Genomic DNA, 117,931 nt, shown 5'->3' with positions numbered 1-117,931 from the left:
TGTGAAATCATTACAAGTCAGTTGCGTCGGGCTATCAACTTGATCAGCTTGATATGCAATGCCAAAGTGAGAGGAATATGAGAGACCACGAGAAGCAGAACCTCAATAAAAGTGGCATACATTTCAATAAGAGATTGTGAACTTCCCATATGAGCATCAACCATCATAGTAACATCATCATCATTGGAAAGCTAAAATGATGTATATGTGAGTGGAAAAAGTTCAGTAGAAAACCTATACTAAAGTGAAGATAGTCTTCTCTGGCCTGCTACACGAATCTTTAACGAAAATTTTGTGATTAACTCCTCAAGAGTGATGTTTCTCTTCAAGGTTAAGGGGATATAATGACCTGATTAAAAAACAACCCTCTATTCAAATTCCTAAATTTCTCCATCATAGAAAACAACAGCAGAAAGATGACTCATTTTCAGAGAATACATTATTGAGATTTTTGAGAAATTTAGAGTATGATATTTTGAAAGCTTGGGAGCTGATTTGTGTTTTGAAAGTTTATAATACGATGCATATAATAATGTCTATAACCAGGGGTACTATTCACGTGAAAGCGTGTTTCAGAACATAAGAAAGGTCACGCCCATGATTGGAGAAGCAGCAGGCATCCACCAATAGCAGTTTTTTTATAATTCGTTGCACAACACATTTCTCTAAAGAGAAATGCCAAAACTGCAGCGCCCCAACTTTATCTTCCATCTTCATCAAAATCAATAAGATGATGCAACCACATACAATGCACCTGGTTGTGAGATTTGTCGGGCATCAATATTCCTCCAATGATTCATAGTATATAAGCCCAAGCACATGCCTTTGCTTGATCCTCAAAAGCATTTTCATTCAAAACTTCAAAATTGGCTTTTAGCCATGACAAAGCTATCCTACCTCCATTGAAATCTCGCGGAGCAGCTCCAAGATACTTCATGCATAATGACTGATAATTACCATCGGCCACACCACACATAATATTTTCGTCAACGGGAAGCCCCAAATGCATCGAGACATCCTCCAATGTAATTGTACACTCTCCACATGGAAGATGAAATGTGTGTGTCTCCGGCCTCCACCTCTCAACTACTGTGAAAATTAGGATAGGTTCGAGTTTGCAACCGCCAATAAATTTTTCAATATACTCGAACCTAGCAGAAGACAGATACGGTAAAATACATGTTGGTGTCGGTATCCGTGGGTTTTTAATAAATGTCTCCAAAATACGATCATTTTCCTAATTAATAAGCATTCCAAAAATTTAAAATTAATATAAATTCATGATAAATTTAAATTAAAAATAATAATAAACATTAACATAAATTTAAAAAAAAAATATTACCATATCACTAAAATATCTGGAGATATGAGTTACATCTAATTGCAGCAGCATTTCGTTTTCCATTATAACGGTAAACAAACAAATATAATTAGCACAAATAATAATTAATTAATTAATTTAAATAAATAATAATTATATAAATATTATTTTAATAAAAAATAATATTTATATAATTATATTAATAAAAATATAACAACTATTTAAAAAATATAATAATTTAAAAATAAATTTTTTACCACTAATAAGAAATTTAAAACTCAAATGAAGGGAGAATTTGAGTTATATTAAAGAGGAAGAGATGTTTTGGTGTGAAGAATGAGGGGGTTGAAGGGGTTTATATAGGGGATGAGGAGAGTGGTAGGTGGGAAAAACGGGTGAGTATTTAATATAATCTAATGGAAGGTGCACCCCGGAAACGCGCCTTCCACACGTGTCAACGAACCCTGTGAAAACGCCCCTTAGGGATGTGCCTTACCCGCGTGGCATCCCAGTCAGCTAAAACCCTATGAAAGCGCGCTCTCAGGGATGCGTCTTGCCCGCGTGGCATCTTAGTCAGCTAAAACCCCGGTAAAGCGCGTTACCGGGGACGCACCTTTGTGTCAGCTCATCCGAAAGGGTGTTAGTTAAGAAAATATTGGTCAAAGGGTGTTATATTGGGCATTATAGGTTTATAGGGTGTTAATTAGGTCAAATCGCCGCCATCACCACTCTTACCGATAGAGATAAATCTAGGGGACGGTTGGAGACAATGTCTTTTAAAAATGTTCAAATTATCACATATTTTAGAATTTTATATGTGTATTTTATTAATGATCTATTTTTACCTATTAAATCTTATAAGTTCAATCTTAATATAAATCTCGTGTTGGCTCATTGAAAATCAATATGCAAATATATATGCAGTCAGCTTATTTTGTCTAACAATGCGAAAGAAGAGGAAAATAAAGTAGGGTGATTTTGTTGACCACATGGTATTTTGTGTGATCGTAATGATTATATGAGTGAAATAATTATAAACAGTTGATGAAATGTTACTATGATCTCGATATGGGAGATATTATCCTTTGATGCAAAAGTTGTTTTAAAGTTATCACCCTTAAATGAATTGAAGCTTGTTTATCAGTAGGTAGCTTTATTCTCCAACATTTGTAACACTCAATCAGTCTAGGGATGGATATGTGACCTGAATCTGAAAGGTTTTGATCTGACTCGATCAGGTTAGGTTTTTTAAAAAAAAAATTAGGTTCGGGTCAGGTCGGATTTTTTTAAAGGTGATGTTCGGATTGGGTCAGATTCGGGTTTAGAGTGAAAAATATATGACTGAACCCGACTTGGAAAAAATAATTTTACCTTGTATATTTGGAAATAATTATAATAATACCCCTCTATATATTATTTTTTCAATTAAGTCACTGTTTTTATTGAATAAAAATAATATTTTTTATTATTTTGGGTTGGGTTGGATTTGGATTTTCTCTCAAAAAATCAGATAGAGTTTGGGTCGGGTTCGGCTTCGGGTATATATTTTTTAGGTCGGATCGGGTCGGGTGAAAGATATAAAATTTTTGAGTCAGATCGAAACTCGACTCATGCCCATCCCTAATTTAGTTCCATTAAAACTTGAAAATCATCTACAAATTTTAAAAATTCTTATAATTAGATTTACATAATTTTTTACTGTTTATTTCTAATCTCGAAAAATTAACGTATTCAAGTTAATTCATTCCTGTTAGTTTTCACTTTGCACTCTTTTATAGCTTATAATTACTCGTTACATTTTCCAAAGCAATTCCACTCTCTTCGTATTGAAGGGTCTAAGTAATTTAATGTTGGGGCCCACATTTCCCTTTTGAGATGACCAAAGTAATCAACGGCCTTGAGCAAATATCAATAGAGAGATCAGTTAATTAAAAGCCCTTTATATAAATTGCAAATAATAATAGACCAAAACATCCAAATCTGAAGCCAAACTGAGAAGGCAGTAGGCACCTAAGAAGCATCTCTGCAGTTCGTTCACTTACCAACTGTTTTCAGCTTCCAAAAACCATCATCTTGTCTGAATCTCCGAGGAAATGGCTGGACTTACGCAACAAAGAAAACCGAGCACGGGAACTTTATTAAACCAGAAGAAGCGACCTCAGCAGAACGACAAGCAGCCGCCTTGGGCGGTTGTCAAAGGCCTTTTCTTTGGCAAACCCCCCCCCCCCCCCCCGACCAGCACCAGCAGCAGCAGAAGCAAAAGCAACAAGTGATGGAAGAAAGTGGGAAGAAATGCAAGAAAATGAGGTGTTCGGGTTCATTATGTAGCAACACAAAGGTGATGCAAAAGCCCGAAGCACCTTCCCCCGAACTCCATAAGAAAAAGGCACCATCATCACTTGAAGCTTCTTCCAGCAGATCCATGAAAGCTCCTCTGCGTGAACTAAATGGAGTAGTTTCACTTTCATCCACCAATTCTTCCCTTTCTTTATATTCAGCACCGGCATCGGCCTCCTCCGTCGGTAGGTCTTTCAGAGGAATGCCATTCAGAAGATTCTCCGGCTGTTACGAGTGCCGAATGGTGGTCGATCCAGTCCTCGGAATGGCCAAAGATCCTTCCTTGAGGACTTCCATTTGCACCTGCACTCAATGTGGTGAGATTTTCATGAAAGCTGAACAAATGGAGCTTCATCAAGCTGTTAGACATGCAGGTAACCATCTTCCCTGCAATTTTAGCATTCGTATGTAAGTTTCTCAACCTGATTTGGCTGCTTCCTCGCTTATTTATCAACAGTATCCGAACTGGGTCCTGAAGACACCAGCAAGAACATAGTGGAAATCATATTCCAGTCAAGCTGGTTAAAGAAACAAACATCCATATGCAAAATAGACCGTATCCTTAAAGTCCACAACACCCCAAGGACCATCTCCAAATTCGAAGAATACCGAGACTCCATAAAATCAAGAGCCACCAAACTCCCCAAAAAGCACCCACGCTGCATAGCCGACGGCAACGAGCTCCTCAGGTTCCACTGCACCACTTTTGCATGCTCACTCGGCCTCGACGGCTCCTCCAACTTGTGCAATTCCATCCCAAACTGCAATGTGTGTAGCATCATAAAGAATGGTTTCAAGGTGGTGCAACAAGTCAACGGAAAAGGAATCCTCACGACGGCAACCAGTGGCAGAGCTCATGATAAGGCGGCCGGAATTGAAGACGGGAACGAAAAGAGGGCAATGCTTGTTTGTAGGGTGATCGCCGGGAGAGTTCATAAGAGCGCGGAAGGTGGCAACACGGAGGATTATGACTCAGTGGGGGGCGACGTTGGGGTTTACTCCAATTTAGATAAGTTGTATGTGTTTAATCATAAGGCCATTTTGCCCTGTTTTGTTGTTATCTATACAGGATTTTGATTTGGGAGAGATGATCTCCTTGTTTCGGATTCTCTATTTCTGTAGCAAAATTGAATCTTTGTTTTGCTAAATAATTAGTTAATTACTGCTTTCAGTTATTGTTCATAAGGTGAAGTTGATTGATGGATTTTGCATTCATGAAATTTTACAATTTTATACTTGAAACGCCTAAATACAGGCTTGTCGAAAGTGAGACATGCAAAGCTAGCAGTGCCATTGAATCGAGTTTAAAAGTGTTCATATTTGTTTAAATTTTTGTTATTGTATTTATTTATTTATTTTTGAAGTTATTCTCGTTCATTCGTTTAATATATTTGTTTAACGCTTATGGACATGTTCGTTTAAAAGCCACGAACATATTCATTTAATGAAAGAGAGAAGACGGACAAAAGCTACAGTGCTAGTCCTCTACATCGCAGCAATTCTAGCTTCAGCTCGATACTGTTCTTGAATCACATTCGGCGGAGTCTAGTAAGTATGACTACCAAACGGTAAACGCCAAGCCAACTTCGCTGGGCCATCAGCCACCTGATTATTCCCTTCACGGAAAACATGAACAATCTGCACCTGCCAGTCCTTTTTCAGTAACGCTCCAATATGCATCTTTAAATGAGAATGCGCCTCCATTCTTCTTCCTTGTCCGAGCATTACATACACATCTTTGCTATCCACCTCCAGAACGACGCGTCTGAAACCCATCTCCCAAGCTAGTCGGGGGCCTACGAACACTCCACACAACTCCATGACTGATCACACGCCAACACTTTTCGAGAATCCACAAATCCATGCACCTGATCAATCATCCCGAATGACCCCCAACAAGTTTGAGAGACTATATTCATTTAATTTTTACGAATATATTCGTTTAGCTTTCTTTAATCTTCCGCAATCAACCTTCTCTTTTACCTTTTTCATTTATAAGTTGAAGAAAAATAGTGAAATTATATCACTAGTCCTAATTTTCTTAGGCTTCATAATTTGAACTCCAAAATTCACATTACATTCAATTTAATCACCATCTTCCCAATATTTAAAATTTAGAAAATTAAAAAAGAAAATGAGAAACAACTATATGATCTAGTAAACGATTTGATAAACAACTTTATTTGTGAACATAAATGAATCAAATATATATTTATTTGTGTTTGTTCGTTTATTAAATGAACATAAAACTTTTATTTATACTAATTTATTTAACTTATAAAACTGTAGTAGAACCAATTCATCAAAATTATGTTAATTTGCACCCTATTTAAAAGCATGTATGATATCATTGGGAAATGTCAACTGATGAGGCACGTTTTTCAACACTGAAATTAAAGCTCTCTCTTTATCAAATAATTTAAGAATCTAAGATTAGATATTTGGTTCAAAGTTCAAACATCAAGCTTCTTATGTTTCGTATGGAACCCAAATAAAATAAAACAATAATGTCTGAAATGGGACAAATTTTCCCGATCATCGAGTTGCACCCATAACTTTGTTTGTCCTCAATGGGGCATTATTTTGGTTACATCAACGTGTGGATTCCATTCCAATTGCTAACGCGCGCCAAACAAAAATATTACTATTTTATTTGCATTAATTACATTTAGAATCTAAATGAATTGGAACTACATCCATGGCTGTAAGAAATACGAAAAACCTGACAATGTTGGTTTTTACTGGAAGTTTGCACTTTGTGTAAGAAGCCGAGTTTAAGAAACAGTCAGCCCAACCCACACCGGCTAGTTTCTGTTCTCTGGCTTTGTGTTTTTAATCTGTTTAATTTCCATTAACAGGTGCCCATGTCGAGTGTCGTCGATTTGTGAGGTTACACTATCCATGTTCATATTTCTTTACATATTCTATATGTTTGACTCTTGTTTTGTACTCATTATCTCATGATTTGAGTTCTATAATGAATGATCACAAAATCATATGTTATTTAACAAAAATATGTAAAGCAACTATTGTATATGAATTCTCGATACAGCTTTGGTAAATGGGTAATTTAGGAGTTGATATTTTTTTTGAAAGATTAGGAGTTCATATTTAACTGATTCAAATTGGATTTTATTTTGATCGAAAAATTAAAAGTACTAATGGAATATTGGTTTAATAAGAAAGATCAAACACGAGAACAATGAAATATGTTTAACCTGTCCCTTCAAAATTCGCGTTTCAATTGCTCTTGAACACCCTATAAATTTTGAAACTGCAAGATTTTGTGGAATATATAAAACCTGCCAAAAATACAGCTAAGGAATAGTACGAGTGAGGGTTTGGCGCCAAGGAATAGAGCGTGGGGAACTTGCTCTCAATCCCATTGCAAGCTTTTTGTAGCTTTCGTTCACAGCTTTTATCAGTTTGGCAGTCGTCGAGAAGAGTAAAAAGCCAAATAAAACCTATTTTTCACCAACTCTATATTCAAATATGTTGACGAAAACGGGTAAAGAAAACGAAAGAACACGAGAATTTTACGAGGTTCGGCAATGTGCTTACGTCCTCGGTGCCTAGGCGGCGCTAGAAGTTTTATTCAATGATCTTTTTAGGTCTAGGTTACTTACATCTCTATTTATAATAGAAAACCCTGGTACATAATTACAAAATCAACCCTGTACCGTACCGCGGGGGCTGCGCCCCCACACCCCCAACCCACATAATTCGTAACCCCACAACGAGACTTTTTATGAGCCATACATAACAAATCTCCACCTTGGCGAATATCCTGCCCCTTGGAAACTTCAATGTGGGTTGGGTTACCTTGCTTCTTTAACAACTCGAAACATTCAACAAGTCCAAGCAATGCTTGAACTTGTCTGTCGTAACTGGCTTGGTGAACATATCAGCGGCATTCTCATCAGTATGTACCTTCTGAAACAAAACCTCTCCAGATGCAACCAACTCTCTGATCTTGTGGAACCTTACATCAATATGTTTAGTTCTAGCACGATACACCTGATTCTTAGCCAAGTGAATAGCACTTTGATTATCACAAAGCAACTGAACTCCACCTTGTTGAACACCCAACTCCTTCACTAAACCAGTAAGCCATAAAGCTTCTTTTGCAGCTTCAGCCGCTGCCATGTATTCAGCTTCAGTTGTAGATAGTGCCACGACAGATTGAACAGTAGACTTCCAGCAAATAGGCCCTCCACCAAGAGTAAACACATACCCTGTCGTAGATCTTCTATTATCCAAGTCACCTGCATAATCTGAATCCACATATCCTACAACCAAAGGGTTATCCCGCTGACTCCCAAAAACAATTCCATGTCCCACAGTACCCTTTAAGTACCGAAAGATCCACTTGACTGCTTCCCAATGTTGCTTACCAGGTTTAGACATGTACTTACAAACTTGACTAACAGCATGAGCTAAATCAGGACGAGTACATACCATCGCATACATCAAGCAGCCAACAGCATTAGAATACGGAACCTTTGCCATATCTTCAGCTTCCTTATCTGTCTTGGGGCACTGTTCTGATGAGAGCTTAAAGTGATTCGCCAATGGAGTGCTAACTGGTTTTGCGCTGCTCATCGCAAACCTTTCTAGCATTTTCTCAACATAACCCCGTTGAGATAGCCGCAGTTTCCTTGAGTCTCTGTCCCTGCAAATTTCCATTCCAAGAATTTTCTTTGCAGCACCTAAATCTTTCATATCAAATTCCTGACTCAATAAAGTTTTCAAACCGATAACATCATCCATGTTCTTCGCAGCAATCAACATATCATCAACATACAGTAATAGAAAAATAAAAGAACCATCATCAAGGCTCTTAACATAGACACAACAATCATACTCACATCGGTTGTAGCCAATCTTGATCATATAGGAGTCAAACCGTTTATACCACTGTCTCGGAGACTGTTTTAACCCGTACAAAGATTTCTTCAATCTGCAAACTAAATGTTCGTTTCCAGGTTGAGTGAAACCTTCAGGTTGCCGCATGTAGATCTGCTCCTCTAAATCACCATGCAAAAAAGTAGTTTTAACATCCATCTGCTCTAAATGCAAATCCCAACTAGCCACCAATGCAAGTACTGCTCGGATTGAAGTGTGCCTGACCACAGGAGAAAAGATTTCATCATAATCAACTCCTTTCTGCTGTGAAAAACCCTTCGCTACCAAACGAGCCTTGAACTTCTCCCCCTCTTTTTCTGTTACTGCTGGTTTCTTCTTATACACCCATTTGCAACCAATCGGCTTCTTACCCTCAGGAAGGGGAACTAACTCCCATGTGCGATTGTGATTCAAAGACTCCATCTCCTCAACCATGGCTGCCATCCACTTGTCGTTTTCCTGACTAGTAACGGCATCATGAAAAGTAACTGGATCATCACTGCTAACAGTAAGTGCAAAAGATACCAAGTCTTCAAAACCCAATCTGTTCGGAGGCTTTATATTCGTCCGTCTCACCCTGTCTCTGGCGAGACTATAATCCTGCAAATCATCCGTAGTGGAACCACCAGAAGTCGGTTGAGAAGTTTCTGGTTTCTCAACTGGAAACTGCTCGAAATCTACCACTGTCGTGTCTTGCTTCTGCTGCAACATAGACTGTTCATCAAAAACGACATCTCTACTAATCACAACTTTCTTCGCAACTGGATCCCAGAACTTGAATCCTTTGACACCTTTCTTGTAACCCAGAAAAATACACTCCTTCGATTTTGCATCAAGTTTGGATCTCTCATCAGCAGGTACATGCACATAAGCAGGACAACCAAAAATCCGTAAGTTATCAAAACTAACATCATGACCAGTCCATACCTCTTCTGCAACTTTCCCAGCCAGCGATGCCCTTGGCGATCTGTTGATAAGGTAACACGCCATGTTAACAGCCTCAGCCCAGAAGTGTTTGGGAAGCCCCGCATTCAACCGCAAACATCTGGCTCTTTCATTCAACGACCTGTTCATTCGTTCCGCAACACCATTCTGTTGTGGTGTCTTGCGCACTGTAAAATGCCTCTGAATCCCATGCTCCTTACAGAATTGTAGGAACTGTGAATCTGTGTACTCCGTACCATTGTCAGACCGCAAACACTTGATTTTTCGTCCTGTTTGGTTTTCTACCTCAGCTTTCCACAGCTTGAACTTCTCAAAAACTTCAGATTTCTGTTTCAAAAAATACACCCAAACTTTCCGTGAAAAATCATCAATAAAAGTAACATAGTACCTAGATCCACCCAAAGACGATGTCGTGGAAGGCCCCATACATCAGAATGCACATAATCAAGAATCCCTTGAGTTGTGTGCTTCGCAGTCTTGAAACGGACTTTAGTCTGTTTACCAAGAACACAATACTTGCAAAAGTCGAGCTTACAGCTTTTGACACCATGCAACAAGTTTCTCTTGTGTAATTCTGCCATACCACGTTCACTAAGATGAGCAAGGCGCATATGCCACAATTTTGTCGTATCATCACAGGACTCAACAGAGTGAACTCCACCTGCAACGGTACTCCCTAACAATCTGTAGATATTCCCTGCAGTCATCTTGCCTTTCATCACAGTCAATGCTCCTTTAACAATCCGAATGGTTTCCCTATCCTCGTCAGCCTTAGGGATAAAACCATTCTTGTGCAAAGTGCCCAAGGAAATCAAATTCTTCTTCAAGTCTGGGATATGTCGAACACCACTCAACGTCCGAACGGAGCCATCGTGCATCTTAATTCTGACATCACCAATACCAACAATATTGCAACATCGATCATCACCCAAATAAACCGAACTAGAATTAACCGGCCTGTATGTCAAAAACCATTCCCTATTTGGCGTGATGTGATAAGAACATCCAGAATCAAGAATCCAAGCATCCGTCAATTGTGTCGTTGAAATAGAAAGCATATCACCCTCACTGCAATCAGAAGTATCATCCTCGACCACGTTCACAGACTTGGATGAGCCATCACGCTTCTCATCGGTCTGCTTTTTCAACTTCGGACAGTCTCGCTTCATATGTCCCGCCTCCTTGCACTTGTAACAGTGAATCGTCTTCTTATCCCTGGATTTGGATCTGGAATTCCGCTTCCCGGACCCTGCCTTCTCTGGCTTCCGTCCACGATCTCGATTACCCTTGACATATAAGCTATCGGCTTGAGAGCTTTCCCCTACATTCTGCTTCCGCTGGTTGTGAGCCAACAAGGCTGCAGTAATCTCCTCAACATTGATAGTCTCTTTCCCATATGTAAGAGTAGTCACCATGTGTTCGTAAGAGGGAGGCAACGAACACAACAGTATCATCGCTCTGTCTTCATCCTCAATTTTCACATCAAGCCGAGCCAGATCAGAAACGATTTGATTGAAGACATTCACGTGTTGCGCCAAATCGTGATCGTCCTGCATCTTCAGCCCATACAACCGCTGCTTCAGATACAGTTTTATCGTTAAGGATTTGGACATAAACTGACTTTCCAACTTCCTCCAAATTTCGTCTGGAGACGATAGATGCATGACGTGATACATGACCTCGTCCGCCAAGCATAATCGTATGGTTCCTGCCGCTCGCTGCTGCAATTCTTCCCAATCTTCCTCATCCATCGACGCCGGCTTTGTAGATCGCAAAGCCTTCAAGATCCCTTGCTGCGCCAATAGATCCTTCACCCTCGTTTGCCATAATCCGAAGTTACCCTGACCATCGAATTTCGCGACTTCGAATTTTGCTCCTGACATCTGATACCAATTGTTGACGAAAACGGGTAAAGAAAACGAAAGAACACGAGAATTTTACGAGGTTCGGCAATGTGCTTACGTCCTCGGTGCCTAGGCGGCGCTAGAAGTTTTATTCAATGATCTTTTTAGGTCTAGGTTACATCTCTATTTATAATAGAAAACCCTGGTACATAATTACAAAATCAACCCTGTACCGTACCGCGGGGGCTGCGCCCCCACACCCCCAACCCACATAATTCGTAACCCCACAACGAGACTTTTTATGAGCCATACATAACAAAATATATATATATTATATATATGACATTTATTTTTTGTTATATATTTGAATACGAGCATAAAGTAAGGCTCCAATTATAATAGAAGTTTTTTTTTAAAAAAAAGTCGAATATGTAATATAAATTTGTTCAAACATATACCATATTTGATGGTAGATAAGAAATTAAAGGTGAGAAATGCTATTCATGGAGCATGCACACTCGGGGAGTTTGGAAGGAAAAGAAAGCAACGTAACATGAGAGAATAATAAAGGGGTATGTCTATAGGATAGTGAACCACAGCATTATAAGCGTGGTATTTGAGACTAGACATTGCAAAAGCGAAAGCGAAAGTGAAAGCGAGAGCGAACAAGAGGTGGGGGAATTCTAGGACTTTGATTTATGGCACTAAACAGTGGGAAAGGCAGGCGTGGGGTTCACAAGCCTGACCTTGTTAGAAGCCTCTTTTCGCACGATCTCAAAGTCTACCATATTCAGGAATTAATGGTGCAAAATCAGCTCAAGGATTCAACCATTTGGTGCTTGGAAAGTGGAAACACAATTATAAATCTGTTGGTGTTTAGGCGCCCCTTTTGTAATTGATTGTGTAATCGGGTCATTACTCTATTCATTTTCAGGAGATGACTATAAGATATGCAACTCTGCCGTTTATAAATGTCAGAATTTTCAGTTTTCTTTTCAATATAGGAGTAATGTGTCCTACCTCTTCTGGACATAACATTCTCTCTCATTCAATCTTAAGACGCCCTAATCACAGACCACCGCTATAGTTATCCACTTTATCTACCCCAAACAGTCTTAAGAAAGACTAGAGCGAGTTTTCTAGAGAAACGAGCCTAAAAAAGGACGAGAGTAAATTTTCTAGGATACATGTCCTAAGAAAAATGAGGTTCCTTGAGGAACAAGTTTTGAGGAAGACTAAATTGAGTTTTCAAAAAGAGATTTTAAAGACATCTTCAAGAGAGGAAAAACAAAGCTTTTCTTCATCATGTTTTAATGCAATGTTTGAATGTTTAATGCTTATATGCAAGTTCATGTAAAATGAGGCTAAGACATGCTTTCTTGATCAATGACCCTAAGTGGACTCTCAAGTAGTCCTCGTTCTTGTCCTGATTGAATCTTCTTTGCTTTTTTTTCATCATATTATCTTCTCAATTCTTGACTCCCAGTAGCATATTCTTGTCCTTAACAAATTGCCCCAAAGGTTCAACTCTTTGCCTCAATTTCCGATTCTGAGCTTCTACGTGTGAGAGACATTCGACAACTTCCAAGACATATTTCCATAGAAATTATCTTGTTTGAAAATGTTTTTCTTCCTCTTTCAATTTTTAATGTGAAAACGTTTGACGATATATATTATTATTAAATTACAAATTCTAAATATTATTTTATAAAATATCAAAACAATCAAATAATTTTTTGTGCAAATAAAATTATTAAATCAAATTACTTTATTCCAACCATGTGACAAGTGTGACAACTCCATCAACTCACAACTCAGCTTTGAACTCAATCAATATTGTCTTTTAGCTTGATGGTTCATAAAGCATGTTACTTGAACAGTATGAATCAATTATGCAATTTTCATGTTCAATTTAACACTGCATTTCAAATTCATTTCATATGTAATTGGAGTTTGAATTTAAATTTCAATATATATTTCGGCTCCACTATAAATATTAGCCCAAGCCAATATGCATGTTATCATTGATTATTCCTAATTTCCATTGTTTTTTTTCCAACGTTTAAACGCGAGGGAAATCCCGACCATTGTATTTTTTGGTCAACTTTAAAGCGTCAGAAACGTTTCGGGCATATGATCTGGGTGGTAAACAAATAGCAACTAAAATCATAAGTCCGAAATGCTTCTGAGTACCACCCAAATCATAAGTCTGAAATACTTCCGATGCTCATCAAAATCCAAAGCTCATATGGTGCCAAGCAAAAGGAAATCAAAATTCAAATCTCATATGATGCCAAGCAAAAGGAAATCAAAATCTACAACTTGAGTTTGAACATTGATATTATATGTTCAGTAGTTATCATGTTGGGATTTTCTCGTTTTTGATTGCTTGGATAGTTGTTCTCTTGCTTCTTCAAGTGTCCTTAGCTTGTAATTTATAGCTTGAAATGTGTTTGATGTTGTATATATTATTATTAAATTAAAAACAATAAACATATATATTACATATTTATTATTATCTTTGGTTAATGTTGTTAAATTTAAATTATAAATATTATTTTATAAAATATCAAAACAATCAAATAATTTTTTGTGTAAATGAAATTATTAAATTAATATTGTAGGTGGAAAATATGAAACACTGTTAAAAAAATTGAAACATAAATTACATAACTTTTAAAAAAAGTATCGATCCTTTTTATAAAAAGTATGGACACTTTCAATATAATAGGTAAACATATGATGTAATAGGTAGCGCTTATATAATGTAATAGGTATCGTTTATATAATGTAATAGGTAGTGGTTATATTGTAAAGTGTCTATCCTTTTTATAAAAGTGTCCATACTTTTTTCACTGTGGAAAACATTAATTTAATGTTATCTTTTGAGTGAGTTTCAAGATATTAATTTAGTAATTATAGGCGTCTAATGATTTATTTTTTACGTTACGATATATATTATTATTAAATTAAAAATTCTATATAATATTTTATAAAATATCAAATAATCAAATAATTTTTTGTGCAAATGAAATTATTAAATTAATATTGTAGGTGGAAAACATGAAACACTATTAAAAAAAAATTGAAACATAAATTACATAACTTTAAAAGAAGTATCGATCCTTTTTATAAAAAGTATGGACATTTTCAATATAATAAGTAAAAATATGATGTAATAGGTAGCACTTATATAATGTAATAGGTATCGTTTATATAATGTAATATGTAGTGGTTATATTGTAAAGTGTCTATCCTTTTTATAAAAGTGTCCATACTTTTTTCACTGTGGAAAACATTAATTTAAGGTTATCTTTTGAGTGAGTTTTAAGATATTAATTTAGTAATTATAGGCGTCTAATGATTTATTTTTTACGTTACGATATATATTATTATTAAATTAAAAATTCTAAATAATATTTTATAAAATATCAAATAATCAAATAATTTTTTGTGCAAATGAAATTATTAAATTAATATTGTAGGTGGAAAACATGAAACACTATTAAAAAAAATTGAAACATAAATTACATAACTTTAAAAGAAGTATCGATCCTTTTTATAAAAAGTATGGACACTTTCAATATAATATAATGTAATAGGTAAATTTGCAATACTATCGATATAAATATACCGGATTACTTATAAAATAGGTAAATATAAGCGCTATCTATTACATTATATAAGCGCTACCTAGTATGTTATTGTACTTTATAATATTTCCGGTTAAATAATATAACATAACCGGTATAAATTTTAACCGGTCAATTGTTTAACCGGTCACGCCGTATATTAGCCGTTTTTTAGGCGCCGCACCGCAGAACTACCCAGTAATGTGTCCTACCTCTTCTGGACATAACATTCTCTCTCATTCAATCTTAAGACGCCCTAATCGCAGACCACCGCTATAGTTATCCACTTTATCTACCCCAAACAGTCTTAAGAAAGACTAGAGCGAGTTTTCTAGAGAAACGAGCCTAAAAAGGATGAGAGTAAATTTTTTAGGATACATGTCCTAAGAAAAATGAGGTTCCTTGAAGAACAAGTTTTGAGGAAGACTAAATTGAGTTTTCAAAAAGAGATTTTAAAGACATCTTCAAGAGAGGAAAAACAAAGCTTTTCTTCATCATCTTTTAATGCAATGTTTGAATGTTTAATGCTTATATGCAAGTTCATGTAAAATGAGACTAAGACATGCTTTCTTGATCAGTGACCCTAAGTGGACTCTCAAGTAGTCCTCGTTCTTGTCCTGATTGAATCTTCTTTGCTTTTTTTTCATCATGTTATCTTCTCAATTCTTGGCTCCCAGTAGCATATTCTTCTTGTCCTTAACAAATTGCCCCAAAGGTTCAACTCTTTGCCTCAATTTCCGATTCTGAGCTTCTACGTGTGAGAGACATTCGACAACTTCCAAGACATATTTCCATAGAAATTATCTTGTTTGAAAATGTTTTTCTTCCTCTTTCAATTTTTAATGTGAAAACGTTTGACGAAGAATTTTTGAAAAATGGAGCCCCATACAATAGGCTCGCAATTGAAACAAATTATAAAATAAGAGTTCATTGGGTATTAAACAAATCAATTACTCTTTTGATTCCTCAAGAATTATAAACCTTTGAAAAGTGTTAAGATTAATGACAAATTTGAGGTATAGGTTGATTCTGGAAAGGTAAGGTCTCTCAGGTTGGCTTTTTTGTTATAGCATATAAAGGTTTTACATATGCTTTGAGCTCATTAAGTTGGGATACGTGGTGGACATCAACTTTCAATGTTATTGTAAGGTAAATTGAAGCAAAAGAAGGCAAAATGCAAAGTATAATCCGTTTGTCAGTGGCAACTCTGCTGCATGCTGGAAACTCTTTTATTACAGTAAAAGCAGCAGATATATAGAAATTTGTCTTGTCTCTATCGTTATCGGACTCACCCTCAAGAGACCCTACAAACAAACACAAACGCCATTAATGAAGATCCATGCTTCCTCCCTATCTCAAGCCTCATCAAATATACATTTATTTTTTTTGGATTGCTTAACTGGCCTTGACGGCACCGTACTCTCCCATAACTAATCCGTATCATGTGTGTATAGAGGAAGGTGAGAAGGAAGATTTCAATGCATTAAAAAGGATATAGAGAATTGAGCCTTAATCAGCCAACTGGAATTATATTTTTGTAGTGAGAGTGGACCAAAGAAAGTGGTAAGAAGGATAGAAGTATGTTGGATGATAGAGAGGCATCATCCATGTGGGTTAAGACTTAAAGAGGATACACAGAAACTTCCTGGAAAAAGAAATGGTCAACAACCACTACCATTGGGGCATCATCCATGTGGGCTAAGAACTTCATACTTGATCAGGATTGAAGTATGTTGAATGAACCTTTTTCGGATTCTTTTTCTAAATTTTTATAGGTTGTATAGGATAATTTTTCGTTGGCTTGATATTTTTTGGAGAAAACAAGTTATGCCATATTTTTATACTTCATAAATCTGCAAAAAGAAAAGGAGAATACTCTAAACTAAAATTATTGTATTATCATATGCCCTCACTGTTACGGTCATCGTCGCGCTTATAAGTAGGCCCGTCCATCGACAAATGTGGTGTGTGATACGTCATAGGATTCCAAAATCTAGAGGGGTCCACACTTTAGAAAAGTATTACGATTTTGTTTTTAAAGACGTTCAAAGGATGATACTTTTTAAATAAAATGTCATAATTATAGAGTTGTTTTGTGTCATGTCTTAGTTTCATATGTTTGGATTTTTTTTATTTTAAAATAAACAATCGTGATATGATAAATTTTGATATTTTAAAATTTTGCCTTATTACAAAATATTTTAGAAAATTTATTTTAAAAATAATAACACGAAACCTCTAGATCTTTTGAGATAAGCATGCTTATAAGTTCATTGCATATCAAATTAATTTAGAAATCGATATACTGATTTATCTTTCTTGAGGTGTATACTATGGTGCAACTATTTTTTTATTAACTTAGGATGATTATAAAGTAGTATCTGTTCTAAATACTTAATCATTTGATAATGAACGTTCCATCACCCTGCTACATCCGTTGGTGCTCGAACCAGTGACCTTTAGGAACAACAACGATTTCTTTAACCACTGAGATAAATTGGTTAGTGTTTTGCAACTTAAAATCCAATGAACATATTTTAATACAATAGCTTAAACAAAAAAAAAATTCTCATCTCTTTTTACGGATTCATTAAGAATAAAATCATTGAAGAACTTTTTTCAAAGAAGAACATCAATATAATGAGGAATTGATCTTGCACTCATTAATAGAAATTAGAAAAGAAAAGAAAAAAGTTGACTAAAAATGAACATAAAATAACTAAATCATAAATTTACTCATATTTGAGTGACCAAATTGTTAATAAAATATGTCAATGGAGCAAAATGACTTAATTGTATTAATCGACAAATAGAATAATCCTATTATAATCTCATAAAAGGTTTCAGGCTAATATCAGGCTTTTGATTTTACAACCTGTTCTTGGGATTGAATTGATTTTCTTTTAGTTGGCCAAAAAATATTGAGGGATTCATAATCAGTCGCAAAGGGCACTGAATACTGATTGAATTTAAGAGTCTCCTGATTTTCCAGCAACAGTAGCGTCAAGTGAATCTAAAGGATGATACTGCCTGCAACACAAATCAAGTGAATCTAAGCTTTCTTTTTTCTTGTTCTAGAACTGGTGCCATGCATGCACAAGAATCAACAGAAACTTGTGGCATGTTCCACGTACGTTAATTGAAGTTACCATATACCAACCTTCTCGATTCTGGAACCATATTTCTCTGCCTCTTCTTCGACATACTGCATGCGGAAATCGGAAAACGAAGTTGTGTATGTTAATTAAAGATTAGAGAAGGGGTACGGAAGTGAACCGAACGGTTTATGGAAGATGCAAGCGAACCTGTCCAGTGACAGTGTATAGTCTGTTATACCAACCATTGGATGCCATTCCAATAGCTGAAAACAAATGTCTCCTACTTTCTCCTGGATTTTGCAGCGTATACTCGATATAATACAGGCCTGATGATCAATGCACGTTCATCAAGTATAGAATTAACGAAGTAGACGCATAATTCGAGTTGAAATGTTTAAATTGTAATAATAATGTATACCATTTGAAGCTTTGCAGTCGATGAGTTTTGCAGCCACACCAGGGGGCCTTTGCCAACTCCTGTCCAGTCCGCTAACCTAACGGAAAGTGCAGTTAAGGAAGCGTGTTTAAGCAAAGCTCTATAACAAGAAGAAGACGATTAAAAACGTACCAGTGTGTCCGCAAAAGCTTCAACTTTACCGAAGGATTCCATTCGAGTAAAATCGGGACCTAGCCCTGAGATGGCTACGCTAACTGAAGCAGCGAATTTTAGTTTTTATTGCATATGCAAACCACTAAATGGATATAAGAATTAGCATTACCATTTGAGTTGGCTGCTTCTTCTGGATAGAAAGCAGTAATGGACTTGAAACTATTGGGTTCACCAGCTCCCACTTGCCAATCTTCAACAACAAATTATAACATTTGATTTGTAATTTTCGATCCAAATTCCCAGAAACTCGAGTATTCTACTTCTAATTGGGTGGTTTTCCAGTTCCAATGCCAATGCAAATCAACATGTATGTAAATTGGGTAAAGTTAAGAAGGAGACACTGACCTTGGGGAATGAAAATCTTGTACCTATTCACTTCATCGTTATAAACCCGGAAATCTTGAGGCACATCTGAAACAGAGAGAAACAAATTAATCAAAATGGAAAAAGAAAAAAGAATTAACATCATAATATATATATAGTTACGTATGAACATAGTTACCAATCTCTGCAGCTGCAAGAGCACTAGATTTAACCAATTGTGAAAAAGAAAAGGCAGTAACAGGCGCTTGAAGCATAAATTGTCTTCTTCTAGTTGAAGCTGCATGACCATGCCCATCGTCTTCCTTGATTTCTTCTTGCTTTTGCTGCTGTGTCTTGTAATTTGCCACAGGAAAATGTAGCAATCCTTCTCCCCCTGCTAACAAAGATATTTGTATCATTAAAGCAATTAAGAGTAAAAACATACACAAAAGAGTGTTTATTAGTCAAAGTAGCAAAGCATTGATCGTCTGGTAAACCTCTCTTCTTCAAACATGGTGGAATGTAGTGGTAATACAGCGACCAAGCTGAGGAGGCCATTCTTGTATAGATTTTCCACGAATTTATTCTATTTTATTTTATTAATTAATTACTATTTTTGTTTTTATATTATTAACTCTTTCAACTTTGTGGACGATGATTTCCCCCTTCATTTTGTGGCTTACAAACAAAGCTTATCTAAAACTCTCAAGAAACCTTTTTTTAATGTGGCTGGATAATAATCCAAACTACAGCAGCAGGCAGCAATAAAAATGTGGGGCATTGAGAAATATTAACATATTGCAGAATCATTTGTTATTGTGGTTCATAAAGTTGCATATTGCAAGCGTCTGCAAACTTTTCTGTGAGCTCATCATCTGCAAACCTCACTGTTACACAGGTATCTTTTTAACCATAGTTGAAAGTTTTTTATCTGCTCAATGTGAGAAAGGTGCCATAGGTGGTCAGATGGTGAACGGCCGATGACCTGAGCGTTTATTGAAAGTTAAGAGCGGCTAGAGTTAAGTGATGTTTGCCAAACACATAAGAGGAATTTTATTATTGATAGAATGAAAATGAATAACCTGAGTTTTCAAATGAAATACTTTGGTTAATATCAACATGTCTTATTTTGGTAAAATAAGCTTGTTTATCAGTTCACACTTGTAATGTATCAGTAACTTTCTTTAACCTTTCCATTTCTTTATCCAAACATAGGATAAGAGAGTTGTCTGAAGCAGCCTCGAGGATCATGCTTGGATTCATGTGAAGTAGGTCAAGTTAATTTCATTGAATGATGAGAAATCAAGTTAAAATTAATAGTGCAATTTGAAAGTTACATACAACAGATCAAAAAGTTGAAAACAAAGATGACCAAAATTACAATGAGAAGGATGAGATTAATTTGATAAGCAAGCATAGCACAAGTGCAGCAGGGACAGTAGCAAAATCAGCTCAAGGATTCAACCATTTGGTGCTTGGAAAGTGGAAACACAATTATAAATCTGTTGGTGTTAAGGCGCCCCTTTTGTAATTGATTGTGTAATCGGGTCATTACTCTATTCATTTTCAGGAGATGACTATAAGATATGCAACTCTGCCGTTTATAAATGTCAGAATTTTCAGTTTTCTTTTCAATATAGGAGTAATGTGGGGAATGTCTCAGGAAAGGCGGTTAATATACGGCTAATATACAGCATTACCGGATACATTAAAATGTATTTAATAAATTCGGTTTAGCGGTACCTATTATGTTGACAACTAATAATGTTTTAGGTAGAAAATATGAAAAACTATTAAAAAAATTTGGTAACCGGTAAACTTTGGTTATCGGTAAGTATTTATCTTTTTTATAAAAGTGTCCATACTTTTAACATATCAAGTAAATTTTACCGGTTTTGTCATAATGAATCTGGTTTTGTCATATTTTTACCTGTTATATTGTAAATTATTTATCCTTTTTATAAAAGTGTCCATACTTATTTCACTGTGAAAATATATTTATTATTATCTTTAGTTAATATTGTTAAATTTAAAATCTAAATAATATTTTATAAAATATCAAAACAATCAAATAATTTTTTGTGTAAATGAAATTATTAAATTAATATTGTAGGTGGAAAACATGAAACACTATTAAAAAAATTGAAACATAAATTACATAACTTTCAAAAAAGTATATATCATTTTTATAAAAGTGTTTATACTTATTTCACTGTTGAAAACATATTTATTATTATATTTGGTTAATATTGTTAAATTTAAATTCTAAATAATATTTTATAAAATATCAAAATAATCAAATAATATTTTGTGTAAATTAAATTATTAAATTAATATTGTAGGTGGAAAACATGAAACACTATTAAATAAATTGAAACATAAATTACATAACTTTCAAAAAAGTATATATCATTTTTATAAAAGTGTCCATACTTATAAAAGTAGGTCTAAGTCATGAAGAAATATTAAAAAATTGTGCTACCGGTTCGTGTCGATCCAAATTAAAAATGTGTCGATCCAAAACGATATAATAGGTAAAACTATGACAAAACCGGTATAGAAATGATAAAACCGGTCAAGCGCTACCGGATACATTTAAAGTGTCGGTACTTTAATATAAAGATCGACACTTCGTGAATTTAAAAGAGAAGCAGTTTTAAATCCTATAAAGTGTCGATACTTTTAAAAAATGTATCGATCCAAAACGATATACCAGGTAAAAATATGATAAAACCGGTAACAAAATGATAAAACCGGTAAAACGTTACCGGATATATTCAAAGTGTCGATACTTTATATAAGGATCGACACTTTGTGAATTTAAAAGAGAGGCAGTTATAGCGCCTATAATGTGTCGATACTTTAAAAAAATATATCGATCCACAACGATATAACAGGTAAAAATATGATAAAACCGGTATCAAAATGATAAAACCGGTAAAATGATATCGGATATATTGAAAGTGTCGATACTTTCGTAAGTACGTGTAATAAATTATCGACACTTTCAAAGAAATAGGTAATTATCCTTTCGAAAGTATCGACACCTGACATAAAAGTATCGACACTTTTGTATTTGTATCGATTAAATATAAATAACATATCCGATGAAAATATAAAGGCCATAGCTAAATATCCTCTGAAAAAAAGATAGAACGGACGAGTTTTGAAATCGAAGCGTAATTGTTGCTGCATTTCAGAAGGCGTTTCTAAAGCGAAGTTTGTTTGTTTGTTGCTGCAGTCGAATCGAAAAGTATGTTGTCGAAACCTTAATTTTTTATTATTACAGTAATCGTGATAGGGTTTTTTATGTGTTGTTTGGGGTTTTGGAGTAAGGAAGCATTTGGGACCGATTGCAGGTAGAAATAGATATTCAAGGAAAAATATAAATGTCGATACTTTTATTAAATATTATAGGTAGAAAATGATATATGTTGTATAAATGTGCCGACACATTTTGGTGTGGCCATTCAAATTCTTTTGAAGAAAACCGTTTTACCACAAGAGTAGTTATCTATATTTGTATATTGAATAAAGTGTATGTAACAAAATAATTTGATTTGCGTAAACTGATATATGAAGGAAAAATGGAGTCAATGGGTTGGAAAATTGTTGGTGGAGCAGATGACTTTGAAATTGAGGCCGAGACTCGAAAGCAACCAAAGGGTGGATATATGTACTTCTAGTAAGTATCAATGTCCTTTTGTTATTATTGTTGAAATGGTAATTGGATTAAAGTATCGATAAACTTTAAATTGATTACAAATTTTAAATGTTAACAGTATGGCCGAATGCAAAAGGATGAAGAGATGGCACACAGAGCGGTTCGGTATGTAAATGAAATTGACATTGAGTAGTATTAGTATTTAGTGTTAATGTATTGATTAAGAAACGTTTATGTTTAATATTAGGTGAAAAAAGATGTGAGGTCCAAATGGAATTCAATGAGTGATGCTGAAAAGGAACCTTACATCACACAGTCAAGGAATGATAGTAAAGAATACAAAGAACGGAGGAAAGCACATGAAAATAAGGTATTCATTAAACTTGTAAATACGTTGATACAAAATATATAAGAACTATAACATTATATATTGTTAAAAAATGTAGGAAGTGTCGACAATATGTAGCATTAAAAGGGTGAATTTATTAATTAAACACCTTAAGGAGAAGGGTCAGTTGAATGTGCTTGGAGAAATAGGTTTTGGATCGTTGATCGGAGTAAGGGATCGATCTATTCGGAGGGAATTGTGTCGATCCTTGATGGCACAATTTGACGTCAGTCAATGTATGGCTAAGTATGGTGATTATTCATTCCCTCTGGGGGTATCGACTGCTGCAGCCGTTTTTGGGGGTACAAAACAAAGGCAAAAGTGTTATAGAAGTCTGTAGGAGTAAGAACTGGAAAGCACTTGCCTCCAAATATGGTTTGAATCATAAGGTGACATATGCTGAAGTTGAAGAGGATATCAAAAGTGGATCTTACTGGGGGGATGAGCTGAAGGCCCGAGTTCTATTGTACCTTGTCGGGATATTTCTTTGTCCAACGGGTGATACGTCAACGAACAAGGAATATATGAAGCTCATTTGCGATGAAGGCTTGAAGGGTGAATTCAATTGGGCTGAATATATCCATTCGAGATTGATTGAATCAATAATCACCTTTAAAAAGGGCAGCCAGAGATACCTCAAAGGGTGCATAGCAATCTTAGAGGTAAATGAGTTGAATCACTTTTTTGTGTTTTTATATAAAAAATATAAATTTTATTATAAATGCAGGTTGCACTGTTCGATTTTTGGTCGGGCTGTGAGGCAGTGCCGGCTTATGAAAGAACCGGAGTGGCACGCATCCTTTGTGTTGAGCGAATATTGGCAAAGAAATGACCGGTTAGATATGCTTGTGCCCATAAGTGTCGTGTATTTCCCTTCTCAATCACCCATGGATGCTTTTGGACGTTGAATTCTGAAACAATCGAACGCCATTGAATATCAAATTCCTTGGTTGTCCACCAGGAAGCCATGCATTTTGAGAATGCTGTTGTAAACTTTGGGTCACCAATGTTAGCTTGTGCATTGCGAGAAAGATGCCAAGAACATAATCTGTGCTTAGCATAAGGGATAACAGATTTGATAGCCCTCTGCATTGCCCTATCCCCATCGGTTACAACGGAAATAGGTGATTTATTCATCATGGCTTCTAAAAAATTCTGTAGCACCCACTCGAAAGATTGAGACGTCTCGTCAGCGATTATGGAAGTGGCAAACACAATTGTGTTATGGTGATGATTGACACCAACAATAGGCATAATTGGTCGACCATACAAATTATCTTTGTACGTTGTGTCGAACGCAATTACATCACCGAAGCATGTGTAATCCGATCTCGATGTAGAATCCGACCAAATAAGATTATACAATGCCCCCGATTCGTCTACCGAGTATGTCATAAAAAACCCGGGATCATCATGTTTCTTATAATCAAAGTAGGCAATAAGCGCATTCACATCCCCATCGACGATTTCCTTTGCTTTACCTCTTTGAAGTGCATTGTAGAGGTCTTTATGTGTAAATCCAACATTATGATAGCCCCCTGCCTGCTGCGTTAAATAGTTCATTACTTGTGACGTGCCAACACCGACCTCTTTCAATGTTGTTGCCTCATCGATATCAGCCTTACTTACAGCTCTATTAGAACATAAATGGTGTCATAGCAGATGTGCACAATGCATGATTATGTTTCTGATCAGACTTACTTATAACCCACTGATCGTTTGTATTTGTTGCTGTAACTACGACTCTAGCCTTACATCCTGTTCTTGTGACTGGCGTATGAGCACGTTGACGATCAACAGTATTGACTTTTGATACTCGAAACCCTTCTTTGGAACAACAAAATTCTTGTGTCTTCACATTCCCTTCCACGTCAAGCCGTGTTGTTCCCTTACGTGCACTAAACCCATGTTCCCGTGGGAATCCCTTGTAAAAGTGCCAAGCTTGATCACGTGAACAGAAGAGCTGACCAACCAATCTGTCAGATTCATCAACATTATGTACTTCATGGCATTCCTCGGTTGGCTTAACATTGTCTACATCAGTATTATCCATGGAAAAAATTTTGTTGTGCAAGTTCAGTGCTCCAGGAGTTGATGGAGATGTAAGCAAAGGTTCATTTTGAACATGTTTCAGTCGTGCTGCTTTCAATAGGATGTGGCATTGGTAGTGGTAGTTAAAGGGTGGGTACACCATTAAATTCGCAGTACATATTTAGGTATGTACAATAACTACAAGTATATATTATCATTAAATTTAGGTATGTAATAACTACATATTTAGGTATGTTTGTTAACTACATATTTAGGTATATACATCTTTTGAGTGAGTTTTAAGATATTAATTTAGTAATTATAGGCGTCTAATGATTTATTTTTTATGTTACGGTATATATTATTATTAAATTAAAACAATAAACATATATTATATTTATTATTATCTTTGGTTAATGTTGTTAAATTTAAATTATAAATATTATTTTATAAATATCAAAACAATCAAATAATTTTTTGTGTAAATGAAATTATTAAATTAATATTGTAGGTGGAAAACATGAAACACTGTTAAAAAAATTGAAACATAAATTACATAACTTTTATAAAAAGTATCGATCCTTTTTATAAAAAGTATGGACACTTTTAATATAATAGGTAAACATATGATGTAATAGGTAGCGCTTATATAATGTAATAGGTATCGTTTATATAATGTAATAGGTAGTGGTTATATTGTAAAGTATCTATCATTTTTATAAAAGTGTCCATACTTTTTTCACTGTGGAAAACATTAATTTAAGGTTATCTTTTGAGTGAGTTTTAAGATATTAATTTAGTAATTATAGGTGTCTAATGATTTATTTTTTACGTTACGATATATATTATTATTAAATTACAAATTCTAAATATTATTTTATAAATATCAAAACAATCAAATAATTTTTTGTGCAAATAAAATTATTAAATCAAATTACTTTATTCCAACCATGTGACAAGTGTGACAACTCCATCAACTCACAACTCAGCTTTGAACTCAATCAATATTGTCTTTTAGCTTGATGGTTCATAAAGCATGTTACTTGAACAGTATGAATCAATTATGCAATTTTCATGTTCAATTTAACACTGCATTTCAAATTCATTTCATATGTAATTGGAGTTTGAATTTAAATTTCAATATATATTTCGGCTCCACTATAAATATTAGCCCAAGCCAATATGCATGTTATCATTGATTATTCCTAATTTCCATTGTTTTTTTTCCAACGTTTAAACGCGAGGGAAATCCCGACCATTGTATTTTTTGGTCAACTTTAAAGCGTCAGAAACGTTTCGGGCGTATGATCTGGGTGGTAAACAAATAGCAACTAAAATCATAAGTCTGAAATGCTTCTGAGTACCACCCAAATCATAAGTCTGAAATACTTCCGATGCTCATCAAAATCCAAAGCTCATATGGTGCCAAGCAAAAGGAAATCAAAATTCAAATCTCATATGATGCCAAGCAAAAGGAAATCAAAATCTACAACTTGAGTTTGAACATTGATATTATATGTTCAGTAGTTATCATGTTGGGATTTTCTCGTTTTTGATTGCTTGGATAGTTGTTCTCTTGCTTCTTCAAGTGTCCTTAGCTTGTAATTTATAGCTTGAAATGTGTTTGATGTTGTATATATTATTATTAAATTAAAAACAATAAACATATATTACATATTTATTATTATCTTTGGTTAATGTTGTTAAATTTAAATTATAAATATTATTTTATAAAATATCAAAACAATCAAATAATTTTTTGTGTAAATGAAATTATTAAATTAATATTGTAGGTGGAAAATATGAAACACTGTTAAAAAAATTGAAACATAAATTACATAACTTTTAAAAAAAAGTATCGATCCTTTTTATAAAAAGTATGGACACTTTCAATATAATAGGTAAACATATGATGTAATAGGTAGCGCTTATATAATGTAATAGGTATCGTTTATATAATGTAATAGGTAGTGGTTATATTGTAAAGTGTCTATCCTTTTTATAAAAGTGTCCATACTTTTTTCACTGTGGAAAACATTAATTTAATGTTATCTTTTGAGTGAGTTTCAAGATATTAATTTAGTAATTATAGGCGTCTAATGATTTATTTTTTACGTTACGATATATATTATTATTAAATTAAAAATTCTAAATAATATTTTATAAAATATCAAATAATCAAATAATTTTTTGTGCAAATGAAATTATTAAATTAATATTGTAGGTGGAAAACATGAAACACTATTAAAAAAAAATTGAAACATAAATTACATAACTTTAAAAGAAGTATCGATCCTTTTTATAAAAAATATGGACATTTTCAATATAATAGGTAAAAATATGATGTAATAGGTAGCACTTATATAATGTAATAGGTATCATTTATATAATGTAATATGTAGTGGTTATATTGTAAAGTGTCTATCCTTTTTATAAAAGTGTCCATACTTTTTTCACTGTGGAAAACATTAATTTAAGGTTATCTTTTGAGTGAGTTTTAAGATATTAATTTAGTAATTATAGGCGTCTAATGATTTATTTTTTACGTTACGATATATATTATTATTAAATTAAAAATTCTAAATAATATTTTATAAAATATCAAATAATCAAATAATTTTTTGTGCAAATGAAATTATTAAATTAATATTGTAGGTGGAAAACATGAAACACTATTAAAAAAAATTGAAACATAAATTACATAACTTTAAAAGAAGTATCGATCCTTTTTATAAAAAGTATGGACACTTTCAATATAATATAATGTAATAGGTAAATTTGCAATACTATCGATATAAATATACTGGATTACTTATAAAATAGGTAAATATAAGCGCTATCTATTACATTATATAAGCGCTACCTAGTATGTTATTGTACTTTATAATATTTCCGGTTAAATAATATAACATAACCGGTATAAATTTTAACCGGTCAATTGTTTAACCGGTCACGCCGTATATTAGCCGTTTTTTAGGCGCCGCACCGCAGAACTACCCAGTAATGTGTCCTACCTCTTCTGGACATAACATTCTCTCTCATTCAATCTTAAGACGCCCTAATCGCAGACCACCGCTATAGTTATCCACTTTATCTACCCCAAACAGTCTTAAGAAAGACTAGAGCGAGTTTTCTAGAGAAACGAGCCTAAAAAGGATGAGAGTAAATTTTTTAGGATACATGTCCTAAGAAAAATGAGGTTCCTTGAAGAACAAGTTTTGAGGAAGACTAAATTGAGTTTTCAAAAAGAGATTTTAAAGACATCTTCAAGAGAGGAAAAACAAAGCTTTTCTTCATCATCTTTTAATGCAATGTTTGAATGTTTAATGCTTATATGCAAGTTCATGTAAAATGAGACTAAGACATGCTTTCTTGATCAGTGACCCTAAGTGGACTCTCAAGTAGTCCTCGTTCTTGTCCTGATTGAATCTTCTTTGCTTTTTTTTCATCATGTTATCTTCTCAATTCTTGGCTCCCAGTAGCATATTCTTCTTGTCCTTAACAAATTGCCCCAAAGGTTCAACTCTTTGCCTCAATTTCCGATTCTGAGCTTCTACGTGTGAGAGACATTCGACAACTTCCAAGACATATTTCCATAGAAATTATCTTGTTTGAAAATGTTTTTCTTCCTCTTTCAATTTTTAATGTGAAAACATTTGACGAAGAATTTTTGAAAAATGGTGCCCCATACAATGGGCTCGCAATTGAAACAAATTATAAAATAAGAGTTCATTGGGTATCAAACAAATCAATTACTCTTTTGATTCCTCAAGAATTATAAACCTTTGAAAAGTGTCAAAATTAATGACAAATTTGAGGTTTAGGTTGATTCTGGAAAGGTAAGGTCTCTCAGGTTGGCTTTTTTGTTATAGCATATAAAGGTTTTACATATGCTTTGAGCTCATTAAGTTGGGATACGTGGTGGACATCAACTTTCAATGTTATTGTAAGGTAAATTGAAGCAAAAGAAGGGCAAAATGCAAAGTATAATCCGTTTGTCAGTGGCAACTCTGCTGCATGCTGGAAACTCTTTTATTACAGTAAAAGCAGCAGATATATAGAAATTTGTCTTGTCTCTATCGTTATCGGACTCACCCTCAAGAGACCCTACAAACAAACACAAACGCCATTAATGAAGATCCATGCTTCCTCCCTATCTCAAGCCTCATCAAATATACATTTATTTTTTTTGGATTGCTTAACTGGCCTTGACGGCACCGTACTCTCCCATAACTAATCCGTATCATGTGTGTATAGAGGAAGGTGAGAAGGAAGATTTCAATGCATTAAAAAGGATATAGAGAATTGAGCCTTAATCAGCCAACTGGAATTATATTTTTGTAGTGAGAGTGGACCAAAGAAAGTGATAAGAAGGATAGAAGTATGTTGGATGATAGAGAGGCATCATCCATGTGGGTTAAGACTTAAAGAGGATACACAGAAACTTCCTGGAAAAAGAAATGGTCAACAACCACTACCATTGGGGCATCATCCATGTGGTCTAAGAACTTCATACTTGATAAGGATTGAAGTATGTTGAATGAACCTTTTTCGGATTCTTTTTCTAAATTTTTATAGGTTGTATAGGATAATTTTTCGTTGGCTTGATATTTTTTTGGAGAAAACAAGTTATTCCATATTTTTATACTTCATAAATCTGCAAAAAGAAAAGGAGAATACTCTAAACTAAAATTATTGTATTATCATATGCCCTCACTGTTACGGTCATCGTCGCGCTTATAAGTAGGCCCGTCTATCGACAAATGTGGTGTGTGATACGTCATAGGACTCCAAAATCTAGAGGGGTCCACACTTTAGAAAAGTATTACGATTTTGTTTTTAAGAACGTTCAAAGGATGATACTTTTTAAATAAAATGTCATAATTATAGAGTTGTTTTGTGTCATGTCTTAGTTTCATATGTTTGGATTTTTTTTATTTTAAAATAAACAATCGTGATATGATAAATTTTGATATTTTAAAATTTTGCCTTATTACAAAATATTTTAGAAACTTTATTTTCAAAATAATAACACGAAACCTCTAGATCTTTTGAGATAAGCATGCTTATAAGTTCATTGCATATCAAATTAATTTAGAAATCGATATACTGTTTTATCTTTCTTGAGGTGTATACTATGGTGCAACTATTTTTTTTATTAACTTAGGATGATTATAAAGTAGTATCTGTTCTAAATTCTTAATCATTTGATAATGAACGTTCCATCACCCTGCTATATCCGTTGGTGCTCGAACCAGTGACCTTTAGGAACAACAACGATTTCTTTAACCACTGAGATAAATTGGTTAGTGTTTTGCAACTTAAAATCCAATGAACATATTTTAATACAATAGCTTAAACAAAAAAAAAATTCTCATCTCTTTTTACGGATTCATTAAGAATAAAATCATTGAAGAACTTTTTTCAAAGAAGAACATCAATATAATGAGGAATTGATCTTGCACTCATTAATAGAAATTAGAAAAGAAAAGAAAAAAGTTGACTAAAAATGAACATAAAATAACTAAATCATAAATTTACTCATATTTGAGTGACCAAATTGTTAATAAAATATGTCAATGGAGCAAAATGACTTAATTGTATTAATCGACAAATAGAATAATCCTATTATAATCTCATAAAAGGTTTCAGGCTAATATCAGGCTTTTGATTTTACAACCTGTTCTTGGGATTGAATTGATTTTCTTTTAGTTGGCCAAAAATATTGAGGGATTCATAATCAGTCGCAAAGGGCACTGAATACTGATTGAATTTAAGAGTCTCCTGATTTTCCAGCAACAGTAGCGTCAAGTGAATCTAAAGGATGATACTGCCTGCAACACAAATCAAGTGAATCTAAGCTTTCTTTTTCTTGTTCTAGAACTGGTGCCATGCATGCACAAGAATCAACAGAAACTTGTGGCATGTTCCACGTACGTTAATTGAAGTTACCATATACCAACCTTCTCGATTCTGGAACCATATTTCTCTGCCTCTTCTTCGACATACTGCATGCGGAAATCGGAAAACGAAGTTGTGTATGTTAATTAAAGATTAGAGAAGGGGTACGGAAGTGAACCGAACGGTTTATGGAAGATGCAAGCGAACCTGTCCAGTGACAGTGTATAGTCTGTTATACCAACCATTGGATGCCATTCCAATAGCTGAAAACAAATGTCTCCTACTTTCTCCTGGATTTTGCAGCGTATACTCGATATAATACAGGCCTGATGATCAATGCACGTTCATCAAGTATAGAATTAACGAAGTAGACGCATAATTCGAGTTGAAATGTTTAAATTGTAATAATGTATACCATTTGAAGCTTTGCAGTCGATGAGTTTTGCAGCCACACCAGGGGGCCTTTGCCAACTCCTGTCCAGTCCGCTAACCTAACGGAAAGTGCAGTTAAGGAAGCGTGTTTAAGCAAAGCTCTATAACAAGAAGAAGACGATTAAAAACGTACCAGTGTGTCCGCAAAAGCTTCAACTTTACCGAAGGATTCCATTCGAGTAAAATCGGGACCTAGCCCTGAGATGGCTACGCTAACTGAAGCAGCGAATTTTAGTTTTTATTGCATATGCAAACCACTAATGGATATAAGAATTAGCATTACCATTTGATTGGCTGCTTCTTCTGGATAGAAAGCAGTAATGGACTTGAAACTATTGGGTTCACCAGCTCCCACTTGCCAATCTTCAACAACAAATTATAACATTTGATTTGTAATTTTCGATCCAAATTCCCAGAAACTCGAGTATTCTACTTCTAATTGGGTGTTTTCCAGTTCCAATGCCAATGCAAATCAACATGTATGTAAATTGGGTAAAGTTAAGAAGGAGACACTGACCTTGGGGAATGAAAATCTTGTACCTATTCACTTCATCGTTATAAACCCGGAAATCTTGAGGCACATCTGAAACAGAGAGAAACAAATTAATCAAAATGGAAAAAGAAAAAAGATTAACATCATAATATATATAGTTACGTATGAACATAGTTACCAATCTCTGCAGCTGCAAGAGCACTAGATTTAACCAATTGTGAAAAAGAAAAGGCAGTAACAGGCGCTTGAAGCATAAATTGTCTTCTTCTAGTTGAAGCTGCATGACCATGCCCATCGTCTTCCTTGATTTCTTCTTGCTTTTGCTGCTGTGTCTTATAATTTGCCACAGGAAAATGTAGCAATCCTTCTCCCCCTGCTAACAAAGATATTTGTATCATTAAAGCAATTAAGAGTAAAAACATACACAAAAGAGTGTTTATTAGTCAAAGTAGCAAAGCATTGATCGTCTGGTAAACCTCTCTTCTTCAAACATGGTGGAATGTAGTGGTAATACAGCGACCAAGCTGAGGAGGCCATTCTTGTATAGATTTTCCACGAATTTATTCTATTTTATTTTATTAATTAATTACTATTTTTGTTTTTATATTATTAACTCTTTCAACTTTGTGGACGATGATTTCCCCCTTCATTTTGTGGCTCACAAACAAAGCTTATCTAAAACTCTCAAGAAACCTTTTTTTAATGTGGCTGGATATATCCAAACTACAGCAGCAGGCAGCAATAAAAATGTGGGGCATTGAGAAATATTAACATATTGCAGAATCATTTGTTATTGTGGTTCATAAAGTTGCATATTGCAAGCGTCTGCAAACTTTTCTGTGAGCTCATCATCTGCAAACCTCACTGTTACACAGGTATCTTTTTAACCATAGTTGAAAGTTTTTTATCTGCTCAATGTGAGAAAGGTGCCATAGGTGGTCAGATGGTGAACGGCCGATGACCTGAGCGTTTATTGAAAGTTAAGAGCGGCTAGAGTTAAGTGATGTTTGCCAAACACATAAGAGGAATTTTATTATTGATAGAATGAAAATGAATAACCTGAGTTTTCAAATGAAATACTTTGGTTAATATCAACATGTCTTATTTTGGTAAAATAAGCTTGTTTATCAGTTCACACTTGTAATGTATCAGTAACTTTCTTTAACCTTTCCATTTCTTTATCCAAACATAGGATAAGAGAGTTGTCTGAAGCAGCCTCGAGGATCATGCTTGGATTCATGTGAAGTAGGGAACTCAAAATTAAGGGTACTGACTACTGAGGGATTTGTTATGAATAATATTAAATTATTCATAAAAAGTAATTGAATAAAATAAAACAAATCAAGTTAATTTCATTGAATGATGAGAAATCAAGTTAAAATTAATAGTGCAATTTGAAAGTTACATACAACAGATCAAAAAGTTGAAAACAAAGATGACCAAAATTACAATGAGAAGGATGAGATTAATTTGATAAGCAAGCATAGCACAAGTGCAGCAGGGACAGTAGCTACTGAATTCACCAATGTGGAGGCACCAGACATACTTCCAAATGGGGCACCTGCTGGTGCAAGTCCAGGAAGTGACCCACTAGATAGTACTGTATAAGTCTTGGGCACCGTTTTAGTGGTACCATCCGACAGGGTGCCGGGGCAAAAACTGAATCAAGTTCGTAAGTAGGCGGGGCTACAAGGGGAGGAAATGCTGCAGTCCAGCATTATTTATAAAAAAAATGGAAATTTAAATCGGTCAAGAACCTGTTTATGACAATCTAGAAATATATTTGAATTTGGAAAGTTAAACCACTCATGCTCAACTCCTTGAGATTTGAAGTCATGAGCTCAAACTTTCACTCATTTTAACAAAACAAGGCACCATAATTGTCAACAATTATGCATCATTGAAGGCAACAAAATAATTCAGTATGTTGATGAATAAATTATTATTATTCGAATTTGGAGATGCTACAACAAAAAATATCAGATAATCGACGCCAGATAAGAACTATCTCATTCTACTCTGTTTAATTACCAATTGCCAAATTCAGCTGTTTTAATATATGTTAATGCAAAAAGGGAATAAATAAATTCGCATCACTTGTACCCGGACATTGTGGTTGAAGGGAGGACGACAACCTGCAAAACAATGGCAAGGGTTGGAAGGGTTCAGCCATCAGAAAAAGTCAAACACGGAGATCAGATTTACATAAATATCAATAAAAGGTAAGTAAAAGGTGCAGCAAACAAAGTGATAAAGATGTCATTCGCATAACCACCGTAAGCACAAGACGTAAGGCTGTTTCAATCTACATTGCATGCTTGAACAAGAAACAGCCAACGGAGAAGGCATGCAGTACAACTGCTTGACACAATCAGTAAAGATGATTAACTCCACACTGTTACATTTAAGGAAAAGAATCACAAGCAGTAAAGACTATATACAACCAACAAACCAATAAGCTACAAAATGGCTTAATTACTTGCAACTCCTGGGGCCACAGCTGCACTGGACACGGTGGCTAGCAGTAATAGCATAGCCTCCATTAGGAACAATCAATCCATAATCAGAGGCATATTTAGGAAAAACTTGAAGCACAAGCTGCAACAACCGAAAGAACCAACACTTAACTTTCATTGTCCTTGGGAAACCCGCACAAACAATGCGAAAGCATTAAAAAAAACTCAATTACAACACAAAGTATAAAAATTCACAATTAATTCCATCAACTTGAACTCATCAACGCCAAAAATATCAAAGGGATAAAGTTTCACCTAAAAGGCGAAAATTCCAACTACATAAGCATGTATAAAACTCAACTCTACGGCTGAAAATTCAAGAAAATGGCATTGGCTTTAGATGATTACATTGCAAATTTCAATTTTGATGTCAATCATACAATCTACCAATAAAAGGGAATGGAAAACTACCTGATAAAGGAACAGCTAGAATATCACCAGCCTTAGTAGAAGTACTCCCCATGGCATTAACATTAATTAAATCAGTGATCATAGTCGAATAACTCGCTGCAATTCCAGCTAAAGTATCCGCCGGATTCATCACATATGATAGATAAATGGTGGGCAGTCCATTATCAGTCCCATTCAGGGTTTCAAATGGCGGTCGCGGTTGCGTTTTCGGTTATTTCGGAATTCAAATTCTTGAAGGTATTCGAATCCTTTCTTTATTTTTTTCCTATGCTATTTCGATGCTAGAACACAAATAAATATAGGAGGGGAGAGATTACCTTACAGTTGATGAGTTCTTCGGGGAAATAGGGTCGTCGTAGAGTTGATAAGAGTCGGGTTAGGAGTTTAGGCGGCAGCGTCGCCGTGTATGGTGGCTTGCTTTGGGGTTTTGGACCTTTCGACCAAGGCATACGAAAGGCTAGGCAGGGTTTCTCCGGGTCTGCAGGCGGTGGGTTTCTAGGAGTTGATGGGTTTCGGGTAGCCGATGAAATGGCCACCAAATCGGTGGCCAACTAGGTTGTCGACGGGAGCTTGAGTGTGAGTGGCCACCGTTGGTTGAGAGAAGAAGATAGGGATTTCAATTTTTTTTTCGGGCAGAAATGATTCTGGAAAGGGGAGAGTTGATATTCAAGGAAATTTGGGTAAATAACGATAAAGTCCCTATAACTTTAGAGTGTTTTGCATTATGGTCACTAGTTTAGGGTTAAATCACCCTTTTGGTCCTTTTTGTTTAAGGTATTCGCGTTTTAGTAATTTTTAGGGTTAATCTTGCATTAGGTCCCTTCAAGTTTAGCGTATTTTGCGTTTTGGTCCCCATTTCTGTTTATTTTCAATGATTTACGAATTGAATGCGTGATTTTACATTATTTTAATTTAGTCCTCCGATTGGATGTATTATTTTTGTTCGAATTTGGCTACTGATATTTATGTTATTCCATTTTAGTCCTATATTTATGGTTTTATTATGATTATGGTGTTTCTATTGTGATGTTTTCTTGTTTCATGCTATAATATTCGTTTTATTAATGTTTATAATACCCATGTTACTTTATAATTATTTTGTCACTATGTTATGAGTGATTCATATGTATATTGTTTATTTGTATCATTAAAGTGTTTTATATTTTAAATATTTATTTTACTTGTATTATATATTACTTTATTATATACATAAGATTGTATGAAGAGCATGGTATAAATTTTATATTTTTTCATTTTCATTATATTTTAGAATAAATATTTGGTTCTATGTTTAGTATAATATTTTAAAAATATGTATATAGTTATAAAGTAAAATAAAGTTAAAATAGTCTTAAAATTGTTTTTTAGTCCATATGTGTATTTATATATTTTTTAACGCTTCAATGTATCATTTTTATTTCATTTAAAAGCCTCATTAGCATAACTTAACTGATTACATAATTGGGTTAAGGGCAATATTTATGTATTTTAAAATATTAAGAATGGGCAGTCTTAAGACAACTAGATGTCATTTTTCGATATTTTAAAATAAATAAATATCCCACTAGAAAAACCTTAAAAAATTGATTGCATTTAAAATTAATTAATTTTGAAAGGAAAATGAAATATTCACTATTTTAAACTTATCGAGATAATTCGTCTAATTTTATTAGGGATTAAGTCTCGGTATTTTTAAATAATTGAATATCCGTTATCTTTTTTAATATAATCAGGATTAATGGGTTTAATTTCTTTCTTTGGTAGAATAAAAATTATTTTAATATTGGATTGTGAGGAAAAATTATTATATTCCTTTTATTTCAGTTGGAAAGAGAAATATACGTCCTAAATTATTTTAGGGAGTATTTTCTCTTCAATTGGAAATAGGATATTTTATACTTTTCCTTAGAATTTTTGTTCTATAATATTGTATGGTTGAATTCGGAATAATGGAATCGTAATTTAAATATGTATTCGAACTCTTAGATTTCTACTATTTAGAGACAATATATAATTGATGGGTACTAATTTTGGGCGTTGTGGGGGTGCTTATCCTTCCCCAGACGTAATCGACCCATGAACCCTTTTTATTACTAAAAAATGAATTTATGGTTACACGTGGATAAGTGTATCTTTTAAAATGACGTTTTAAAAAAAACTCTTTTAAAAGAATTTTTTTTGGTATTTGACCTACCTAACCCAAAAGGTCGATGGCGACTCCAAAATATTTCTTTTATAAAATCGGGGTTTAACCAAATAAGTCGAGACTCGTCGTATCGCCGAAAATCGGTTATGACAGCTTGACGACTCTGCTGGGGACGTAGAGGGTCAAGCCTTAAATCAATTATATATCGTCTCCATAGTTAGAAATTGAGAATTCAGTTTCATTTAATTTACGATTTCTTTGATTCCTTTCAATCGTTATTTAATTTTATATTTTTGTATACTAATGTGTTCATTTGATTGATTTGAAGATATTAAAGTCTTGGATTCGCTTTAGTTCATTTTTGTGTGGTTGTTTGTCAAAGGTTTGATAATTTCTCCTCACACACGACACTTGCATTGCATAACATAAGCTCTATACACGAGCTCTTCCTTTTAAGTGGGAGTGAAAGGGACATCTTCGTGAGAATTTATTCTCCGCGTCAGACCTAGCAAGTAGCTTCCGAGGTTCATATGTCCTATGTCTTCGTGAGGATTTATTCTCCATGTCAGGTATAGGGAAATGTTCCCCCTCGAATTGAACTCGATCCGCTTAAGCCTATAATGGGTGACGATTGAGTGTTTGGCCTGCCCAAAGGGCACCGACAAGGACAATTCAAGTACCTTTACTCTTAGAACCGAAACTCTGCATATAATAAACGGTAGAAACCCACCCGATCTAAAATCATGCCGAAACTCTGTCCGTAGGTACCCAAATAAGTGTACATAAAGGAAAAATGAACTCTACCTTTGTCTTTTAATAGATTATTTATTTTTGTATTTTTATTTTTATAATTGCATGTGAACTAGAAATTATGCAGTAGAGTTTTAATTTCCTCCATGTGTTTTATTCATTGTATTTTATGGATCTTTTACCAGTTGCATTTAATCTTTTAATATTTCATTTCCTCTATTTGATTATTATTATTTTTCTAACATATTTTCCTTGTCTTGTTTCTTTATTTGTGCATAAACATGTTGTTAATTACCTTGAAATTAACACAAGTTTCATACATATCATGTCAAAGAAGCTATTGATTCTCGAGTTAATGGTTGCATTAAAATGCTTTCAATACGACAATGTTACTCGAATAGGCAAAATAGAAATGCAAAAACACATCAATGGCACATAAAGGTACTCCATGAAACAACTGATGAGTTACGTCAAGCTGGAATACATAAAGCTCAAATGATGTAGTAAAACAAGTTTTTCAAAGGTACTACGACGATGTTGATACAACTAGCCGAAAAGAAATAATACTTTGAATTCATCAAGCAACAATGATAGCCAACACGAGACAATGGATGATGACAGTTGCATTGGGTCGCTCAACAAAAGCATTTTTGGAAAATAAGTCAAAGCATTGGAATCTTCCATTAAGCCAAGGATAAAAGAAGATTGTTTCATTGCATTTTCGATCAAAATTGAAGAAGTCGAGCAGTGTGATGTGGTTTGTAGTTTCTATCTGCCTCGGTGTATGGAAACATTGTGTGTTCTTTGGAAGTTGTTTTATGACGATTACTTTGGAATCAACACCTTCGTTGCATTCGCATTTGCATTTACATTTACACATAACTTGTTGCTATATGTCCTAACTTGTTTCTTTCTATCTTTCTTTTTCTTGCACCATATGGTCATGACATACACAAAAAGGTGTAGATTCTGAGTGATCATCAATTAAAAGGTTTTCACAATGGATAAGAGGTTTCATAATCAGGTAGGCCACGATACAAATAAGAAATGGCATCTGAAAGAAGTTCTGAGTAAAGTAGAGAGTCGTACATCCAAAGATCGCATATCTAACGAAGAGCAAAGTGAACTGCAACAAATCAGGGAGCAAATGTCCAAAATGATGGATAAAATAGTTGTGTTGGCAAAAGGAAAAGAGGTTTCTACAAAAAGGGAGAAATAACTTGACAAGAATAATTCTGTCATACAAGAGGCTACTTTTGAACAAGGTAATCCAAGTGAACTTAGGGAGCCACGCGCAATCATTGTCCACATTAACAAGTTATCAGGAAGTATGAAGGAAACAGTGACAATGGTAAAATTGCTACTAAATGTAGATTAAAGGAAGCCACATTATCATTTCAAACGGGGTCAATTCGTGTTCACTAAAAATCCAGACGCCACCAAAATACATGTGAATATGAAAATAAAATATAACAGGAATCCAACGTTTCAGCGTTTGAAGACAGTTTCAAAAACTAATGTTCGCTCAATAGAGACTCACCTCGTTGATGATCGAAATATAGGAGGTAGTGACCTTGACTTTGATCTTGCTCCTATCTCATATGGAGATTTATACAATAAGTTGTTAGAAGCACGAGAAGTGACCCCGTAGTATGTGAAGCCTTTGTAACCTCCATATCCAGAGTGGTATGATGTCAATGCCAACTGTGAATATCACGCAGGAGATCAAGGACATTATATCGAGACATGTATTGCCTTCAAGTGTCAAATTAATTTCCTGCTAGAGCATGGAGTATTAGAATTTGAGAATCAAGGTCAACTGGGTTCAATAGTTGAACATCTGGTCGAAACGAAGCCGAGCGAGTCCAAGGACAAAAGCATCAGTAAGGGTATCCAAAACAAAGAGCGTCTGTTGAAATATGAAGCTCAAATACTTCAATTGCAAAACGAAAAGGACATTCTGAATAGATAATTGAAAGCTATGCAAGATGGTTTTCAAAAAATCAATCAAACCTTTCAAAGTGTTGGGTTAGGCAATACTCTAGAAGAGTGGACAAAAGGAGCCTTTAAATTGAAGAATGACGTCGAACAATGGAAAAGAAAATGTAAAATTCGCGAAGAATGAGCAAAGAGGTGCTCTCATGATCTGTAGATTACAGAAAATGAACGTAAAGCAGCCTTACAAGAGTTGGGGATATGGAAAATAAAGTACAAAATGTTAAGAATAACCCTTACCGACGTAGAAACCTCGTTTTAAAACTACAATCGTAAGAAAAATGTTGAACTAGAAATAAGTAGAGCTGACAATAAAACAATGACAGAGTTGGTACATGATTATAGAAAGCTTGCACGAGAACTTCATGACTGCATTGAGTCTCTTACTAGAGAGAATGATCAATATTGCCTACAGCTTCAAAGGTTGAAATGTAAGGTGGAGAAAAAAGACAATGTGATGAATGAGGCGATTACTCAAGCAAGCAACGTGGCTCATAAGATGGTCGAATTAGCTGTCTTTGCAAGATATTTAAAGCATATTGATGACTCATCACCAGATCAAGCTTGGAAGATAACCTGGCTCATGAACGAGATAGAAAAGCTAGGAGCCAAAGCTATTTATTATTTGTAGTTTGGCTATTTGATGTACTGAAACCATTTATGTTCAATGAAAATCATTTAAGATGGTTACTCTGGATTGACATTTTTTTATTCATGCATCGCATTTGTATTGATTAATTTTCAAATCATGCATTAAAACATTCATTCATTCAAATACATAAAATAATAAGATAAGGTTTCGATCGTAGTGATTCAGGTTCACACTAGTAGCAAGAACGCTTATTATCTGCACAACGATAGAAAATGCCTAAAGAAATAGAGGATAAGTTAGCCAGAATTGAGAGAGAATAGAAAGAATTGCAAGAACAAATGAGGAGAAAGATAACACAATTGGAAGCTAAAATCGCAAACCCTCAGCTTGATTTGCTGAACAAGATGGAAGAAATGTTTAAGAAGCATATGACCTCTGGAAAGAGTCTTGCTGAAGACCCCATACATCCTCCAGGTTTTACACCTATCCACATTCCTGAGCACACCTCTAGGCATAATGAAATTCGACAACCAATTTGTTTCACTGTTGAAAACCCACAATATCATAATGGAGCTCCATTCCCTACTGATTGTCATGCTGCATCTGGGTTGAAACCAAGAGATTTTTGTGCTGATAATGAGGTCCCTGACTTGAATGATTTAGCTGAGAAGGAAAAATTGACCCAACAATTGAAAAGTGTAGAAAAAGTGATAAAATCAAAGAAGATGGCGGGGTCAGTCTATGGGTTGGATGCGAAAGAGCTAAGTTTGGTTCCCAACCTGATTCTCCCACCAAATTTTAAGATTCCGGATTTCAAGAAGTATAATGGGACCACATGCCCTTCGTCCCACATTACCATGTACTGTCGTCGGATAGCTGGCTATGTGGAGAATGAGAAGTTGTTAATCCACTGTTTTCAAGATAACTTATTTGGACCGGCTTCCAGATGGTATAACCAGCTAAAGCGTACTCAAATTTATTCTTGGAAATACTTAACTCAAGCCTTTTAGGTCAATACAATCATATGACGGATCTGGCCCCTGATCGAATCACGTTGCAAATCATGGAAATGAGGCACAACGAGAGCTTCTGACAATATTCACAACGATAGAGGGACGTTGCTGCTCAAGTGCAACCACCCATGATTGAAAAGGATGTCGCTACTATGTTCATCAATACGCTAAAACCTCCCTATATTGATCACATGATAGGAACTGCCACCAAGAATTTCTCTGACATTGTCATGTGTGGGGAAATGATCGAAACAACTATTAAGAATATCAAGATAAAAGGCTCTGACAGTATTGATGTCAAGAAAGGAGCCGAGGTCAATACAGTGAGGTCTTATTCAGCTAATCGTGGGACCAAACCATATAGAGTAACACGATAGAAAACCTCTATTGGTGAAATTCCGGTGACATATGAAGAACTGCTCCCAGTCTTTGTTAAGAGGAATCTCGTGACTCCAGTTCAGTCTAAACTGAAAGAACCCTCATTTCCCAAGGGGCATGATGCTAATGCGGTATGTAGTTACCACATGGGAAGCTCAGGGCATACAACTGAGAATTGTGGGGCATTGAAGCATAAGGTTCAATATTTAATTGATTCAAGGGTATGGACATTCGATGAATGATGGGGCATTCTGATGCAAATCGAGAAAAAATCATTACAACCACTAGAAACTTTTGATGCACTCGTATATTGTCTTGTTTGAACTTGTTTTTCGTTTTCCTACTTTTAAATGTTTGTAAGTCACTTGACATTCGAACATTTTAAATAAAATGCTTCCTTCTTAAGAAATGAACAATGAGAAAATTTTAATCTTGAAATTCCTTGAATATCATCTTAATTAAAAGTTTTTTTTAATAATTGAGGTTGTAAATCTATGACAAATGACAAAATTGAAGCCCGACAAAACAATGACCCCTCGATCCAACTCCAGATACACCGCAATACATACCATTCTCTTGAACGGACAGATCTTGTTTGATCCTTGCATGCATAGTCAATCAAGGGTTTGGCATTCAGGTATGTGTCAGGAGCTGATAAAATGGGGCAACTTGTACATTAGATTGCTAAGCTAATTGGTTCCTACTTCTGTTAATGACGTTCAATGATAATCATGATCTTCACAGATGGAATGGTCGAGTAGTTGAATCTAATTTAGGTTAGTTGCTTGGAAATTGAACTCTAACGATGAGATTTTCTTACCTATAAAAAACACCAGGACTATAACAGATTCTCCTTGACAAGCTTAAGAAATGGAATCCGTATACCCAGAAATTATAAATATGTGTGTGTGTGTCTGTGTGTGTATACAATAAAGCTGAGCTATTCCGCTAAAGCAATTGGTTATAGAGGAAACTCGAAAACCCTGGCTCTATGAATATATTACATTCAAACCATGACATTGATCGGGTACTTGGCAATTCGATATTTGCTCCACTGTGATTGTCAGGTTAAAGACTTTGTGATGACATAAATCCTTCAGCTAACCAAACAAAGGCAATTATAATATATAATGTACAATAAAGTTGATTTCAGCTAGCCAAAAAATGGCAAATTAAATCTAATTTACTAAATAAAGAGTGTCGGTGAATATGGATTAAGGGAGTTAAGGAACACCTGTTATAGTTGAACTCACACGAGCACTCAGAAATCTTATTTTTAGACCGATATTTATGCGCTACCTTTACTAGAGGAGCCTACAAAGCTTGAACAAATGGAAGATTTCATAGAACTAAAACAAAAGTTTTCTAAAAAGTCTAGCAATTGATTATGTTAGTTGTGACATTTTGTCCGCCTCCGATCAAAATGTCAAACCAAGAAAGAATGGCATGTCCTAATTTTCAAGAGGATCGAGAAAAGGAAAAAAGATGAATCGAGGAAACAAATCCTAAATTTAGGTAGCCAACCTCAAAACCAACCTTTCGATCCTAACATTTGTCAAAGATTTGTAACTATCAAAGATTAAAGAGCAGTTGATTCTTTTGATATTCAATGAACTCTTGTTTTATGATTTGTTTTAATTGTGAAACTTAAAAGAAGACAATATTTTTTTTAAAAAAAACTTCATTTCGATATTTTCAAAATTTTGAAAATTTAAAGGAAGAAAAACATTTTCAAACAAGATAATCTCTCTGGAAGCATATATGGGAATTCAACGAATATCCCTTTGAAGCTCAAGATCAAAGATGGGGCAAGGGAAAGCCAAATTTTTTGGGCAAATTTTGATGGAGCAAGGAAAATAAGTTGTCTCGGGTCGAGGTTTGCAAGAGTACACCTTGATGGAAATAAAGACAAACTAAAATCAGAGATAGAATGAAGGCTTCTCACACAACCATTCCCCTAATACATACATATACATACATCAACATATACATACATGATACATGAAATTTTCATCTTTGCATTCATCATCATATGCAATAAAGATTTTGATTTTCCTTCTCTTGAGGATAAATTCGCTAATTCATCACATAAAATACAAACTTCATCATGACACCCGTAAGCATCCTAGATAGGCAGTCATAAATACATCATTTCAATCTTTCAGAAATAAAAGCTCGGAAATGACCAGATGTTTTCAACCTGAAAGACCAATGCCATCCAAAGATTTGACTTTCTCAAGTCAACAATCAGATCTGCTGAAGACATTTCCTCAACATGCTGGAGTGGACAGTTTATAATCCTTTGAGATCACCTCTCTTAGAACAAACTTCGTCTCGCTTGAGACATTTTCTCAAAATTTTGAAATATTTAGAACAAAATTGATCTCACATGAGATAGTTTTCCTAAGAACAAGTTTCGTCTCGCTGGAGACAATTTTCCTTAAAACAAAATTAATTTCAATTAAGATTGTTTTCTTTAAAAAAATAAATTTTGTCTCACTTGAGACATTTTCCTTTCAGAACAAATTTTGTCTCTTTTGAGACAGTTTCTCTTGAAACCAAAATCTTTGAATATGTTTCCCTTGAAACAAAATTTTGTCTCTCTTGAGACAGTTTCTCTTGAAACTAAAATCTTTGAATCTGTTTCCCTTTAAACAAATTTCGTCTCTCTTGAGACAGTTTCTCTTTAAACGCAAAATATTTGAATCTTTTTCCCTTGAAACAAATTTTTTCTCCCTTGAGACAGTTTCCCTTGAAACAACTTTTATCTCCCTTGAGACAGTTTCTCTTGAAACAAATTTCGTCTCCCTTGAGACAGTCTCCCTTGAGACAGTTTCCCTTTAAACAAATTTTGTCTCCCTTGAGATAATTTCCCTTGAAACAAATTTTCTCTCACTTGAGACAGTTTCCCTTGAAACAACCTTAGCTTGTTTCTATCATATAAGGAGTTGGAACAACATCGACTTTTGCTCATCCATCACATAGGGAGTTGGACCAGCTTTATCATTTCGCTAGTTCATCACATATGGAGTTGAATCAACAATATCTCACTCGAGGGATCAATATTTCCAATGGAAAAATCATGATAAGAATAACTCATAACCAGAATAACTGAAGATGAAGATTCAACCAAAAGAATGAAGTAAAGATAACGTCATTTGCAGCAAAGACTCGATGAATTTCACAAAATAGAAGAATTGACATCCCCAGTGGAGAGTTCATAATAAGAAGAACTCATCCGACAAAGGGAGAAGAAGTTCATAATGAGAAGAACTTGTTCAACCTTAGCTCGATTCATCGTATATGGAGTTGAATCAGCAACACCTCACTCGAGGGACAAACATTTCAAGTGGACAAATTATGATGAGAAGAATCTGGAGCTTAGAGATATCAGATGACCAAGCTAATAAAATTGGTGCTTTTTGTCTTTGCCCTATTCCTGTTTCACAACAATGAGCAAAGAGGGGCAGTTGTAATCACCAATTTTATCCCAAATTCGACCTGACAGGTTCAAGCCCAATACCTGGATCTGACCCAGTTGATTGACCCACTTAGTTGTCATCTCCAGCATCCCACGTGAATCATCATCATCTCTGCTTCCATGCCCCTACGCCTGCAACAAAGTTATCACAAACAACAACCTAGTATTAGATTAGGTTTTATTTTATGCTAAATTTATGTAAGAATATAGATATATAACCGATGAGAAAGGAAGATGTACACAGATGGTATTTTTTGGAGAAAATAAAAACAAGAAAGAAAACTACTAGTTTTTCAACAATCAAATTCTTGGAGGTATTCGAATCCTAGCTTTATTTTTTTTCTATGCTATTTCGATGCTAGAACACAAATAAATATAGAAGGAGGGGAGAGATTACCTTACAGTTGATGAGTTCTTTGGGGAAATAGGGTCATCGTAGAGTTGATAAGAGTTGGGTTAGGAGTTTAGGCGGCAGCGCCGCCATGTGTGGCGGTTTGCTTTAGGGTTTTGGACCTTTCGACCAAGGCATACGAAAGGCTAGGCAGGGTTTCTCCGGGTCTGCAGGTGGTGGGTTTCTAGGAGTTGATGGGTTTCGGGTAGCCGATGAAATGGCCACCAAATAGCTGCATTATTTGCAGCGTGAAATTAGCTGACCAACACTGAAATTGAATGCATTTCAACGCTCAATTTGATTGTAGCTCACCAACTGTTCAAATTGATTGCAGCTCACGTTGAAAGTGTGTTATATATTGGATATGGGGTTTAAGGTAGAAGCATAAGAAAGAAAATTTGCCGAGAGAAAAGAAATGAAAGGAATGAGAAGAAGAAATGGAGATAAAGGATCAAACATCCTTTGTGAGGTATTTTTTTTATTGTTTAAATTAATTAATTAAATGAAATTATTAGTTTGTTAGTTTAGGGTTTAATTAGTTTGTTAGTATAAATTATTATTTTCTTAGTTTAAGTTATATTATATTAGTTTGTTAGTTTAAGTTATATATTATATTATATTATATAAAAAATTAATTAATTAGTTTCTTAATTAAAGTTATTATATGTATAAAAATTATTTATTTAATTTGTTAGTGTGTTTAAACGTATATTAGGTTGTTTGTTGAAGTTGAAGTTATAATTAGTGTTTAATTAGTTTGTTATTTTAACTAAGTTATATTATAATAAAGAAATAGTTCATTAGTTTATTATAATATATTAGATTATATAAAATTAATTTGCATAAAATATTTTGTTTACACAAACAGGGCATTGTTCCACAACTTTTGCCCACGTACAGATTGATTCGAAGAAAAAAAACAATAAAGGAAAAGAAAGGAAAAGAAGAAGACATAAATACGCGGGTAATTTATTATTTTTTGTTGTCCATTTTTTTGTTGTGTATGTGTAAATTAGTTAGTTAGTTTATATTAGATTATATAAAATTAATATGTTTAAGTTATTCCCGTTTAAAAAAATATTGTGTTAAAAAAATATTAATTGTTGTTTAAAAATATTTTGTTTAATTTATAATCTTAAAATTGAACAAATCTTAATAAATTTGATTGATTAATAAATTTGATATTTAAATTTATTTTATATTTAACAAATTTGATTGATTAATTAACAAATTTATTTGATATTTAAAAAAAATAAAAATATTATCAAACTAATCATTATTATTAGTAATAGTAAATGATTATTATCCAATCTAAATCATTAAATATTTATAATAAATAATTATTAGTAATCATGACTAAATCATATTATTATTAAATCATTAAATATCAAATCATTAGATTAATAATAATTATTAAATCATTATTAGTAATATTAGTAATCAATCAATCAAGTTAAATAATAAATTATATTTTAATGTTAATATTATATTATATTATATTATATTATATTATATTATATTATATTATATTATATTATATTATATTATATTATATTATATTATATTATATTATATTATATTATATTATTATATTATATTATATTATATTATTATATTATATATTATATTATATTATTATATTATATTATATTATATTATATTATATATATTATATTATATATTATATTATATTATATTATATTATATATATTATATTATATATATTATATTATATTATATTATATTATATTATATTATATTATATTATATATATTATATTATATTATATTATATTATTATATTATATATATTATATTATATTATATTATATTATATTATATATATTATATATATTATATTATATTATATTATATTATATATTATATTATATTATATTATATTATGATTTATGAAATTATCTTATCTGATTTTTTAATCTAAATTTATATATATTTTTTATTTGTAGAGAAAATGAGCAACAACTTTTTCACGATTGTCTATTATAATGGACAGATTATGGAAAATGAGGTCGGAGTTGTTTTTCAGTCTGAAAAACCAATAAATATGATGTTCAAAAAAGACATCACATTTATAGAAATGAAGCAGAAGATAGAAAGAAAAATTCGAGCTGCAGTGGATGGTTTGAGGTACAGATTTATGATATGTCCCAACCCAGTCAGATATACTGCAGTTTCACTTGAAGAATATGATGATATTGGAACCATGGTTGGATTACATGAGTCAACCAATATAGTAGTTATTGAGTTATTTGTTGATGTGCGTAACATATGTGATGTTCCTGGGTCATCAAGAGATGTGGCTTGAAATCCATCTGAAATGGCTTTCGATAGTGAATTTGAGTACCCGACATACAGGTTCCAGAACAGTTTTATGGAACTATTAGAAAGTGGAAATGAAGTTGGAGGGACATCTGCAGCAGCAGAGTATGAGACGAGAAACATGTCGAAATTGACTGTTGATATTGATGTTGAAAATCGATGGGGAGAAATTAATGATGATTCAAGCGAATGTGAAGAAACCGAAGAACCCGTTTTGGGCGACGATGAATATTTTTTCGGTAGAGGTGCAATTGATGAAGTTCCGACACCGTATGAAGCTACTCCTCACATGTACGAGATAGACTATGATGCGATGAGGGCACCTAAATTCCCAGACATACCACATTTACCTCCGTACCAAATGGTTGAATCATTCGATAATTATGGTGAACTTTCAGTTGGGGTGCAATTCAGAGGAAAAAATGAAGTTACGTTGGCGATTAAAGAGTACTGCATCAAATGCCATGTTGATGTCCATGTTACAGAGTCAAACCAGAAAACCCTATATGTGAAGTGTGTAAAATATGGCCCAGAGTGCAAGTGGAAGATCAGAGTGTCGAAAAATCAAAGGCACAATGCTTGGGTCATCACGAGGTACAATGGTCCACACACATGTTTGCGAAACTCCATCGAACAAGACCACCGACTATTGGACTCCGATGTAATATGCGAATACGTGAAGGCGATGGCTGAAAAGGATCCAAGAATATCTTGTTCAGTGTTAGCTACATCTATTTGAAGCCAATTTAGATATCAAGTAAAATATGGCAAGGTGTGGAAAGCGAAGATGAAGGCAATGAAGCTGACGTATGGAGATTGGGATACATCGTACAATGAGCTACCACATTTGCTACAAGCAATGAAGCGATTTATCCCAGGAACCATAGTGAAGTCTCAAACCATTCCCACATATGACGAAGAAGGTCAACTTGTGCCAAGGAAGACAATATTTCATACACTATTTTGGGTATTCAAGGCATGTATTGAAGGATTTCCATTTGGCAAACGTATGATCCAAGTAGATGGTACGTGGTTGTATGGTCAATATAGGCATGTACTTTTGATGGTAGTTGCGCAAGATAGTGAGCGAAATATCTTCCCAATTGCATTCGCCATTGTTGAGGGAGAGACAACAGAGGCTTGGGATTTCTTTCTGACCAATCTACGTCAATATGTCGTTCGTGAAGATGGAGTTTGCTTGATATCTGATAGAGGAACGGGTATTTTGGCGGCAATTGAACGACCAGGAAGTCGTTGGATACCTCCATATGCATATCCGACATTTTGTATCCGTCATATTGGTAAGAATAGCATCGACCAGTTTCATAACGCACACATTCGTAGCGACATTTTTGTCAATATAGGCATTTATGTAGCCGAAGACGAAGGACTTGCTGCTCGTCCTCCTGCAATTAAATATTTCAAAAAATTTATCACAATCATAAAATAATATTCAAATATTTATTAATTATAATTCATTAAACAAATATTTTATTCACCATTATTCCCAAATGACTTGAAATATGTTCATTGTCAAGTCTCAGTAGTGGAATTTGGTCAGCCATTGGAATGAATCTGTAAAAAAAATTAAACAACAATATTTAAAAAATCATTTAATATAATCTAATATAAACTACCTAACTAATTTACAACACAACAAAAAAATTTAATATAATAACTTATAATATATTAAACTAATAAACTAACAAACTAAACTTTTTAAAATATAAGTTAAACGTAAATTTTCCCTTAAACAACTAATAAACTATTCTTTAATATAACTTTAACTAATAAACTATTCTTTAATGTAACTTTAACTAATAAACGATTTTTAATTATTATTTACTACTAAAAACCTAATTAACTAAATTTTTTATATAATATAAATTCAACAAACAAATATAATTTAACTATTTAACTAACAAAAACTAATTACATATTTTTTTATATATAACTAACGACTAACAAACTAACTAATTATTTTTATTAATATGTAACTATCAAACATACTAATTAAATAAATTTTTATTACTATATGATATAACTTAAACTAACAATAATATAATTTAAACTAACAAACTCATTATCTAATTTTTTGTTTTACTCTAATTTATAATAATAAACTAATTAACTAATAATTTATAACAATAAACTAATTTAAATAATTATTCTTTTATATAACTTAAACTAATAAACTATTTTTTTATTATAATAAAACTTAAACTACTAATAAACTAATTAACTAATTTTTTTATATAATATAAATTCAACAACCAAAATATATATAACTTAACTATTTAACTAACTACAAACTAATTAAATATTAGACTAACTAACACACTAATTAATTATTTTTTTAATATATAACCATCAAACAAACTAATTAAATAATTTTATATTTATGTATGATATAACTTAAACTAACAATAATAAAACTTAAACTAACAAACTAATTAACTAAAATTTTGTTTTACCTTAAACCATAAACTAACAAACTAATAATTTAAAATAATAAACTAATTTAAATAATTAAAAAACTTACCTCGATGTTGTGTTATCCCTTTCTTCTTCTTCCTCTTTTCCCTTGCTCTCTTCTCCCTTTCTTTCTTTTATGTTTCACTCATTAACCCCATCCAATATATAATACAACCACCCATCTCGTCTACTTCAATTATTCACCCTCAAATTATCATTCACATGAGCTGAAGGACTGCAATAATGCAACAATAAGGGCTGCAATAATGCAGCTGAATTCACGCTGCATTGGAGCAGAGGCGCAACGAAAGCAGACCATAGGCATGTATGGCGACCTATCCCATGCCACGTGCATGGCCCATGCAAAGCACCAAAGCAGAGCAGCAGCTGCAACAGGAATCACGAGGGAGTAACGTTGGTCGTCGGGAGTACATGGCGACCTACAAGGTCGCTGGGAGTGCATGGCGCCCTACAAGGTTGCCCGGAGGGCATGGCGACCTATGTGTTGGGGACGTGCATGGCACATGCAGACATTAAAACGTCCATTATCTCTGTGCAGCTCGCCGGGAAGCCATGGCGACGTAGTAGGTCGCCCGGAAGGCATGGCGACCTACGACCAACACTGTGGATTTCACCCTATTTCAGCAAATAATATGGGGAGTGCATTATCTCATGAATTATTTATTTTGAAAGCATTATATTATGAGTTTTTCCCTTTGAAACCAATCAAAGATGGATTTTTTTTACTTCTTTTTTGAAGGTTCTAGCGTTTGCTTAACTGGGTTTTACCTTACATTCTCAACAAAAATAGCACTCTTTAAACTTGTGGAAAAGAAAGAGTTAACGTACAATTTAGAAACTTTGAGACTAAAATAAGGGTAAAGTTCAGGGTTTGGGGTTTGGATTTCTTTGTAAAATGATGTACAACGAGGAAAAAGAAGAAGAAGAGGTAAGAGAGAGAAAAAAAAAAGCATCAGAGAAGAGCGGAGGTGAGGAATAAAAGGACAAATGTGGGGTGGGGTAGGGTGGACGAGATTGTCTCAGGAAAGGCAGGCTAATATACGGTGTTACCGGATACATTATAATATATTTAACAAATTCAATTTAGCGTTATTGGAAATATCGAGTAATAACAATATTGTAGTTGGAAATCATGAAGAAAATATTAAAAACTTTGGCAACCGGCAAACTTAGCTTGTCGGTTTGTGACGATACAAATGAAAAATGTATCGCTCCATAGCAATATAACAGGTAAAAATATGATAAAACCGGTTTCATTATGATAAAATCGGTAAACCGCTACTGGAATTTAAAAGAGAAGAAGTAATAGCGCCTATAAGGTGTCGATACTTTATAAAAACGTTTCGATCCATAACAATATAACATGTATAAGTATGACAAAACCGGTCACGAAATGATAAAACTGGTAAAGAGCTACCGGATATATTGAAAGTGTCGATACGTTAATATAAGTATCGACACTTTTTGAATTTAAAAGAGAAGAAGTTATAGCGCCTATAAAGTGTCGATACTTTATACAAATGTATCGATCCATAGCAATATAACAAGTAAGAATATGACAAAACAGGTCTCGAAATGATAAAACCGGTAAAAAGCTACCGGATATATTGAAAGTGTCGATAAATTAATATAAGTATCGATACTTTCGTAATTTAAAAGAGAAGAAGTTATAGCGCCTAAAAAGTGTCGATACTTTATGAAAATGTATCGATCCATAACAATATAATAGGTAAAAATATGACAAAACCGGTATCGAAATGACAAAACCAGACTAAATATCGAAACACATAATTATAATGTAATAGGTAACATAACAATGTAACCGGTCTAAATATACCGGTTATTAAAAAAGAAAGGTATACATAATGTATCGATACTTTATACATTTGTGTCTACACTTTATGTCCATAATAAATTTTCCAAACAAGTTCACGAAATAGTGTCGATACATTTATAACAAGTGTCGATCACAAAAACATCGAAACACATAATTATAATGTAATAGGTAACATAACAATGTAACCGATCTAAATATACCGGTTATTAAAAAAGAAATGTATACATAATGTATCGATACTTTATACATTTGTGTCGACACTTTATGTCCATAATAAATTTTCCAAACAAGTTCACGAAAAAGTGTCGATACATTTATAACAAGTGTCGATCCCAAAAACATCGAAATACATAATTATAATGTAATAGGTCTAAATATACCAGTTATTAAAAAAAAGGTATACATAATGTATCGATACTTTATACATTTGTGTCGACACTTTATGTCCATAATAAATTTTCAAAACAAGTTCACGAAAAAGTGTCGATACATTTATAACAAGTGTCGATCCCAAAAACATCGAAACCCGTAATTATAATGTAATAGGTAACATAACAATGTAACTGGTCTAAATATACCGGTTATTAAAAAAAGGTATACATAATGTATCGATACTTTATGCATTTGTGTCGACACTTTATGTCCATAATAAATTTTTCAAAAAAGTTCACGAAAAAGTATCGATCCTAAAAACATCAAAACCCATAATTATAATGTAATAGGTCACTTTACAATGTAACCGGTTTAAATTTACCAGTTTTATGAGAAAATAGGTCTACATAATGTATCGACACTTTTTAAATTAGTGTTGATACTTTTTAAAATTACGCATGTTTTTTCTTATATATATAAAACCCAAATCGAAAAACCCTAAAGGCAGAGAACTCTTCTACTCTGACGGTGATGACCTTCAAATGGAGCCCCATCGTATCAACATTGAAGAAAATCGAAAGCGACCAGTAAGTATCAATGTATTCATGTAATTGTTCTTGAAATGGTAATTGGATTCAAGTGTTTAAGATCTTTTAATTGATTACAAATTTCAAATCTCTACAGTCTGACTGAATGCAAAATGATAAAGGAAGCTCATAATCATATTGACTGCATAGCCAATAAAATACCCTTTCAGGGTCTAAATGGTAAGCTACGAATTGGTAAGACAAGCTTTCTTTTGAGGGTTTAGGGACTGAATCCCTACAACGTAAGGAGTACATGATTGAACATTACATATAATAGTTGTATTCAGTTGTTGAAGAATTGTTTTTAATTTTATACGAATATAGTTGTAATGTTCAAACATGATTGAATGTTGTGGTTTATTTGCAATAACAATAGGTTGTTGTACATGTTTCTTATACACAGTAGGATTCATGTTGATACTTAGGATATATGGAGATCGTTGTCTGCATTATTCCAAATGTCTCTAACATCATGTGCGGGACTGAATGACCAGTCCATTCCGTCTTCAAAAATATCAGTTGAAGTAGGCTGCGTGCTTGTATTCAAACCCAGCTTGACTTGAGGACATGTTAGTTTGTTATGTCCCTCACCGTTGCAGAACCCGCATCGCTTAATTTTCTTCTCGACCTTGTTCTTTGTTACTTCTTTTCGCTTGTGTTGTTTTCGTTGAGGGTCGCGAGCGTTGTTTAATACACTGCTCCGATTGATTGAATCATTCAAACCAAACGAGTTCTCAAATTCTTCTGTCTTTGATGCAGCATAGCATAACATACTTGCTGTTGCACGTAGAGAAACAAACCTTTCCATTTGCATTATTTCTGGAGGCACATTCAAATCAACAAAACTGGGTGCAGAAGCCTTCGCATCCTTAGTCCACCTACTTTGAATCAAAGACCTGGGAAAATATGTGTAATCCAAGTACTTCAAAACGTGAAGTTGATGGCGACATGGAAGTCCAATTGTCTTGAATTTTCTGTATGAGTAATTTAGGGTTTCCGTACGAGAATCAAAACTAATTTCAAATGTCCTATTTTTTTCTTTGTACTTTTTCAAATAAAAATATTGACATTCATCTGAAAAGGACTGAATCTCTTCCTGAATCCGGTACAATGTCTCCCGTTGAAGTTCTTCTTGGAACGCACGAAATGATTCGCGCGTATAAGTCTCATAAGCATGACTTTCAAATTCAACCAGTTTTGTGATTTGGAAGGGCTTCGTCTGGGAACTTAAGTAATCCGCTTTCAACTCGTTCAGATTCATTCTACTAATTCCATCTTCAATTGTACGAACAACATCTAAATATGTCTTCTTGTGTTTCAGTGCAATTGCGAGTGAAGCATTCATAGACTCGCACCTTTGTGTTGAGCGAATATTAACAAAGAAATGACCGGTTAGATATGCTTGTGCCCATAAGTGCCGAGTATTTCCCTTCTCAATCACCCATGGATGCTTTTCGACGTTAAACTCTGAAACAAATGAACGCCATTGAATATCAAATTCGTCGATTGTCCACCAAGAAACCATGCATTTTGAGAATGCTGCTGTAAATTTTGGGTCACCAATGTTAGCTTGTGCATTACGAGAAAGATGCCAAGAACATAATTTGTGCTTAGCATTAGGGATAACAGATTTGATAGCCCTCTGCATTGCCCTATCCCCATCGGTGACAACTGAAATAGGCGATTTGTTCATCATGACTTCTAAAAATTTCTGTAGCACCCACTCGAAAGTTTGGGACGTCTCGTCAGCGATTATGGCAGTAGCAAACATAATTGTGTTATGGTGACGATTGACACCGACAATAGGCATAATTGGTCGACCATACAAATTATCTTTGTATGTTGTGTCGAACGCAATTACATCACCGAAGCATATGTAATCTGATCTCGATGTAGAATCCGACCAAATAAGATTATGCAACGCCCCTGATTCCTCTATCGAGTATGTCACAAAAAACCTAGGATCATCATGTTTCTTATAATCAAAGTAAGTAATAAGCGCATTCACATCCCCATCGATAATTTCCTTTGCTTTGCCTCTTTAAAGTGTATTGTAGAGGTCTTTATGTGTAAATCCAACATTATGATAGCCCCCTGTCTGCTGCGTTAAATAGTTCATTACTTGTGACGTGCCAGCACCGACCTCTTTCAATGTTGTTGCCTCATCGATATCAGCCTTACTTATAGCTCTATTAGAACGCATAAATGGTGTCATAGCAGGTGTGCACAATGCATGATTATGTTTCTGATAAGACTTACTTATAACCCACTGATCGTTTGTATTTGTTGTTGTAACTACGATTCTAGCCTTGCATCCTGTTCTTGTGATTGGCGTATGAGAACGTTGACGATCAACGGTATTGACTTTTGATACTCAAAACCCTTCTTTGGAACAACAAAATTCTTGTGTCTTCACATTCCCTTTCATGTCAAGCCGTGTTGTTCCCTGACGTGCACTAAACCCATGTTCCCGTGCGAATTCCTTGTAAAAGTACCAAGCTTGATCACGTGAAGAGAAGATCTCGCCAACCAATATGTCAGATTCATCAATATTATGTACTTTATGGCATTCCTCGGTTGGCTTAACATTGTCTGCATCAGTATGATCCATGGCAAAAAATTTGTTGTGCAATTTCAATGGTCCCAACAGGATTTGATGGAGATCTATGTAAGTAAAGGTTCACTGAACAATATGTTTCAGTGGTGTTTTCAATAGGATGTGGTATTGGTAGTGGTGGTAGTTGAAGGGTGGGTACAACATTAAATTTGAAAGACATATTCAGGTATGTACAATAACTACAGAATTCAATAACTTTAAAGTAATAGGTAAAATTACAATGTAGGTGGTAAAAATAGACTATTTTAATGACAAATAATTATAATGTAATAGGTAAATTGACAATATAACCAGTATGCATATACCGTTTAATTATAAAACAGGTTAACATAAAGTATCGACACTGTTAGATTTTGTGTCGATACATTTATAACAAGTATCGATCCCAAAATCAAAGAGACCGATAATTATAATGTAATAGGTAAATTTCCAATGTAACTGGTAGAAATATACCGGGTTCATGAGAGAATAAGTCAACATAAAATATCGACACTTTTTTAATTTGTGTCGATACATTTTTCCAAAATGAATGGCAAACGAGGTGCACACATAAAATATCGATACATTTGTAAAAAGTATCGATCCTCGAAACATCGAAATCGATAATTATTATGTAACAGGTAAATTTACAATGTAACCGGTTAAAATATACCGGTTAATTAGCAAATAGGTCTACATTATGTATCGACACTCTTTAAATATGTATCGACACTCTTTAAATATGTGTCGATACTTTTTTCCAAAATAAAGCACAAACGAGTTGCACGCATAAAGTTTCGATACATTTAAAATTGTATCGATCCTGAAAATATCGAAACCGATATTTATAATGTAATAGGTCAATTTATAATGTAACCGGTTTAAATTTACCAATTTTATGAGAAAATAGGTCAATATAAGCGCTACCTATTATAGTATATAAGCGCTATCTAATTTGTTATTGTATTTTATAATATTTTCGGTTAAATGTCTATTTTATTATATAAGCGCTACCTATTACATTATATAAGAGCTACCTAATATGTTATTGTGCTTAATAATATTTTCGGTTAAATAATATAACATAATCGATCTAAATTTTAACCGGTTACTTATTTAATCGATCACACCATTTTTTAGACGCCGCATAGCATAACTTAGGGGTGAACAGACAAGTCAGATTCTCGATCTTAGAATTTTCATTACTTTTTCACCGTTAAAACTAATTTGTCCCTGTCCTTTTTAACTTTTAAAAATATCGAGTCCCATTATAATTAATGACGGCGACGAGTAGAAGACAAGGAAGTTCTTTCTCAGATAAGAAACCTGGAACTAGCCATTGTAAACATTTATTGCACCGAGCAAAATGCTAAAATTTATATTTGAAAGATATTTCATAAAAAAGATTATTAGTTAAGATTCGATTTTGATAGTAGAGTCTCTTCCCGGAAATGTTAACCGTTAAATTTCTTGAAAAATTTAAACCTTACATAATAGTGTGAACATAACAAAACCAAACAATAATATACATCAATAAAAGATAACATAACTTTGAAAGAGAGGATTGCTTTATGCAAGCCTCGAAAGCCATACTTTTCTGCATATGTTGGTACATGTACGTAATATATGTTGTTTCCAATATGAAAATTTCTTAAACTTTAACCAAATTGATCAAAAATAGAAGAAAAACATCAGAAAACTAGAAATATCGTGTCTCAAACCCCACCTAGAACAAGGGTCAATGGCACCGATGCTACCATTACTGCTACCGAAGGGGCCAATACCACTGCTGCTATTGATGGGGCCAATGGCGCCGATGCTGCCACTGATGCTACCAATGGAGCCAATGGTGCACCCCCTGAGAGGAACCACCAATTTTACTGGTGTTACCACTGTCGTAACCGATTTTCACCTGACACGAATTTTCTTGTTGGAAAAATCAAATGAATAAATAATTGGTTTTAATGAAATATTTTGAGTCGTCATCGATCTTTTTGGGTTAGGTACGTCGAATACCTAAAAATCACATTTTAAAATAGTTTTTAAGAAAATACTATTTTAAAAGATAAATCAGTCTGCGTATAATCAAAAATTCATTTTTTTAGTAATAAAAAAAGAATTCGTTGTCGATTACGTTTAGGGAATGATTAACACCCCCACAACGCCCACAATTGGTATCCGTCGATTATAAATTGTCTATGATAATAGAAGTTTAAGAATTCAAATATAAATTTAATTTACGATCTTATTATTTTAAATTTAATCGCATAAAATTCTAAGGAACAATAGAAAATATTTCAATATTTCCAATCGAAGAGAAACTAATCCCTAAAATACTTTAGGACGAATATTTATCTTTCCGACTAAAATAATAAGAATATGATAATTCCTCCCAGAGAATTTTAGATTGAAATAACTTGATTCGACTAAATAGGCATATTTGATTTTTTTTCAGGTTTTATAAATAGGGTGTTTATTTATTTAAAATATCAGGATAGGACATCTAGTTACTTTAAGATAGTCATTTCTTAATAATTAAAAATAAATAAATATTATCCTTTTATTAAATTATAAAATCGGTCAAATTATACCTATGAGTCTAAAATGAAATAAAATAAATAAATAAAAAATAATAATTAAAGTACTAAATTTAAAATATTGAAACATAAAAGGTAATAATAAAAATAAAATAAAATTGCAATTAAACAGTGACCAAATTAAAAAAATAGAATTAAATTGCAAAATATATAAATTAATAGCCCTAAGTATAAATATTATAAAATATAGATACTATTAATGCAATTTAACCATAATTAATTAATCGGGATTAAAATAACAATTATTAAAATATAAGGGACTAAATTAGATATTTACCCTAAATATATAAACATCTATATGCAGTGAATAAATTATAAATAAAATAAAATTTGAAAACAAAATTAAAATATGTAGAAACTTGATTTCAGTGACTAAATTGCAAAAGGTACAATTTACAGGGATCACAGACGAGTTTTACCCATATGCGAAATTACGCACATACCCTTCCCCAAAACGACACCGTTCGGGGAGGGGTATTTAAACCCTTTTAACTGGACATTAAGGTCGGTTTTTCTCATTTCTCTCTTTTTCACTCTCTCACTAAGAGAGAAAAAAATTCTGTCTTGCCTCTCTCTAGAATTCCCTCACCGAAGGGAATTCGGCCACCGCCAGCCGCCATGCTCCGGTGTCGATGACCACCGTCGGCTAATAAAATTATCCCAAATCGTAGATCTCCCCAACCTAAAGTTGAATCCGACCTTTATATCTCCCAAAAACCCATTAATCTTAATAGATCTAGGTTTTTACCTTCGAAATCCGACAGTTTCCGACGACGATAGGCTTCTTCGAGGGTAAGTTTCTTCTCTCTTTTCTTTTAGTTTGCTGCTGTGGGTTGCTTGTTGTTCATCCTCGTTCTTTCCCTTCTTCTTGTTTTGTAGGTTCAGTGGCCTTTTATAGGCCACCACGATGCTCGCCTTGGATCAGGTAATAGGGAAAACCTCAATGAGTCACCGAAGCTATGGTGGTGACTCACTGAAAAGCTGCGACGTGTGCGACCTTCCTTAAGTCTTCTGGAGGCTTCGACGGAGGCGTGGCAGCAGCTGGAGTGGAACGTCAGAGGCGGCGGCCGGCGTAGACCCTAGGGTGTAATGAAACCCTAGGGTTTCTGTTGGAGGCATCTGGACTGTTGGATCTCTCCAGATCCAACGGTTGATAGGGCTGGAGGCCTGGTCGAGTTTGGGTCCTGCTGGGTTGTCTGTGCCGGATCAGGTCTGGACCAGATTGGGCTTCCCGGATCTAGGCTTCTAGGTTTGTACATAATGGGTCGGATTTTTATTTATTCCGGGCCTATAATAATAATATATTTTAATAATAATAATATATTTTAATAAAAAAAAAAGAATGGACAAAAAACTAGTGTCTACAACCACTGTCATCAATCTGTCTGGATTGCCTCTACGAATCCTGAGGAGATTGTCTGCCCTCGATGTCATGGGCGGTTTGTTTGAGAGATGGAAATCACCAGACCAAGGATGGTTGTTGATCCATCCCCTGAAGCTCGTTTGTTGGAAGCATTGTACCTTCTTATGGATCCCAAGCTATTCAATCATGGCAATTCTGATAACCAAGAACCTCGAGGCAGGCCTTGGTTCAGACGTCGGAACAATTTACTCGACTATGGAGATGAAATTTTGCCCAGGGAGCGTCTTCGCAGGCACAGCAGCCATAGTTTTGATGAAACTGATGATAGAGAACAAGAACCTGAATCTCTACGTCTTCCTAGGACTTGGATTACCGTACGTCCTGCAGGTCCTTTTGGCCTAGGCAAAGGTGACCCGACTTTGCCACATGAAAACCATGCACGCCCTGGTCTTGATCCAAGAAACTTCTTTTTTGGACCGGGACTAAATGAGTTGATAGAGCAACTAACGCAAGATGACAGGCCAGGTGTATCCCCCTTCCAGAGTCAACAATCAATGCGATTCCGACCGTTTTCGCAGTGTCCACTTTGTAAGAAAGACTTCAAGGTCGGTGCAGAGGCAAGGGAGTTGCCTTGTAACCATATATACCACAGTGATTGTATCGTGCCTTGGTTAAGGCTTCACAATTCTTGCCCTGTTTGCCGCAATGAGTTACCTGTTAGCAGTACTGATGATCAATCTAGGCTTGTTAGCAGTAGCGATGAACTATCTAACAAAAACTATTTCTTTGAACCCGAATTTAATTCGGCTTCTTCCAACGACGACAGAAGATGTTGGAGGCTAAGGCAACTGGCTAATAATTTGTGGCCTTTCCACCGAAGGCATCAGAGAATTAACCCGGAGACAGAATCAGAACAGCTCCTGGCAATGAAACTTGATTCCCAGCGATTTCATTTTAATACATGCAACATGTAACGTATTAACATATCAATGGGATCACATTCTGCGAAGATAATCATAATTTCATACTCAGCTAACAATAGAAAATCATAAAATTGAACATAACTAGAGTTTTATGATGCAGCCAGTAACAGGGTTTCAAATCACGGTCGCGATTGCATTTTCGGTCATTTCGGGTTTACCGTGATTGTGGCCGTCGCGGGCGCTATTGGGCACTATTGCGGGTGAAGCGGGTAACTCGGACGGAGGTGAAACCGCTATATCACGGACGAAATCACGTTTTCGGAACGTTTTTTGAAACCCTGGCTAGTAATATAAATCATAGGGCATAATTAGTTTATAATCTTGCTATTAATTGACGCTGAAATCCTGTTTAACTATTTTTGCAGCAGTGGAATCAAGGACACGACGTTGCAGTATTCTTTAGGATTTTATATGCAGCTGTTCATGCAGACTTTATTGTGTTGATTGATGTATTTTCCAGCATAAAAAGTAATAAAGACCATTGTTCTTATCTCCACCGAAAAACCATCATTTTGATCAACAACGTTTTCTAGGGAAAAAAAAAAGCTTAACATTTTAGCTTATGAAAGCAGTAAGGAAGCACCTAGCCATCACCTCTTTTCTGTTAGACCACTACTTTTGAAATTTTACCAATCAGGTCTTAGTTGCATTCAATCAAGCCACTTACCCTTAATATTTAACAAAATTACTATTGCGTGAATATGTTCTTAGGCATGTGATATGACGAGTAGAAGAAAATGAAGGCACTAAGTTCTTTCCCAGATAAGAAACCTGGAAAGACAACTTCGGGTCTCGCATATAATCAAATATTGTCAACCACCTAGCAATTATAAACATTTATTGGATGGACTTACAAGGGTTCACTGAAACTTGATATTTTATCAACCCAACCAAATGTTGAAAATTTAAAGAATAATATGAGACTCGGAACCACAAGCAGAATTGGGATAGATATTTTTACACTTGCTGATGTTCAAAGATGAAATTAAAACGAATAACACACGAGAAACTCGAATTTAAAGAGATTAAAAGATATAAGTAACTTCTGAGATGGAGGTCATTGCAAAGTGGGCAGTCCCCCCGTTGAACCCAGAGCTCCCTTGAATATACATGACCAAATGTATGGCCGCGCTAGAAAAGGCTGTGGAAGTTCAAGAATGGGGTTCTATTAAAGGTGCAATGATATTGTGTGGTTGACAATGGTGGATTCAATTAAGCATTTTTGCTGGGTACATACTGGCAAAACCAACCCCTTAATTTACTTCAAGAAATCAAGTTGCCAGTGTTTTTGGTTTGGTTTGATTTTACTTTGTGCTTCATAATTAATTAACAATCCCATTTCTTGGGTTGTTAAATTAGCCGCTGCTATTTGTAGTTGCGTTTGCATGTCTCTATTATTTCATAATCAAGAATTTTACAAGGAGGAAACAATTCTCGTATTACCTTATTTGGTTTGTTTAGTATGAATATAAAATTATAATGTTTGGTTGGATGAATATAAAATTATATGAATGTGTATTTTACCAAATTATCCTTATGATATATAATTTTTTAAGTTAAACTTTAATATTAAATTATAAATATTTGAATGAAAATTCATAAAAATAATTTAATCATTATATTATCTAACTTTTGAGAAAAAAATTACATTTAATATATAATTAATATATTAAACTTATATTTTTAAATATTTTTCATAAGTATCATATTTATTTATATAAAATATAATATAAAAAATAATATTATGATCTCTAGTGGACAAACATATTATTTTTCAATGTATAAGATCTATTTTTTAATAACTTAAAGCTAAATATTATTTTAAATAACTATATTTTTACAATAATATTATTTTTTGCCTCATAAAATTACAAATAATTAATATATTAAATATTAAAAATATAAAATAATTTTAAATACTCAATTTTATTAATGTTTTACTAGATTAAACTCTTTGTATATAATTATTATGTTTATAATTTTGAGTAAAGTACGAAAAAATAAGAATTGAGAAGGATTATTATAAAAAAAATTCATTAGTCTATGAGTATTTTTGTACAAAGTGGTGAGAATTGTCTAATTAAGAATTTGGAGGTAATGAGGTAATGACATTTTCATAATTTGAACAAAAAAAATGAGATTGTTGGGAAAAGATTATTCCACAGTAATAATCTTTTCTGTGAACTAAACATGAGAATATAATTCCGAAAAAGATTATTCTCATTAGAAATGATCTTTTCCGTGAATCAATCACCCTTGAGTTAATGAAACATTCCTCACGGTGTCATTTTCTACGTGCTTTCCCAAAAATGTTACTCATCGCTATTCCTTAGGTATTTAAAAAATTCTTATTAATTTGGAAAAAAAATCTCTAAAATAAAAGAATTATTTCAAAATTATCTATCTATTTATTCTTTAAACCGTAAGTTATTAAAATTATGATAAATGCTCTGAGCTCTCAAGAAAGAATTTTTCTATCTTTAAACCGTAAGTTATTAAACCGTAAGTTATTTCAAAATCTCTAGGACAATTTGGTAAAACATATATTTTTCTATCTTTCGTTCTTTTAGCCAAACACTATAATATTATATTCATGCTAACCAAACCAAATAATATAACAATATTTCCCATTAATATGTTAAGTAATGTAACGTTCTTTTAATCTCATTTCCAATAATAATCTTACATTTTGTGAACCAAACGAACCTTAACGGACTCTACATTTCTAACTCTTTTATTCTTCAATCTCGATTCATCTTCTTTTCACAAGGTTTTCTCAACTATCATTTTCTATTTGGGATTAGAGTTTATAAATTGAAATATTCTTTAAAGTTGATTTTTTTATTGTTTCAGTAATTTGTAATCTGACATGGTCAAAGGGTGTCAAGTAAGTCAAGTAAACATGCCACATTCATCTTTTGTGATTAAAGTGATAAGTGTTAACGATCGAGTGTTCGATTTATTGTAAAACACAATATTAGTGATCATTATCTAACTTTTAAAACCTCAATGATGAAATAAGAATTTTACTCAAATTGTAATGGCTATTTATGTTGTTTATCCTTTTTTAATCTATGACTACAGAAAAATATGTACGAACCAAACGACCTCGACGGTAAATAAATTATTGTTATTTCTTGATGTTTATGAGTTCAAATACTATGAATATCAGAGGTGTGAGCATTTAATATTAAATGGTCAAAAAATATATTTAAACAAATACTATCTTATACTTACCTCATATTAATAAAAAAATAGACTGCAATAAAATAAATAAAAAACAAAAGGAATCATTTGTGTAATTTACTTTGACAAAAAAATCAGAGGTCCTTATACTTTTGAAAAAAATCAATGTATCTCCCATATTATTTTTTTCTCTTAATATAGCCCTCTAACTAAAAACAAAACCTTTGGCCAACAATTTTTTAAAGTACAGGGACCTATAATGCATTTTTACCTTTATATTTAGATTAAAATGACCTACTTCAATTGGTTTTAGATTTTTTTTATTTATGCAAATTTAGGGCAATACTTTTGGCGCCATTTTTTTTTGGAGAGTTACGATTCAGAGAAATTAATTTGGGATCTCATACCAGTTTGGAAGCATGTGTGATAAAGCCCTCCCCCTTAAAAAAATTGACAATGACTAAAAATTGAAAAATGGGCGAATCAGCTGAGAAGAAAAAGGCGGGAGTACTGATGGTTAACGGCACCGATCAGCGGGAACGGAGTGGAGTCCGCCGGAGGTTGGTACAGTCAACTTTGTTTCCGCACATATCTCTAAAAATTGAAACGAAGTTTCACGAGAAGGCTAATGAATGTGATGACGAAAATAATGACGTTGAAGATGAAGAGTTCTGTGGTAATCAAGGCAAGAAGAAGGGAAGAAAACGGAAAGGGAAAGTATGTCCTCAGAATCGAGCTTCTAAAAAGGTTTAGTTGAATTATTTTTTTAGTTTTCTGAACCGAATAGAATTGCAGAACCTTTTTCTAGTTTTTTTTAGTAACTGATTTCCAATGAGCAGGGAAAGGAGAAATCGCCCATGAAAACTACTCCAAAGAAGAACGGGATGAATAATTTGATGGAGAGTGACGATGCATCACCGTCGCCAATCCCTAATTTGAGACTGGAGGCGAAGTTCATAGCTGAGGTTGGCGGTTATGCTTTTTTCTGCATTATTTCAATCTCTACTTATGTTTTTGGAAGTATTAACATGGTTTTTGTTTTCTATTGTACCTTGGATAGCTGACACTAGCAGTTAACTTGCTTCTTTTTTTAAAAAATTTTCTGCTCCTTTTTGGTGTTGATAAAGAACTTTGTTTTGATTGTTGAAGTTAATATCATGTACTAATGCTGAAAGATTTCGATGTAATGTGGCAATACAACAATAGTTCCAGGAAATTATAACAATGGAGAAAATTGCAAAGCTTTGTGGTGAATTTTTTTGCTTTATGCTTTGGGTTCTTTTAGAAACACAGGTATGACCTAACCAGATAATAAAGATAAACTTAGGATTAAGGAGATTGAAAATAATCTTGAGACTGAACATAGTAACTGCTGTTTGGTGGTTCTAATTTTCTGAAAGAGAGATGTGAGGGTTGTACTAGGCAATGTAGGTTGTGTGCTGTTCACTGGAGGCCATTGATGATGAAGCAAAGCTTATGTTGGAGCTCCTGGAGCTTAAATAATGCCCAGCATGATGGCATTGGACAGGATGTTCCTACTCTTGAAAGTAGTCGGAATGATAAGTAACCTTCACCCTGAAAGTAGTCAGAATGACAAGTAACCTTCACCCTCAAAGCCTAGTGAGAAGCTTATATCTGCAAGCTTCATGAATCCTTTTGAATATGGAACGTCTCATTGGGTTATCCTTGCAACACAAGAAGCTACTATTGATCCTTTTTCTTTTTGCATAAATTCATCTGCCCCAGTTCCCCTCTCCTCCCCCCATTCCTTTTTCCTTGTGATGGGTACTGCAATATAGTATCTGTATGCATCAGCTTATACTACTAGCAAACAGTCTCTAAGTCAAGATACATTAATTTAACTAGCATGTAATATAATATTTGACATGTAAGCTATATCTGAAAGTGCATGTGTTTTATGCTTGATCAGGAAAATTCCCAGATGTCTGCAGGGAAGAAAATTCATCCATTTTTCACAATGCAAGAAGTGGGGAAGAGGATCCAGGAGACTGCCGAAGCAGGGAGCAGTAATTGTTTGCTTAACAGAAGCAACAAACGCATTGATATTGGTCCTATTCATGTATTTGAAAGAAGTCAGGTATTGCATTATTAAGTGAATCGTGTCTAATTGTATTGTATTTTCTGGTTTTGAGTTTGAACTTCGTAAATATTCAGCTCATCTGGAATGACATTTAAACTTTTCCATATAGGATGATGTAGTTCTTGCTTGGAAAGATTGGATGTTTTTGGAGAACATCTCCACTGACACCAGTTGCAACTTTGAAGGCCTATTCACATCAGTTTTTGAAAGTTGCATTGGGGCATTATCTTTTGACAACTTTCCTGTTGTTTCACATTCCTTTAATCCATCACTTGTTCAAAACAAGTTGAAAGATCAATTTGTTATTCAAAATAATGACTTTCTTGGAACATCAGTGGAAATACCTGCTGTGCTAGTAGATGAGCTGTTAGAAAACTGTCAGCTCCCAAAGAGATCAGAAGGGGTACGTGTTACTTTTTATCTTTATTACCATTCTTTCTTTGTTTTCAAGGAACTTCCTATTACCAATAATATTTTTCTCATTTTGTATTAATTTCCCCTAAATCCCACAAATTCTCCATAGAAATCCTCGACAATCAGCCTCCACAAATCATAAACCCCATTTTAGTTAGGCAAGTACCTTACGTAGAATCTAATATAGACCTCATTTACCCTGCTTTTAAAGGTGTCCTAGTTGCATGTGAGCCAAGGTTCATCAGCTGTTTATGTAACTTTTCGATGTTCTTTGATTTGTTTGTCACTATAAATTTTTTAGTGCCCTGACTGCCAAGTAGATAGAGTTGCTGTCCTTTCTAAGCAGGCTGATAATGTGGAAAATTCTGGTCTTGAACAGCGAAGTAGACTTCTTCAAGAAAGGTTTGAAATATTCATATTAAAACTTTTCTTCCCTGTCATCCTTTTTCATTTGAAACTTTTCTGATATGTTAATTTGGATTTTCTTAATCGTGTTTTCTATCACATATATTGTATGTGTCCATTAGAAATATTGTTTTCATATTAGCTGTACAATAACTTGCTCAATTTCTTGTAACAGTTGTGTCTGAAACTATTCATTTCAAAGTATGCAGTATTGATACAGTTTGATAAAAATAGGAGTTCCACCTTAATAAGTGCTTGCCAAATGGAACTAGCCCATGTGTTACCCACTAGTTAATACCTTAATTTTATTGTCTAAGGTCAATGATGCTAACTTTTGCAATTTAACCATATTAATAAAAATCATGTGTATCTGAAAAAAGAAGTTACTGATAAATTTGCCTTTATGTAAGTTTGATGTGTTATTCAAAGAAAAATCCCTTTCACTGTATTAATACATGCAGATTTGTTCCATGCTATCATGGTTGCAGTATCCAGCCTGATAATAGCTTATGGACTGATAAGTACCAGCCAAAAAGTGACACGGAGGTGAATTTTATTATCTTGTCTGGTCTGAACTGCTATGATCTGAGAAAGAGGAGGGAGGGGGAGGCTAATATGATATTTCACATTTTCGTTTTTCTCCTTCAATGCTGTTTTTCAGGTGTGTGGTAATACTGAATCAGTTAAGTTTATGAGTGAATGGTTGAGGCTTTGGCGTAAGAGAAGTTTTCAAACCATCAAATCCTCCAATAACATTGATACAGTCAAAATGCTTGAAGATGATGATTATTGCGAAAGTGATTTTGATTCAGGAAACATAGATGAAGAGAATAGTCTGAAGAATGTTCTCTTGGTTACAGGACCAATTGGGGTAAACACAGATCTTTTGACTAAAGCCTAGTTCATGTTTGTTTGTTTTAGAATTAATCTTTGTGTCGCCATGTTTTTTTCAACTCACATGATAAACTTTCATAATTGGCTTTTAATGAATTTATTCTCTTTATCATGTATCACTACTTGTTGCAGTTGATGTTTCCTTTGGTGGTCTTTTTTTTTTTGATATGAATTGCAGGCCTCATTAAAAACCCCCTTCTTGACTAATGGAACTTTTGAGAAAGTTCCTTAATCAGCGGAGGGAGGAAAAGAGTGCCTTAGGATTTTATTGCTCAAGAAACACAGTACATAAAAAACAACCAGCAGACAGACTAAACACCATAAAAATTACAGAACATTTAAAACGACCAGTCCGCCCCTACACAATAGCGAAACTACCACATCCCCTACAACCACAATAAACCAAGACCCTACTGAATGACCTCTAAGGCAATAATGAGTGATCAGCCAATCCCCTGTTTAGCTAAGGTATCAGCCTCACAATTGCATCTCCTCGGTATATGTCTAATAATGATCGCCCTCTCCGAGATTAAGGAAGCAATTTTTTGAACCAGTAAACTAAGAAAAGGAGGAGATGAAGTCGGCAGTAAGATCCAATCCACCACTGTCTTACAATCACTCTTAATAATTAACCTTCCTTTAGTCACCCATTCCGACGATAGAAAAAAATTCAATGCCTTTCTCTATGGCTTTCATCTCAGCGAGTGGAGGAGGACCTGGACCAACAGCAAGCTAGAAAGACCCAAGGATTTTGCTTTTCGAGTCCCTTAAAATGCCACCCATTCCCCCCAACAGCCCGTCCCCACTAACTGCCCCATCAACATTAACTTTAAAAAAAATGGAGGGGAGGAGGAAGCCATTCCTGAACCTTCATCCTTTTAGGGTGCCTTGTCTGGTGCTTGTCTGCAAGCGACGGGTCTCCTACAAGAGAGTCAACCTGAATGATAACGTTCGGGTACTTAGCAAGGAACCACTTAACCAACCTAAATCTGCATATGAAGAAAAGATTAGGTTTGTCTAGTTTCCAATCATCAAAAACCACCAAATTTCTAGCCTTCCATAGTGACCAAAGAACTACCCCCGGTATAAAGCTCCATATTAATGACTTTGGCCTTAAATCCGACCAGGAACACAGCAAAGAGGCTAGTGATGTCATTCTTTCTTACATATAGGTTTGATTTTAGATTTTTACATTCTTGAAAGTGGAACCGGTAAATTGACTTAGGTCCTCGGTTCTCACTTCTCAGAAGTCAGAACAATAAATGTAGTTACACCTGCTAAGAGTTCAGTTTTGAGATTGTATGAGGTTTAAGATAACTATTTTGCTTATATTCAATTGGAACTTAATTCCTTTTCTTCTTAAAGGGTTACTGTTTCGGAAAGCTTTTTGCAGTTTGTTTCAAGGTGCTTATGCTTTTGGTTTCCATTGATAGTTAAAGTTATTTTTCTGGTGTTGCAGAGTGGGAAGTCTGCAGCTATCCAAGCTTGTGCAAAGGAACAAGGATTTAAGGTTCTAGAGGTGCTACAAAAGTTTTAGATTCTTGTTCAATTGTTTTACAATTTCTTTGTTGATTTCTCAAGTTGAGGCCATATGCGAATCGTACTTATCCTGGCATAATATTAGGATCTGCCTTTGATTCACATAGACTCTTGTATTACTATGAAACTAAGTAATTACGTTAATTTCATAAGTTTGCAATTCTAAATTGTAGTTGTTTCTTGTTGTGCATATATGCTCTTGAGTCTTGCCACTTAAAGACAAAGATCCATCTCTCCTTTATTTTTAAATGATGAGTTTCACTATGAACTTATTCATACATAAGATGTTGTGGAAGATTGTGACTGGAAATGAAGTTGCATGACTATAAATCATTTGTCTTGTTCCTTTAAATTTGTGCTGCCATATCTACAGTGATTTACACTGGCTTTTTCTAAGACGCATATTTATGTCATTTGAAATATAATTGTATAGGATTTGATATTGATCATTTCATTTGAAAACTTTGAAGTTTTCTTCTGGTTTCTCTTGTATTATTTTTCTTGTTAAAAGGTCGATTCATATTTCAAAAGCCTCATATGCTTTAGCATAGTTTCCTATTTGTTAAATTACCGTTAATTTACTTCTAGTTTCTGCACTCCTAAAAGTAGAAATAAGAAGCAAGTAATGTTCTTGCAATTTCCGTATTGCTTAGTTTAATCCCTCTGTGATTACAAGGTATCTTTTCGACTGGTCAATTGAGTTATATTATGTGGATACTTTTTAGTGTTTTGTAATTTAGTTATAGGAAAGTAATCCATTAAGTGGAAGCTAAATGCTTTTTTATCTATTGTTTTGTTAGTCCAATGCATCAGACTGTAGAAATGGAGCTGTCGTGAAGCAAAAATTCGGTGAGGCATTAGAATCATGCTGCCTTACAGGGTTGGTGGCTTTTTCTTCAACATCACTCTTACACTTCTATCCTTTATTAGTCTTTATTTTATTATTATTCCATTGCCCATTGAAGCGTTGAGCTGAATTCAAGCTTTTCTAACATGATTACTTGTCTGAGATCGTAACATATATTTGTTTCAGGTCAGTAGAAAGCCAAGTAGATTCACTTAGCAAGCATGTTAAGAAATCTGCAGAAATTTTATCCAATGGTGATGCAGTGCAAGAAGTTGAAAATGCAGTGATAGAATTGATACCAGCATCAGATAAGGATGGTGCATCTGTTGCCCTTGGAGTTCCTGAAAAACATGTCTTTAACGAAAGTGAGACTGGCTTCGGTCAAGCAAAGTTGATTCTCTTTGAGGATGTCGATATCAATTTCCCTGAAGATCGTGGTTTTGTTGCTGCCATACAGCATATTGCTGAAAAAGCAAAAGGGCCTGTGATACTGACTAGTAATAGTAAGATGGTTTTATGGTCGAAAGAGTTTATTTTTTCTATAGCCTTGTCTGACAAAATATTTCTTCATAACTCCGTGTTGTGGCACTTGTGTGTGGTAATTCTCAGGTAAAAATCTTATTCTGCCAGACAACTTGGGCAGGCTAGAGTTATGTTTCACAATGCCATCACCAGAAGAGCTGCTTCACCATCTTTATATGGTATAAGCTTCCAGTTCCTTCCTTTAAACACTTTCATGTTACAACAATCTTTATCTTTTTCATGTTATCTTTGTGCCATAGGTTTGTGAAGCAGAGAAAGCCTCCATTCAATCACATTTACTAAAGCAATTGATTAAATGTTGTCAGAATGATATCCGGAAATCTATTATGAACCTCCAGTTTTGGTGTCAAGGGAAAAAACATCAAAAAGGTAAAAACACAATGAAGCCATACAATGCTTTGCAGTACATCTACTTTTGTTTCTGAATTTTAGATGTTGCCGTAATAGAAATTTAGTAAACTGGTTTTCCCTATAGTCAGGTGGGATACAATGCTAGAAGAGATCATGGAAAATGCTAGAATTACAAATTAAAAAGCTTTAATATTGAATATTTTCCTCGAGATGGTTTAATCTGTCAACGCCTTTGCAAATTTTGACAAGTCAATGTGCAAGTAAGTGTAGTAAAATTGATTTGCATGTACGTTCTTGTGCATGATCAAGAATCATTTGAAGAAAAGATTGGCCATCTATAAATACATATGCACATTGATTTCAGTAATCTCAATAGGTCCCTGATACACGTGGGAATAGAAACCCTATTTAACTGTTTTTGTGGTGTATAGTGATGTATGCACAAGATTTAATTCAAGTATTTATGTCATTGTTTCTAAAATAAGTGCACTAGAAAACTTCTGGTCAGCCTTTGTGATTATGGATTTATGGTTTAGGGTTACTATTAACGAAGGTTGTGGTTTGCTCTAGTTTCGATGTCTGTTCTTGGATATTGTCAGACGGTTCTCTAGTGATTGAGAGATGTGATGTTCGTTTTTTCTGTAGGGGAAAGGTGTGTGGCACCCTCTGCCGCTGGTTTGATAGATCTTCCACTTGTGCCATATTTCGTTAGAAAATGGTGTATTGCATATTGTGAATGCTTTCAAGAAAAACAGTGGGCAGCTTGCATCTTCTGTAGTTGAACCTTACCATGTTGCTCTCTATATTTGCATTTTTACTTTGTCATTGATGATTGCATTTATGCTTTAGTCTGCATTCTAGTTTCAGCTGTGTATCTTTGAATAAGAAATCTAATGAAAGAGAACGAGGTAAATTACATATAAGTTTTTTCCATGTCATAGTTTTTGCAAAGGTATTTTGTTATTACTATGACTTTTTGAAGCTACATGACTTTGGTTCTAAGGAACCGATAGAATTACTTTTAACATGGTCCAATTTGTAAAACTTATTTTAAGCTTGAGAAAATCAAAAAGGGTCTTTTCAAGGGTGTGATTTCCAATTTCTTGCAAAGAACATGTTATCATGTATTTATACTTTATTTTAACACCCATTGGGTTATCCAGATAGGAAATTGCAGAAGACTTATGGCTTGCAGCCGTTTGATATAGAGGCTTGTCATTCAGTACTACCAACTATGATCCCTTGGGATTTACCATCTCAGTTATCGGAGTTCATTGAGAAGGAAATTACTAAGACTGTATCCATAATTGAAGATGAATCTACTTTAATGGAGGTGATAGAGGAAGAACTTGAAAGCGACATGTCAAATGGCTTGGAGATGCTCGATAAAGAGATAGACAGCATAAACCCTTTTTGTGCAGTACACGATTTTTACAATTCTTCAGGCACCCCAATTTCTTTCGCTCGAAGAGTTCCTAAGCATAAACCTAATGTTGTCATGTCTTCGGACTCTGAAGATGAGCAATTTAATATACAACCTTCTTTAGTTCCAGAAAAGAATGTCAGCTGTGAATTATTTGTTAAAGAAGATTTGGGACTCCTCTCACCTCATCCAAACATTCAGAATAGCACAAGTCCATCAAGAGATAAGCTACTTTGTTCTGAAACAGAGAAATGTGAGGAAAGTGGCTTCCACTTCTCAGAAACATCAAATGATTTAGAAATGGGAGCTTGCAAATCTATGGATGTATCATATGTTCCTGAGTCATCCTTTGTTCCTGAGACTGAAATCAGTAATGGGATGGAGCTTTCTTCTAGAACTGTGTCTTACGCTAATTTTTCTGAAGCAACAGAAGTTTCAGTGAGTTGTGAGTTATCTGAGGACCTGATGCCAGTTGAAGTGAATGACTCTTGTAAATTTATACAGAAATCAGGTAAAAGTTCTGACGGTACATTCAGTATTACTGCTGAAGCTTCTCATGAAGAGGTGGAGAATTCTCAAAATGATTATGATGACGCTCCATCAAATGGACATGCAGTGATGGATGAATGCAGCCGCATGAATTTCACCAAAAAGTCCTTTTCCATGGGTAAATTGAGGAACCTTGTGACCGCTGATTCTGTGCAAGAGTCATGGAAAAAACTTCGTGACAGTCATGCTGATATGAAAAAGTATGTTGAATTGGAGCCAAGAGATACTAATGAAATTTTGAAACTTACATCTAGAATGAGTGACCTTATTTCACAAGCTGACATACTGCTTTCCAAGTGCCAAATACAAGTATGTGATAGATTGTACTCCCCCCCCCCAAAGAGACCATTTCTTATTGAGTTTATGCCTGTTATTGTGATTCTAATACTACTTGTCCAGGATACTTTTCAGCTGGGAACGATCCCTTCCGAGGACTCAAATGCATTTAGCTGGTGTGATGAGCAGCTGCAGATGGTTGACACTGTTTCTCAACATGGATTTTGCTTGTATGCTAAAAATATTGATAGTATAGGATCAAACATAGGTTTTGAGCATAGGGTGGATTTGAGCCAGGAGATACTGGCTTCCTCAGCTAGTGCAATGGCGTTTGGTAGATTGCGTGGACATGATGCTAGAGCAAGTTGTGCTTCGGTTGATGGAAAGGGTTTGGAAATGAGCCCTTCGAAATGTGAGCTTGCAGTGAAAAGGTACAGAGTTGTCATGTCCCATGAAGCCTCACTTGTATGTTTTTCTTGCATGAGTTGATCATATTGACCTTACCAAATCACACTTCACATATCAATGTTGATCATTTACAATATCACCGTGGGCTTCTTAGGATGGAAAAATGTATTTCCATGGATAGAAGACTCTGTAGATGTATTATTTTGACATTTAACTTCTGTTCTCTCTTCTCTGTTTGAAACAGATTTTGGTTGCCTCCCATCTAGTTCAAAGCATGTTTCCTTGCTGCTTGATTTATTCAGTTAGAAATTTCATTATCACTACTGTATTTTTAGTTTCATTAGCTTTGGCTTTGCAATACAGGGAAGTGAAGTCATGCCTTTTCGACATCATTAGGTCCATAGTCCCTTCAAGATTGCACTTGGCACTGAAGGGTGTTGCATGCCATGAATATATTTCCTCATTGGGAGGCATTTCAAGATCAGAAGCTTCCCGATTACCAGTAGGCACGGGCTTGACAAAAAGACGGAGGTACTGTTATTTATAATTAATTTCTGGTAAATATTAGTACATTTTCATGCCCAGCACATCCCTTGGAGTAGTTTCGTTTCGTTACAGATTGTTTTTATGCAGGGCACGAGGTGCTCGCCATTACTTGAGTACCGGTGCGCTAACATTATCCCCTGAAGATATTTCATTGTTGGGCCAATATAACTTCAATGGAAGGTTATCATCCAACAGCTGATGGACATGGTAAGCTTGCAAGTTAGTGTCCTTGGCTTGAAACAGTTGCCATGGAGTATTTTAATGGATCCAGAGAAAAGCAGATGTTATGTATTAGATAATAGCAATATTTATTGGAAAATAAATGTCTGAAGTCTTACAAACATATCTGAACACATGAATGCAGGTACAGAGTAGAGATATCTTAATCTTCGGGTGCGATTCCATCTATTTTGCTGATTGTAAAGCATAGTCGTAACAGTTGTGGTGATATAGTGATTATAGCAAGGAACATCCCTTCCCATCTTCTCTGCCCTAAAATTTGTTGAAGTGAATATCTTGTTATGAAGAAATTATTTTATGGGTTATTTCTCATCTAGTCACTCGTGATTCCTATATCATTTAAAAAGATCCACTATTATATTTTTGTCGTTTATATGCTTCGATTATATTTTTCAAATCATCTTTTTCGATGGTAAATATCAAAATTTAGAAAAGTTAGGATTATATGATACAGGTGAAATTGTTTGAATAATATGGTGCAAAAATTTGACCATATAAATTTGGCGGCCGCCGTGATCGATAATGGTAAAGGGATTTAGAATTAGAGATTTTTATGGTTGAGTTTTTGTTTAATATTTGAGAGAAATTTAAATAATAATAATATTTTTAGTTTTTTATAAGAACAAAATTTTTTAAAAATATGAATGTGATACACGTCAGATAATAATTTATTTTAGCTATCGTAATGAATTAAATACCTAAAAATATTAGGCTGAAAACATTATCCATCTATCTTGAAGGAGAAATACCTTAGGCATATAAAGTGAACAAAAAATATAGTTTGAATTTTTTTTATTAAACCTATATAAAATACCTAATAAGACGCCCTTTCTCTTTACGGAATATAAAAAAATATTATTTTTATAAATACTATTTAAAAATATTATAATTATAAATAAAAAATAATATATTTAAATAAGGCTTAATTAGAGAATAAGTGTCCAAATTGTATCACTTTTCTCGAATAGGTGTCTAAAGCTTTTTTCGAATCATCCAAGTGTATAATGTTAAAAATGTTATCACTTTAGGTGCTCCAATCGTAGCGATAGTTAAAAAACTCTGTTAAGTGACATGTATTGTATTCTGATAATTTTAGAAATGTTATTTTAAAAGAAAAAGTTCAAAAATAATATATTTAAAAAACCCTAATTCCTCTAAAATTATAAAAAGAATCTAAATTCTCCAAAAATCCCTAAAATCAACCTTAAATTCCCTAACCCTAACCTTACCCACTTCATTGTCGACCACGATCATCGTCGTTACCTCCATCCTTGGAATCTCCCTCGTCAGCAGTCTTCACCCTTGTCGTCGCGAGCATCATCGAGTTGCTTGGGTGTCGTGAATTTTGAAAGTTTGGCTTGTCGATATTCGTCGATTATGGGTCATTGTGTTCGTCGGATCGTCAGGTGAAGGTTTTGGTGGAGGTTAGGTCATTGTGCTCGGCTGATCGTCGATTATTCGTCTATTGTTGATTTTTCAAATAGTTTTAGGAAGAAAAAATTTATATAAGAGATGTGTTGTAAAAAAATTAAAATGACAATTTTACCCTAAAATGTTAAATTTTACTTTATTGAGACATTAAAAAAAATAGTAGAAATGTGAATGTGCCTAGTAAAAGTTGTTAACTTTTCAGAGGGACAATTTAAATTAGATAATTTTAAAACATAAAAAACCAATTTTAATAGTATAGAAGGAGTAATTTTTTTTAAAATTTTAAAAAGATGACATATGTTACTTAACAAAATATTTTAATGTCCGTTACAGTCGAAACACCTAAAGTGATAACGTTTGTAACGTTAAATACCGAGATGATTCAAAACAATTTAAGCACATATTAAAAAAAGGTTTAGTTTGAATGCTTATGTTCTAAATAAGACATTAAAAAATAATATCATTTGTTTAAAAGTTGGGTAAATTACATTACTTACTAACTGAACTTTACCCTCTTTTCTATTCATTCTCCGTACTTTTAATTTTTTTAATTTGCTCACTAAACTTTAGACATTGAACTTTTTAACGGCGCTATGATGTTACTATATTAATTGAAAAAATTAAAAATATAATAAGTAAAATAGGAGAGAGAGTAAAATTCAGTGAGAAAATATATAATTTATCTTTTTAATTATAAGTCTTATGTGGCATGTTTTATTATTAAAATAATCCACATGAGCACCCCGTTACTGAGTAAACAATAAAATTTAATAAGCAAATTGAAAAAAATTGAAAGTATGGTGAGTGAAATAGGAGAGAAAGTAAATTTCAGTGAGTGAGTAAACGTGTAATTTTCCCTTAAAAGTTTATTGACGATAAAAATGGGAAAAAAGTAAGAATGGAAAACCCTTCTGTGTCCTTTGTCATGTCTTGTCTAACTTTCATCATGAAGAAGCCGACCCTTTGCAATTGTAATTACAGAGGACAATCTACTCTTGTGTTTAGAAAATAAATAAACAAATAAATAAGGCATAAACTAGCCAATGATTCCCCTGATTTCAACCTGCAACAACAAATGTTTTTTCTTTTGCGTCATCATTGTCAGCCCCACACTCATTCATTCTTCCATAAATACATCTCTCTGCCCTCAGCTTTCTTTTCCCAGTTTTCTTTATGTAGTTTTCAAATTCATTTTTGGACACTGTTGGCTGTTACACCTTCCTACTCTTCTCTCCATATTAAAGATGCAAGCCCCCCATCCACTCACCCTTTGTGTTAAGTGCCCTTCTAGTTCTAATCAGTTCTAGCAGCCAATTGAATAAGGCAAGCGAAGTGCCTGAAGAAATGCATAGTTCAGATTCCTTTATGAGGCAGCTGAGTAGAAAAGAAGGTTGCAAATCCACATCCATGAGATGGACCGGTAGTAGTTTTGAGACAAACTTAACTCAGATGGAACAAGAGCTCAACATGAACGCCAATGGGATTGTTTATCACAATGGCCTGCAGCAGGTGTTGAGGAAAAGAGTGATGGTTGTGGTGGACCAAAGCTCACATTGTAAGCATGTCATGATGTGGGCACTTACTCATGTAGCTAACAAGGGTGATTTTCTCACTTTGCTTCATGTTCTCCCTCCGACTCAAAAGAGTTACAAATCTTCTTCATGTTCCACTCACCTTGCTAACTCCCTCGTCTCACTTTGCAAGGCTTATAATCCTGAGGTAATGAAGTTTGATTGTGTTTATATTCGTCCAACTTCTCTCTTTGGAAAGAAAACCATGCTAAAAAACATTAGGGTTAATAGAGTTACTTAAGAGTGGAAAGGGAGGGAGTAATCTTGTCTTTGTGTTTGATAGATCCAACTTGATTTGATCTTCTTCTTGTCACTTGCAGTAGCTTTCCCGTGAAAGACAATTTTCTAGTAATTCTTTGGTAGTGTACATGAGGTTGGATGAGTTCTCAGATGCTGTATTCTTCGAACCTTTTACCTTGGTTTGTGTGAGAGATGCCATTGCCATAGATCTTTTTCTTTTAATCCTACTTTTTATTATTCTCTATTTGCTATATCTTAACATAAAATATTCGCAAGTGTAATTATAACGATAAATGATTTACTAGATAGATTGTAAGATACTTGAATTCAATTGGGTTTCCATCAACTCTCTATTTGAATGGATTAGACTTGAATATTTAAGGAGTCGGATTGAGTTATTTAATATCGATTCGAAAAGTTTACAAATAATTCAAAAAAAATATATTAAAATTTTAAATTAAATTATTAATAATATTGACATTTATTTTTTATTTTTTAAATGTTGTATGTACTTAAAATTCAAGTTCGAGTTCAGGGTATTTTGAGTTCGAGTAAAACTTTAATTTTTTATCTCGAATTCGAGTCGCGCTTAACAACTTTAATCTCGTGAGCTTTTTAGTCGAGCCGAGTTCATCTTTGAATTTTTAGATTAGACTCAAACTCAATAAAACTCGACTCGACTCAATTGGTTTGCATCCCTAAACATAAACATGACATTTGTTGTTTTTACTAGCTTTAAATTGGGGGGATTGATGTTCAGGTAGAAGTGGAAGCAGTGGTTATCCCAAGCTGGAGACAGTAGTGAACCAAGTGATGAAGCTAGAGATTTCAGTGTTGGTACTGAGTCAGAAAAGGGCATCTCCATTCTTAAACTGGTGGGTTCACTTGATAACAGTAATACTTTGGATATTCATTCAAATGAGATGTTAATCTCAAGCATTTTTTATGGCCAATATTGGCAGTGTGAGAGGGAGCAGCGGCGGGAGCGATGAGTTTGTAGAGCAATGCATAAACAAAGCAGAGTGCTTAACCGTAGGGGTGCGGAAGCAAAGCAAAAGCGTGGGTGGCTACCTTATTACCACTCGATGCCAAAGGAACTTCTGGCTCTTGGCTTAATTCTACCCTCTCTTTTATTAACGATGATTTCCCAAGGCAGATAGGCATGTGCAATGATTCATTAGTGTGATAAATTCTGGCTGTCATCATTAACCAGATTTGGCTATCATCAATTCATCATTAATGGTATTGGTTCTATCATTCTATCATGTATTTTCTCATTGGAGATGTGGGCCTTTGCCCTCCTCGATAAAATTCTAAATCCATTGCTGTACATTCGGAGCTACCCAACATTCAGGCTTAGCTAAAACCAGAAGGTCTTGGAGGAATGAATATATCTTTTTTGATGAAGAGGTGGGTAAACTATAAATTTGGTCACTTTTATTTTGATTCTGTATAATTCTGATCAATCGTAACATCGACTTATTGGATTTACTATACTTTAACCATTGAGTCGTTAATTATTATTAGTTGACCCAATTTTCAAAATCCATTGTTAAAGAAGAGAAATCTTATTTTTATTGACATGTTTGTGATAAAAAGGAGTTTTCAAACTAGTTTTGGGGTTTGGATTAATTAATCAGGTTTTAATTATAAAAAATTGCCTAAATTATATCACTTTTCATAAATAGGTGTTCAAACTTTTTTTTAGTGATCTAGGTGTCTAATGTTACAAACGTTATTAGTTTAGGTATACGAACTGTAAACGCCATTAATTTTCTCCGTTAAATGATACGTGTCACATTATAATAATTCTAAAATTTTAATTTAAAATTAAAAAATTAAAATTATATTTGAAAAAGAACAAAAATTTTGAAATAGCCCCAAAACTTTAAAAACTCAACCCCTAAACCCTTGTTGGCCGCCGCATTTTGCCATCGATGAAGCTCCACCTGACCTCACCTTCCCTGGTGATCAATAACCCTATGAAATCGTGATCAATCGACGTTTTGTACCCCGCAAACCCTAGGATAAAAATCGCGACCCCACTTGATCTCGATGACCAATCGACAATACCTATTACGATGTATGACTAGGAATATGATAGGGACTACGCCGGCGATAGTGGATTAGGGATTTATGCTTTTTTTGTAATTTAATAGAAATTAAGTTTTTTTATAAATATAACAATATTTTTAATTTTTTTTAAAATTACCATAATGTGACACGTGTCACTTAACGGAGAAAATTAACGACAGTTATGGTCGGGGCTCCTAATGTGGTAATGTTTGTAATGTTAAGCACCTGGATCATTTATAAAAAAAAGGTTTGGACACCTACTTGTGAGAAACGATATAATTTGGACACTTATTTTATTATTAAGCCATTAATCAATTGATCATTGGTAGAAAAGATTCGGATTGCACTCACAAATTTAAGCTTTGGAACATCGTTAATTGATCCTTAACAATAGTTTAATTGTGTAAATTGAATATAACGATACTAAGGAAATGGACAAATCGTCCGAGGATTTGATTATATGTTATATCTTCTATAATTGAATTGTGTTGCATGATGTACGTCAAAGCTACAATTTTAGATAATCTATAGTTAGTTATTAATTTTCAAGGGTATGGGGTGATTATAAGGTAATAACTGTTTGAAAGACTCACTTTTTGACAATAAACGCTCGTACATTTTTGTGTACGTCGTGCTTGAACTTGGGATCCCAAGGGATAACAAATATCTCTTTAACCGGTCACTTGGTTCGTACATAATTTTATTAATAGTTAAATTAAAGTTATAAATGTATTTTTGAATGTTCAAAAAAATGTATTTCAAATTTAATTAAAAATTAATTTAAAATAAATAAAAAAAATTAGAAAAACAAGAAAATCAGAGATGAAATTACTTCAGATTTTATCATTGATAAAAGATTCTCAAAATTATAATTTTATAAAATAAATTTATTTATATATATTTTTAAAATTGTTACTAAAAAATACTAGAAAATTATTAAAACAAAATGTTAGTTATAATCGAGTGATAGATGGTGCATATTAATTTTATGGTAAAGTACATAAATAGTTTTTATTATAGAATATTATTTTGTTAAGTTTCTCGATTATTAAAGGTTATAAAACGGTCATTCGACTATAGGATGTTACTTTGTTAAGTCCCCTCGAATATCAAAAGTTATAAAATGATCATCCGACTAATCATTATGTTTCAAACTCGTCATTTTCCGTTAAAAATTAACATTAGCCTGATCTAGATGTTAATCTATCGTATGAGATACGATAATCTTTTGAGATTCTGAGATCAAATTTTGTTATATATCAAACAATAGATTATTCATTCGGCTCAAATTGCCGTCAATTTTTTAAAGTAAAAGGATAGTTTGAAACATAAAATATAGTCGAATGACAATTCTATAACTTTCACTAGACATGAGACTCAACAAAACAACAGCATATAGTTAGAGGATCATTTTATAACTTTTAATAGTCAAGAGACTTAACAAAACAACACCTTATACTCCAATTTTAATGTGTTATGTCATTCCTTAACGGCTACCAACACTATTATGTTCATTTTATAATAAAATCTAAAGTTTAATTCTCATTTATAACTTTTGAAATTTCATTGTCCAGAAATTATTTTGAAATAATTAAATGACATTTTTGGGCTTTACCCGTAAATATATGTAAGAACTTTAATATTTAATGTTTATAAGAAACAGGAAACGTGTTAGAAGTACAAGATTGATCTATGATGTCCAGAATATGCCATTCCTTTGTATTACCCTATAGGCTATATCCCCCTCCAAAACCCAAGAACAAAATGCAAGACAACTTCAATTAAACCTTATCATCAATCTTATCATTATTTACAAGGGGAGGTAGTTCCATCCTGTTCCTCGGTGTCCGGGGTGTTCGTGGTGTCCGAGGAGTTCTGGTGAGCTGCTGGGAAAGCATGTGTCGGATGTACCCATAAAATGTACATCCCACAAGTGTGATACCACAACCAACAGCATTTACACCTGAAATTGGGTTTCGGAATATCAGCCATGAAATCAACACAGCAACAGCAACCTGTACATGTTCAACATAAGAATAAAAGAAATCAGGAAATCATTGAATGGTTTAAGAGCTGGAAAATCTGCTATTATATGCAACAAAACTTCCAATATTTGGCAAATTGTACATGCAGGCGATGATTTTTACGGGAACTTTGTAATGGGACAAATAGACGCTAAACAATCATATCCGTGGTAATGATAGTAACTGAGAAAATTATATCTGATCCTCATTCTTTTTCTAAGCAAATCTCACCTTAAAGTTCCCGGCAACATTAAACGTGACAGCAGTAGTTGAGTGAATCACATAAAAGATGGAGAAGTTAAGACAGAAAGCCAGCACTCCCGAGCTGAAAATAATGATGAGGGCTGCCGGTAGAGAGGGGTGGGTATGAAACCAATCCATAACCCCATTACCTTCAAGTAATAGTGCCGGCACTCCCAAGATCATGGTTGCAAAAGGTGCCATGTAGTACACAGTATTTATGCTATAAGAGTATGGTCCAAAATATGTTGTCAAACAATGTCAGAAAACTCGTGAATCGGTAACTTCATAAATCTATATAGATCATTTTACGAACAATAATAATATCCGTCTAGACTACCATCATTACCTGTCAAACTTGTATCCATGCAGCAGAGACTCCGCGAGGATAGTCTTTGTAGACGTAGCTAAACATCCAAATAAAGCAGCACAAAAACCAAACATGTTAAAACTAAGTTCTGTCATAGATGTGAGCAGAATTCCTCCAACAATAGGAACCAATGAAGTCCAAATTCGCCAGTCAAAGTGCTTTCTCCAAACTAGCCACTGCAGAACAACTGTAAAAAAAGTACAGAGATCAGATGTGACGATGACATGCAGTCATGAGTTATATCAAGATACGGAACGGAAAATATGATTAGGTTTATAATTTCAGTATCTCACCTGTGGTTGCAGGAGTAAATGACTTTATAGTCTGCATGAAAGAGACTGGGATGTAGCGTAAGCTGACATTTCCCAACACTATGTTGATACAGAACACAAAAGACATGGGAAATATCCTTTTCCAGAGGTCTTCGGGATCAACCACTATTAGAGGTTTAAGCTTTAACACTTTGATTACCATATATGCTCCAATTGATGAGCATATAAAGTGAACGCACGATACAGAGAGAGGAAATTTGAAATCCAATTTCTGAAAAAAACAACCCATATACTCAGAAAATCAGACATTTGAAGTGCAAACGATATCCAATTCCAATCTATGATACCAATATCCCAATCTAAAACTAGTATCTGTATGATTACTAAATGCTACCATGTTGTTCTTGCATACAGGTAATGCAGTTGCTGACTGCCTATCAAAGATGACTCAAGGGGATCCAGTAGGGAAGACATGGTTTGATTGACCGCCATTGAAATGTAATCTGCTGTGCAACTATTTGCTGCTCTTTTCAGTAAAAAAAATGCTATATGTTTTCGTGTCCTATAGAGAAAAATAGATTGTAGACATCTAGATGGAAATAAATTCTCATCAGGCTGGTTGTTCAACTGAAGAGGCATCGAAAGGATTTGGGTCCCCAGTCTGCCCATATTAAGTTACAAAAATAATCTGCTAGGTAGCATCAATTAGGATAGAAGCAGAGTTAGGAAGTTTTCTTAATCATCTGAAATTTTTGACACATGGTAAATAATTAGGAATGAATTCAAAGGGTAACAGATAATCATAAACATCATTCCCAAGATTCAATTAAAAGGTTGAAGGTTCATGTTTCATCCCACCAAGTGCTAAACTTCCATCTATACTTTCCACCACTAATCAACATGCATTACATATATAAAGTACACATTATAATATATGAGGAATCACACACACACACACACACACACACACACAAACTAGATCATTGCACAGCCACAAAAGTAGGTGGAAGAAAAAGAAAAAGGTAATAAATAAAGAGTTGGTTAAATAACTTCTCATAGCGGTTTTCTAAATGGAGGAAAAACGGGTAAATGGCAAAAAAACTGGAGAATTATATTAGTATGTTTATCTATATTGCTAGATCAATTACTGAAATATGCAGAAACGTTACCAAATTTAAACCATAATCAGGTTATTCTCTAGATTTTAAAACAAATTTAATTAATATAGAAATGATAAAGAGGAAAAGAAACAAGACTGTTTATATTATATAATAGAGCAGCTACATTCCACCAGTCAAACAAGACAGCCTCTTTGAATTGAACTTCAAATAATTATTATTTCGTAAATCATTGAGCTTCAAACTATCCTAGAAGAGAAGAGAAGAGAACTCCATTTTTCCCAACAAAGAAAAGGATCTATAAACAGAAAATTTCAGTTTAGCAAACATCACCGAGAATCAATCAACAAAGTTCAGCAATATTTAATCGAAACAGGAAACAGTAAAAGCTTATAACACAAATAAACAGATTTCTATACAAGTCAAAAAATTAGACTGAAATATAAGAAAATTAAATAAACCCAAGAGTAAAAAAATAAGAAACAGACCTGAAAGATCCATTTGTTCATGATAATCACCGTAACATTAAAACCCCACCACTGAAGAATTGCAAGAAGAGACCTAAAAACACCCCACTTCCACAATTTCCCGCCGTCCATTTTTCTCCCCCAACCCTTTCCCTCTCTCTCAACAAAACCCCAGATTCAGAACACAAAACCAAACAAAAACAAAATCCCACCTAAAAAATTTCTTGAAAATTTAGCTAAGTTGTATATGCGTGTGTGCATACATATATATGTGTGTGTGTGTGTGTGTAGAGAGAGAGAGACAGTGGGAGAATTAATCAAAGTTAAAAACAGAGACTCAAAGAAAATGTGAGGGAGGGTGTAATGGTGGAGAAAGAATCGTCTCTCTCTCTTCTCTATCGGATTCTCTCTCGTCTCTAAATACGAAGGGGGTTGATTAAAACGTCTATTAACTTTTGCCCTCCTCTTTGTTTCTTAGGTAAATTACGTATTTAGTCACCCCTTATTTATGCAGTTCCTTTTTGATCACACTTAATATTACGTTTTAATTATGTTTCGATCACCAGATGTTAAAAATTAATAATGATATTAACATATCATCATAAGATAATATAATATTATTAAGTAAAAAAATTATCATATCATCAACTATATCTATTTTTTAACGACGGATGGCTAAAATGTAATTTTAGTCGTTAGGTATGATTTTGAAAAAAAATAGTTAGGTGACTGAAACGTAACTAAGTGAAATATTGATGACTAAATATGTAGTTTACCTTTTGTTTAGAAGTTCCTAGGACATAGGGTGATCGGAACCACTCAATGGATATACTTTGTTCCTGATTTTAGACGTTGACTAGAATCTATTGCCATTGGATTTTTGTCAATCATGCAACTGGTCTCAACATATCGGAAACCCCCCCCCAAGGTCGTAATGAGTAAAGTTTTCCTTTTTATTTTTATTTTTTGGAATATAGTGAAAGCAAAGCTACATCTACACTCGGTGGAGCATGAAACACTGACATCATGAAGCTTCCCCTCTCGCAAGAGCAGCCAATCTGTCAGCTACCATGTTAGCCTCCCTGTGCGTGTGCTTGATCGAAACTTCCCACTCTCTCGGCAACAAATCCTTAATCAATCTTACAATTGAATCACACATCATAATTTGGGTGTTATTGTTTAAAATCTCCACTGCCGAGACACAATCAGATTCAACTTCAATCTTCCTGAAACCCAGATTCCATGCAAAGCAAAGCGAATCATGAATATCCCACATTTCTGCCATAAGAGGAGAGCAAATACCTATACTCCGAGCAAACCCGAAAACCCATTTGCCTTGACCATCTCGCAAGACTCCACCCGCCGCTGCCATCTTCCGAGGAAGCAAAGTTTTCCTTTTGTTACTCGAATGTGCATTAAAAACTAGATACAACTGAATTATAACTTCATTTTAATTCTAAATGACAATGTTTAATAAATGAGTTAACTACAATGATGATCCATTTTGTCTTCTGCCTGTCTTATTTTCATCACCTATTTTTCAAAACATTATGTTTTGATCACTTATATTATCGATTCATTATAGGTAGGACACTAAACCGTTAACTCTCGGTAGTTTATTGACGTGACACATTAATAAAAACAGTTAAATTTTAACTATTCGACATTGATAACCCGGGTGAATCAAATGGTTTATTCTTCGTCTTTCCTTTAACAATTTTTTTTACTATAATTATTTATGTTTCTTCTTTTAAAAACTAAAAAACAAACCTCACAATGATTCATATTTAAATTTTAATTTGGTCACAATGATAAAAATCCATTTTAAAATTAAATATTTCATCTTTCATTGTGTCACGTAAATAAGTATTTCAAACTTTCAACGGAAAAGTTTGAGGAAAAAAGAACTCTTATATCAATGTAAATAATTTAATAGTAATATTTTTATCACAAATACTATTTATTAAATTATTTTAATTTTTTTTAAAATAATTCTATTAAATTTATTAGAATAAATACCATTATTTATTATATTTGATATTTACAATAGATAAATTCAAAAATATATATCAAAAAGCAAAAAAAAAATCACACAGATATCCAAATATTGAAAAATAATTTCTAATTTTTTTTCTTCAAAAAATATAATTCATATCACATAAATTATTTTTCAAAAACTATTTTTAATAAAAAAAAATAAAACCTAAAGATAGCATGGATTAGTTAAATGTGTTAAATAAATTGAAAGCAAAATCTGTTTTCCATTAATGTATACAGAAAAACATAAAAGCACATGGGGGTGTGTAGGATTGATTTCCAATCAAAAGTTTTACCTCTTTATGTGCCCAATAAGATAGGCTTTGGTAGCGTTTGATTCAAGTAACTACAAAAGCAAACTGCGGGTCAGTAACACACAAGTAATTCAGTCTTGGCCTTCTTTAGGGAACATAAAAAACATTATTTTTATTATTAAATTTTAAGTTGGACTATGCTAATACTAATTGAGGTTTCCCTCGTCAAAACCCAAACTCTATTGAATTAAACAAAGATTTGTATGTTTGAAGAAATGTATTTTGACTAATAAGATGTACAGATAGAGAAATTACTCTAATGGAAAGAAAATCGAAGCAGTTAGGCCAATTTGCATTTCACGGTGCTACCACATCTAACAAGTCCGAAAGTTGTGGGGAAAAGGTTAATAATTCTTACGCCTAACTTTGCCTTCATTAAAAACTGTGTATGTTATTAAGCTGCATATTCTCTCCTTTGAGTTGCTTGGTCTTCAAGTCCACCAAAATTCAATGTTTCTATGACCTAACCGAACAGCTAGGATCACACTTATATTTCAGAATACTAATTAGGTTCAGACTTTGAGACTTGGGATAGATCGAGGGGAGTGGTTGTGACAATCAACTCTTGAAACTTTTAAATTAGCATATTTTTTTCTGTATTTTATATTTATAATTTGTTTTCGTCCCTAGAGTTTTATAAGTTCTTCATCCCTAAACTTATAGAAGTTTATCCGTGTGTCTGGCTATAGTTATTTCAATGAAATTTCCTCTAAATTAGAAGGACAAGGTTAAGCAACGACACAACAATAGTGTTAGGTATGGCTCATATACTAGTTGGAGGACAAATGTTGGAGCGGAGTGAGTGAAGCGAATGTAGCGATCAACATTTGTCCATTGGAAAAGTTTTGTTACTGTTTGTGGGCTAGGATTAAGTGGGTTGGGGGTGCGGGGGAGAAGCCCTGTGGTACGATACGAGGTATTTTTGTAATTGTACTGGGGTTACTCTTATATATACTGTAATTGTAACCTAATTTTAGATTATTGTGAATAATAAAGAGAACAACCGCTCATCGTTCTCGAGGACGTAGGCACATTACCAAACCTCGTTAAATCTTGTGCTCTTTATTTGCTTTACCGCTTGTTGATATCCTGAGTTAATTAGTCCGTTTTCACAACAATAGGCATATATCAAATTCAAGAGGATTGAAGCCTTGAAATTTAACCCCTAAAATCAAAATGGAAAACAACTTATTCTTATGGCAAAAAGGCATCAGGGGCCTCTGAACTTAAAAAAAAAACCCAATGTAGCCCCTATAATTTTTTTTGGATCAATGTGACCCTCCAACTTGAAAAAAGAATTCAATGTAGCCTTTTGACCAACGTTTTCCGTCGTTGACTAACGTCTCTGTTACTTTGTGATGTCTTGGCATGTCAAGCAGCCCAACATCATATTTTTAGCGATCAATTTAGCCCTCCAACTCACAAAATAACTCAATGTGACCCTTTGACTTTGTTTAATGCTGCTATAAATGAGAAAATTATACTATTCATCACTCAACTATCTTCTTTATCCTATTTTAATCAAACTTTAAAAGTTTTCAATTCTAATCCCTTGAATTGCTCCTATTTTAATCATCATGGCTTATTTTATTAATATTTATATATGATGTGGCATTCATTATTCTTATTTTATTAATATATGATTAAAATAATATTAATTAAATTAAATTTCAAAATCATCATTAAATTAATTACCATAAAAATTTTGAATCAAATGGGGTTTAAACTTTTCTATGAAAAGTTCATCTTGTTCTTTATCATTTTTTGGAAAAACCCAATTCCCGGCTAGACTCCGTTGCGTCAACCGCCGCTCACCAGCAACGGAGAAGAGAAAGTTAGTCCTTTTTTAGAGTTTATAATTTTGAAATTTTTATTTAAAATTTTTATTTTGTGAATATTTTTTGATTTAATCACAATTTTGAAATTTTAATTTAATTAGTATTATTTAAATCATATATTAATAAAATATGAATAATGAATGCCACATCATACATAAATATTAATAAAATAAGTCATGATGATTAAAATAGGAGCAATTTGAGGGATTAAAATTGAAAACTTTTAAAGTTTAGTGATTGACATGGGAGAAAGAAGATAGTTGAGAAATTAAAGGTGTAATTTTCCCATTTGTAATAGCATTAAACAGAGTCAAATGGTCCCATTGAATTATTTTATGAGTTGAAGGGACAAATTGATCTCTAAAAGTATGATGTTAGGATGCTTGAAGTGCCACATCAGCACAAGTAACGGAGACGTTGGTCAACGAATGAAAATATTGGTCAAATGGCTACATTGAATTCTTCTTTTCAAGTTAGAGGGTCACATTGATAAAAAAAACGATAGAGGCCATATTAGTTCTTTTTTAAAGTTCAGGGGCCTCTGATTCCTTTTTGCCTATTCTTCTGCACCAACAACCTTTTATAATTCCTAGGAAACAACGGATGGTTGATATGGAGTTTTCAACTAACCACGTATTCTTATATAGCTGCCCAAAATATATCAAAATCATAAGGCATTTACTCCTATCTTTTCTTTCCACCGTCCGTTTCAAGGTTAGCTCCCAACTCCATTTTTGTTGTTATTTTAATTATAGCTTCAATGAATTTTCTAGACATGCTCCACTTAGTTATGTTGGTTAGCAGGGGCTGAAGATTTGTGATTCCAAGATCAACCACAAGATGTGTGTAGACACCCTTAATTTGACTTAAGCTAAATCGGGATGGGGGTGTAATATTTACTAACTGAAAAATAAAGTTAATCAAACATTTAGCCACACAAACATGCTTTAATTAACAATTGAAGGACTAAAACATCAAATACATTAATTGTATGGAGTAAAATGCTAAATCATGAAAATTGACAGAACATGACATTTTAATATTTTTAGCCATCGACAAGTGTTTCCAAAGGAGAGAATAAGAATTTATCCTTGAATCTCGGGAAGATATTATTGAGAGGGGAGCTCCGAACTCTGACCATGAATTATACAATACATGATTCTATATATATATATAAAGATAGGATTAACTACACGGATGATCATTTATGTTTATATTTTCATTACTTTTGGTCACTGATTTCAAAAAGTATAAGATATGATCATTTTTATTTTTATTTAATTAAGATGTGATCATCCCGAATTAACTACCGTTAACAACAATTAAATATTTGGATATAATCACACGTTTGGTCCCTATTATTTATATATTATCTCAATTTAGTTCTACTTTTAATAAATTAAAATAAATTTAATCTGTCAATCGAATGATACCATGTGTCACCATTAAGTTGGAGGACTAACTTTATTTTAATTTAATATATTTATTTCTACCAATCAAAGAGTGACATGTGTGACCCTCTGATTAAAAGAAAACAAATTGGGCAAAAAAGATTCAAACCTTGGTAACTTAGGAAACTAAACATGTATCCAACCATTAAGCCAAAACCATTGCTTAGTCTAAAGTAGACAACATGATGTATATATTTTGTATCTTAGTGTATAAATATTTAAGTTCATAATATTTTATATATATTAACTAAAAAATATTTTTTATATTAACTTATTAAATATATTTTATTACTAATTTAATTTAAAAATATTTTATTTTTATTTTGATTTAAAAATATTTTATTTTTATTTTGATTTAAAAATATATATATTTTATGTTAAAATTTATTTAAAAGTATGATTAAATTGAAAGAATATATAAACAACAGAGACCAAATGTGTGATTATACCAACTATCACGTCACATATTCTGTTAATTGTTTTTTTTATTAAGCTAAAGTGATTACAAATTATTATTTGTTTTAAATGCTCTCAACCATTTGACAATGAATGCTCAATCACCTTGCTGCAATCGCTGGTGCTTGAACCCGTGATCTCTAAGAACAATAATGATTCCTTTAACCATTAAGGTAACCACATCTTAATTAAATAAAAACGAAAGTGACAATATCTCGTATTTTTTGAAATCAGTGGCTAAAAGTGGACAAAAAACAAACATAAATGATCATCTGTGTAGTTAACCCAAAAAGATAATTTTTAATATAAACTTTTAAATAAAAAATACATATAATATTTTTAAAATTTTAATTATTAAAAATCTTTATTGATGGTGTTAAAGAAACGCACGTTACACAGATTTTTTTAGCAATTGAAACATAAATTGAACACAACGTACATTAACAACTCGACATATATATAAGCATATGATTGTAATTCCTCTTCCAATCTTTTATTATATATATATATATATACTTAAGTCTAAGAAGAGCCAGTATTCATTGTTGGAGTGTAGAACAAAACTGGTCTCCCCTCCAATGATTGAGTTGGTCTTGCATTTGCTTCAAATCCCTTAAAAAAACAAACAAACTAGATTAGTTAGAAGAAGCCACTCGAAAGTGTTGGAACATTAATCCTTTTAGTTGGATTCAACCAAACACGGTTACATTCATTGATTTCCATTGGTTGGGATTTGAAAAAAAAAATGCACTCATTTTCCTTTTAATTTAAGATTAGGATTTCATAAACACGATAAACCAAACGACCTCAGTAACTGAGGATCTTTCGAATAAATACTGCATTGTATTCTCTCAGACTAATTTAAAGAAGAAAAATTAATAAACACTTACATCGTGAACAACACCCCTCAAAGCCCTTAGCTGATCCCTAGAAACTGTCCTCACCTAGTACAAGAAACAGTAGGAAATTATTTAATGTTTCGGTATCAACATAATAATACGAGGCTTGTTGTTTATATAACGTTATGAAATTTGTTACAGAGAAATACCTTGTTGACAATTGTCCAAACAACACCCTCGGTGCATGGAGGAATTGTAAGTGAACCGATGTATCTGAAATACTTTCTGCTACCAAACTTGATATCTCCCGGATTCACAATCCCCAAATCTTTCTCTTCATCTCCCACTTCCACTGCTTTTATGTGGTGGAGAAGCTACAGGAACAAAGCGATTAAGAAAAAGCTAAATTTCTCGTATTCGTCTATGAGAATGTAACAATTCTTTTTTGATTAATCTGGGGGGTAAGTACAAGCATGGTTCATAAAGAAAAGCATTCAATTAAGCTGTTAGGGAAGCATACCCTAGCGAGGAAGGGATCAGGTCGGCCATATTTGTAAGCAATAGCAGTAACAGCTATCTCTTCACAAGCATTTATATGAATTATGTGGAGCTCCATCTGATACCTGTTTAACAAAACAATGTTACAAGAAAAATACATACGAGTATCAAATGAGTCTATATATATATATATATATAGATATACCTAGTTCCATTGAATGTGTGCTCGGACGGTGAATGCCAGTGGCAATGACGCAGTTTATAAACAGTGCCGTTTATAATAATTTTCCCTGCATCTCCTTTCCACGTTACCTGATATACATTGCAATAGAATCATTGGCATTGAAGATGACAACGATCGTCGGATTTAAGCGTAATTTTACCGTGATGTCGTGTCCTCGGTTCTTGACTCGAGCCGGAGCAGGTTTATAGTCCCTTTTTAACTTGCCCAGACTAGGAAGAACTTGTGGTTGTTCGGCGAGAAGATCTATGGGAGATTGTTGTTTCCCAGTGTTGCAAAGTTTCCAGTCTGGGTCTAATTTGCCCCATTCCTTTGGCCCATTGCCACTCCCTTGTGTGTAAGTAAATGGAGTTTCATTCTCTGCCCAAACCAAAAAAGAGAAAGTATGATTGTACTGATTTTCCTTAATTTGGCCCCCAATTGTGCTGTAAAATCAATTAAAAGCCTGCTATTTCTCAAGTAATTATTTGTTGTGATTAAGGTTTTCAATGTCTTTACAATCTAGTCAAATGAATTTATTTTTGGTAAAGAATCATCAATGGGATTTTGTGAAAATAATCGAGGAGGAATATTTGATGCATTAATGGTATGTAATTTTACTTGCCACCAATGAATTAAATGATAATGCACAACATAGAACAAATTTAAGGGAAAAATCCATCACAAGTCACCATATTATCTGTAAGATTATAAATGATTTATCAAATTTCAAAAAGTTACAGACAAACTACTTAATAACGATTCACAAAATGCAATGGCAACAACGCATCGGGTTTATTTGGATAGTCATGCACATTCTTGCCTTCAAATTACGACAGGCAAATATGCTTAAATAGTAGGAAACATGCATAAAGAAAATGTCGATTAGATGCCTAGATGATAATGCAAGTAATAAAAATAAGGGAAGAAACAGGATTTAACCGGGACATGCGCATGATTTTATGTTAAGGGTACGATTTTAACAAGTTATGTTTAAAATTTAGGGAGTGTAAAATTAGATTATCAAAAAAAATCTAAGTTATATGGAAACTTGAACACTTCAAAACGTCTCTCGATTCATCTTTGAATTCAAACGTAATAAAAAAAATAAGAAAATTCATATTGATCAATACGTCTTACGATGAAATGATAATAATAATAATAATAATTAAAACGTACCAACTTCACCAAAAGATGCAACGAGAATCGGAATGAAGTAACAAAGAGAAGATACCAAGAGAATTGGAAAAATGATAGAGCCTTCATAGCTATAAAAACACTTCATTTCTTTGCCTTTGAGCTTCTTATTGTTTTAGTTTGCAGACAAACCGAAGACATTTATAGTGGCAGTGCAATGCGCTTCCGTTTGCTTGTTTATTTGGTTTTCCTTTCCTTTTCTATTTTTACTACTCTTTTAATGATTTCTTTTATAAGTTTACAACGAACTCTATACACTTATACGTACAGATAAAATAATATAAAATATATTTTATGATCATTAAACTATAATAAAATGATTTTTTAATCATTCAACTTTTTAAAAGTTATAAAATAAACATTGAACCTTACATTTTGTTAAAAATATAAGTATTGATCCTTAATTAGATAATATGATATTCTAAATTAATAAAAAGAATATCTTATTTGATCACTCAATTGTCACTAAAATTTTATTTGATATATTTTTTAATATTTTTAAGTAATAATTTCAATTTTTTTTAAAAAAAAAACATGTTGAATTTTACAATTTATTTTTAAAATTATAAATATATTTTTAGAATTATACTTAAACTTATTCAAGAAAATTTAAATAATTAAATCACATTTCTTAACAAAAAAATAGACTTCGTCTATAACTGAAAATCGTTGGATTTTAGAAAATTATAAATTTTACAAATTTAATCATAATTAAATAAAAAACATTTAATTATGATTAAATTTGATAAACTACAAATTCATGAAGTTATAATTTTAAAAATAAATTATGAATTTCTATAAATTTTTAAAATAACTAACTTTTTAGAATTATTATTTTAAAATATTGAAATATTAAAAATGAAATTTTATTTATAATTGAGGGGTCAAATGAGATTTTTTATTAATTTAATATGTCACTTCACCCTTTTAATGACAATTAAGGTAAGTTTGTTTCAAGGAACATAAGATTAACTTTGGGAATAAGATTACTGAAATGTAACATTACTATAAGAATGTTGTATTATCCTATTAGGTTTGCTTAGGAGGAATGTAAGATCATAATATTTGGTTGGAGGAATATAAGATTACTTGGATGCATATTTTACCAAATTATCATTGTGATGTATAATTTTTTTAAAAAGTAAAACTTTAATATTAGATTATAAATATTTGAATGAAACTTTATAAAAATATTTTAATTATTACACTATCTAAGTTTAGAGAAAAATACATTTAACATATAATTAATATAATTAGTATATCAAACTTATATTTTTAAATAATTTTCATAACTATCATATTTATTTATATAAAATATAATATAACATGAAAAATAATATTGTGATCTCAAGTGGACAAATATATTATTTTTTAATGTATAAGATCTATTTTTTAATAACTCAAAATTAAATATTATTTTAAATAATTACATTTTTACAATAATAATATTTTCACTCATAAATTTATAAAATGATTAATATATTAAATATTAAAAATGTAAAATAATTTTAACTACTCAAATTTATTAATATTTTATTAAATTAAACTCTTTGTATATTATTGTTATTAAAATTATAATTTTGAGTAAAACATGAAGAACAAAAATTAAAAAGGATCCATATGAAAAAATTTATTATTTTAGGGGTATTTGTATCCAAAAGTGGTGGGAATTGTTCATTACCTAAGAATTTAGGTAATGACATTCCCACCATTTTAAGCCAAAAATGTTACTATTGGTAATAAGTTATTACCTGATAATAATCTTTTCTGTGAACCAAACATGAAAATACAATTCCAGAAAAGATCATTCCCCTTGGTAATGATCTTTTCCGCGAATCAAACGTCCCCTTAAAGATGAAGTATCCATTTTATATAAAAAAAATATTAAAGTTTAATGTCCATTATATAACTTTTTAAAGTTTAATATCCAAAAAGATTATTTTAACAAAGTTTAGTGGCTATTTAAAAATTTCACTCCATAAAATTAATGGTGTATGCAAGTGACATCCATCCTAAAATTTTTCTTTCCATAAACTGTATTGTTGTTTTACTATAATATTTGGTATCATTGGTCATTTTTACAATCATTTATGTTCAATATTTTCCCTTTGTAACCGTTCATTGATTAAAAAAGTTTTTAGTATTCGAGATGTTTTTCGGTAGAGTTGTCTCGGACATTTTCGGGGTCTTGAGTGAAAACTCAAAAATAGGTTCCTATTAAATGAAAAGACATTTCATTACTTTAAACAATTAATTTAATATCACAATAAATAATTAAATCCAAATAAGACCATTCAGAAAAATCAAACAGACATTTATAATACATTTTAAACCCTTAATTAGGTAATAGGGACCTTTTTGATTATAACATAAGAGTATGGGAGCAATGCAAGCAAGACTCAAGCACCAAAGGGATCAAATTATCATATTTTCAACCTAAAGTATTTATACTTTACCACGAATATTGATACCCTACAAGGTACCAGTACCTATGCTTCAAAATTTGCAGGTATCAGTATCTATTTGTATGCATCGATATCATGAAGTAGAAAAGTATATTTTGGATATTTTGTGAATTCGAGAGTCCAAAATGTACTCGAATCATCCAAAATTATATGCAACTTATATTGTAAACTTTAAACTTGACCAGAACGTTATTGTCAAATTTCGAAGGCTACATTGATCCCTAGAGTGACATAGAACGCGGATTACAACACAATCTTATATTAAAATTTATTTACAGAAATAATTAGGGATGATCGAAATACTCGAATCCGATGAGTTCCGACCCGATCTGACCTGATAGGGGTGATTTTTTTTTTAATTTTCGGGACTTGGGGCGGGTTATGTAGTAAACAATTTTGGGGCAGTACGGGAGTGGGTTTAAGGTGAAAATATCGATCCGACCCAACCCAGTTATATATATAGTATAATTAATATTTTAAGATTTTTTTATTTTTATATTATTAAAATATATTATTTACTTATTAAAAAGTATAAAAAATATTATAAAAAATATTAATTAAACTGTTTAAATATAATAAATAATTATAAATATATTATTATAAATTATATTATTTTAATTATTTTAAAATATTAATATATTCGGGTCGGGATCGGAGTTTTAGTGTAAAAATCGGGACGGGTTCAGAGTGGTAAAAACTTAAAATTCCTCGGGGTGGGGCGGAATCAAGTTTGACATATATGTTTTCGGGTTGGGGTTGGGGCGGCCAAAAGGCAAAAACCCGACCCATATAACACTCTAAACCAGTACGACACATAGTCGACCGATTTGAATGTCACACATAACCACCAGAATATTTAACCACAAATTTTCTTTAATTTCTTACCATAAAACGACTAATTTAAAATACTCATAGTGAATAAATCAGCCACCATTTTATAAAATAAATTACAACAGGAGCTCCCAAAATGAAATACTTCGAAATATACAGATCATTGTTAAAAATAATAAGTTACGACTCGAATATACAAAAATGAGTCTACAAATACACATGCCCACTAATGGAGGACTCGAGACGTGCTCTGTTGCTTCCGGTCTGGATTTCAATTGTTCAAAAGGCTCCTCACTACTCTTCTGCTGACCTGCGTAAGAAAATAAATTTCAAACGCTAAGTTAACTAATCCTGTAACACACTAACAACAATGGTATACTAAAAATGCTCATTAAATGCTCAAGCTAACGGGGAAAATGCAATATTAAAGTTTAATTTAAAAAAAATTAATTGTGACATTTTTATTAAAATAAATAAAGTAATTCACAAAAGTTAAATCTATCATTTTAATTTTTAATTATTAGAAGAGTAAGTGACCATTTTCAAACCATACGAGTAAATGAATTTTCCATCAAAACTAAGAGGTTTGAATATCTTTTCCGACTAAAAATTTAATAATAAAATTATAAGTATGTGATCTTGTCAAATATAAAAGAAAACCATTAAATTTGATAAGATTCAAGACAAATTGCTTTTCCCATTCTCATATCTTGGGTTACACCAATTCCCTACATTTTGTGCCTTTAAATGGCCTCAAATCAATTGGGAGTCTCGATATTTGATCCATTTCACCTTTGGATTTACCTTCCCAAGTTGATCTACTAGATTCTCACCAACAAATTGGGGGAATATACATATATTATACTGTTCAAACTGATGGGTTACTGGGGACCAATCTCATGATGCTCTAAACTTCAACTTTCTCCACGATATAAGCTATCCGACAACAACTCAAACTCTTTCCAGTTTTGTTCCTCTTCAAAGAGTGTTCATATTTCCTCTCTTTATCTTTTACCAGTAGAAACCCCATACTATGATGAATGGGTCTAGAGAAGACAATTCAAGGTGTTATTTCCATCCTAAAGAAGTTTTTATGGGGATTTGTGCTTTGTGCTTGAACGAGAGGCTTCTTATCTTAGCTTCAAAGCAAGCCCAACGCTCTTCATCATCATCAACCAGAGGCATCCGTAGATTTATTCAAGGTGTTTCATTGAAGAAACCTCCCATTAACCTCCCCAAGATCTTTGCTTTAGGTTCACTGCTCAATCGTCTAGAGTTCAAGCATTGCAAATCTGAACATTCGGATGCTTCAACCAGTCAAGAAGGTAATTCCCATTTATTTTCTTTTATGTGTTCTTGAATTTGCATCAGCCAAAAGGAAAAAAAAAGATATGAATCACATGCATGCATGTGTATCTTAAACTCATTGTTTGTGTAGTGACAAAAGTGTGGTCAAAATCTGGTAAAACTGGAAATGAAGAATCTTTTTCCTATTATCTTCTCTGGGTATGTATGCCTGTGTTTGATGCTAATTGGAAGATATATATGTTTGATTGGGAACAATGAATGCCATTAATAATTCCTAGGAAATCCTATGATTTTTTTCAAAGGCAATTTAAAAAGCATCCAAATCTGGAGATAATCTATATGTATATATGCATAATTTTTTTTGGTAAAGATGGCTTTCCTTTTACATTTTTTCCTCTTTTTTTTTTTTTCCTGGGACATTGCTTTGGTTTTGCACTCACTGTTAGTATATAGCTGACAAGCTACAGATATGGTTGATGTACTAAAATACGAACACGTTACCATTAAAAAAGGATAAAAGATGTTACTTTTTCCTTTGCTTTTTATTTTTCTTTAGTACTTTTTAGTTGTAGTAATCTTCTTTTGAAACCCTTTGTTCAGTGTCCAAGTTTTACTTTTGCAGATTCCTTCATCTCAATCAAGTTTGAAGAGAATGGTGTTGGTTCATGGGAAAAAGGTACGGTTTCTAAGGTCTCTCTTGAGCAATGCAACTTGTCATGGAACCCAACCTTGACCAAGGGCATGGAGCCGGTAACCAAGGAGACCAATAAGAGCGTGATCGAGCATGAGAAACCACGAGCCTCGATTAGGTGGCGGAAGCGGATTGGCCACTTGTTCCAGCTCGTAAGGTGGAAGAGGTCCAGCAAAGCCAAAGGATGCCACATGGGCGGCAGCAAGATAGATGGTGTGAAAGTGATGAGAAGGAAGGGATGGATGAGGACTCTGACAAAGTGAACCAAAGAATAAAGACATGCTTTTGTATAGAAAGGGACACTAAAGCTTTGCTTTTTCTCTCCTCCATACCAATTTGTGTGAGTTGGGGCTCTCTCATATAATTGAGATACGGGTAAGAGTCAAAATATACTTTATCACCCTAAAGTGCTAGCTTTGGCTTAAAGTTCATTGGCTGCTTCTATTCTATTCTGGTTTTCTGATCAACAAAACCAGCTGTAAAAGGATTGTTTTTACAATGTGCCACTCATTTCAGATTGGTTTAGGACATTCCTTGTACAAAAAGAAATATTTGTATATTTTTCTCTCCATACCATACTTGAAGCCCCCATATTTTGTGCATAATGTGAGGAGCATTGGAGCATAATTTCACAAGGCCAACATGCCGGTCATTGAGCTGGTGCAAAGTTGCCAGCAGGGCCCTCTGATTGTTCAGAAAGACCCTTCATTGTAGGGGAATTTGTCCCAAATTAAATCTCCAGCAAAAGGACCAGTGCAGTTACGACCACAATGGCTGTTGAGAAAAAGGCTAAAATAGAGTGGTCGAAATTGACGAGACATAAATCTTAACCCCACCAGCCCACCTCCATCGATCTCCACCATTATCAAAAGATGGTGATGATGAGGATGGTGAAAAAATCATGGCTGCATTTTGTCTCAAAGAAAAACGTCTCTAGATTTTTTTTTTTCAATCAATGTTGAATTGGAAACCATAGTAGCAATACATTAAGGTCAACTTTTTGGTCGAAGTTTCAACTTCCGTGGAACAAGCCATTGAATCATATCAATGGTAAAAGAAAATTTTATTCTCTCTAGAGACTATGAGTTTGAACTAAAAAAAAGTTTTGAACAAATACTACATTGTATTCATTCTAGACTATTCATTAATAAGACTTGTGTTGCTTTTAAAGACCTAACTGACACAAATTCTTAAGTTCAAACCTCAAACCATTAATTTCCACGTTCAACTCTGATTTTAGTCATTTTTTATATTGCCCTTTGGACTGACTATCGATGAGTGATTTAAATAGTTATTATTTTGTTGTTAATTACTCCTGATTCGTAGGTTTATATTGTTGATTTGGGCGTTTTCTCTTATTTTCTATGCAGAACATTGGATTTTAGAAACTATGTTAAAAAGGACGATCTTATGCAATTTTTATTTTTCTAGAGTCAAGGCTATACTAGTGAGCATGGCTTGGGGTATGACTCAACTGACGTGACATCTAGTTGGCAACTTCTAGAAGGTCTAGTCTGAATTTTCGTGAAGACAGAAGACTCATTCGCAAATTTAAATTCGAAATTAGGAATTATTTTTTGGATTTAATTCAAACAATTTTCTTAGATTAGCTCGTGTAATTTCTTAGAGTTATCTTCAACATTTTTAGGTTTTTAGAAGCTATAAATACCCCTTGGGTATGTTTAAAACATATCTCAAACATCTTATTTTCTCTTGAACTTCTTTGTTCATGTTTTTCTTCATTTATAAAAGTTTCTTACTTTTTACTTTTCAAACTTTTATTTATTTTTCTTTAGAAATGTCATGTATGATTTGTATTATACTTAGCTAATTTTCTTAGAAGCCAAAGGCTGAAGCGACGACTCAATTACGATCATGAGAATTGACAAACACTTAATACCCTTCAGATTACATTCTCAGTTTTATGGAATCAAGGATCGATAATCGACCATCCCTTTATAATAATTTTTTTCTCAAAAAGTACACGTTAGATTGATTGTGATTTCGATTAATAATTGGGAGGAAATATCAACTTGTAGCACATTCGATTTCCTGTGAACACGCTTAGTGGTAGACCGCTAAGAGAAATTGAGATCATATTTGATTCTTAGCGAGACACTATAATCCGAGTCGGGTTTTTCCAAAGTTTTTTAACTGAGCTGGTGCTAGTAACGATTGTCGCGATTAGTTCATATAAGGAATGATAATAAAAGATTGGTTTAGATTGTCGATTCATTTGAGAGAAAAACAAGTTACAGGGGTTGGGCCGTGTAGAGTGTAACTGGCATGAATTTGAAGCTAAAATCTTATTCGATGATCAGTAGAATTTGAGGCAAAGTTAAAGCCTTAGGCTAATTTTTATTATTTGATTATCAATTTAAATTTCTCTCGTTTAATTTTTATTTTCTTTTATTTTAGAAACAAAATTTCCTTTATTTTTAATTTCTTTTATTTTAGAAACAAAACTTCCTTTATTTTTACTTGTAATAATTAACATTCTCTCTACTGTCTATGGACTCCATAAATTCACAATAGACATTGGGATTGCAGCGAAACAGAGAAAAATAAGCCCGAGACAAAGGCTTTGTGAATCCATCGGCTTTTTGATATCGAACGAGAATATAATTGACACAAACACTATCAGCAGCAACCTTCTCCCAAATGAAATGAAGTCTAATTCAACATGTTTCGACTGAGAATACAGAACAGGATTGGCACTCATCGTTATCATACTCGTATTATCACTCTAAATGACGGAAGTGCTTGAGGAAAAAATCCCCATATCTGTCAACAAGGCTTGAATCCAAACAACGTCGACCACAACATCAACTAACACACGATATTTAACCTCAGTAGTTGACTGAGAGACCGATCGTTGTCGCTTGGAACCCCAAGACATGGGATTACCTCCAAGAAAGACACATAATCCGGATATCGAATGACGATCATCGAAATTGCTTGCCCAATCACATCTGTAAAAGCTTCCAAGTGTAAACCCAATCCAGCCTTGCGAAATACTAAACCATAATCAAGTGTAACACAAGATGCATTTCACAGCCACCTAGGGTTGAGTGCAATGCTTATGCATGTATTGACCGACACGGTTGACACTATATGCAATGTCAGGTTACGTGTGATTTAAATATAGAAGAGCTCCAACAACGCTCCTATATAATTGAACATCTTGTAATGGGCTTCCTCCATCTTTGCTAAGCTTCGGAGAAACGACCATCGATGTTGTAACTATATGAGCATCACACATGATAGTTCATTATAATAACTCAAGAATAAACTTATTTTTTCATAAAATGAGAGAATGAGTAGTCCGTTAAACTTTAAGCCTCAGAAAATAGTTCAAGTCCCCTAAATCTTTTAGAGAGAATTCTTGACTTAATTGCAATAAACGCTTTCAACTTCAATCTCATCTTACCCCGTAATTATGAATATAGGTGAAAGATTTCCCTAAGCAAAGAATAAACAAGGAGGCATAAGCTTGTGTCCCATGAAACCCAATTTGACCAAGAAACGTACATAACCTCGCATACCAACTTCGTGGTGCTTGCTTAAGTCCATACAAAGCATTTTCAACTTTGCAAACAAGTCGCGAGCTATCAGCAACAAGCTGTTCAAACTCGGGAGGCTACACTATGAACATCTCCTAACGTAAGTCCCCATTGAGGAATGCATTATTCACGTCAACCTGTCTTAATTTCCACCCAATCATGACAACTAAGGACAATATAACCTTTATCGTAGAGGGTTTGATAACTGGGTTGAACGTATCATTAAAGTATTGTTCCAAAACTTGAGAGAATGCCACTAAACGAGCCTTATACCTTGGAACAGACCTATCGACATTTTTCTTGATCCGAAATAACCACTTATACCCGATTTTCATTCAACCAGGAGTTAGCGACACCAACTACCATATTCCCTTATCAATTAGAGCATTGTATTCAGCCATGACAACCTCTTTCCACACAAGAAATAACAAAACTTGTTTAATAAAGATATGTTCTTCACCATCAATAACAACTTGAACCGAGAAGGATTTGGGTTTAAAGATCCTAGCCTTGCTTCTCGTGACCATAGAATGAGTATTTGAAGAAGAAGGACCAGAAGAGCTACCAAGAAGAACAGTTGTAGCAGTCATATCAGAAAATTTGAGGGAAGTCACTTAAGGAGCTGAATCTACTACAACAGTGGAGTGAACAGGAACAAGCAAACCACCAAAAATGTCAGTTTTTCGGGGAGGGACTGTGTGATTCATGGATATGTCCATATTATCACCAAACGCAACTCTATTAGAAGACATCGGAGCATACACTTTATGGGAGCTACTAGTACGAGAAGGAGATAACCCAGTTTCACTATGGCTCGATGTTAGACATGTTGTGACTGCTTGATTACGTAGTACCCTATTGATTCTATACACTACATCAATGGTTGCAGACAGTTGGAAACCATTTATAGGAGAATGATGAGTGGCAGCAGTTTGACCTACAAATAGGAAAACATGCTCATCAAACTGCACATGTCGAGAAATATAGATTCGACCTCCAAGTGCAAGATAAATATAACCCTCATGTTATACACTATAGCCAAGGAAAGTACGAGCATGTGAGCGATAATCAAATTTGTGAGATTGAAATGAACAAAGGTAAGAAAAACACCTACAACCAAACAAACGTAAATGATGATACTTGGGGCGACGACCAAACAATTTGTTAAATAATGATGATCCGATAAGCACCTTCATAGGTAACTGATTAATACGGTACACTACAGTGGTTACGACATAAGACCAATATTTCAAGGGTAATGAAGCCTGTGCAAGCAACGAAAGAGCCATATTAATGATATGTCGGTGTTTTCGTTCAACAACACCATTATGTTGAGACATGTGAGGACACGTGAGTTGGTGTCGTATCCCGTCCTCTTGAAGAGCTTGGTATATGGACGAAACTCACTCCAATCACTTTGAACCGTTTAAAACTCTCCGCCAAATTAAACACGAACCATGCGTTGAAATAAGCAAAATGCTTACAAGGCTTGATATTTCTCCTTTAACAAATACAACCACGTAAACCGCGAATAAACATCGACAAAGGATATATAATATCGATATCCATTTGAGACCACATGAGGTGGTCCCCATAGGTCGACATAAACCAACTGAAATTATTCACTATATAATGTTTGAGAAACATAAAAAGGTAAAGAGTGAGACTTCCCAGCTTGGCAAGCAGTGCAAATTTCATCATTAACCAACGACTAACCAACATTACAATCTTTACAGACTTTGAGGAATGTATCACGGGAAGGGTGGCCTAACCGTCTATGCCAAAAACCAAAATCAACTACTCTATGAACAACATTACACTGAGATGACACATTATTATGAAACAAAGCATAATTAAATTCATAAAGTCCATTTTTCTCTCGACCTTCAAGTAACACTGCCCTGTGTCCTCGTCATGAATCACGCATCTACGAGCATGAAATTCAAGAAACACCTTATTATCGCGATCAAGTTTGGAGACGGAAACCAAGTTTTTGGATATACGAGGAACAATGAGCAAATTATTTAATCGTAAAGAGCGAGTAGAAGTAACCAAACTAGATTGACCGACCTTAGAAATAGATAAATTATTACCATTACCCACGAGGAGTTTACCCGTGCCACTATACTCTTCACCTGCAACAATATTAGCCGCATCCGAGGTCACATGATGAAAAGCCCCGAAATCTACAAACCATTTCCCAGATAAACGAGAGCCCCCAGAACCTTCAGGGTTAGATTGTTTTCTATACTTAGTCATCATAGTAGAAACAGTATCATCCCAAGATCCTTGATGAACACAACCACACCCATGAGTAGAGGCAACCATGTATACGTTAGCATATGGAGGATTGGCAGGTGCCGATGCCTTACTGTGAGTAGCAGAAACCCCACAAAAGCTTTGGTCAAACCGATACTAGCACCTGTCCACTAAGTGGCCAATCTTTCCACGCAATTGGCATTGAACCCGGGGTTTACCACGACCACAACCTCCCTGATACGAAACATAAGAACCCATATTCTGCCTAGATGCTTTGACTATCCGTCCCAAGAGAATCACTCACCGATAGTTTTGCAGTAATACCCCAAATTTTGTCTATTCACTAAAATATAAGTTTTAAAAATTTACTGGCTAAAGTATAAACTTTGAAAAGTTTAGGGACCAAAATTATAATTTTTAAAAGTTATATATTTTAGCCCGTAAATTAACAGTTTGGTTTAAAACAACTATTTTTGTGGAAATCAAATTTTCGGTATGAGATTTGTGTTAAAAGTTATAAAGCGATAAAGTTCGGTATTGAAATCGGATAATCGGATCGAACCGTAATTTTACGAAAATTTGAAGGATGTTAGGAAATAGCTGGAAATATTATTTTCATATTTTAGATCAGAGAAATTTGGCTCAGAACAGTGTAATTTTTCATATTTGACCAAACAGTGGAATTTTAGTGACTAAAATGCAATTTGAAAATTACATGGCTAAATTCGAAATTCAAAGCCAAGTTGATTCATCTTTGACCAAGGAATATTTTAATGGAATATAATAATATAATGGCATTTGGTAATTTTTAAGATTTATTAAGGGCATTTTTAGAATTGAATATTAAATTCAATTGATTAGAAAATGTCATGTGTTTTTATCTTTTATATACTAGAATAATCAAGAAAATGAACACATTTTCAGCTTCTTTCTTCATTTGGCCGAAACTACAAGCCCTACCTAGGTAAGAATTTTATTTTGATTTTTCAAGTTATATGATTAGTTTTTGGATTAAGCTATTAGATAGAGAATTAATCTACATAAAATTCTCTATCATTTGGTATCAATATTTCATGGTGGAGATGATTGTGTGATTAGATTTCATGATTAGGGTTTAAGGAGGGTTTAGTGATCTTTAAGAATTGATGGAGGATTTTATGTTTTTGATGTTAGTGATTATTTCTAAAGCATATATGATGATTAAAATTAATTGTACATGCAAATATAAGTTTTGGCTTAATTAGGGTTTATAGATGTGTTAGGATTTTGATTCAATTTGATGTTGTAATGATTGGAAATGCATGAATTTAATCATAGAAGGTTGAATTCAAGCTTGAATTTGAACAAAAAGTCCCTCTAGGTGATATAAAGTATTCGTCAATAGGAAATAAAATTGGGGAAAAATTCTGAAAAGTTTCCTATGGATTAGAAATGATATTAGAAGTATTATATATGAATTGGAGATTGATTTGGATCAATTTGGAACCTTAAAAGTAAAAAAGGACTAGTTTACAAGTTCTTGGAATTGTGGGATATTATTGTAGGAATGCAATGTTCGAAGGATACAATGTTGATTTTTTATATTTGTAATGCTGGAAATTTAGTTGGAAAGTTGTTTGGAAACCAAATTGAAAATTTGGTAAAATTTAGTGGTGGAATTCGAAAGGTCCCAAAACCTTGGGGACTTGTTTACAAGTTATTAAATGTAGAGGTATTATTTGGGTAAATTATTGAATGCTGAAAATTTATTAGTATGCTGAATTTTGAATTAAATATTGAGTTGGGGTTGAATTACAAATTTATAAAGTTAGGTGGTTGAAAATTGAAAGTTTACGAAAGTTTGTGTTGAAACTATAATGTTTTGAAATGTTGAGGTATTGATTTGAGTATTTTATTAACCTGCTGGAATTTTAGTAATTATTATGCAATGATCATAATGGTGAAGGACCATTATGAATTAAATGGAAAGATTGAGGTGAATTCTAAAACAAAAAGAATTCACAATTTGTGGCTTATTTGTGCAATTTAGCAAAAGATGAAAGGTTAAGGATAAAAAAAATATTTATGGATTTGGATGAGTATTTTGAGAAGTTGAAAATTATAAAGGAAATATGGTCTAGTTTGATATCGATTTAATCTCGATTTTTATTTTATAGATTTTTGAATATTAAAATCAGTTTATGTTAGTACGATATTAATAAGTAGTTTGAACATTTTGTGTTATAATTTGATATTGTCAGACTACGATAAATCTAACAATCCGAACAATCTGAAAGGAAAGGAAAAGGCTTGTGACTAGGACTATTGTATACAAGCTCTGTAGTGAGGCAAAGATGAGTGCAATTTATTTATTTAATTATTTTGATCGAGGACGACTTGCGATAAGTCAACCTTACCTTGTTTATTTTAAAGATATAAATTATGTTTTGATTATGGAATTATATTCGTAATATTTTAATAAGTTTTATGAATGATTTTAGGTATGAACTGCCCATGTCATGTTTTACGAATGTGAATTAAATATATTTCTTATTCTGAAATGATTTTTTATCAAATGATTACGAAATGAATTGAAAGAAAGCCCACTGTATGTTATATGGAGTGTACACTAGTGTATATATATATATATATATATATATATATATATATATATATTCTGATCCAAATGCACTTTGTGTGCATTGTTATTTCCGATGTGATTGCACTTTGTGTGCATATGGTGATTTCCAATGTGATATCATTGTATGTGTTTATCTATTCCAATTTTGATGACATGAGATATGTATTGCATACACTCGTCTGACTCACGTACCTTATATTCTCTTAAATATACTTGGGGCTATAAAATGGAATATGAAAGTTCTGAAAAGTGTCTTACTATAAAGGAATGTTGATTGATCATTATGTCTGATATGATTTATTATGATTTTCTGAAATTCATCAGATGATTCTTTTCAGGTTTCTGATAAAGTTCAACATGAGATTTGCACGTTCTGAAAATTATATCAGTTTTATTTTTAATGATTTTATATATTTCAATATTTTATTTATTTATTCTCACCTATATAGTATTACTGTTTCACTAAGTTATACTTAGCGCATGATGATTTTCATACGTAGAGTCGGATTGAGACACAAATTTTTTTAGGAGCCTCCCAAGCATCGTGTGAGATCATCTATAATATCAATATCAGTAAGACATCACCGATGTTTCTTTTGACTAGTAATGACATGTATAATTATGTTTATTAGCTTGCTTTATCGGTTATGACTATATGGTTTGTAATAGTAAATTTGAACTGTTTAATTTGACTAGTTTAGTTTATCAGATTTAATATGCCTAAAATATATAGTAGATAAAATATTATGTTTTTTAAATGGTACGAAATTTCAAGTAGATATAAATAGTTTAATTTTAAAAGTTGAAAATAGGAAGGTTTTAAAAGAAATAAAGTTTTTAAGCAATTGTAAATAGTGAATATTAGTCAGTTTGATGTGACATCTATAACTCATATTCTTAGATGTTTACGGGCTATGGGTGTTACATTTGCCATATTAGCACTGATATAGAAACTGTCAACTTCCTCAAAACCACGTTGTTAAACCTCCGCGTCAACGAGAACTGAAACAACTCCATCTAAGGTGAACGGCTCCCTGTTGGCAGTGATAACGCCAATAAACGTACGATATTCGGATGGCAACCCATTCAAGATCGTTGCCACTTGTTCATACTCTGACACCGAACTTCCACATGCCACAATAGTGTCACACAGTTCTTTAACCTGGGAGATGAAGTTACGCATACTCAACTCCTTTTTTTATAGCTTTCATCTGATAATGCAAATTCATTATCGTTGTCATAGACCTGCTCGCAAAGTGTTTAGTAACAGTGAACCAAACTTGCTCGGCGGTGTCAACACCAACCATGTGCGGCAGAATCGAGGGTGACATCGTGGACAAGAGCCAAGAGCCAAGAGACAAACGCACTATCCTGGGTGACAAACACTTCATAAGCTTCATTCTCAACAACCGTCTCATCCTCTAAAGCCACCGTCGCCGGAGGAGGAGTGACTGCACCAATAAGGAACTTCTCGAGTCTATGGCTACTCACAGCTAGAAGCACTTGCTACTTCCATAACAAGAAGTTACGATCATCCAAGACCACACTGAGTCTTTCGTTGGTGAATGCCTTATGGAGAAACGCTGATGAAGTTTCCTGATCACCCATGGCACGAAGAAGACCAGACGAGACGTAGCTATAGAAGACGAAACCCTCCAGATCTTAAGGCTACTGATACCATTTTTAATTTTGATTAGCACAAATGCCTTATTTTTTCATTTACCAAGAGCCACGTAAATATGGCTATTACAAAATCTGCTAGAACATTCCATATGGTTATACCAAACTTGCCTTGCTGGCATATTATCCCTAACAACCAAATAACAACCAAATAACAACTTATATGTTATTCACGTAATAGTTAACATTGATCAAAGCAATTACTGTAGCAATATCTTCACAATGGCAGTAGTCCAGCATCATATGTTGCACAGAAATCGCCGTAAGCCAATTTAACCAAGACAAATAAGCATATTCTTATGGTATACCCAAAAATTTCCTATTTTCAAGAGATTTAAAAAAGATTTCTATTTTACATTGTCACCCCGAACGGTCCCTTTTCCAATCAAGTTAATTCTCAACAGAGATTTTCTTCTGATCAAAAGCTCATTCAAGATTCAGCCTTGTACTCCAATTAACGGTTAATAATGAACTCTTTATGAACCTAAACCAGTCCCCTGGTTCACAATCAATGGAGACAAAAAAGTTAAAAACAAACTTCATTTAACACAATTAGGCATAGTCAACGCAATCAATTCCCATAATGAATAAGCAAAAAAAAAAAACAACAAACCCTGAATCAATACTCTCATACGAACGAAAACTAGAAATCAAAATTTTAAGCATCCAATTAAAGAAAAGAAAAGAAAAGAACCAACTGGAATCCCGAAAAAGAAAAATCAACCAACCTGTAAGCTACATGTCTTAGAGAAGCGGAGGAAACGGAGTGACGGAGATTTCAATTGACCTGCTGAACATCGTTCACAAAAACCGATCTCTCCATTATTCCTTCTTCTAAAAAATCAACAGCTCTGACTGGGATGACGGTGCTAAAAAAATACCGACCGTTTAGTAATAACCACCAAGTTGGGTGACGAAGGAAGATTTGTCCGCTCTAGCCTCAATCGGGGTGGTGTTAAAGGCTAAATTTTCAGGGCCATATAGTAAGGAAAATTTAATGAGTTAACAGTTCAATTTTAAGGCCATGGGAAGGCTCTTAGTAAAACAAGAGTATTTTTCCGCTCCTCTAGGGTGTTTCGTATTTCACTTTTTTTAATAGGATAACTACATTAGATATCACTTAAGTATTATACTATTTATATCATTAAACTTTTAATATTTTTAATTATAGTATTAAATTTTGATTTTAACTTTAATTATGTCACCAGACTATTAAAATTCAAATGGTGTGATAACATGGACAAAACAATATCGTTTTGACGATTACTATTAATACCAAAAAATATATTATTTTAGGTACTAAACTTTAGAGTGTATCGATTATGCCACTAAATTTTTAAATAATTTCATTTTTTTACACTACACTTTTTTTACCACAGTTGAAGCAACCAATCACTATCTGTCATTGACCATCTTTCATGATGTAACACTCGACCCACTACGAGTCAAGGTGTCACTATACGGTGATCAGTACAGACTTTATACGAACCAGACCAGATTAACCACAAACACATAATTACTTACGCATAAAAATGAATTCAAAATAATTTCCATAAAATACGAAACTCCATGTATTAAGCATCATACAAAAATAATAGAGTAAATCCCAATTTGAAAACACCTTATACAATTCAAAATAGAGGTAAGCCTAGCAGATCACATACATGGATACTTCAAGCCTACAAAAAGAATTCAGAAATGTACTCTGACAACGGGCGTCAAGGTTCCACTACGATGGCGCTTCAAGACTAATATCCACAACTATTACCCTAAGGATAAAACCATGGAAATAAAAATAATGAGGCGATTTGATTAAACTGACACTGTTTAACCGAATATTTACCTTTTTAGCACCGTTTGATATATATTTCCCGAAGTGACATCCTTTCGGTTGAGCTGGCGAAAGGCGCATCCCCGGGGACGCGTTTTACCCGGGTTTTCGCTGAGTTGGATGCCACGTGTGGAAGGCGCATCCCCGGGGACGCGCCTTCACGGGATTTTGATGACTCGGCTGCCACGCTGGTATTTTGTTTAATAATAAATATTTTATTTTTATTATTATCATAAATTAGTAATATATTATGTAAAGTGTTTCGATTATAATGTAAGAATTATCAAATGTATTTTGTTAATGTGTGTTAAAGGTGGAGTGAATTATCTACATTAATATAATAGAACAATATATGAAAATCAGTTTTGATTTTATTGTAGTTATAGGAAAAATATATGAAATTTTAATATTACACATATGGTTATATTATTATTTTTGATTTTGATTATTGATCTATTAATTTTATCAGTTAATTATTTAAATGTTATCAATCTAGTCATCTCTTATCAATATTTAACGAAAATATTGATGCATAAGTTAATAAATTAGTATAATTACACATTTAATCTCAAGACTTACATATTTATGAATTTAGTCTTATTGAAAATTTAATTTAATAAATTTAATCCTCTAATCAGAACATGAAATGTGTCATCGTATACATAAATTTTTTAATAACTTTTAATTTGTTTAATTTAATATTTTTCTCTACTTAGAAGGTGGAATTATTATAATATTTTAAAAAAAATTATAAAATAATATTATTATTATATTAAATAAATATATTGAAAATAGTTATGTATTTAAAAGTTAAAAAAAATTATTTAGGTGTACATACATTGACAAATTATATAAAATGCAATAACATTAAATTATTAGAAACAAAAACATTCATTTAAATACAATATTAATTACATAAGAGTTAATGGTTATATGATGATAACAGAGCTGTACATTTTTTTCTATTGTGCCCGATGTTTCTACAATGCCCACATCGTTTTTGTTCTGTTGACTTCTCCAGAATATCCATATCACAATGTATTCTAGTAGATTTTAGACGACCTGAGTCCCTCAATAGCAATGGATCTGGTTCAATTGTAAGCCAAGCTTGAATCTCATTTGAGTCCCTCAATAGTAATGCCCACATGATTTTGGTGTGAAGAATGAGGGAGGGTTGAGGGGGTTTATATAGGGGAGGAGGAGGGGTAGTTGGGGGAAAACGGATGGGGGCATTTATGGCATTTAATGGAAGGCGCGTCCCCGGGGATGCGCCTTCCACACGTGGCATCCAACTCAGCGAAAACCCGGGTAAAGCGCGTCCCCGGGGATGTGCCTTTCACCAGCTCAGCCGAAAGGGTGCCACTTCGGGAAATATATATCAAACGGTGCTAAAAAGGTAAATATTCGATTAAACAGTGTCAGTTTGGTCAAATCGCCAAATAATGAACTATTATGCCTAGTAATGAACGAATGTTCTAAACGGCTCATTTGATATAATTTCTGTAAGCAACTAAAAGTACAAGTCTTGTTACAATTCTATCATCATTCTCGATTTCTCGAATAATAAATGAGTTTTAATCAGGGCTCCCGTACGAGACACCCAAAATGAATATAATTAGGGACTCATGTGCGAGACACCCAGAATGAATATGATTAGGAACTCCCATGTGAGTTGTTCTAATCCTTTGAAGCATCCGTGTGAGACACCCATAATATATATGATTAGGGTCTCCCTTGCGAGACACCCAAAATAAATATGATTAGGTGCTCTCGTGCGAGGCACACAAAATACATATGATTAGGCGCTCCCATGTGAGTCATTATAATTCTTTGAGGCTTCTGTTACAGATACTCGAAATACATATGATTAGGTGCTCCCATGCGAGTCACTCTAATCTTTCGGGGCTCCCGTGTGAGACACCCAAAATACATATGACTAGGTGTTCCCGTGTGAGTTGCTCTAATCCTTCGGGGATCCTATGCGAGACACCTAGAATACATGTGATTAGGTGCTATAGTGCGCCACTCTAATCCTTTGGAGCTCTCGTGCTAGACATCGAAATGAATAATTACTCGTATGGACATAAATACATAAAATACTTGCAAATAACTATCAACTACTTTTACAAATTCCTTTATACCATATTATTTTTTACCCCATCGACGTTAAAATTCCCTTTATTTTTCCTTCAAACTGAATTTAACATTTCATTGTCTTTCAGTTCAACAGTATCAGTACTCATATAAGAGTATTGATACGTGATATATATGAGAGTATCTAGTCGCTCTAATCATTCGAGGCTTCCAAGTGAGATACCCAAAATATATATGACTAAGTGTGTAACACCCTCAAAATTTTGCTTAGTGACCAAAATGTAAATTTTGAAAGTTTAATGGTCAAAGTATAAAATTGGGAAAAGTTCAGGGACATAAGTGGTTATTTTCCCAAAAATAAATTATTTCATAAATGAATAGTTCACCACCAAGAATGATGTTTTGGTGGGAATCATATTTTTTATCCGGAATTTATGTTAAAAGCTAGAAAGTGTTAAAGTCCGAAAAATCGAATCGAATAGAAATTTTGAAGAAATTTGTAGGATATTAAATTAAGCTTGAAAATATTATTTCCATATTTTAAAATCATGGAAAATAATATGGATCATTGGATTTGAGAATTTTTTTTATGTTCAATTTGGACTGTTGGATGAAAATGGCAAGATTGAAATATGTGGAAAGTTGCATGGATAAAGTTGTCAAGGGTATAACATTTTGTTCATCTTTTACTTTGGAAGATGATAACCAACATGTGGCTTGATATGGATGTAATTATCAAGTTTCATTGATGGTAAAATTGTCATTTCTCAATTAAATGAGTTTAGCTTAATAAATGACAAATTAACTATAAATTTCAAGAGACCAAGCTCATCTTCATCCTCCATTGTCGCCCACTCCAACCCTAGTGAGAAAAAATTATTTCATTTTTGAGTAATTTCCTTTGGATTTTGGATCGAACAGTGAAATAAAAAATAGCTCTATTCGAAAAACGCTATATTTTGGTACCATTATTGCTTGCTAATCTTGATTGAATGTAAAGTTCCCAAATTTTAGGGTTTTATGAATTGATGATGGATTTTGAGGTTGTAGAGTCATTTCCAAGCTTGTTTGATGATCGAAACCTCCTAGAAATGCATATATGATTTTGGCATAAACCCTAAATTAGGAGAAATTTGTGATTTGATGAAATTAGGTTAGGGGTTTACTTGTAGAAACTTTGAAATGTTGACTTGAGGTTGATTTCATACTTGAATCAAATTGAAATCATGTGAAATCATGAAACCCTAGCCTTAAAACATTCAACCTAAGCATTAGAATGTGAGAAAAATTATGAATTTTTTTAAGGGTTGGAAATGATGTAGGAAGGATTCTATAAGTCTTAGAAAGTTATAGGGACCCTTTTGTAATTTTGTGAAAGTTGAGGGACCTATTAGATAATTACATAAAATTATAGGATCAATGTATAATTATTCAATAGTTGATGGACTATGCTGGAAATTAATGTTAGAGTGTTGAAATTGATTTTAGAATGTGAAATTGGATTATTTTGGGTAAAAGTTAGGTTCAAATCAAAAATATGAAAAAGTTAAAAACTTAAGTGAAAATGTTATGAGAAGTTTGAATAACTTTGGATAAAAAGGAACTTACATGGTTAATTTGAAGTGTTAAGGCCAAAATTTATGTTGTGACATGGAATTTGTATCGAATGAGCATCAAAAGATTTTTAGGAATGTATTTTCTAATGTGCGCCTATGTTAGTAAGATTCTAACATGTGAATTGAATTGTATACGTTTTGTAAATGATGATCACTTAGATTGTATGTTTGAAATCAAGACCAAACAATATTAAAGCTAATGAGAAGCTTAAGGATGAAATGTAAATTTCCGATGTTGCAAGTTAAAGACACCAGGTGAGTACATATTTAAATTGAACTGATGTTATCAAACAAACATTGGCTTGCGATAAGCCAGTGACGTAGTTACTATGGTAAGAAGTGACTCCTAAATGTTATGTGATTTGTGATACATTCATATATGCTCATTTGCTAAGCTAATAGAATTATGAAATAAGCTAAGGATGCAAATTAGTGAAATCTGCCTAATTTGAGATCTAAAGAGTAAGTTTAGAAAATCACCATAAATTCTAAAAAAATGATTAGAGGATAATTTTAATACTGTTGGATTTTTATATTAGTCTAGTTTTGTTTAAAACAAATGACTACTGATTCAGAGGAGTATACAAAAATATATAAATTTTCAATCGATGATAGGTCAGAAAACAAGGTAGCAGATTCTGCTCAAAATAAATTATGTTAGTCAACTTTGAAAATTCACTATAAATTGTACAAATTGAACTAGAAGAAGTACCTTAAATGGTTAGATTTTTTATTTGAGTCTAGTTTCTAATGGTATAATCTGAATAATTTTTGAGTGAGTATATTAATACAGAATAATATTTCTTTAAAGGTAGTACAAACTACCAGAATATGAAATTATGATAAATTTTGGGATCGAACCAAATCAAAAGCAAAGGATCAAGTTAAAGCTTAGTGAGGATTATATTTGGAATTGTATATAAAATGTCAATGTGAGTGCAATGCATGCATGACATTATACATGGATGTTTTACACATCATTAGGAAGACTTGCGATGAGTTTACCTTGTTTATATTGACATGATATTTATGTCATTTATCATATATTTAACATATTTAAAATATGTCAAAAAGATGAAAAATAAAATGCATTGATCATTAAGTTTATATATGATACATTGCCATGTGGGTATGAACTACCCAATGATAAATTATATTGATATACATTGCAATGGAGAAATAAAAATAGACTATATGTCCAAGTAAGTCATTGAGGGACATGGTATAGTTGGCATGCCATAGAGTCCAACAACATGCTGCATATCTGATTTAGAACTAGAGTGTATACCCAAGACACTTAGTTCAGGTGGTGGGCACGACCTTATATGCCATATTTGGTTTAGCACTACAGTGTATACCTAAGACACTTAGTGTGTATGGTGGGCACGACCTTATGTGTCATATTCGGTTTAGCACTTCAGTGCATATTTGACTTGTGTACCCAAGGTCCTCATAGGTCTATATTTAGGCTATGGTTTATTGGTTAATAAATGATAAACATGTGAATAAGCTTATGAGCTTATGGAATGAATGAAAAATATATTGATAAGAAATTTTATATTGGGTTTATATCATGTTAATATATTGTAACATGGTTAGAATGCAGGTAAAGTGATCATAATGCATTGAACATTGTTACTCATTCATATTTATGTGTTGTATTGCCTTCAATATTTCTATTGATTACCTCACTAAGTGTATACTTAGCGTGTGATGATTTTCAACGCCTAGGTAAATGAAAGCGAGAAGAGTAAGGAGTGGTGTTTGGCATCAATCAACAAGGAATATTTACAGGTAACAATAATGACATCCTATTGTGATCTAAATTTTCTAGTTAGCATGTATGCGAGTAAGATATGTCTGCAACTTATTAATATAGTTAGTATTAAATATAATTAATAGTATGAATAAATACTATGATATTAAACCATGTTTTAAATATTAATTAATAGATTTTTAAATCAGACTATTTTTAGACAGATCTATTTATTATATGAAACAGAGCAAAAATGTATGTTACTGCCTGAAACCTGATTTGAATTAGAAGTTGAAATATTATATTTTGACTTTTTATGATGATTAATTTTTAATAAATGTTAAAATTTGGAAAGTTGTGAAAGAAACAAAATTTTACCCATTTTGAGTTAAGAAATGTTTTGAATAATTAATGTGACATCTTTAACTCGTAATAGTACACATATATGGGTTAAGGGTGTTACAAGGTGTTATCGTGCGAGTCGCTATAATCCTTCGAGGCTCCCGTACGAGACACTCAAAATACATATGATTAGGCGCTCTCGTGCGAGTCGCTCTAATCTTTCGAACCTCCTGTGCGAGACATCCGAAATGAATAATTATTCGTATGTATATACATACATAAAATACATGTAATTAACTATAAACTACTTTTATAAATTCTTTTTTACCATGTTATTTTTGTAACCCCATCGACATTGAAATTCATTTATTTGCCTTCAAATTGAATCTTAACATTTCATTGCCTTTCAGCTCAATGGTATCAATACTTTCAGCTCAATGGTATCAATCGATACTACACCTGACGAGTATCAATGTTCATACGAGTACCGGTACCAAAATGACATACTGAAATTTCCAAGATTTGTAACTTTTTATAGAGTATCGATATTAACAACTTTGGTATCGATACTCATCCACTGGAATCGATACTAGGGCCTAAGGTATCGGTACCGTCCCAATATTTTACCCAAAAGTTTATACAAATCCCTAGGGGATAGTATCGGTACTCATACCTAGATTTTCATTTTTTCAAGAGCTTGTAACTTTACTAGGCTCTCTTCAACTCTCCCATCCGTAATTTATTCATAAAAGATACAAATTTTGTAAATGTTCACATAATATTATAATAATGAAACATAAAGAACAAAAGTTGATTACCTCCAAAATAGTTATGGAAGAAAGCTCCCTCATTTAAGTCTTCACACATTCTCTTTACATTTGAAGTTTGAAGGTCATTCAACTTCTTTCTCTAAAATAATTGAAAGTATTAGCTCTAAAAACAAAGATTTATGCCATCAAACACACAATCCAACCACATCTCATTTAACCTTAATGTAACATCCCAAATATCGGGTTAGTGACCAAATTGTGAAACTTTAGAATTCAGTGACTAAATTAGATAAATTGAAAAGTTCAAGGATTTAATTGCAATATTTCGTGTAGGATGAGTCAGCAAATGAAGGAGGAGTAAAGGGGCAAATGAATCTTTGAATAAGGAAAATAATTAAAAAAAATTGGTTGTGGATATTTTAATACACACGTGGGGCATGTGTAGGAAACAAAAGTTTCCAGACAACTCTTCTTCCACTTTCTTCTTCAAACGTGAAGCACCTAAGATAAGGTAAGTTGGATTTATTTTGGTTAATCCTTAAGATTCAAGTGTGGTTTTGATTGATAAAGCATTAGGAAAGAGTATGAAATCAAAAAGAGACATAGAAACTCAAAGAGTTGTGAGTTATGGATGATTTAAAATATGAAGTGGATAAGTGAAATTTTGAATAAGGGTATATAATTGAATTTAGAAGTTGAATTTGACTTTTCATATGTGAGAGTGAGAAGTTATAAGTGTTAGAAATAAGTTTGGATTACATGAAAAATTTCGTAAGATTCTTAGTTTTAAGAATTTGGATGAGATATGGGAGATAATAAGGTGTTGGAATAATAGAAGTTAGTTAAAATGGTTGTAATTGAGCTTGGTGGTATTACAGGAGCTTTATATGATGAAATTTTATGAAGAGTTGATTAATTTTCGGGTGAAAAAGCCTGTTCTGGGCAAGGGGTTTCGATACCCTATGAATGGGTATCGA

The 117,931-nt window shown here is 33.4% G+C and overlaps 7 protein-coding genes and 3 pseudogenes across 10 annotated transcripts; 5 read left to right on the top strand and 5 right to left on the bottom strand.

Moving 5' to 3' along the window:
* Window positions 1-1,687: 1,687 nt before the first annotated feature.
* Window positions 1,688-4,735, top strand: LOC120152120. The gene is made up of 3 exons (XM_039164408.1): window positions 1,688-1,716; window positions 3,377-4,032; window positions 4,116-4,735. The coding sequence occupies exons 1-3, from the start codon at window positions 1,688-1,690 to the stop codon at window positions 4,733-4,735; spliced, it is 1,305 nt and encodes a 434-aa protein (XP_039020339.1).
* A 13,172-nt stretch (window positions 4,736-17,907) lies between these two features.
* On the bottom strand, window positions 17,908-19,572 carry LOC120153558 (psbP domain-containing protein 3, chloroplastic-like). 3 transcript variants are annotated; one of them, XM_039165488.1, is made up of 9 exons: window positions 19,493-19,572; window positions 19,195-19,392; window positions 19,038-19,103; window positions 18,802-18,882; window positions 18,651-18,733; window positions 18,501-18,576; window positions 18,290-18,408; window positions 18,145-18,189; window positions 17,908-18,014 (listed from the first exon to the last, which is right to left on the bottom strand). In XM_039165488.1, exons 1-9 carry the CDS (start codon window positions 19,551-19,553, stop codon window positions 17,988-17,990), a joined length of 756 nt encoding a protein of 251 aa, XP_039021419.1. In that variant the 5' UTR covers window positions 19,554-19,572; the 3' UTR covers window positions 17,908-17,987. The 3 variants fall into 3 exon arrangements, 2 of the variants coding, with proteins under 2 accessions (XP_039021419.1, XP_039021423.1); XM_039165492.1 differs by having other exon boundaries at window positions 19,195-19,389; XR_005518802.1 differs by having other exon boundaries at window positions 17,946-18,014; window positions 18,501-18,571.
* An 11,218-nt stretch (window positions 19,573-30,790) lies between these two features.
* Window positions 30,791-32,460, bottom strand: LOC120155821 (psbP domain-containing protein 3, chloroplastic-like). Its single transcript, XM_039167288.1, has 9 exons — window positions 32,381-32,460; window positions 32,083-32,280; window positions 31,929-31,994; window positions 31,690-31,774; window positions 31,545-31,623; window positions 31,395-31,470; window positions 31,187-31,305; window positions 31,042-31,086; window positions 30,791-30,912 (listed from the first exon to the last, which is right to left on the bottom strand). Exons 1-9 carry the CDS (start codon window positions 32,439-32,441, stop codon window positions 30,886-30,888), a joined length of 756 nt encoding a protein of 251 aa, XP_039023219.1. The 5' UTR covers window positions 32,442-32,460; the 3' UTR covers window positions 30,791-30,885.
* An 847-nt stretch (window positions 32,461-33,307) lies between these two features.
* Window positions 33,308-35,018, bottom strand: LOC120152110 (annotated as a pseudogene).
* Window positions 35,019-40,652: 5,634 nt separating this feature from the next.
* On the top strand, window positions 40,653-61,150 carry LOC120152100 (annotated as a pseudogene).
* A 3,242-nt stretch (window positions 61,151-64,392) lies between these two features.
* Window positions 64,393-74,469, top strand: LOC120152091. Its single transcript, XM_039164387.1, has 16 exons — window positions 64,393-64,680; window positions 64,773-64,898; window positions 65,864-66,031; window positions 66,144-66,437; window positions 66,750-66,850; window positions 67,315-67,399; window positions 67,515-67,724; window positions 69,207-69,266; window positions 70,087-70,166; window positions 70,320-70,636; window positions 70,743-70,834; window positions 70,916-71,045; window positions 72,191-73,308; window positions 73,399-73,706; window positions 74,047-74,214; window positions 74,317-74,469. Exons 1-16 carry the CDS (start codon window positions 64,408-64,410, stop codon window positions 74,426-74,428), a joined length of 3,642 nt encoding a protein of 1,213 aa, XP_039020318.1. The 5' UTR covers window positions 64,393-64,407; the 3' UTR covers window positions 74,429-74,469.
* A 2,559-nt stretch (window positions 74,470-77,028) lies between these two features.
* LOC120153549 lies at window positions 77,029-78,869 on the top strand (annotated as a pseudogene).
* A 2,600-nt stretch (window positions 78,870-81,469) lies between these two features.
* On the bottom strand, window positions 81,470-84,680 carry LOC120155813 (UDP-galactose transporter 1-like). The gene is made up of 5 exons (XM_039167278.1): window positions 84,300-84,680; window positions 82,715-82,964; window positions 82,401-82,608; window positions 82,043-82,274; window positions 81,470-81,802 (listed from the first exon to the last, which is right to left on the bottom strand). Exons 1-5 carry the CDS (start codon window positions 84,408-84,410, stop codon window positions 81,569-81,571), a joined length of 1,035 nt encoding a protein of 344 aa, XP_039023209.1. The 5' UTR covers window positions 84,411-84,680; the 3' UTR covers window positions 81,470-81,568.
* A 6,157-nt stretch (window positions 84,681-90,837) lies between these two features.
* On the bottom strand, window positions 90,838-93,216 carry LOC120154072 (alpha carbonic anhydrase 4-like). Its single transcript, XM_039165916.1, has 7 exons — window positions 93,111-93,216; window positions 92,095-92,312; window positions 91,917-92,023; window positions 91,734-91,836; window positions 91,423-91,587; window positions 91,265-91,318; window positions 90,838-90,986 (listed from the first exon to the last, which is right to left on the bottom strand). Exons 1-7 carry the CDS (start codon window positions 93,214-93,216, stop codon window positions 90,897-90,899), a joined length of 843 nt encoding a protein of 280 aa, XP_039021847.1. The 3' UTR covers window positions 90,838-90,896.
* Window positions 93,217-97,420: 4,204 nt separating this feature from the next.
* On the top strand, window positions 97,421-98,854 carry LOC120155796. Of its 2 annotated transcripts, XM_039167270.1 has the most exons (3): window positions 97,421-97,749; window positions 98,355-98,463; window positions 98,494-98,854. In XM_039167270.1, the coding sequence occupies exons 1-3, from the start codon at window positions 97,458-97,460 to the stop codon at window positions 98,684-98,686; spliced, it is 594 nt and encodes a 197-aa protein (XP_039023201.1). In that variant the 5' UTR covers window positions 97,421-97,457; the 3' UTR covers window positions 98,687-98,854. The 2 variants fall into 2 exon arrangements, with proteins under 2 accessions (XP_039023201.1, XP_039023194.1); XM_039167263.1 differs by having other exon boundaries at window positions 98,355-98,854.
* Window positions 98,855-117,931: the final 19,077 nt, after the last annotated feature.

This window comes from Hibiscus syriacus, unplaced genomic scaffold (assembly GCF_006381635.1).
Source record: "Hibiscus syriacus cultivar Baekdansim isolate YM2019G1 unplaced genomic scaffold, ASM638163v2 tig00002840_pilon, whole genome shotgun sequence".
NCBI classification, from domain to species: domain Eukaryota; kingdom Viridiplantae; phylum Streptophyta; class Magnoliopsida; order Malvales; family Malvaceae; genus Hibiscus; species Hibiscus syriacus.
The sequence above is the reverse complement of the archived record's forward strand: the minus strand, read 5'-3'. Positions and strand labels throughout refer to the sequence as shown.

What these genes read in the sequence shown, in the direction of transcription:
- LOC120155796 (XM_039167263.1), top strand. Translation starts at nt 97,458, where the DNA reads ATGATGAATGGGTCTAGAGAAGACAATTCAAGGTGTTATTTCCATCCT. An exon ending in TGCTTCAACCAGTCAAGAAG is followed by an intron (nt 97,750 to 98,354) that starts GTAATTCCCATT and finishes TTACTTTTGCAG; the next exon opens with ATTCCTTCATCTCAATCAAG.
- LOC120155813 (XM_039167278.1), bottom strand. Translation starts at nt 84,410, where the DNA reads ATGGACGGCGGGAAATTGTGGAAGTGGGGTGTTTTTAGGTCTCTTCTT. An exon ending in CATGGATACAAGTTTGACAG is followed by an intron (nt 82,275 to 82,400) that starts GTAATGATGGTA and finishes ATACTCTTATAG; the next exon opens with CATAAATACTGTGTACTACA. An exon ending in ATGTTGCCGGGAACTTTAAG is followed by an intron (nt 81,803 to 82,042) that starts GTGAGATTTGCT and finishes GAACATGTACAG; the next exon opens with GTTGCTGTTGCTGTGTTGAT.
- LOC120153558 (XM_039165488.1), bottom strand. Translation starts at nt 19,553, where the DNA reads ATGGCCTCCTCAGCTTGGTCGCTGTATTACCACTACATTCCACCATGT. An exon ending in ACCATGTTTGAAGAAGAGAG is followed by an intron (nt 19,393 to 19,492) that starts GTTTACCAGACG and finishes TATCTTTGTTAG; the next exon opens with CAGGGGGAGAAGGATTGCTA. An exon ending in ATGGTTCCAGAATCGAGAAG is followed by an intron (nt 18,015 to 18,144) that starts GTTGGTATATGG and finishes TTTGTGTTGCAG; the next exon opens with GCAGTATCATCCTTTAGATT.
- LOC120152091 (XM_039164387.1), top strand. Translation starts at nt 64,408, where the DNA reads ATGGGCGAATCAGCTGAGAAGAAAAAGGCGGGAGTACTGATGGTTAAC. An exon ending in TCCCAAAGAGATCAGAAGGG is followed by an intron (nt 66,438 to 66,749) that starts GTACGTGTTACT and finishes TAAATTTTTTAG; the next exon opens with TGCCCTGACTGCCAAGTAGA. An exon ending in TTTCCAAGTGCCAAATACAA is followed by an intron (nt 73,309 to 73,398) that starts GTATGTGATAGA and finishes CTACTTGTCCAG; the next exon opens with GATACTTTTCAGCTGGGAAC.
- LOC120152120 (XM_039164408.1), top strand. Translation starts at nt 1,688, where the DNA reads ATGAGGAGAGTGGTAGGTGGGAAAAACGG. An exon ending in GTGGTAGGTGGGAAAAACGG is followed by an intron (nt 1,717 to 3,376) that starts GTGAGTATTTAA and finishes AACTGTTTTCAG; the next exon opens with CTTCCAAAAACCATCATCTT. An exon ending in TCAAGCTGTTAGACATGCAG is followed by an intron (nt 4,033 to 4,115) that starts GTAACCATCTTC and finishes ATTTATCAACAG; the next exon opens with TATCCGAACTGGGTCCTGAA.
- LOC120154072 (XM_039165916.1), bottom strand. Translation starts at nt 93,216, where the DNA reads ATGAAGTGTTTTTATAGCTATGAAGGCTCTATCATTTTTCCAATTCTC. An exon ending in CTGATCCCTTCCTCGCTAGG is followed by an intron (nt 91,588 to 91,733) that starts GTATGCTTCCCT and finishes TTGTTCCTGTAG; the next exon opens with CTTCTCCACCACATAAAAGC. An exon ending in TGAGGGGTGTTGTTCACGAT is followed by an intron (nt 90,987 to 91,264) that starts GTAAGTGTTTAT and finishes TGTTTTTTTAAG; the next exon opens with GGATTTGAAGCAAATGCAAG.
- LOC120155821 (XM_039167288.1), bottom strand. Translation starts at nt 32,441, where the DNA reads ATGGCCTCCTCAGCTTGGTCGCTGTATTACCACTACATTCCACCATGT. An exon ending in TCTTGCAGCTGCAGAGATTG is followed by an intron (nt 31,995 to 32,082) that starts GTAACTATGTTC and finishes TCTCTGTTTCAG; the next exon opens with ATGTGCCTCAAGATTTCCGG. An exon ending in TATACACTGTCACTGGACAG is followed by an intron (nt 31,087 to 31,186) that starts GTTCGCTTGCAT and finishes TTCCGCATGCAG; the next exon opens with TATGTCGAAGAAGAGGCAGA.